This window comes from Tympanuchus pallidicinctus, unplaced genomic scaffold, assembly GCF_026119805.1.
Source record: "Tympanuchus pallidicinctus isolate F22 unplaced genomic scaffold, pur_lepc_1.0 scaffold10, whole genome shotgun sequence".
Classification (NCBI taxonomy): domain Eukaryota; kingdom Metazoa; phylum Chordata; class Aves; order Galliformes; family Phasianidae; genus Tympanuchus; species Tympanuchus pallidicinctus.
In genome coordinates, this window is record NW_026294619.1 from 9,868,781 (window position 1) to 9,985,583 (window position 116,803).

General features: G+C 40.0%; 5 protein-coding genes and 1 long non-coding RNA gene across 17 annotated transcripts; 5 read left to right on the forward strand and 1 right to left on the reverse strand.

The window, feature by feature from the left end:
• Nucleotides 1–2,171: 2,171 nt before the first annotated feature.
• Nucleotides 2,172–32,819, forward strand: TMPRSS7 (transmembrane serine protease 7). Of its 4 annotated transcripts, none has more exons than XM_052705419.1 (18): nucleotides 2,172–2,307; nucleotides 6,885–7,077; nucleotides 7,879–8,009; nucleotides 10,494–10,561; nucleotides 11,584–11,777; nucleotides 12,372–12,410; nucleotides 16,931–17,159; nucleotides 18,016–18,146; nucleotides 19,375–19,487; nucleotides 21,402–21,508; nucleotides 24,525–24,661; nucleotides 25,279–25,386; nucleotides 25,997–26,107; nucleotides 27,211–27,327; nucleotides 28,887–29,064; nucleotides 29,248–29,516; nucleotides 30,519–30,655; nucleotides 32,649–32,819. In XM_052705419.1, exons 1-18 carry the CDS (start codon nucleotides 2,257–2,259, stop codon nucleotides 32,817–32,819), a joined length of 2,484 nt encoding a protein of 827 aa, XP_052561379.1. In that variant the 5' UTR covers nucleotides 2,172–2,256. The 4 variants fall into 4 exon arrangements, with proteins under 4 accessions (XP_052561379.1, XP_052561384.1, XP_052561388.1 ...); XM_052705424.1 differs by lacking the exon at nucleotides 2,172–2,307 and having other exon boundaries at nucleotides 6,890–6,929; nucleotides 7,042–7,077; XM_052705428.1 differs by lacking the exon at nucleotides 2,172–2,307 and having other exon boundaries at nucleotides 6,891–6,908; nucleotides 7,042–7,077.
• A 1,830-nt stretch (nucleotides 32,820–34,649) lies between these two features.
• LOC128092008 (suppressor of tumorigenicity 14 protein-like) lies at nucleotides 34,650–59,634 on the forward strand. 7 transcript variants are annotated; one of them, XM_052705459.1, is made up of 20 exons: nucleotides 34,650–34,757; nucleotides 35,110–35,278; nucleotides 35,925–36,049; nucleotides 36,942–37,009; nucleotides 38,060–38,241; nucleotides 38,338–38,376; nucleotides 39,164–39,383; nucleotides 41,251–41,390; nucleotides 42,084–42,181; nucleotides 42,878–42,990; nucleotides 43,812–43,945; nucleotides 45,651–45,758; nucleotides 47,659–47,778; nucleotides 48,402–48,585; nucleotides 50,663–50,934; nucleotides 52,508–52,644; nucleotides 54,949–55,065; nucleotides 58,006–58,445; nucleotides 58,533–58,629; nucleotides 59,514–59,634. In XM_052705459.1, exons 1-18 carry the CDS (start codon nucleotides 34,677–34,679, stop codon nucleotides 58,078–58,080), a joined length of 2,382 nt encoding a protein of 793 aa, XP_052561419.1. In that variant the 5' UTR covers nucleotides 34,650–34,676; the 3' UTR covers nucleotides 58,081–58,445; nucleotides 58,533–58,629; nucleotides 59,514–59,634. The 7 variants fall into 7 exon arrangements, with proteins under 7 accessions (XP_052561419.1, XP_052561422.1, XP_052561406.1 ...); XM_052705462.1 differs by having other exon boundaries at nucleotides 58,006–58,090; nucleotides 58,283–58,629; XM_052705446.1 differs by having other exon boundaries at nucleotides 58,006–58,629.
• LOC128092123 (uncharacterized) lies at nucleotides 51,205–57,994 on the reverse strand. Of its 2 annotated transcripts, none has more exons than XR_008211646.1 (3): nucleotides 57,611–57,935; nucleotides 56,615–56,848; nucleotides 51,205–51,644 (listed from the first exon to the last, which is right to left on the reverse strand). It is a non-coding gene; the product is annotated as an uncharacterized LOC128092123 (long non-coding RNA). The 2 variants fall into 2 exon arrangements; XR_008211640.1 differs by lacking the exon at nucleotides 51,205–51,644 and adding an exon at nucleotides 52,995–54,863 and having other exon boundaries at nucleotides 55,000–56,848; nucleotides 57,611–57,994.
• CUNH3orf52 (chromosome unknown C3orf52 homolog) lies at nucleotides 58,661–67,127 on the forward strand. Its single transcript, XM_052705537.1, has 5 exons — nucleotides 58,661–59,664; nucleotides 62,547–62,670; nucleotides 63,251–63,378; nucleotides 64,250–64,320; nucleotides 65,774–67,127. Exons 1-5 carry the CDS (start codon nucleotides 59,488–59,490, stop codon nucleotides 66,066–66,068), a joined length of 795 nt encoding a protein of 264 aa, XP_052561497.1. The 5' UTR covers nucleotides 58,661–59,487; the 3' UTR covers nucleotides 66,069–67,127.
• A 13,992-nt stretch (nucleotides 67,128–81,119) lies between these two features.
• Nucleotides 81,120–101,197, forward strand: LOC128092058 (OX-2 membrane glycoprotein-like). Of its 2 annotated transcripts, none has more exons than XM_052705524.1 (5): nucleotides 81,120–81,588; nucleotides 93,113–93,448; nucleotides 98,403–98,714; nucleotides 99,102–99,247; nucleotides 99,812–101,197. In XM_052705524.1, exons 2-5 carry the CDS (start codon nucleotides 93,127–93,129, stop codon nucleotides 99,896–99,898), a joined length of 867 nt encoding a protein of 288 aa, XP_052561484.1. In that variant the 5' UTR covers nucleotides 81,120–81,588; nucleotides 93,113–93,126; the 3' UTR covers nucleotides 99,899–101,197. The 2 variants fall into 2 exon arrangements, with proteins under 2 accessions (XP_052561484.1, XP_052561475.1); XM_052705515.1 differs by lacking the exon at nucleotides 81,120–81,588 and adding an exon at nucleotides 90,170–92,067.
• Nucleotides 101,198–107,057: 5,860 nt separating this feature from the next.
• Nucleotides 107,058–114,256, forward strand: LOC128092046 (uncharacterized). Its single transcript, XM_052705492.1, is given in 7 exon segments — nucleotides 107,058–107,220; nucleotides 108,630–108,971; nucleotides 110,169–110,231; nucleotides 110,347–110,446; nucleotides 110,651–110,771; nucleotides 113,687–113,927; nucleotides 113,930–114,256. Coding segments are annotated over 7 exon segments (1,182 nt in total). The 5' UTR covers nucleotides 107,058–107,159; the 3' UTR covers nucleotides 114,184–114,256.
• Nucleotides 114,257–116,803: the final 2,547 nt, after the last annotated feature.

The window sequence follows — 116,803 nt, forward strand, 5'->3', positions numbered from 1 at the left end:
AAGGCCTGTTCTGTTCAATGTCTTCAGCAGTGATCCGAGTGCAGGATTGGAGTGCATCCTCAGGATGCTGGCTGATGATACTAAACTAGGAGGTGCTGTTAACTCCTTGGAAGGACAAGAGGCTTTGCAAAGGGGTCCTGATAAATTGGAGCACTGGGCAGTTAGCAACAGCAGGAAGTTCATCAAGGGTAAATGCCAGGTGCTGCACCTGGAACAGAGCAATCCTGGATGCAGGCACAGACTGGGAGATGAGTGGTGGGAGAGAAGCTCAACAGAAAGGAGTCTGGGACAGCTGACTCAACAGGAGCCAGCAGTGTGCCCTGGTAGCCAAAAGGGCAAACAGCATTTTAGTATGCATTAAACACAGCATAGCCTGCAGATGAAAGAGGTGATTCTCCCATTATATTTAGTGTTGGTGCTGCCTCACCTTGAATATTGTATGCTTTTCTGGTTTCCATAATTTAAAAAGGATGCTAAGGTCTTTGAAAAAATCCAGAAAAGGGCAACCAAGCTGGTAACAGGACTGACCGGAAGGTATGTCCTGTGAGAATGTGCTGAGGACACTCAGGTTGCTCCATCTGGAGAAGAGGAGGCCGAGAAGCAACCTCACTGCTCTCTGTAATGCCCTGAGGAGGGACACAGAAGTAGGTGCCAAGCTCTGCTCCTGGGAACTGATGACTGATGGCAGGGTGGAAATGGCACAGAGCTGAGCCAGGGGAGGGTCAGTTGGGAAACATCTCTTTACCATGAAGGTTGCCAAACACTGGAACAGGTTTCCTAAAATGCCTGGTGACTCATGCTTGTCAGTGCTCGAGAGATGTTTGGACGACATGCTTATTTAAGGTGCTTTAAGTTTTGGCTAGCTTTGATGTGGTCAGGAAGTTGGACTCAATGATCTCTGAATGATCCTTTCAATATGACGTATCTACATATCCTACTCTAGTTCTGGCAAAATTAAGTGTAATTTAAATAATTAAAAAATAAGTGGGAGATGGGAGCAAGCAATTATATATAGTAATGTGCACATATATATATATATTTGTCTATGTTACTGAAGTGTTAATGAGGCCCGGAGCTTGTGGTGTGACATTATATGGATAAAATACATTGCAGTTCTAGCAGAAATAACAAAAAACAGATATTGAAGACACTGATACTGTGCTTCAAGGCATAAGCCAAGACTAACCTATAGACAAAATATCTTAATTTACAAACACTTCATGTAATTGTAGGATTTCTTGACCCATAGGCCCATATTTGAAGAATTCTATTGCTAGTTACAGCGATGGAGCGTAGATTTTCCTTGGAGATTGTTATGAGGTCTGGCTGCATCTTTTCTATCTATCCTATATCTCTCCATTATTATGTTGCTAATGTTTTCGTGATGTTTAGTGTAGGCTTGATATATTCAGTGATAAATTCAGAGAATGTGTACTTCTTAAAAAATAAAATAAAGTTGCCCTTCTCCAATGCCATTTCTGAACTTGACCCAAGGAAGGCATTAAAACTGTTAATCACTTAAAAGCACAGACAGCTCTATAGTTAGTATTCATTGAAGAAAGTACTGTTTTACATCTTCTATAAATATTTAATTACCGAAGAAAATAGGATGCTACTATTATGGTACAAGTGACTTCATGCCTCTCATTACAAAAAAGGAGTCTCAGTTTGAAACTATCAATTTTAACAATATAAAATATGCTTATTTCTAGGTTACAATAAAGTAACTAATTTTGAGTCTTCAAAAGGTACCTTATGAAATTCTGAGTCAGAATGCTATTTTTGTTTGTAATGGTCATTTGCTACTTGAAGCCCTCTTTACTCAAGATGCTTACTTTTCCCCTTCTTTGTACTTGTGTAATTTTTCTTTCATTTGCATTTTATTTGGTATGGTTTTTATTGTTCATGGCAACTGATTTTGTTAGATTCTAATGATGCGTAGATTTCAGCACTCTGATTTGATGTGTTAACAAGCTGAAGTCTATTTCAGCTTAAAAAAAAAAAAAAAAAGACTATGAAAAGCCTGTTATATTCAGACTGATGTCTGAAGTTACTTGATAGCATCCTTCTAATATTCACAAATGAGCAACAAGGCAGATGAGATTACAACTGGAAACTCATCAAAGTAAATTGATGCCTCTTTTGGTCCTGGTCGTCGCTGTTAGCTGTCCTCAGCTTCAGAAGGAGAAGCAGAGCCTGGGGAAAAAGTGCAAGGCTTTCTGAGCTGAGACAAGCAATAAAACTAATTTTGTTGGAATGGATGAAAGAATTGATCACCCAGCAGCTAAGCCTGAAGATGACCTAAGTGTAAGTAGGTTGTCTTAAGCATTCTTTATTTCATATACTTCTTGGCATCTATTAGATCTGTTATGATCTAATTCTCAAGCACTAATCTTGACATTCCAAGATTTCCTCCACCTTTACATTTTATAGCTTAATCTCTAAAAGTCCATGTATGTTTGTATTATCTTCCAATTGTTAATAACATATACTTTCAGACAGCTGAAATAATGGGATTGTTAAAGTAACAACGTGAATAGCTTATAATAGTAACATGGCAGCATGTTTTCCAAAAACAAATCTATTTCTAGACAAGAAAATAAGCATTAGATTAAGTGAAGTGTTTGTGTTTTGTTTTGTTTTTTGTCCCCTGAGGTGATACAGAAGAGGATTACTCATGACAAAGAAGTTAATAAATAATTCAGTGATAGTCAAATTGCAATTTTAGCTGGAAAACACTTCTAGAATTCGGAAAGTAAGCTGCAGCAGCAGAGAGATGAATTAATAATTGTGATCCCTGTTCAGGGAAGATAACAGCTTAACTTCGCTACTATCTTCCTTCTTACAAACAGTTTATGATAAACTAATTTAACCTAGGGAAATATTTAAAATGTAGAGCACAGCATTCAATACTGCTCTGAATTCTGAAACAGTAAACTCTGCTGTAAAAGCCTTGATACATGAAGTGCATCTTTTAAAAAATAAGATTACCATTACAGTAGATGAAGATATAAACTGTTCCCAGTGTATACTCATATTCCAGTGACATCAACCCCATGTAATTTCTATTGATCCTTGACAGGGATTTCTGTTTCTATTTTTTAAAAATAAATCTGCCTGGTTTGGTCGACAGATATGAACAAGAATGAAATGTCAAGATTTTAGTACAATTTTTTCTTGGGGGGAAACATGATAAAAGCAGCAAGTGTACTCACTGATCTATAAAATGACTCAAATTTCAGATCTTAAACATTGTTGACCCGTGTTAAGTTGTCCTAGTGAACATCTGAGAGTGTAACTGAACTTTACAGGACAGAACAAAGCTTAAAACAAAAAAAACAGGCAAATTGTGTTTATCTTACATTAAATTGTGCTCAATAAGGCCTTACAAATACAACAGGCAAATTTGTCCTTTTTGAGAAAATGGAAAATAAGTACTGGTATTATACTAAACAGAAGATATAGGCCAGGACTCGTTCAGTTAAGTTTTTTCACATTTTCTTTGAGGAAATTATAAAGTATACTACTGGGTCTATTTATTCCAGTATTAAACTTACTCATTTCTTTAACTCCCTTGTGTACATTCTCAACTCTGCAATCAAAGGTGGCTAGCTGTTGTGTTTGACTGTGGGTCTGGCAGGACTTTTGTCATGATGAGTCTTTGCTTCTGTCTGTTTGGGTATACAGAGTTCTCTCATCTAAAGCATTGCTAGGACATAATATCAGGGAATCAGACAAGTGTAGGATGGTGACAGTTTCTGAAGGTGACCTACCAAATGCTATTTTCAAACAGATCAAAGCAGAACAGATTTCCTGGGGCCCAGTCCCACTGAGTTTGGAATAACTCCAGGGATGTGCAGCCTTTAAGGAGAAATGCTTTATTTTTGGTGTATCCAGATGGAATTTCCCCTGCTTCCACAGGTGACTGCTGCAGCTGTCTCTTCATTGTGCATCACAGAAAGAAGTGTGGCTGTGTGTTCTCTGTAAGACACTTAAGACAGGGAAATAGTAAGACACTTAAGACAGGGAAATATATGACTAGCATTACTTACACTGATTTTACTTACAGCTCTCAGATTTTCATGGTACAAGCTAAAGACCCTTCTAGTTTATTAACATCTATTTTGTACTGATGGGAGCAGTACTTCAGATGTGGCTCTGATAGCATTAGGCAGAAGGAAACAAAAACTTATTTCAGATCATATCACAAATGGCTTTTGCAAATGGCTAGTATTTATGCCTAGCACTTCCTGGATGTCAAGCTCCAAAGACATACAGTTTTTGTAGTCACTGAATTAATGTAGCAACCCATGTTGATAATTTGGAGTGCAGTTGTTGGATAGGTGCCTCCTCCGGTGAAATACAGTTGGTAGTGTTGAAGAATGAGCCTTGTGCCTACATCTTCTATTCTACGATAGTCCACATATTCTTGTACTGCACCTTTTGAGAGGCCTGTGAAGAATTAAACGATGGCAAGTAGCCTAGAAGCTTGTTGCAGTCTGTCTCCTCACTGCCTATTCCTTATAACCCTGCAGAGGCTACGGAGGCCTATTCAGCACTGGGAACAGCTCAATTTGCAGAAGATTTATCAGCCTGTGCTGATATATACGTATCTGTTCTGCTGTGAGCTCTCCTATTGTACTTGAGTAGTCTGTACCTCAGCAGAGGTAGCCTATCTGCACCTGAGCAAACAATGCGATGGTTGTCACTGGGTCACGTCAAGACACATTCCTGATTTGAATAGCTGGGAGGTGGTGCAACTCTGAGTGCGTTCCAGCCTACACATAGCATAAAATTGGCTGAAGAGTGAGGGAAATGCACTTTGAAAATGGTCATGAAAATTCAGCTGTTCTGAAAGACCACATCCAAAAATGAGCTTTTCCCTTGTATTTGCAGTGGTGAAGTTCATCTCTGTACACATGAAATCTTGAACCAGGTCTTTTGATCCACAATCTGTGGTGCACTTCATACAAGTCTTCCCACAAAAAGCTCTTGCTGCAAACTTTTGACAGGAGTTTGTTAATGCCTCTCTCAAGGAGATCCCACAGCTTTCCAAGGCATCCTTGTGAGTGCCTCCCTCTCACAAGCACAACATATTTTTGAGATGTTTCTTGAATCTTCTCTATTATGTGGCAATATTATGTAACTTATAGTTGTGATTTAAAAAGCAAACGTAAGTTTTTCTGTAGTTAAAATTCTAGATTTAGCTAGGTATTGTGGCCCTATTTATATTCATACCCAACGCACTCAGTTTTTAAGGTCTCAAATGGCCCAGGAACTTGCCAGCTAATCTCTGTGTGGGTAAGACAATGAGTCAACATGGAAAGATAGTTGAACCTTCACCTGATGTTGTTAGGAAATATTTGCAAGAGCTCTCCTGGCAGGAATTTTATGAAATCCCACAGATTTTCCCTGACAGCTCTTGCTGTGCATGCACCTATTGATAGACAGTATTTGTAGGCTTACATGCATTGATTTTTTTGCATGGAGAATCCATTTGTACCAAGCACTCCCTCAGGCTTTTTCATCGAAAGAACAGACAAAATGATGAATAATGTAGGGAATAGAAACTGCTCCAGTAAATGCAGGTATGGTCACATACTAGTCTTTCAAACTGAGTTAAGACAGTCAGGAGATATTCTGAATAGTTTGGGACAACTGGAACTGTAGTTCAAAAAAAAAATCTTTTACGGGGCTGCAGATCCAGATAATAACCTTGTTTAGGTTCTATCTCAACAAGGATTCTGTTGTTTCCTCCTGTTCACTGGGGAGAATTTCTTAAAGGAAGCTGGATATGCAGGAAGAGGCTGCCCAAACCCATGATTTTGCATCCTGAAAGGAAGCTACTATAGGAATAGCCATGGTCTGAGAAGAAAGTGTGCTTTATTTTTGGAAGAGCAGTGATGCTTTGACCATAGGCTTGGGAGGAAGCAAGGATAGTGTGCATGCATCTGTCTCCTGGTTCCTTAGCAGGGAAATGACAAGCATAGTACTGGGAAAAGGACAGACTATTTGAACACCTTAGTAACTATTCCCTTCTATTTCATGCAAAGGGAGGAATGAATGACTAAATGTGTGCCTGATTTTGCACCAAATTTGCATCACCCTAGTGAATGTTTGGGTAGTAAGACCACTTGCTAAGTTATGTCAGCAAGTTGCCAGTGGAAAGCTGCTGTTCTGCAGTACTTGTCTGTGTATACACAACAGTTTAAACCAATAAAAGGTAATTCAAGTTTGCCAGCTTTTTAGAAAAAAAGAGGGCTAATTTACACTAACAGGAGATGCACAAGGTTATAAACGTTTGTTCAGATGGTTAATTCTGGATTCCTATTGCATAGTAAGCTGTTATCCTAGGGACCATTGTGTTTTTACATTTCCTCTGCAATTGTCTAGAAAAAAAAACAACCTTGCTTCCTGACTGCAATTTAAACTGAAGCTGCATTAATAATGGTTTTGTATGTGCAGTAACAGATCGTATGGGAACTGCTGAGTCACAGCCTGAGCCTCTGATTGATCACCTGAGGCGAGCCATGAGTCAGCCAGAGGAGCACAGGTGAAGGCAATTCTCCTGTGCTGCCGGAAGGGGTGGAGCCTGGCTGCACCTCTTCTAGACCTATTTAAGAGCTGGCTACCAGTGGGGAAGGATCTCTTCTGGAGATCCAATCTGCTGGAGTTTTGTAAGTGAGACTAGGATATGGGTAAGCTTTCTATCTATTCTCTTTTTGTTATCGTAATCTGCTTTGCCAAACTCTCTTGTTTATTTTGTAATTATAACATCTTAATATTCTTTGATTATACACAGATGACTGTATGTGAGCTTCTGTTCTAGGTTTTTATCATTTAAATACTTTCACATTTGCTTGTTGTCTCTCACCTTATTTTAGGTAGCCAACATCTCAGTCCAAATGGTATCTGTGGAAGACAAGTTGGTAAAGAGGATTCTGGCGAGGAAAAAACATGGCAAGCTGAAGAAAAAAGAAAAGATGCTGTGGAATTTTCAAAACCAAATAATTCTTTTTACCCTCATTCTATTTGTTTTAGGAGTTGTGACCTGGACTTTACTGTGGCTCTTCATTGGTGAGTTGCAGAAAGCTCAGTCTTCTTTCAAGAGTCACTAATAACACCTTCAGTGTTTGTAGGATCTCCCTTGTCTTGAAGGCTCTTTCTTAAAGAACAGAACAAACAAATCAACCCTCATGAATCTTATTTAAATGGGACATGGAAGAATTTTGAATACCTTTGTTAGAACTTCATATGATTGCCTGCTGTTATGTTTGTAAATTCACAGCTATTGGTTTAGATATTGTGCTTTGTCTTTTATCAAGGGCTATATAAAGCGTTTCTTGTGTGCTAGCTAATTGTGCATATAGTTATGATAATTTGATTCCTCATGAATTGTGACTTCCACTGTGTTTCTAGGCCTGCTGGAGGCCAGGTAAATTTTTTGTTCCTTATGCGGAATAGGTTTAAAGAAGGAGGAAAATGTACGAAGGAAATACTTTTTCATGATCTGTAAAAACACTGGACAGGACAAGAAAAGAAATGATAGTTCCTGTGGAGTGCTGCCTTTGTGCTTGATGTGGACATTGAAAGCCTTGGCACTAGTACTGCCTAAGGTTCCTTAGGGACACTCCAGGATATGGATGTTGACATTGCCTTTATTATGCTTGTTCATTCATACCACTGTATCTTATATTGTGTGCACAAAGCAGGTTCTTAATTAACCTTCATATCGTAGCAGTCATCTAAATCAACTGGCTATGAAAATGTAGTGTTAATTTGGTAGATCTCTCTGCCTTAGGCCTGAATGGGTGGACTTAGTTTAGCATTTATGTGTTATTTAAAGAATAACTAGTTTGTTTTCTTTCTTTCTTGCAGTTCAGGCAGAAAACAAAGATGCGTTGTACTTTGTTGGGTTGTTCCGTGTTGCCAACATAGAGTTTCTCCCTGAATATAGGCAGAAGGAGTCAAAAGAATTTCTCTCTGTGGCACAGAACGTCCAGCGTGTGGTAAGATGAGTGGGCTGTTTGGCTAGCAACAAGTAGCAGGAACTAGAGCTGTAAACAGGAGGTGGAAGTTTCAGGTGCCATTCAGTCTGGTGTGGTATTCTGCTTCTTTGGTTTTTTTTCCTCCCTCAGAAGACTGCAAAGGTGGCTGTCTGGAGGCAGAAAGGAACTAGCTGCTTATAGCTTGTTATTGTCAAACTTTGGAGAGGTCTGTTTGACATTTACGTTTACTAAAAATTTTGCATATTGTCCCCCACAGATCTGAGTCTGTGAACAGAACTCTGCATAAACCCTTCAAAACTTAATTGCCACTTTCAAGACGTTGATAAGGTCTTTTGCATTCAAATTGGAATCTGCTGCCAGTCTTCTGCCTCAGAGCATCTACAGTTACACTAGAACTTTCATACACGTTTACATTTACATTTCTTTCTGATACCAGATATTTAAAGAGCATTATTCTTCCCAAATGCCTCGATCAGTCACAGCAGGAGTGCTCAGTGTTGTAGGTATACAGTTAGAACTGCTTTACAGCTGGAAAGGGGAGGTGTGCATCTTAATTACAAGCAAATTTACCTTTAAAGACATGTAGTGTGGACAGGGAAAAAATATTACAGTCTAGTAATGCAGCACTGTCCACAAAAGCATTAAAGCACTTATTAAAAAAACAAAACAAAACCTAAAACAAGTAAACAAAGTCAATGCAAATGAGATTTCTGAGTAATTGCTAAGTTTTTGCTATCTTATAATATGAACTCATGGTCATGTTTTCCTGTTCTATCTTTGATAAGAGGGATGACATTTTTTCCCCCTAGAAGCTGTCATGAAAGGCTTGAAAGGAAGTTATTTTTCTTATCGTGCATGTCGATGTCTGTTGAAGTGCTTTCAGGGCAGAGATGGAGCTGTGCAGGTATTGCCTTTTCCCACCCACAAGGGAGCAGCTCCAACCTTCTTTAGGCCCTACATCTTGCTCTTGTCCTGGCTTATCTTGCTGCTATTTCAGCAGGGGGAGGTGACAGATAAGCGGGTGAACTGGCAGTGTCACCACCTTGTACTTGAACATAACTTGGAAATTATTTCTTGTCTCTAAACTTTGCTTGAACTCACTGATAGGATTTTGCACTACTGATACAATGCATCTTGTTACCTGACTAGTGGCTAAAAAGGCTGGTAGGGATGCAGGGGATTTGAGTTTGTGAGGTTTGTGTTTGCTATTTGTCACTGAAACTCCTTTGTTTATGATTCATGGGTCTGAGATCCCCAGAACAGCAGCTAAAGAACCTCTCAAGATAGGATCGTTTCCCCTTTGATAGTAACAGCAGTGAATAAAATCCCTTGCAACCTAATCTGGAGAAAGATTGAGCTCCACCTATTTTAATTAGGCCCTTAAAAGAATTGTTCAGTCATCTTGTGTCAAACACCAAAAGTTAGGAGATAACAGTAATATGACTTTCACAGGCTTTGCCTCAAAAAAAAAAAAAAAAAAAACCCACCTTATTAGTCCCTTGGATATTAATGTTAACGATTAAGCTGCAGGATAGGGTCTGAACAGCTTGAGGTATGTGCCACCTGGTGGTATTAGCAGTGTGCCTCCTTCAACAAGAGGAATGAAGTAATGTGGTATCATCACACTCTTAGCTGAAGAAGAACTGGGTAGAACTGGGAGCATACTTTCCCCAAAAGCAGTCCCACAGCATGAAATGGCAGTTTTTCCTTCTCCATGTATATTGTACTGTATATTGGAAAGAAATACGTTAATGCTAAGCTGCTAATAGAGAAAATGCCCCGTTAATATTGGGATAAGGAACAGAGCAACCAAACAAAAAACACTGTTTTCTGGTGAAGGTGTTCAGGTGGTCCAGAGAGATTGTGGGGTCTCTATTCTTGGAGATATAAAAACAACTGGTTGTGGCCCTGAGCAGTTGTTGATGCTGCTTTAAGGAGGTTGGACTAGATGATTTTCAGAGGCTTCAAACCTCAATCTTTTCGTAATTCTGTAAAAATAAATATATATGTTGTATACTGTTCACTGCATCTTAGTGGTAACGTGCAAGTTATGAGTGTTTTCCTGAAAGTTTTTTAAGTTTTTTTTCCTTATTGTTTTCCTGAAGATTGGCAGTAAAGGTTTTGTATTTTGGAGAGATAAGGACTTTGTGTTTGGAACTTTTGGAGCAAAGAACGTGCACCCTTTTCAAAACTCTTTTTGTTTGGGAAAAGTGTTTGCTGTACACATCAGCTGGCCTTGTACAGGAGATATGATGTTCCTGTTAATACTGGACTTCATATTGGTGCATTGCAGAGCCAATCTGTCAATGTCTATTGCTGTATGTCTGGATATGTGTGCTGATTTTTTTTATTCTTGGTGAAAAAGAGGATATTCCTGGGAAAATCTAGACCTAGAATATCTCTAGATATGTCTGGTTTTTTTTTTTTTTTTTTTTTTTTTGAAATGCTATATTATCTTTATCAGCTTAATACTTTCTCTTTCAGATGAACTTGGTTTACACGACCTCCTCTTTCTCCAAATTTTATAAGCAGTCCACTGTTACAGAAGTCAGGTAAAACTGTGGCTAATGCATTCATATTTTTGCTGAATAATACATGATACAGTGAGCCTAGAAGAGAAGCCTGTTTTTGGTTGCTATAATTTAATCATTCTGGTAATCACTTGTAGTGATAGCAAAATATAAGTATAACCTGCCCAGTTGCTTTCATGCAAGTAAGGGCAAACTAAAGTCACTTCAACAGTTTGTTTTCTGCAGGGTAAATGGAAACTTAAGGTTAATTAAGTTACACAGAAATAATGTCCCTGAAGAAGTATGGTGATGCTTTGGCTGATAAGTCATCAATGCCCTCATGTTTAGCCACTCTAACGTGCTGTTACAAGGAAACTCAATATTATTTACATTGCGGAGTTTGATGTATTTTATAGGTGCTATTGATATTAAATTATTTTGTACTCACTGATGCCTTTGCATCCTTTGCAGGAGATTATTTTGCAAAATTCTTTGCTGTGATAAAGTATGTTTACTTTAGTATTAAAAGTGCAGTTGATGTGAATGGATTAAGTATCTCAATCCTCTTGAGCTAAGAACAGTTTTGGAACAGGAGTTTCTGGCGTATGGTTTGATTTAAGGAATTTTCTTCTCGTCTAATAGGCAAAGATTGATGTGACTGTATTTAGAATCTAAAGTATTACCTAAGTAGTGTAGAAATTGGTTCTCGCTCACTGCAGTACTCGGTACACAAGATGCAGTGAGATGCAGAGTTCTGCATTTCTGGAGATGGCAACTGTACCATTTCTGTTACAATTTTTAGGAGGTAATCCAGTTCTTACTCCAGTAGTTATGACATTTTTGGCAAACCACGAAAGCCAGAAAATCATCCTAGTGAAGATCCTCAACTGGGCATAAGATGTGAATTTTGGGGCTCCTTTCTTCAGAAAAGAAAACATTCATTGTATCAAACCAACAAGACAATTTGTAAATAAGCCATGTCGTTCAAAAGAAGCTTGTGTTAAGAGTCTAGCCTTCAGGAAACTTTTAATGTGGTAATAATCTGTAGGACCTTCTTATTTCAGTAACAACAATAATGGAGGCCTTCTTATTCACTTCTGGATCGTATTTGTGGTACCGCAGGCGAAAGGCCAAGCACTGTGTGAGGACTGTGTGGCTGCCATTTTAAAGGATTCTATTCAGACCAGCATCGTTAACCGGACCTCAGTGGGAACTCTTCAGGACCTTGCAGTTGACATGGACTCCATTGTACTAAGTGGTTAGTATTAGTACATGTCCCTGTCCTTGAAGGGGCACTTTTTTTTTTTTTTACTTTTTACAGGTTCTTTTACAGGTTCTATAAATATACCAACATTTCTATCCTGTGCTTCTCATGGGGGGAGAGGGGCTGGTGGTGTAGAAAAGAAAAGATTGGAAGTCAAATTAAGGTACAAAAGCACTCCTTTCTGTACTTGGAGTGTTTATCTTCTAATTCTGGAGCTAAGCCTGACACCTTGCAGCCAGCTTAGGTTTGGCTTAGGCTATGACTTGGAAGGTGTCAAAAGGTGATGGGTCTCTTTTTATTCAAGGATCAAACTTCAACCCACTCCACTGAAAATGAGACTTTTTTTTTTTCACAGCTGTATTAGAGTTAAATAAACAGTATACATATATATTATAAAGCTGCCTATTCATTAAGCAACTTGTATACACTATGCCATTCCTGTTTAGGGAAGAAATTAGCAGGGAAGAATTCAAGATCCTGTTTAATGTAATTAGTTTCACTGTAGGTTAAGATTTTTAGCTCTGTGAACAAAGGACAGATCAAGCTTTATGTGAATAAACCTCCCCGACTGACCTTTCTTCTGTGCAGCAGGTCTTCGGTCAGATTACTGGTCGACAACAGGAACAGGTAATTCACCATTTTGGCAGCTTCCTGGCAGAGGTAGATAATGAGTTCTAATTCATGTCTTAAGACTCAAAGGTACTTCTCAGTATTAATTTAAACTTTAAAAGGGTTAAATTCAGCACTGGCATTTCTTGCTTACTTGCTATTAGAGTGACCAAGAGTTTTGCATGTGACGAATACAGAAACTATCTGCCTTCATTTTGACTGTATCAGTGGCATTGTGGAGAATAAACTTAGCAATTGTTTGCTAATTACTCTGTGCTGAAAAAAAATATAAACCTGTTCTAATCTGGGCAGTGCTGAATTTAAATCTGTGTATTAGCTTTTACCCTGAACAAAAACAAAGCTTTTGTCTATCCTTTATGCTACTTACTCCCTTTTCTCCAAGGTTAATGATGCATTTTTCTTTTAAATGAATTCCCCAGCAGAAGTTAGTCCAAACAGTTCAATTTAGCCAGGGTAGGTAGTGGGAGACACTGCTTATATTCCTGTCTGATTTATTGTTTTAAACCTCCCTGTGAGATTCTTTGCTGGTATGCAGAGACTTTACAAGTAGACAAGAAGAGTTCAAAAGTAAGTCACAGCTTTGTTCGTTAGCACGTGCAGTAGATACTTAGAAAAAACCACTGCTAGGCTAAGCATTAATATACTAACCAATTTTGAGCTACCTGTTAAGTCTTTGATTTGGCAGCTGTCAATCAGACAGGGGCTTGCTGGTATCTCTTGCTCTTGACACAGGCTTATTCTTGTTGTCGAATCACACTCTTGATTTTTAAGGTCTTTATTCCACTCCGTATCTATGATTTTTGAGATATTAACTTGTATAAGGGCTGCTCTGAAAGTAATGCTTCCTATTTTATTATACTGGCCCACGAACTCAGAAGCAGATGTTGGTGGCATGGCAATAGATGCTGAACCTTCTTGTCAGTATTCTCTTACATTTTGCCATGTGAGAGATGGCAGTAGAGGGGCAGTCTGACAAAATGGGATCTGGCAGTGAATCATAGAATAGAATGACTTGGGTTGGAAGGGACCTCAAGGATCATCAAGCTCCAACCTCCCCGTTGCAAGCAGGATCACCAGCCTTCATATATAATACTAGACCAGGAAGTGAGTGTGAAACTAAGGTATGTCATTGAATTCCTCCATCTGAAAAAAGTGGCATCCACTGGCATTCATTAATGTTAACTGACTATTTATGGAGACCAAACAGTAGATGTGAGCACAGTGAGGCAGTAGGTGATACATATGGTGACACTGGGTCACCTGTACAGATGCAGATTTGTACAAGTGTAGCATGCAAGTTCTTGTTCATCACTGGTAAAAATGCATAGCTAACGGTAGTGACTCTGTTGGAAAAACAGCATTTTGTAGCTGAGAATTTACTGTATCAAATAGTGTCATTGCTCTCTTTGTATCTGTTGTATTTTTCAGGGTAATAAATAGGAAATGTTACTTTCAGAGCAACCTGCTTAAATTGTATTGTTGCCTTCTAAAACACCACAATCCCACAGATTATTTTTTCTTAGTATCCTTTCTCTTTAATATTTCCAGATGCTTTCTTGAACACAAATAGTTGGGAGTTTACATTTGTTTAAGATAGTTTCATTACACCTTGTCTGATGACATTAATCTTTCCAGTTATCCCCCCAAAAAATCTGGTAGTAGATTTCCTGCTATGAGAAATGTAGCATCTGATGATCTTTTGGTTTCTGTTTTGCCCTTCACAGTCAAGTCATATTAGTGCACTACAGTCAATCCTGGAACTAGCTATAACAAACTTAAATCCTTTTTTAGTAATTCAAATTCCGAAGTTCACAATTTATTGTAATATTTCTTTTGCACATCTCTTTATGGACATTTTAATTTCATAACAGAAATATATTGTTGCTCGCTTGCATAGCAATTTCATTTTCCAGTTCAGTGTTCCAGGACAGAGGAGTAGTTTCTTTTAAATTTCATTTATTTATTAGGATTTAACCTATTATCTTTCACATAAAGGGGAAAGGATGGCCTGCCATGTTCTAAATGTCTTTCAAAGACTAACAGTGCTGTCTGTCATAGCTGACAACTGCTTTCTATGAGTAGTGCTCATATCAGTGAAGTTGCAGGAGAGCAACAATATGAATTGCTATGACAGTTCAGAAAATCATGTATTGATGCAGTTTCATTTGCTAGGTTTCCTTGATTATGTCTGCTTAGGTCTGTAGAATATGGTGAAAAGATGAAAGTGGGATTAAGTCCATCCTCAGCAAGTTTGATGACATCAGGCTCAGTAGTGCCTTTGATAAAACAGAAGGAAGGGATGCCATCCAGAGTGAACTTGAAAAGCTTGAGAAATGGACCTACATGAACCTACCGGGGTTCAACAAGGCCAAGTGCAAAGTGTTGCACTTTGGCCAAGGCAATAGCAAGTATGTGTACAGTCTGAGAGAAGAACCAGCTGAGAGCAGCCCTGTGGAGAAGGACTTGGGGGTCCTGGTGGATGAGAAGCTTGAGGCAAGCCAACAGCATGTACCTGCAGCCTGAAAGGCCATCTGTATCCTGGGCTGCATAAAAAGAGGGGTGGCCAGCAGAGAGAGGGAGGTGATTTTTCACCTCTACCTATGCTTGTGAGGCCCTAGCTGCAATGCTACAGCCAAGTCTGGGACTCTCAGCACAAGAAAGACATAGAGCAGTTGGGGCAGGTCCAGAGTAGGCCACAAAGATGATCAGAGAGCAAGAGAATCTCTCCTATGAAGAAACGTTCGAGTAGCTGGGATTGTTCAGTCTGGAGAAGAGAAGGTCTGGGGAAACATCTCTGGGGCCTTCCAGAGCTTGAAGGGAGCTTTGGAGGGATATCAACTGTTTACATGTGAAGATAATGGTAGGACAAAAGGAAGAATATTTTTAAACTAAAAATAGGAGATTTAGTTTAAACGTTAAGTGGAAAATTTTCATACAGAGGTCAGTGAGGTACAGACTGCACAGGGAAACTGTGGTTTCCCCATCCCTGGGGGCATTCAAGGCCAGGTTGGATGTGGCCCTGGGCAACATGATCCAGTGTGTGGAAGCCCTACCCGTGGCAAGGTGGTGGAACTGAATGGTCTTTAAGGTCCCTTCCAACCTAAGCCATTCTATGGTTCAGTGATTCTGATTACTTCTAGCACCAGGGCTAGCTCTGAATTCTGTGTGTCGTGCTTTTTACCAGCAAAGAGCTAGTCACAGTGTAATTCACTTTGTAGCAATAATGACAGTAATAGAATTTTAAGGAATTTCTGTTGATTTAAAACTGGCTGTGTTAGGGGGCAAGAAAATATGCAGAAAGAACTACTATTAAAAAAAAAAAAAAAAGTTACTGGAGATAAAATAAAATAAAAAAAAAAGGCAAGAAACAACTATTTAGAGCTTTGGTTGAACTATTATAACTGTAATTGAACTTGAATGGCATGTGATTCTGACAAAATGTTCCCAAGCATTTATAGCGTTAGTTTCAAGATTTTAACTAAAAAGTGGAAGTTGGGCAAGGCCTGCCTCTTCCTGTCTTGAACATCTAGTGATTAAAATACCAGCATTCAATCTGAATTGATGAGTGAGTGCAAATTTTCACAGTGCTCTAATTGAAGTTCCATTAATGTAACTATTTCAGACACTTGTCTCCTTAGAAGATAGAGATTCATGCAAATATTTACTGAGTTTTATTTTTGCTAATTTGCTTGTTTGTTCCTTCTCACCTTTCCAAGTGCTATGTTAAGAGTTCTAGGTATGACCAAACAAAAAAAATCCCTAAGCATTTTGCTGAATGGGGACTGCCGTATTTAATTGAAACAACCACCTCAATATATTTGACTTGAAAGCCTTGCTTTATTCAGCTCAGTTTGAAAATTGTATGTAAGTAGGGTAACTTTCTGGTGATTTTTGTCTAATGTATGTTATGTGCTTTTGTAGTTGTAGTTGTTTTTTAATAAAAACAGTTTGTCTAGGCTAAGTTGTATTGTCTATTTTTTATAGCACTTATTTTCTAACAGTGACTTCTAATACTGCAAATGTTTTTAAGACTTGACACTACAAAATCCTGATCTGAATTCATTTTGACTCTACTTTGTGCAGGAGGTTAAACAAAAGTGTTTCTAGAATCACTTCCAACCTGTATTAATGGGTGAATCTGAACATTTCCTAGGGAATAATTGTTTGTTGTTTATCCTTTAGAGGTCTGCAGATCTTTGTTAACTCTGGACAAAATGGCAGAACTTTTATATGAGTACCCTTACAGCTATTTATTTACAGTACTCTTTGCCATGTTCTTTAGCTTTATTAATGGACTTCTCCTTTATCACAGACTCTTAAGTAGAATAAAAACAGTGAGTGGCACAGACTACTTTGTTTTCCTGTTTGGATATGCAAGCATGCAAACATTCTTACATTGCTTTAGTTCAAAATTATATTTAGGCTTTTTTTTTTTTTTTTTTTTTTTTTTTGTACTCTGCATGAATTTAAGAGTTTTCAAGCAGGTTTCCAGCGCTGAAAATGCGATGTTTCCACAGGAACAAATTGTATGTATGATCTGCATGCTGATCGTCTACATGAGCATTTTCCTCTGGATATCCATGCTACCTCTGGGGGAACAGTCTGCTATCTGAAACTGATAGCATTAGTGGGCCATCTTATACGTCTTTCAGTAGTATCCCTTCAGATTGAAGCAGATAACTGCATCACTGACTCACTAACTATTTATGATTCTTTGATGCCAATCAAGCATAAGATACTGTATCGGTAAGTATACATTCTCGTTAAGATTTCATTGAAAATCTTCTGAGGATTTGTCATATGATTTTTTTTTTTTGCTTTGTTTAAAATACTCTTATTGCTATGCACACAATGCCAAAAATACTTTTTTTTTTTATCCCTGTAAAGAGGTGGAAACGTTAAAGAAATTATGTATTCTTCAGATTCTTCTTTATTTTTTCAAATAGAGTGCATCTTCACATGCATAATGAAATATGAAAAGTTTGTGCATTAATGGATGGAATTTTCTCTTTATCAGTGGGAAGCAGATGTTAAGTGGAAGAAAATGTCATAATTTTTTCCTGTAAGAGAACTTGTCTTCCACCTAAGTTGGGCTTCTTTATCTTGGAGAAGAGAAGGCTCTAGAGGGACCTCACTGGGGCATTCCAGTATTTGAAGGGAGCTTACAAGCAGGAGGGGGACTAAGTTTTTACACAGTGTGATAATGATAGGGCAAGAGGGAATGTCTTTAAACTAAAAGAGATGTTTAGCTTAGATGTTAGAAACTTCTTGCTCTAAGAGTGATAAGGTATTGGCACAGCCTGCCCAGAGTTTGTGGATGCCTCATCCCAAGGATGGGTTGCATGGGATCCTTGGCAACCCTGCTCACAGCAGAGGGTTTGGAGCAGAATGACTTTTCAAGTCTTCTAGCCTACACCATTCTAAGTTTCTGTCAATAGAAATCAGTGGTGTTTCTAACTGGTCTAATTAGAGGCACTTCTGTGTTTAAATGCATGGATTTTTTTAACTAGGCTTTAAAGTACATGAGCACTGCAGCAGGGAGAAACTCAAAATGGGAACAACCTGTTGCTGATGCAAATTACTCTTTTCATCCCCCCTGTAGGGCTTGCGAACCAGCTGATTCCTCGGTATCACTTGTGTCCACGAATAATCTGATGCTGGTAATATTTAAGGCAGCACACGTAAAGGAACAGAAGGGACTCCACGGCTATTTTGAGGTCATTACACAAGAAAGTGAGTTTGTTATGCGTGGAGATGCATTTATTGTATTCTTTCTACCTAAAAGCCCTAAGTGGCTATCATGTTCCTTGCTATGAATAAATGACTCCTTACAATTCTGTATCTCAGTATTTCCCTACATTCCTATCTCTCCTTTATCTCCTCTGCATTTCTAAGTGGCTCAGGAGAAATTTCAGCTGTTCAGATTAGCAGTCTATGCAAAATATGAATGTAGAAAGCTGAGCCAGCACTGATTGAACTTAGTAGGTCAGAGCTGCAGTGTGCCAGTAGGTGGAGTTGTCATTCCAGATGTGGCAGTGCTCGAGCCTTTCTCTTTATTAGGGTCTTGGTGATAACGTTAAAGGTGGAAGGACCTCAGTACTGAGAGTTTGAGAGAGAAAAGCTTCAGTAGCTCTGTCTGCGTTTGATTGTTGGTCTCTGCTTCCTCAGTAACACAAAGGACTCAGTTATGCTTGTTCATTAAAACTCTTCTGTCTTTTGTTGATTTAATCTTGAAGAAATCGGTCACAATGATAAAGAGTATAAGGAACCTCACCCTTGTAGCGTAAAGATAAAAGTATAACGCAATCCAAAAGAGGAAATGAAGCTGCAATTAAGCTGCTCAAAAAGGCACTGCTTACTTTCAGTGGTGAGAGTGATTAAGCACTGAAATGCCATCATGAAAGCACGTGGTTAATTCTGCATCATAAGTAACTTTATGTTCAGGGTACGTTGTTACTTGTTTGGTTTCGTTTGCTTTTAAACTGTCTAAATGCATTGGTATGTTATAAAAACACGTTTTGACTTCCAGGAGGCTGATAATGCTTCATATTGTTTTCTCCTGGTCCCACAGAGCTAAGACAGAAGTCAACATCCCAGTAAAGGGCTCTCTTTAAAGAAGGAAAAAACATTGTTGTTCCCAAACCTCTGAGCTAAAGCCTAAGTTTGCAGTCATTTCTGACAGCCTTTGAATATCCAATGGGCGATATGAGCTTACTCTGTTGCATGTACCTCTCATCAAGCAGAATCTCAGCAAGCATTCTTAGAGTTTACAACCCTTATCTGTCTGCAAAACTGGAAAGGGGTAATTCATAACAACTTGAAACCACATAAGCATAATTCCTAAGCTGTCCGGTTTTACAGTGAAATATGGGTAAGACAGACTTGAATGCGTAGCTAACTAAATAGCTTTGCTGGAAGTAGATGGTTTACCATCTTTTGCCTCCTCTTTTTTTTTCTCTAGGGTGTGGAAAAGCCATAGTGACAAAAGAGAAAATTGGCTATGAAGGGAGAATCACAAGTCCTTATTACCCAAGCTATTACCCTCCAAAATGTCTTTGTGCATGGAACTTCCAGGTAACACAGACTTCTTTCTGAGTGCTGTTACTTGTTTTGAGAGCACAATGCCTGGAAATATAGCAGAAACAATTGAGAAGAGGTCATCTTCATCCTCACAGATATGGCAGTTCCTAGAAACGGCGCAGCTGAATAGCTGTCTGTGCTCTCTTGGTTTTGTTTTCAGTGCATTTATTCTTAATGTAGCAAACACTCTAATTTGTCTGATTCATTCCAAAGATAAAGAGCTGAGAAGAAATACATTTTGACTTTAGCTTGCAGAATTGCTTCACTGCAGAAAATGTAGGAATTAAATATTCTCCTCTTTCAAACTTCTCAAATTGAAGGAAAAATGAAGAGGACAAAAAGGAACCTTTTTCCTCTACTCACACCAGTATTGTTGATAATTTCTTTCAGTCTATTTTCATTATGTGTAATAAATTGGATTGTTCTCTTGTAAGTTAGTCTGTTCAAACAATGCAATCCCACAGACTACTTTATTTTAGAATCCTTCTACTTATCTTTTCAGCCACTTTCCTGAACACAAATCATTTGAAGTTTATTTTGATTAAGATAATTTTATTACCCATTTTCTGATGACATTAGTCTTTCCAGTTATCCAAGAAAATCTGATAGTAGATTTTTCTGCTGTGAGATGATCTTTGGTTTATGTTTTGCCCTTCACAGTCAAGTCAAGTTAGTGTATTACAATCATCCTGTGATTGACTATGGCAAACTTTAGTCATTTTTAGTAGTCCAAATCCCAAAAATCACACAGTTTGTTATAATGTTTCTTCTTAGTTGACCTTCAAATGCACAAACTTATATTCCGCCTTAGCTCTTCTTGGATTTCTGGATGGTTTTTATGATGGGGTGGTGTTTCTAAAGTTATAAATAAAATGTATTACTACATCCTCTTTTGTAGCAAGATCAGCTGTCCAAATTGGGAAAATAAAACAAATGCAAGATTGAGATTTTGGGGAAATTTTCTGGTACTTGTTTGTAATCACAAATTTTTCTGTGAGAACAGGATAATGAATAAAATGTGTTCTACTCTGCCCATCTTCCTACTTTAGCTACTAGTTACCCATGTTGAATTGTACCAGTTTGAGAGATGTCTAGCTAGCCAAGATCTGCAGCTTTTTTCTCCTCTAGAAAATTATGGTGATGACCTTTTTGCTAAACTTAAGCCTGAACTTCTGAAGTACAGTTTGCCAACATAAGTCTTGGGAGTTGTCTGTTTTTTTTTTTTTCTCAAAACAGTTTAATTTCCCTGTAGGTTGATATTGAAATTTTCCGTGTTATGTATTTTCTGTAAGAAAGGAGGAAAAATCTTCATTTCTTAATTCTTGCTGTGACTCAGCCCTTGCTTTTGCAAGAGGCAGCAGTGTTTCTTAAAAAGTTCTGTTTCTTTTAATAAAAGAAGCTACAATTAGCTCTTATGATACTGCTAGGCTTAAAATATTTTCCATAATGTTAGCAAGTCCTTGACTGAACATGTCAGAAAAAGCTACCATGTTATTGTTGAAATAACTCCTAGCATTTCAAAGGTGGCACAGGTGCAGTGTCTTTGCTAACAATCCACTGTGGCTGTCTGTCCCTGTGCAAGTAAATTTGGATGCATTTGAATGCTTTGATCTTGACACAAAAGCTGCCTTCTATCTATGGACAGTGGCTTTTTGAAGATGAAAGGGCAGTTGGCTAGAGGGGAAGAAAGCCTGCAGCTGTGGTGGCCCTTTGCCAGTCTTTGCTTTGACTGAGGGCTAATAGCTGCCAGGTGTCTCAGGTGCTGGATGTTGAGTCAGGGAAGTCAGCACAGCTCCCAGAGCTTGGCACTGCCAAGCACTGTAATTGCTGAGATAATTCTGAAGTCTATCATGAGCTATGTTCACAAAAGGAAAAGGAAGCTGCCTTGCACTGTCCTTCTTACAACAGACTCCACAGAAGAACCTCGGTATAGCTCTGAAGTTTCATAACTATACCATCAGTGAGAAGAATATTAAAGGCTGTGAACGGGGATGGTGGAAAATTAATGAACACATGTAAGTACTTCTGCATACATTGTTAAACAAACACTACCAATATAAACTTTATTATCACTACCATGGTTCCTTTGAGAGTTTACACTAAGACAAATAATTCACTTGTGTCTCTTATGATTCTTTTTTCACTATGGTTGATGATGTAACTGAACTTTCATAAATAGCACGTTAAAAAAAAAAATAAAGAAGAATCTAATGAAAAGCTTCAGGAGGCTGAAAATAAAGGCCCTTGGTTTTCACTGGGGAGAAAGAAATGAGAAATGTGGGTGAAGATAAATGTCCAGTAGACCCTGATGTAAGTCTAGGGTGACTGTAGAAACGCTTTTAAGTGTAAGTAAACTCCATGATTGCTCATGACACCAAGCTTAATTGAGTTATCAGTGAAAGCTACTACAATGAGCTTATTGGAAATAAACTCCTTCCTCATTCCAGTCACTGGCTTTTGAAAGAGAAACCACAGAGGTGGGCTGTCAAGGTATGCCATTTTTAAATGCTTTTTATTTACATCAATATTGCTATTTTCCACCCATTTCTTCTATAATTTTTAAAATCATTTTTAGGTCAGTGAATGATGAGGCAAGGCTAAATTTGGGAGGTTGAATTCTAATTTTTTTTTAAATTGTTCAAATGGAAACATCAGTAAGATCAGATTTGAAAGTGAATTTCTGAACTCATTACTAAAACTACAAGTAGAGGAAGAAACATTTCCTTATTCTTTGATACCAGGTTGTACTTCTGTAGAGATGATTCAGTTTGCCTGAAGCTACTAACATTGTATCTTAATGGGAATTGGTGGCCCAATAACACAGGCATGAAAAAAGCTGATAAAAACAGACAACATGATGTGTTTTTATAGGTTTCTCTTGGTCTTCTTTATGAAATAGTGGAAGAAATTGAAGTCTTAGAGGTTGCTGAGAGATGGATTGAATAAAGGCAAAATCTGATTATGAGTTCATATTGCAAGAATTTTCTCCATGAAAGACTCACTTTTAAATAAGCCTATTCATTAAATATTTCACAGAATCAAATGTCAGAGTATGACCCTCAGAAATATATTCAGGGGTTAGTTTTGAAGAACTACAAAGTAGTGCACGCTCTCAATTTTTTGTGAGCAAACAAAAAACAGAACACCAACTCTTCAGCTCCCTGAAATGGCAGCTTAAAACATAATTCCATTCTTGATGTTTATATTTATGAAGATGGTGCAGATGAGGTTTCTTCTGACTTCTTGAGTCAGCTTCATGCAACCAGAGACAAGAACTGTGTGGTTGCGTTCAGTCCTTGTCTTTTTCCCAGGGGTTATACAGAATATGTTGCTTTGCCTAGTTGGAGGATTTGCAGTTAATAAGCTGCTTTAGCTAAAATTCTCACTGACAGAGAGGTTGCCTGTTTTTATTGATGTGAAGTGCTGCTCTGAAGAAATGCTGTAGTTTCCCTCCATTCTCAGCTATCCCTTCTGCATTGCAAAAATAAACAAGAGAAAAACTTACCTCTGAGTATGACTGCATCAGTCTATTTAACAATAAAATAACTCATTTTGCATTCAAGTTCACTTTAAACATACTATGTGGCTTCTCACTGCTGTCAAGAAAATGTATATGCTAAATGTGCTAAGAACTATTACAGATGCCTTTGCTTTTCTGTCTATTTAGACTAATAAGTACTCTTTTTGACAAGAGACTTGAAGCCACATGGTTTTCTTGTAAGTGATGTATTTGGTATTATTCATTGTTGTTCAGACAGAGGGAAAGGAGCTTAGCTCTACTTGTAGTACAGCCTAAATTGTCAAAGTTTTACCATGTGTAAAATTGTATCCAGTTTTTAAATCCTATCCAGCAACATCTTCCTTTTAAAGAGGGTAGGTTTTTTTTTCTTCATTATTATTATTATTATTATTATTATTATTATTATTATTTCCTCCGTAGCTAGAGTATCATCTAAATGCCTGCTGCAACATTCTTGGCATCTTTGATGAAAGTGGCAGTGAATGGATTAAATGTTTCTTGGGATCTGTGAGCTTTTAGGTTTCTCTGAGTTAAGTGATATTTAAGAAGTACAAGGAAATTATTTACCAAATAATAGCTCAAAGTTAGATGTGTATCCAGTGGACTTTTTCATCTAGAATAGATATTTGAAGATATGAATTTCAGAAGTTAAATTCTGCAGTTTTAATGATGGATGAAAGATGAGCGGATAAGAAGAAATATTTTCAGTTTCTCTAAATCTTTTTTACTCTACCACCAAAATTGTCAGACGGATTTTATCCTGATAAAACTCCACACCCTTCTTTAGAGGCATTCTTTAAAATGAGAGCAGCTAAACTTGGCTCTCGACTGTATGACATTTCCCTTCACACCGAACTGCTTGTGTCTTCCCAAGAATTCAGATCTTTTGAAAAGAGTTAGCAGCAGTGGTGATGGAAGTACTGTGTTTGACAATAAATTTCTTCATTACATTTCCAGTGCTTTTGAATTTCTGGTAAAACATTCTGCTTGCATGCGTAGAGGTTATTGTACTGAGAAGTTAAGGATCACTAGTTGTATGGGAACTGCTGAATCACGGCCTGAACCTCTGATCACCTGAGATGAGCAATGAGTCAGCCATGGGAGCACAGGTGAAGGCAATTCTCCTGTGCTGCTGGAAGGGGTGGAACCTGGCTCTACCTCTCCTAGACCATTTAAGAGCTGACTACCAGTGGGAAAGAATCTCCCTTTGGAAAGGATCCCCCCTTTGGAGTTTTGCAGTGAGCCCAGGACAAGGATAAGCATTCTGTCTATTTTCTTTTTGATATAATAATCTGCATAGCCAAAACTCTCTTGTTTACTTCATAATTATAACATCTGTATATTCACTGATTATACACTAGTGTTTAGGGAATTTGGATGCTGTTCCAGATTTTGGTTCTTAATTAAGGTGTGCTACTATGTATTGTTGAATATCAGTGATGCTGATGTTTAAATTGGATGTAAGATAATTTTGATGCAGCTTGTTCTAGAAATCTATTGATCTTTTTTAGGTACTGCGGTTTCTATGTTGATCACCAAACAGTCTTCCACATTGCAAGCTCTGCTGTTAACATTGAGCTTCAGTGCAGTTCAAAGGTGTCAGAGAAGCCCCTTCTGGTGGAGTACGGCAGCTATAACATCAGCCAGCGTAAGATCAATTTTTCTTTTTCAACCTATCTCTGCATTTTTAGCCCTATGAAGTAGAACTTGTTATCTTTGGTTAGACTTAATTATGTTTATGCTGGAAACTGTGTTGATATTAATTTTTTACTGCTAATCTTTCTAAGCTAAGTAACCAGCAAACCAAGAATTTTTTCTAGCTTGTCAAGGCTATGTGGCTAAGGTTTATGATCGCGTGCAGCATGCTTTGGTTTCCTGTACATATAGAATTTGTTTTCTTCTGCACAGTCCATAAAGCTTCCTGTATGGCCAGAGCATGCATATGCAGTAATCCTGGTGAACTCCTGAAGCCTTGCATTTCATTCTGCCTGCACGATCTGTAAATCTGTAGATCTGTTTGCTATTTCCTTCCTATTTAATAAAATCCGAAATAATGTGAGATCATCCACTTTAATTTATTGAGTGATGAATATCAGTCAATTGAAGTCTGCTTTTCCTGTTTTCATTGCCAAAGTTTTCTTTGTAATCTTGTTGTTACTACAAAGAGCGCTAGGTGATGAATGCAATACGCTGAATAACCAACCACTTGTTCTAATTGGTGTGCAATTAAAAATTTTTGCTTTTTTTTTTTTTTTAAACCTCCAGCATGTCCACCCGGATATTTCAAGTGTTCTACTGGTTTATGCATCCAGCAGATGCAGCGCTGTGATGGGGTAAACAACTGCTTCGACGAAAGTGATGAACTCTTCTGTGGTTTGTATTCACTTATCAGAGATCTGGACTGCAAAACCCACTGAATGTATTTTCTGGTCTTATGAGGCAAACTAAAAAAAGCTGAAAATTCTTTTAGGAGAAAAAAAGAAAGATGTTTCTAACCTTCTGTGTCCAGGTTCAGGCCATCATTTGGTCTCTTGAGGATTTTACAAAAGAAACTAGGAATGGAGAAGGTATGTTATTGAAAAGCAAGAGGAAAAAATTAATACGGAAAAATGGTTCTAAAGAGATTGTATTTTAGGTTTTCTTCCTGTGATAAATGCTTGATAAACACAAAGTTCTGTTCTATTTCAGGTGTAATTATTTTTTTTCCACATAGGAATGGCAAATTGTGTTGGACACAGTAGATGAGAGTGGTAATAAATGCCTATGATTGAAAGAGCACCAGCCATTCCACCTGGGGCACTGTGTGAACTTGCATAGGTTACTGAAGTCTTTTACACTTCATTTTCTCCATGTGTAATGTGGCACTTAAAATCATTCCAGTAGAGTGCAGTGAAGCTATGACAGTGATACCTGGACGTGGTCAGAAGTGTAGTGTTAGTATTGTGATAATGCTTCTGTAACTGACTTGACTCATGTTTTAAAGTTGTCCCTGAGTGGAACTGTAACTCCAGCTTTGCGATACAGGATAACTTGCTTGTCTGTAATGGGGTAAACGATTGTGAGAATGGAGAAGATGAGCAGAACTGCACCAACAGTAAGGCTTCTCTCTTGGTTCCTTTTTTTCCAATTCTTTTTGTTCTATTATTTACTCCATCCTGATTTGAATACTAGATGCAGTATATGAAGAGTTAAGAGGCAAATCTAATACAGGCTTTATAATTCTGTTCAATTTTCTGTTATGCTTGTAAACAAGTAGTTACTGATCTAAATTGTTGTGGTATTTTTGTGAACTCATGAACATCTGTTTCAGTGAAATGAGACATGAGAATTAACTACTGTGGGTCCAGGATGTGGATCTAGGGATTTAATTCCCAGATTTTATCTCCTTAAAGTAAAATCTTTGGCAAATTATTTCTTGGACTCCTTTTACCATATGTAAAATATCAAGAAAAAGGATTGTTTCTTTGGAACTGTCTTCAGAGTTATAAGGCCAACGCTTTTAAAATGCCTTGGAAGTTTTGTGTTTGGCAGAACATGAATGGTTTGAGACAGTCTTTTCTTTAACTTCTCAGAACAAATGGACAAATTGGCATATGAAAGGGAGCCCCACTAGCAAGAGCTGCAAGTAACACTTTTAAAGAGTTGTAATGTTTATGAGGTGCTTAACTTTGACAATCTGTGTAAATGGTCACAGCATATTTCTGTCTATGGAGAAGAAAAATAGATTCCTTGGTGTGATATCCCTTATTGTGAGGCATGGAGACAAAAACTCTTAGATAGGGAATGAAGTATTATTGGATACAATTAGTAGATTGCTTCCACTGCATTTTTTTGTTTGTTTGTTTGTGTTCTACATTCCACTCCAGAGTACTGGGTATTCTTCCTTTCTTTGCCTAGCGCTTACTCTATTGGCATATTTTTGCTAGTATATTTATGTTCACTAATCCTCTGGGAACAGATGAATGGCAATCTATGTACAAAGGCACCTCCAGCTTAGCACAGGCACGAATTTAAATGCAGCTCTACTTGAATAATTTCTTCAATTTAAAGACTGGATGAAGCCATTCTAGGTAAAGTGCTTTTTGCTATGTTCTGTCCAGTCTACTGACACACGCGTTAATTTTGTCTGTGCAGCTGTGTGTTTGCATGTAAAACCATTCCAACAATCATCTTTCTTTTTTCACACAACTATTTCAGGTATTCCTTGCACCAACCACACATTTAGGTGCAGGAATAACATATGCATTAAGAAACAAAATGCAAAATGTGATGGGACTGTGGATTGTACTGATGGAAGTGACGAAAGCAGTTGCAGTAAGTCCCTCCTGCTGTTTTGTACTTTGAACATTTTCCATTTTAAAGCCCTTTCTTTCTTCCTCTTTTAGAGTATGTATTACTCATGCAGCATGCAGTGAGGTTTTTACTGTATCTGCTTGGTGATAGTGGGACAGCAGTCAGCTATCAGTTTACGTCATGTCTGGTTGCAGTATCTGTGGGAGGTGTGGCTTACAGGTATGGGAAGTTTCAGCAGAGAAGCTAGGGTAACTGCAGAATGAACTTGGCCAGCTGGTAAGCAATATTCTCACTACTGCAGCAGAGTTAAGTATTTTTGTTGGAGTTGGAGTGTATTGAGACTTCAGGAGTGACGCAGGTGAAGTAAGAAACAAAAATGGTTAACTTCTCTGTCTCTTGGTGGGAAAGACCTCAGTATTTCACAGCATCAGTCTAGATTCTAGTCTCAAACCTTCGTAAAGAAATCTCTGTGCAAGCTTTTTGCTCGTATTGTTATAAAATAGACAGATGATTCTTACTGCTGTAGGAATAAAAATGGGATAGGATTCACTTGCTTTAAGTGAATGTCCTATAGTGTTTTTTTTTTGTTTTTTTTTTGTTTTTTTTTTGTTTTTTTTTTGTTTTTTTTTGACTTCAGCTGCTCCTGCCACAGCAGCTGTACGTCAAACCTGCCAGCACCTGCCTTGGATGCAGTATGATGTCTTAACAAGCCATGTGCATCCTCTTTTTTTTTTTTTTTTAAAACACTAATGCTGCTTTTGATTCTTTGGTTGTGTGCTGGGAAGTGCTGGTATCAACCTTTGGGAACATGGGAATAAAACTGCTGAGCAAAGGCTTTATGTGCACACAAGAGTAGAAGCACGAGGTCTTGCAGATGTCTTTCTCCATCACTCTCTGAATTAGTGCAAAGCTTTTTGAGCTGAGGCATGGCTTGATCACTTCAGACTTGGTAATATAGAACACTTTCAGACCTTCAATTGTCTCCAAGCAAAGTAATTTTTTAACCACTTGGTTTCTGAGGTATTAGATGACCAAACTACACATGTAGCTATTACTGTAACCGCACCGTTCCCTCTGTTTTTGCTGGAAATAAGTGCGTAGGTACTACTGAACTTACTTGCCACAAGGGCTCCTTTCAGGTCAGGACTAATAGTAAGAGAAAGAGATTGAGTTGTCTGTTTTACCGTATTAATTGTGCAGCTTGTTAAATCGATGGATGCTCTGACATTTCTGACACAAGAAAGACTGAAGCCAACTTCTATGGCAGAGCTAGAAAATAAACCATGCCAGTGCCTTATTTACCCATGCCAGTGCCTTATTTATGGTGTCACTTCTTGTTTCAGAAACAGAGTATTGAATATAGGAGTTCTCTGATTAAAGCAGGATAAGAAAATGAACTTCAGATAATGTTGTATTTTAATATGTTTTGTAGAGTACCTGCTTCAGCAGGGGAGTTGGACTTGATGAGCTCTTGAGGTCCTTTCCAACCCTTGCAGTTCTGTGATACTGTGATTATTTCATACCCTATGTGGGAAGCACTCTCATGGGATAGAGACAATAATTTGAAATACCTCTTGCAGGTTGCGGCAGCAGCAAGAGTGGCAATCTCATCTCTCGGATTGTGGGTGGTACAAACACTAAGGAGGGTGAATGGCCCTGGCAGGTCAGCCTCCATTTTGTGGGAGCTGCGTACTGTGGGGCATCAGTGATATCAAAAGAATGGCTTATATCTGCAGCTCACTGCTTTCAAGGGAGCAAGTAAGCAGTCTTCCCTCCTAACTCTTCCTAGACATTGCTAATGTCTTGAAACACCTTTAGCTTCCAGTTTGAACTGGACTGAAGGATGATGTGCCCTCCTTTTGCATGTCCCACTGCTGGGGTAGATTGTGCATTTTGGAGCATGTTTTTGAAGATTTGGTGTGTGTTATTGTTTCCAACCAGGCTGGCTGACCCCAGAGCATGGCGTGCTCACTTGGGGATGCGAATACAAGGCCGTGCAAAGTTTGTATCTGCAGTGAGACGGATCATTGTGCACGAATACTACAACAGCAGGAACTATGACTATGACATTGCGTTGCTGCAGCTGAGCAAGCCATGGCCAGATACAATGAGCCATGTCATTCAGCCAATCTGCGTGCCTCCTTTCTCGCACAAAGTTCGCAGTGGTGAGAAGTGCTGGATAACAGGTTGGGGCCAAAAGCAGGAAGTGGGTGAGTTTAATATCCTCAGCTACAGGCTTGTGTGCAGGATACCTGCCTCTGCTTCTGAGGCATGCGCAAAATTGTAATGTTTTCAATTTGCTTCCCTCTGAAAATAGGTTCTGGTATATACATAGCTTCATTTGCTCAGGAAAATTGGCTACCACTCCAGTGGATCTGGAAGACCTGAGTGCTCCAGCTAGCTAAAACTTACAGGAAGCTGCACTTCCTCTGAGTCATACAGCATCATTTTTCCACTTTGTTACTCTTGGAGGTGCATTAAGTGCCTAAATGGACTTTTCCTTGCCTGCTGCAAGGAAATTAAATTAAGGCCTCCTGCCTTCAGCCTCTGCAGGCTGAACAGTCCCGAGATGCTGACCTGCCTGTGAGGCACCAGCTCATCCTCGGGATGTGGTGTGATAAAATGGTTGTACTACTGACAGAGTGCATGCCCCACATAACAGTGAGCTGCTCTGTGTCAGGCGGAAGGCCTGGCCCTCTCACCACCTTGTCTCAAACTGCCTTTTCCTTGTCGCAAATGCTGGTACCCTTTGTCCCTCTTTGTGGCCGTACAATATCAGAGAGAAGAGTTGAGGGAAAGGATGGAGTGATGGTACGCTGGCTGCATGTAGTGGTGGTTAGGCTCCATGGTGGTGACAACTCTGATTGCAAATCTATCTTATTATAGTCCAAATACTTTTAGGAAGTCCTATTTTCTTTCCAAAGTGGGAGGGAGGGAAAAAAAAAAAAAAAAAGAACAAGGAAATCTTGAGGCTTTTTACAAAAGATATTACAAAAGACTTTTTGGTCAATCTTGTTAAAAGGCCAAGATCACATTATATAGATGCATGATACTTAGAAGTGGCTTTCCTTACTTTAATAGTTGGCTATTTGGAATAGCTTAGAGTTCAAACATACACGCAGTATTTTCTGAAGTCTTCATGGCTTTGCTTTCAATGGATAAGTAATATATTAAGCTCTGTTGAATCATCTTCCTTTCAATTTGTTTTCCAGATGATGAGGGTGCTGCAATTCTTCAGAAAGCAGAGGTAGAAATTATTGACCAAACGTTATGTCATTCCACATATGGAATTATCACAGCCAGAATGTTTTGTGCAGGATTAATGTCTGGAAGAAGAGATGGGTGCAAAGTATGTACTTCAATACAACTCACAAGTTTATTTTGTCTTTCTTTGTCGCATGATGAGGCATAAGAACTGACTGGCAAGTTGCCTTGTTTTACTGAAGCACAGCTATGTAAAAGAGCTATCAACCAGTCTGCAATTTGGGTATTCTCAGAGATTTGCTGCTTGATGGGCATGAATGACACTTCAGTTGCAAGCCTAGGTCCAGAGAATTTGCACATAGTAGTGTGGTGAAGGTAGGCAATTTCTGGCAAGAGGGTCTCTCAGCTGAAGAAGAAACTGAGAACCTACCTTGACTTTTTTTTCTGGATTCTTTTCTCTGGTGTATGACTACAGGGCAGTCAGATAAGATGCAGTCATCTAGATATAAACTTTCAAGTGCATAATATTTCTGGCAGTGCTGTAAAATAATAAGTGAAGTTCTGAATTTTCATTTGTTTTAGCAGGTGAAATTGCTGGTTTTTATGATGATGATTTGGTACCTTCAAGATATTCTAGATTTCACTATATAGAAGTAAGACACCATAGTGGCTTTTGTGGCAAGAAGTGTCTGAGGGTTTTCTGTGGAATATGAAGTAACAGCTGTTTGCTAGCAGGTTGTGAGATCACTGATGTCAAACATCATTTTCATTAACTGGAGAATTTGTTTCTTTGCTTATCTCTCTGGCCAATCAAGACAGAACTAGTGAAAGGCATAATTCAACGTCCTGGGGGTGAATTTCTGCAATGTCTCAATATGTTGGGCAGTTTTTAGAGCTGATAGAATTGTAGGAGTTCTGTTTTATGAAAATTACTGCTGTTCCTGTTTCTTTTTGTCCCAGTAATTAAAGAGAAATTTGAATGTTTATCTCTCTAAATTTCTTAGTGGTCAAGGATGAAAGATGGATCTTCAAAGTTAAATATTTAATTTTGTGAGACAATTCAAGGTGATCGTGCTTTGGGTAGCAGGTGACTTTACTAGGTAATCTACTGGTATGCCTTCCTACCTGAATGTTGCAGAATCACATCACAGAATCATAAAATGGCCTGGGTTGAAAAGGACCACAATGATCATTTAGTTTCAAACCCCCTGCTCTGTGCAGGGTCACCAACCACCAGACCAGGCTGTGGTCCTTTGAAAGTTCAAGCAAAATAGTTCACTGAATGTAGCAAAAAAAAAAAAAAAAAAAAAAAAAAAAAAGTGCATGGAAAGAAAGCATCCCTTTGCAAACATTTAAATCTTACCAACCCAGGTTTTGCTTCTGGAAATCATCTTTTACATCCAATGATTTGGTAAAGCTCAATTTGCTAGCAGTTGTTTCAGAGAAGTTATGTCTACAGCTGAGTTTTTCAGGAAAGTTTAAAGTTGATTCAAGAGACTTTCCCAAACAGTGGTATATCTTTTGCTTGAGCTACTGTCATATTTTTAGGCACTGTGTACCTTTAAATATTATCTACTCACTTAAATCTACTATAAGACAACAGTTAGTTGGAGGGAAGAGGGTGGTTGATTTTAGTGAAGAAAAACTAAATATTAATATATTCAATCTGTTTCATTTGCTTTTAATTTGAAAAAGGTGATATTGCATGTTGAACACAATGATCACAGTTTTATTTAAAAAAGAAAAGGCTTGGTATTTGGTGTCCTGAGGTGTGTAACCTCTAAATGGATATACATATTTAGTAGCAGATTCTGGGTTTAGCTTTGAGACTGGAAAGAAAATTTTATGATTTATGTTTCAAATTCACAAAGTAGCATCCTAATACCTTTAAAGAGTGCCAGCTAGCTCTCTCTCCTGTGAAAGAGTAAACTTCGGTAGAACTGTGCAATCCCATCTGCTTCAAGAAGAGGAAAAACAAAGCAAAGAATTCTAAAGTTAGAAGTATACAGATGGGAAAATATAATCACTGTTGGAATTCGTCAGGAAAAATATCTCCCACTGAACTTTGTCCCATTTTTAATTTTCCAGATTTTAAATGCATGCAACTTTTTTTTTTTTTTTTTTTTTCTTTCCCTCAGGGTGATTCTGGTGGGCCATTGTCATGTCAAAGCAATGAAGATGGAAAATGGTTTTTGACTGGCATTGTTAGCTGGGGTTATGGATGTGGAAGACCAAATTTTCCTGGTGTCTACACAAGAGTGTCAAATCTTGCCCCATGGATTTACAAACATGTGCCTTCAGTCATATAACTTGAAAGCTATTTTGCTGGAATAAACGTGCTGGATATCTTCATTAAAAAGCATGTTAGGCTAAAAACTGTTCAGTGTGGGAATTTCTTTGCATGTCTCCCTGATGTCACAATATTTGATTCTGGAGTGCGTATATGGCAGCATATGGCAGTATATGGCAGTAACAAGCACCTTTTGTTCAAGCTTCAGGGAAAGGAGAATCGGAGAAAAATCAGAGAAAAAATCTTGAGATTGCTCTATAGAGATATCTGGGGACACTGGAGATGTGGAAATAAGCACCTGGTCCTTTTTGTTCTTTTTACATGGCACATGTTATGTGCAATCTATCAGGAAACTAAAGATACAGCTGACTATCTGATGGCAGCTTAAGTCTGACTCACATTTTTCCTCTCAACTGTGCATACAGTAATTAAGAGTGGCATAGCAGTCAGCCACTAGTACTTTTGCTAATCCTGGTTTTCCTGCCCTTTCCAGTAGAGAGAGAGAGAGAGAGAGAGAGAAAATGGATTGCAGCAAGTGAGCTTAATCCTCTCAAGTAGCAGGACACTCATTTTTGGAGATCAGAAGTTCTGCAGATAAGCATGGAACAAAGCATTAGCAATATACCTTTTCCAGCTTCTGTTATAATTGTCTGCATGCTTTGAAACTACTGTTTTATTTCCTGTCTTATTTTCCCCCTAGTGAAGATTTTCCATGTATCATCCACCTGAGAATTTGATATATTTATTTTTTTTTTTATCTTCAGGTGACCTTGACAAGATGAGTAAATATGCTGATGTTTGTTACTGCAGTGGTCTTGCTCTTGTCCACATGAAATTGATTCTTCTGCTCTCCGATGGGTGTCTTGAATCATCACGTATTTGGGTTCTCTGAATGTATATATCGTAAACAAAATAATAGATACTGATTTCATTTTGGAGATGATGAAAAAGAGATTTCATTTAGTCTGAGCTCTTCTTAGGGGTTTCTTTTCCCTAAAAGAGAGGGCAAAGTGTTGGCCATTCAGCAGTTTGTGCACACAGTGGAGGTAGACTTGTAGGAAAAGGAGGATGCTAACAAAGCAGTCTGTCTACAGCTGTATTTTGCATTCCTGACCTGTAACGATTGCTTTCCAGTTAATCCCTTCTGTAGTCACCATGTGACCTGTGTTTGACTTCGGTTGTTTCATTTTTTGTTTTCCGGAGTACAGTTTCCTAGGACCTCTTCTGTGTTGTTGTTTGTATTTTGCTCCCTCTATCCAGCTTTGTTCTTGTTCTTGGCTATATACACATGAAGGTATCGTCTGTAATGCGTAATTTCCCCATGTGAATCCTCAATTTTCTTCGTTTCTTTTATGTGCAGAACTCTCTGAAGTTGTTGGCTTGTTGACTTGATGTCATTTTCAAGTCTGAATAGGAAATATGTTAATTGCTTTGCAGTTGTGTTTGTTCTGCTGTGCAGGTTTAAGTCTGTCACACTTAAAACTGGAAAATTCAGGTGATCTTTCAAGTTGTTTTCTCTCTTTTATAAATATTTGTGTGGATCCCATCAGGTGTTCTTTAGAAATTACAGTATTTATTCTGGGATTTTTCTCACGTACATTGCTTGTGTGTCCTTTCTGTTTTCAAATAAAGGGATCTGTATCTTACTCTAGCAGTTAGGAAAACAAAGAGTTACATTGACGGCAACTTTTCCTCCCCACCTTCTTTGATTGCAGATCAGCTGGCTCCAGCTTTCAGCAGTATGGCAAAGGTGAAATGAGAGTAGCCTGGTGTGCGAGCTGGTGAGCAGTATGCAATTATTGGTTTATGTTTAAGGAATGAGGTTCATCTAGGATTTTTGTTATTACGTTTCTCAGAAGGCATTTCTCAAGGCATCATGACACAGGCTTTTCCCTCCAGACGGGTTTCTGTGTACAGCATACCAGCTCCATACCACCCTGAGCAGGCTGATGGGCAGGTAAGAGACAACAGTTGTGCTTTACAGCAGGAGCGCAGTAAGCATCTCTTTGGCACCTTCTGACACTTGCAGGCCTCTGTTGGTGTGTATTGATCTCTGCTCTTCATATGTAATTGCTTCTAATTAAAGTGACAGCAATTCTTTTCTCTTTTCCACCCTGACCTTTTATCATTTGAAATGCGAAAAAGTGAAATGCATGGGTTTTGTGTGTGACATAATATGAAACACATTGTCTTAATCTGTTACTTTGTATCTCTGATAAAAACTAAAAAAGCAAATATACTGAAAAATGATACAATGGCTCTCTTTGTGTTGTCATCCAACTGATGCCACCCTATGTGTCTTTCTCTAGGAAAATCTGTATATTCACTACTGCACATCCTACCAAAATGGCTTGCTTCAGAAGTACTATTTCTTCAAATGGATGAGACCATGTTTCTGGAGAAGATGGCTTCTAGGAATACTATCTCTAGTTTCTTTATCAGTTGCAGTAGTTGTGCTAGTCCTGCACTATTCGTTCTGTAAGTGTTATTCCCCAGCACAGTCTGGGTGGGACGGTGGTTTTGAACTGTGTGAATGGTTAATCCCAAAAGCTCTGTGCTAAGCACTTACAGTGTGTGCAGTCATTGAATTTCATTTCTCTTTAAAGTCTTTGCTAAACAACAAAATGCGCAAAACTCAGCAGCGTTGATAGTTGCACAAGAAGGCATGTATTTTATTCCTAATTTTTGTCTCTGCTTCTGAATACCGTCGTTATTTAACTGTTATCTTTCCCAATAGCTTTGATGAATTAACAGTCTGCCTTCCAGTCACTTTTCCAAAACAGAGTGAGTTCCTACTTTCTATATATTTTTTTTTACAGACCTCACCTTATAGCCATGAAAATCATCTCTCTTTAGGAGAGCCCTGCAAAAAGAAGGAAGTTTGACAATTAAAGCATTACTGGTAGAAATGCTTATCTGAGCCTATACCTCAGTCCTCTCCTTTCTGTTGGTGTAGCAGTGGGACTCACGTCTCGCACATGTGTGCAGGTTTCTCTTCAGAACTAATGCTTGCTAATGCTAAAGACAAATACATACTTATGCAATTGTCTTGTTCTGGAATCTTTTCTGTAATGTTATTAGATGTGCTGATTTTTTTTTAATGCTTTTTTTTTTTTTCCCTCAGCTCCTGCTTTCTCTTTAATATATATTGGTGGAAGTGTAGAAATTCCTAATCTGACTTACACAAATGATCTCAGTGATCCCAGCTCCCAGAAATTCCTTCTGCAAGCGGAAGCAATCCAAAATTATGTAAGTCCCCACATAGGTATAGCAGTAATTTAATAATATTTATTGCCGAATCAAATTAAGATTGTGGAGAAGACTCTGGTTTGAGTCAAAATTTATTTTTTCAAAAATAATGAATTTAAAGCATGTTTTTTGAAGGTGTGTGGCTTTAGGAATGCAGCTAGACAGCTGGGTCTTTCTCACCACAAAGACAGCATTTCTGAGGTCTTTTCAATCGTGGATAAATTATTGTTCTTGAAGGAGTTTGTTCTTCTGTTTTGCTTTTATATACTTGAAAATTCTTCCTTTCTATGTGTTTTCTCTTTGAGCTGCTTTTGTTTGTTTTTAATTATGGCTCACATTTAATGCATAGCCATTTTGATTTGTTCTGCTTTTCTTCCCTAAGCAGTGCTTGCTTTCTTGTACTGCTGATGTGTGTTCGTATTTTTGAAATCAGTAGTTTCTTTGCTACTTGCAATCAGAAGCTTTAAACACAAAGCAGTTCTCTGTTAGCTGGTATTTCCCAAAAGGGCTAATTGAGTGTCTCTGAGTGCACAGCCAATACATTTTGCTTGCATCCAGATTGTATGACAGAAATTTGCCACAAATTTTAGGTAACTAAAATATGTGAAGCCTTATAGCAAAATATAAGCAGGTTTGGTAAAAGCTTATATTTATGGTTGATTATCAAGAGCTTTTTCAATGTTCTTATAAACGTGATCACTTTAAATGGGAAGGTATACATCTTTATGATCCCTGTTAGAGACATTTGTTGAAATTGTTTGATAGTGTCTGTCATGCGTAGGGGGTTTCGGAAGGGAAGAAATAGGATAAATACTTCCCAATGTAAGACACATTATTGATGCTAAAATATAACACTTCAGAGTTACTTTTACAATTTTTTTTTACCTGTCAGCTTGCAGAATCCTATGAGTGTTCCACCTTGGGAAAGTATTATTTGAAGTCCATAGTGGCTGCTTTCAGGTAGGTACTTTTCCAGTATGTGGTTCAAGTATGAGATCTTTAATTGTGTTAGTCTTGTCTTTTTGGCAGATTTTACATTTGTTACTTTGGGATAATATGCTATGATACTGGGATAACACGCTTGATAACAGGAAATGGAAGACAAGATAAAAATGTGAACTAAGCACTAAGATAATAGCGTGATCTCAGATTAGTGAGAGAAATGAAACCTGATTAATGGTGCCTTTGCTCTGTAATCTGTTCATCCACTTCTGTTTACTGGCATCATAGCCCAGCATGTTTTGTTTTGTTTTTTTTTATGTGTAGTTTATTTTGGTTTTCTCTATTTAAATGAAGCTCTTTTTAACCTTCCAAAAACAAAATTTAAAAGCATAATGTTGGGCAAGGCACTCTATTTAAGCTCCTGCCAAGAAATGTAAACACTTTGAGCAGATGGCTGTTACTGTCCCAGGTTTCTGAAAACTGGAAGGTCAGTCCATCAGCAGTTTCAAAAAGACAATTGTGATGGACTGTCTCTTTGAATCACTGAAAAAATACTTTATATGTGTATCTGTACATATCATTTATATCAAGAATAGTGTGAAATGTTGTATCAAAGCACAAGCACAAAATTATACTGTTGTATGGTATGAAGCGTCAGTTAAAATATATCAAGGAAAATGTGCCTGGAACTGGAATACGATCTTTAAAGCATATAGTGTATACAGCAGTTATGAAAACGTCTAATTCCATAGAATTACTTGCAGGATTTTCTTTGAGGAGTAGATTTTTGTCTGAGTGTTAATGTTTAAACAGCTTTTCCTTGATTTTTCGATTTTTCTTGTGTGTGTGTGTGTGTGTGTGTGTGTGTGTGTGTGTGTGTGTAGACATTTATATATAGATCAGTTTTTGAATGAGAGAGTTGTTGAATGCCACCATGTTCAGCTGTAATTCTTTGCATGGCTGTTCAACTGACCAGCAAACCAGTGCAAGCCAGAAATGCAATGGAAATCATGTTCAAAATATTACCTAGAGTGTATTTATAACACTGATGCTTTTTCCCATACACAGTGAAGGAGAGTATGGACTTCGAGCTTACTACTGGAATACATTCTGGGCACCACAAGATATTACTGGCTCTCTTAAAAAGTTAATCCCATTGGAACAAAAACAAATGAGTAGTAAACAAATACCTCACATATTCAGTACTTCTGGGGAAGGAGATTTTGATCTTGTTACAATGGAGCTTTTTGGTAACAATGTACCTGTCATTTAATATCTATTCTGTCTGTTTTTCTTTCTCTGGTTTTCATCTTTGGTTTGTGTAATTGATAGTTACTAAATTTCAGTTTCAGATTCTACAGAATACGATGTGATGCTAAAATCAGGTAATTATTCTTCAATCCCATATTACTCATGTTACTTTTGGGGAGAGAAAAAAAAAAAAAGAAACAACAGGAAAAAAACAAACAACCCTGTAATAGGAAAATGGCAGTTTCTCAGTTATCCTTGTATTTGTGGGGCTTATGAATCAAAGCAAACTAGAGATCTTCCCTGGCTTGAAAATAACTTATTGGTTTTATGTTCTGAGTAGCGTGGCTGAAATTGAGAACTTGAGAACTCTGCACTAAACTGAATTGAACTGTGCAACCTTGGCATCTTTAAAAAAAAAATAATAATAATAAAAAAAAACAACCTGCTGCATATAGCTAAACACAGTTTTGTTTTCCTTGTGGCTAGTTTATTTGTAGTTAGTGATCATTCAAATACAGCAGAACTTTAGTTGACTCTTCCCAGTTTTTCGATACCATGCATGTCTCAAGTTCGGCTTCCTGCGCTTAGTGTTCTCATTGCATGAAGGTCGGTCAAGAAATGGCAAAGGGGGAGGTGGGTTTCTGGCAGAGATTGTAGCTGTTGCAGACAAGTCCCCTCCTGCTTGCTGAGTGTGCAGTGAGCCAGTGGTGATGGTGAAGCTCTGTGCTTTGTTGTCCAGAGCAGGAGGAGGTGATGCAGCCTCGAAGGGGAAGGGGTAGATTTGTGACAATAAGTCAGGAGGAGATTAAAATAATCAAGAAACACAGGTAGGTGTTTATTGCCACCACTTCTGAATTTTTCACCAAATATTTGTTTTTCAACTTCAGTTTTTCAGCCACTAATCTAGATTCTTTTATATAGCAGTATCCTTTGACCTGTATGCAAAGCCAGGTAACAACAGAACTCTAACTCTGCTGAATCCCAAGAAGTCTTTTTATCAATGGAGGTTGCGAGTTCCTCCTAACTGCGTGGTGAGACTGGTAGTTACCTCTTTGCATGTTGTTGCTTCAGAGAGCTGTGCAACTCACCGTTTGTCTGCATACGATTTCCTTCTTCCTCTGCAGAACAAGATCATTACAAGGTATGTTAGTATGGGGCAAAGAGGTTCTTGAGTTGTAGAGAAGCTCTCCAAAACTGCTGAGTATGAAATTGATCTCAATTAGGCTTCTAAAATATAAGAGATTCCAAATACAATTTCATTAAAAATCTTCTATAAGGTATATGATAAAAAAGGTCTTTCATATTATCCACCTTATAATCATTTATAAATTTCAGTGGGTTTAATTTTAGACTATGAATCATTTTTTTTACTATGTGGGAGTTCATAAAATTGTTGACACGAATATACAGTGTTGTATTTTGATTGTAGAAAATGACTATTTTATAGTAGTTCATTCACAGTCAGACCTCTGTTCATAAGAGGCTTATGTCTATGGAAGGCTTCATCCCCAGTTGCTTTGAAATCCACTTGCATAAATGAGATCAAACGTTACTGTAATTTTCAGCAGCCACACTAATCCTAATCTTCCAGAGTCAAATTTTACGTGTGGACGTGTTGTCTACCATGAACAAAATAGTCTAACAAATTTTAGAATGGTTTCAATGACAAAAAATAACAGACCTACTAGGTAGAGAGGTAGACGTTAGATGAGCATGCAGATTCAGTTAGCACTGTCTGAAATGTATTTATTTAGTTGTGCTTTCAGTTTCTTGAAATCAGGAGATAGTTCTTTTCAGCTCTTTTGACAGACTTTTGTCTCTGTTCTTAAGCAACAAGACAATAGTCCTCATCACTGTTGGTAGACTGTCAGAAGGCCAGGTTTATATAGACTAATTCCTTCTGTAATTAATTAAACTTTTATTGTCTCCAAATCAACAGCACTGCACGTAGGTAGCATAGCGTGGAGATTCCCATGCCTGATGCTGGGCTACGTACTCTCTACTGCTGACTATGGGTTATTTCCTGAACTATTTCTCTGTTGTGCAGTGGCTCAGTTTATTATGATCCAGAAATGGATAGTCAACCATGTGCATGAAAGCATAGGAAGCTAGCAAAATCCACAAGTATATGACGCAACATGTTTAGAAAACACTGATGCAGTAAGTCATAAGTAAAATATCAAGAATATGTATGTGTATTGATATCTATCAAAGAATTTGATTTGAACAGCAGAGAAAAGAATGCTGCAACTAAAATGGCATTGAATGCTCTTACAATATCTACAAACAAACCAATTTTCTTGATTACTTCTATTGCCAAAGTAGCAAATGTGCCTTTTTTCTTATGCCTGATAGTTTTCTACTTGAAATTTTTCACACACATAGAATTGTAAATTAATGAAAAGAAATACTGAATACACTGTAGATTTAAAAAATACAATAAATAGTTAATTAAGAGATGCATGAAATAGCAACTCATGTTACAAGGAACATTAAGTACTCAGGCTTCAGGATATAAATGAACTCATAATTATTTCAAATTAAAGAATAGAAAGAACCGCCACAGATGGAGCTCTATGTCTCTTGGGATGTGAAATCAAACTGAATGCTAAAAGGCTCATTATCTGTTGCATAGATGCTATGCGACACTGCTGAGCTGAGTACTTTCTGGCTTTTTCATAACTGCCCATTGCTTCTCAGTACTACAACTGTTATTGAAATAGCCTAATCTGGCACTGCCTTTCTGATATTTCTACAGGTCTGGAAAGTCCAGCACACCTGTTAGAATGATCATCACAGATATTCTTGCCTAAGTTGTTCAGCAATGATGCAGGGACTTTGCATCTCACGTAGTGTCAGTGAGGTGGAACAGTTAAGGAAAAATAGTAGTTGGGGAAGTACTCCTGAAACAGCTGTTTTGAATCAGTGTCATTTCTGCCCAGTTACTCAAAAAAGGTGATTGGAATGTCAGAAGTTTTTTTTTCTTTGCAATCTTTTTAATATTTCAGGTGGTGCGGCTCTGGAGCCTGGACTCCTCCAGTTATACGTTTAACTTCTTCTAGTAATGTCATGTTACTTACCATCTCACTGGACCGCAGAGAAGAAAGGAATATACTAAAAGCTCACTTTCAAGCAATCCCTAAAATCAGTAAGTGACTAACATAAACAAATATGTGACGTAAGCTGCCAGGGCATGCTGCTGCCTTGAGTTCAACTTTCCATCACCCAGAACCCCATGTCCCTTTCCAAGATTATGCTATTTTCAAATCTGTGTTAGTTTATTATTATTATTCACTGCATACTTAAAGAAAGGCAATAATTATAGGAGATGGGCATCTAAGAGAGAAACTAAAAACCTCATAGATGCAGTTCAAAAGTGATGTGTTTTCAGCCTCAGAACCAATACATTCAAAATTTTGGTTTACATGAAATTAGTCAGCGGTATCATTTCAGAGGACTGAATGCTTTCTAACTGCTGAAAATGTTCACAGGAAGGCCAGAGGTAAATTATAAGTAATAGGATTATTTCCTGCTGTCTGCATTTAATTGTTTTTTCCATTTCATGTCTAAGAACATTTTTAAATTAAAAAACAAACAAACTTCCATCAGAGGTATTCCATATTTAGTTTCAACTGAAATGTGATTTTTTTTTTTTAATTTATTTTTTTAAAGAGAAATTAAGGGTGATTCTCTGTTAATCCAGGCTAAAACTGAGTTTAATCAGTTCACAACCCATTATTCTAACTCTGCGCATAGAGAAGTATCCCAGCAGGAGAAGTAGGCTCTCCACTTTAACCTGGCTGAGATAACTGTGTTTCTTCCTGTTATAATTCTCCTCCAGTGTGTGGTGGTCATTATATTTCCTGGAATGGAAGTCTGAGTTCCCCTTACTACCCAAGTTACTACCCACCAAATATTGACTGCAGCTGGATCATCCAAGTAAGTTCTGGGAAGTATTCTGAGTTGTGGTGCTTTGCTTTATGTGATATAGACATAAAACTGGGAGTAATGTCTTTTGATGTTGGTGAAATGAAGGGAAAACATAATAAGACCACTGCACCTGACTTCTCAGGCACCTTGTTTTCTTCTTCTTATGTACAAGTACCAGCTGTGGAAGAGAAGGATTTCCAAAAGATTGAGTGTTTGCACATGACTGAAATAAAGTGGTGGACAAGATGACAATTCCTAGCAGCTGGAGTAAACTATTCATAGTCCCCGGCTTTATTTCTATATCAGAAAGAAAAAGAAGTTCATGTAACTCATGTCTCAAACAGTACACATTACAGTACTTCCTTGAGCTCTGCATCAGAACCTTCTTAAATTTTTTATTTGACCTTCCACGAATATGTGGTGGTGCAAACATATTGTGAGCATCAGATATAGTGTTTCCTGCTTGCTGCAGAAAAGCTTACATTTCTTATCTAGCACAGTCTGGCCAAAGGTGGGGCTGAAAATGTTTCTATACATGTTCATGGTAGAAAAATTTTGTTTATTCAAAGGTCCTGCTGTGAATCATTAAAAAAAAAAAAAATCATGTTTTCAATCTGTTTATAAGTAAAGCATGACTTATATACTATCTCAGCAGCAGACTTTTTTATTTTGTGGTTGTGTTTACTTATTTTTTTTTTTTTTTAGGCACCCTCACCTGCCTACAAGCTCTCACTAAAAATCCTTGCAATACAAATTCAAGAGAAGTCTCCAGGGTCCAGTAAATGTGATAAAGACTGGTTAGAAATTGATGGAGTTAGGTAAGTCAATACACTATTTTCTGACATGCTGTTTTGCACTTGATTGTTCTACACATACTGAAGAGAAAGGTCTCACCAGACTTGTTTCCACTGAATTTCAGCAGAATAGTACTTACTCCTGCTCTAGTACTAAACATTTGTCATTATTATTATTGTTAATTTAAGCATACTACTTCTTCTACAGTGATAAATATTTACTTTATTGTTTCTCTTGAGAGCAATGATGAAAACTGCAGGATTTTATGCAGCTGCAGTGGATCTGAGTATTCCTGGCTGTGATCTCAACACGGTGTTAAGCTTGCGTAATTTGAAATTTCACTTCCTATGCCAGTTACTCTTTAATGGTTGTAACTGTTTTCAGCAAATAATGCAAATAAAAATGTTTCTTCAGGAAAAAAAAGTATTCAAAGTGATCTTTATCTTGGAAATGAATTGCACTGATATGGTAATAGATGTTGGTTTTGGTTGAATGAATTTCCTTACTAGATAGGTAGCCTTTTGAGTTTGCAGATTCAAATGGGGAATCTAAAGTCAAGCATGCTGAGAAGTGGTTGGTATTTATAAAGCAGACTCTGACAATGATTATCTTGCTTTCCCAGAAAAGTTGTGGATATGGTGGGGTGAAATGGAAGGTATTTGTTAATATGCTTTCTAATACTTCTGTTGGGCTGAAAAACACTTTAAAAAAAAAAAAAAGCTTGTCTTTTATTGCATTGCTTTAAAGCTTTTTGGCATTTGTACCCTTTAATAATAGGAAAAGCAGCTAGGTGGTAATGCTTAGTTTGGTTGGAAATGGACTCCTTTGAATTTTGTCTTGCCAGATACTGTAAAGATATTTCAGAAAATGGCAGAAGCAGAGAATATGGCTATTCTGTTGCTATCAACTTCCATTCCGATGAACTAGTCACCCATAGAGGATTTTATATTGAATATAGAGCCTTCAGTAACACAGACAGTAAGTGAATACACATGCACTTTAAAAGGAGCTTACAGAAACCATTTTTGACAGACAGCATATTTACAAATCAACTTGCCTTTTTTGCTTATTTTTGAGAGTAATATTTAAAATGCTATTGTGTGTTATGTTAACATTAACTGAACAAATATATCTGAGATATTAGGGGAATGTTGCTTTTAGAAGCTTTTACTTATTTCCAGAAATATTCTTTTTGTTTCTGAACAGGCTAACTTCCTTTTGCTAATGAAATTCTAGGGAGTAGAAGTTCTCCATGACTTCAAAAGATCACACTGTGAAACTTCAGATCCTCAGCTTGCTTGACTGAGTGCAGTTCTTTTAATTGGTGACTTAAAAGTATTTGTGTATGAGAGATTCTTTTCTTACAGAGGAATTCCTGCTTTGAGCTACTAGTACTGGCTGAGTAGTGTCTTTTCCTCCTATCAAGGCAATAAAGAGAAGAAAATAACTCCAAATTGGAACTGACTACATAAATGTGGGACAAATTAGTTTGGCCCTTCAACCTTGTTTAACTGTTAATTTACCTCCAGTGCTAGAGGAGCAAAACTAAAGTTGACCTGATCTGAGGAAGAATGAAGTGCTTACAGCCCAAAACGCCAACAGTATCCTGGGCTGTATCAAAAGAGAAAGGTAGCCAGCAGAGAGAGGGAGGGGATTGCTCCCTTCTACTCTGCCCTTCTGAGACCCATCTGGAATATTACACAAGAAAGATGTACAGCTTTTGAAACAGGTCCAGAGGAGAGCCACAAAGATGATCAGAGGTTAGAAGTGGCCTCGCTTATGAAGAAAGGTTGAGGGAGCTGAGTTTGTTCAGTCTGTAGAAGAAAAGGCTTCAGGATGACCTAATTGCAGTACCTAAAGGGATTTTATAAGCAGCAATTAGACCAACTTTTTACATGGCAGTGATAGGACAAGGAGAAGTGGTTTTAAATTAAAAAGTGTGACTTAAATGTTAGGAGAAATTTTTCACTCAGTGGTGAGGCTGTGGCACAGGCTGCTTAGAGAAGCTGTGGATGTTCCATCCATGGAGGGGATCAAGGCCAGGTTGGATGGAGCCCTGGGCAGCCTAATCTGGTGGAATGTAACCCTGCCTATGGCAGGGTGGTGGGACTGGATAATCTATAGGTCGGTCCCTTCCAACCCAACCCGCTATATGATGCTATGATTTTTCTAGCTTGTCCTCGACAGTTTGGATGCACAGATATGGCATAAATTCCTTAAGTAGTCTGTCTGACTAGTGGAAAGGCTTTTCAGATGATAGTGATTAATTAATAGGGGTAGGGCAATTATTTGTGTGCACCTGTAATCAGATTATCTTAGGGAGTTTAGAGATTAACTGATAAAAATTGTAAGATATCTATCTTTAAGCTTGCATAAAGTATATGAGTGATGATTGAAAAGTCTGGAGAAGAGTCTGTGGGAAGGCCTTGGCTGGAGTGTGACAGTGCATGTAAAAGAAGATGGGAAACAATAAAGAGATACTGGAAAGAGCAACCAGAAGGTAATCCAGGTTCAGGGAGCAGAGTATAAATTAATGCAGTGAATCTTTTCCTTACTAGAAGCTAACAAGAAGATAGTCTGATAGAAATGGCAACTAACATCAAGGTGACCTGTAGCAAGTGAAGATAACACATGGCCACTAACTAGATATTTGGATAAGCATTTACAGACCTTTCTGCTTCAGGTTGTGCTCCAGAGCAGTTGAACTGTGATGATGGAAAATGTAAGCATCAGTCTAAGACCTGTGAAGGTGATGATAGCTGCAGGGAGGACAGCAGTGAAAACAACTGTTGTAAGTATATATTTTTTTTACCGTTTTCCAAGAGATGGTGGAAGGCAGAAGCGGAGATGCGCTCAATTTAATTTTTAGTGGAAAACTTTCTCATTCAATTTGTGAATCTTCCAGTAGACATGCAGATTAGAAATACAGTTGAATGTTCTACATGTAAGAATCCAAACCAAGGTGTTGTTTTTTTCTCTTCAAGAAGTACTTTTGTAGTCAATGTCCATTAACTTCCTCAAAATGGCTTTAAGCAGCCATTTCTATTTGTACTGGTAGGCACACAATATCCCCCCTCACACACACACAAAAAAACCCCAGACTTGTTAGAGGGTTGTTTCTTCCATTTTTTTCTGTGAGTTCAACTTGTTTGATTAAGCATACAGTATACATTTACATGAAGTCTTTAGATTTGCCTATCCATAGAGAGAGGGTTGGTGAAGAGGAAAGAAGGTTAATGTCATCTCCAAATGCCTATTAGTAATCCAATTAAGTACACAAAATCAAGATGCTACTTCCTGAACTTAACAAATGAGTGCATCTTTAACTACTTTCTGCCACAACTTAGCAGCTAAGTATTCCCTGCTCTGTTTTGCAGCAGGAATGATTCATGCTGCTGTCACAACTGGTTGTCACTGCTTAAGATAAACAATATGCTCAGTCTCCCAATAAGGACCTGCTGTATTTTAACCTTTCTTCTCTTACTGATTCCTGTGCAAGTCCAACATAAGGCATAACCACAAGGATTTACCGGGATTAAAAATGAACCTTAAGAGATGTCCTCAGGCCTACAATCTCAGTGACTAAAAGTAATGACAGTACCATTATATGAGAAATCTGCTTAATACAATCTAATTTGCAAAAGAACTTTGAATTCAATTCCCTTCTGATGTGGACCTATTTTGGTAGTCATCCTGCTTCGCATCACCTATATAAAGTGAATAGAAATGCTTCTGAATTATTTACTGAATTTAGTATTCCTATGTGCTCTTTCTCAGCACCAAGTACAAATTTTGTAGTAGTAAAAACATAACATGCATAGTGTAACTAGTTTATGGGAGAGTCTAGAGCTGAAATTAATAAAGTCAAGGATAACAGTGATTTTATTTGGAAGATCTGTGTCTTGCTGTGCGTTTCTGTTAAAATAGCAAATTCTCCTCAAATGCTGCCTGATCAGTACCAAATAATGTAAGGGACAGAAACATTACAGTTCTGGGTCTTTTGTCCTTTTAGTATGTACATGTCTTTACAACACCATTATGGACAGTGCTGGTACTGCTAATGTCTCCTTGCATTTTGCCACTATAATGTTTGCCTTGCTTTTAATCTTAGGTCCTTGATGTAGCCAGCAGAATGTCCTTGCTCGCTGGAAAAATCCTTACTGCTATTTCAAGATCACTGTAAACAACTGATAATTATAGTGTCATAGAACTATAGAATCATAGAATGGATTGGGTTGGAAGGGACTTCAAGTATTATCAAGCTCCAATCCCTCCACCACAGGCATGATAGCAGTGGATAGATCAGAATTTCTATATAGCAAACTATGATAGTTATTAACAAAAAATGTATTGGAGATTGCTGAACTTAAAAACAAAAAGATGATTTCTGAGTCATATCTGCTCTGTAAATGTGTGATTTGTAATGAGAATAGTTCTATTGTTGGTAAAACAATAGATCTGACAAGCCTAGTTTACTCACTTTAGAGTTAAAATCAGAAAGAGTGCAGCTGAAGGCTGTGGTGTCTTTCTTCAGGGATGACTGAGATTTAAATAAGTGTGATTATTAATCCTTTTCCACAGTGAACTGTTTACACTAGCACAGACTATGACTTCAGACAGATTGGAATGTGTGGCTTAGAACAACACTTGAAACAGAAGAGTACGTGACACTGTCTTCTCTCTCATTTCAGCCTACAAAAGTTGCTTCCCTTATACTTACAAATGTCTTAATGGAAAATGCTTGCTGAAACCAAATCCTGAGTGTGATGGGAAAAGAGACTGCACAGATGGATCAGATGAAATGAACTGTGGTGTGGTAACAGTTATTTGAAAATTAGCTAAAGACATCACAAACGGAGTTAGGAATTGGTGCCATTGTCAAGTATTACTATATTAAAAGTTGATAACATCAGATGTGAGTTTTAAAAAAATTCCTGGTAACTTTTGCATAAAAATGAACATCTTAAATGGTTATACTCATTTTAAACTTACTGATCTATTGTCTGTGATTATTTATTTCAAGCAATGAGTGTTTCCAGGTTGTTAAACTGGTAGATCTTGTTGCTTGTTCTGTCTGAATTAAATTCAAAGACTCATGGAGCAGTGTATATAAGTAGGGAAACAATAAGATCTTATTCCAGTAAACTGTTGAAAACAGCCCTGTTTAGGATTGTGTTTAAATGGTTTTTTGGGTTACTAGCCTCTTAGGGAATCTGTAAGGGAGGATAAGCAATGTGTGGTTTATTCCTTACCCACCCATTGAGTGAAAATGGGCAAGTACCTGTATCATTTTTTCCAATTGTAAGAAAATACTTCTTCCCCCTCCCCACCGATGGCCTTGTGGTCTGTAAGTAAACGTTAGTTTGTGTTAAGCATAACCAAGTAAAATGACCTTGTGTTTTCTTTTACTACTTTTTTCTTTTATTTCTATTAGCTTGTGGAAGACACCAGTTTAAGAAAAACAGGATTGTTGGAGGTGAAGATGCACAATCTGGAAAATGGCCTTGGCAAGCAAGTTTACAAATAGAAGCACATGGCCATGTCTGTGGTGCATCTGTTATTTCCAAGAGGTGGCTTGTATCTGCTGCCCATTGCTTTCTGGATTCTGATTCCATAAGGTATGGAAAGATTATGCTGTCATAGACTTCCTCAATTTGAAGTTTGACAATTTTGCAGTACTGCTTTCAAAAGTCTGTAGTACGTACTTTATGTTTCGATAAATTGAATCAGGTATGACTGTGACGTTATAAGTACATGAACCCTCAGTTTGGAAGTCCCAAATATTTGAACCTATTTTTCTGCCTCTATCTCCAGGGAATCCTGTTTGATAAAACACACTGCTTTATTTTTTATTTAAAACAAATTCTTTTTTTCTTTTTTTTCCCCTCCAATGGTAATAGCCCTTTTCTCCCAAGAAAATGGTTACTTAAGGAAGGTGTCAAACTCACCTGAGTTCAGTTTAGCTAGTGTAAATTGAAAAGACATGCTTTCGATGTGTGACAAGGCAGAGAGTTTAGTAACGCACTTTGTGACTTCCAGAGCTCTGTGGTTACATTTTGTAAAACAGAAAGCCATACATTTTCATTTCAGTGATTGAAAGTATTCAGTTGCTGAGAATGAGATTGTATGCATGACAATACACTAGACGTAATTTACAATAAAGATTTTATAGCTTTTTTGTAAGATAATCTGGTACTTGTGCAACATATGGCGCATGTTCAGACAAGACTGAGATCATATTTTTGCTTGTCAAGCACATCACTCTTGATGCAATGTGTACACGAGTTCCAGTAGTATGACTGCATATTAGTTTTCAGGTTGGTGACATTTTGTACTTCTGCACTTTCAAGGCAAAACAATTGCCTTCGTGCTAACCATTTTAATGACCCCCACTATCACCCACAGTGTTGCATACAATTGTGGAAAATGCATTAATGCCCTAGGGAAAGAGGCCACACTGAGTAAAGGCTGTAAATACTGCAGAGATAGATATTGCAGTGCACTGCTTGCATCTGAGATGTAATCTAGCTTTTATTCAGTACAGATAAGTTTTTTTTTTTTTTTAGAGAATTTCCCTGAGCTGTATATATATCCCAGTTATATTCTTAACTGAGTAGGTGACCTCTCTTTTCATAAACAGAAATGTGTATGTGTATGAGGATTTTTTTCAGTTCTGTATGCTCTGGTGCATCTTGATTTGACCTGAATTCTGATCTGAGGCCTGAGAGTTTTACTCCATTATCAAATGATGTAATTACAGTCAGAGAATTCTCAGAACAGCTGTTCATCTGTGTAGTGATTAGAGTTTTGATGATGTGCTTTAGACAATAAATGTTTGAAAACTGTGGTGACATGCAGCAATAGGTTATTGCTGTAGCTAAATAGCCACTTTTGAGATTAATTATCTAATCTGCATGAAGTAATTTTATAATTAAAACAGACATGTTATTTAATAGAATTTTGACCAAGACCCTGAAGAACCACTGCTAGTATGAGAAGAAGAATATGTGCTTTTGAGGCTTGTATGTCAGAACAGTTGATTTTGGCCTGTTTCCTGGTGCAGGAATGTCAATAGCAATACTGACTTTTACCCGAGACAAGTGTTGTTGAAAGTATAAATGTGATGATAACAGAGCTCTGAGAAACCCACTGCCAGTAGCTCGGTCTGGTTCTGCTTTGGTCATTGCCTATGGGCAGCGTCAGGACCGATAGGCTACCTGTCCATCTATTTATGCAACAGATTTCTGGTGGATCAGTTGGGGTTGATCTCTGTACCAAAAGAAAATGATACAGTCCACTGCACTACAAAGAAAAACTGCATGATTTACCACGGCATAGCATATGTCATTGTGTTTTCATCATACCTGAATAAAAGAGTCAGCTTTGAAAGTATTGCAGAATACACAGGGTGCTTTGCTTACTGTAAAGATGACTGAAAAATGTGCTTTTCCAGGAACTGATCTTATAGCTTTAGGACACTATTAATTTCAAGATGGTAATTCAAACCATTATTTATTGTTCTAGGGGGCAGAGACTATAGAACATCTATTTTCATAAGTGTTTATGGTTCTACCTATGGTTCTACCCCATTCATTTTCTTTTGATGAATCTCATCAAATACCATACCGTTTATAAAATGTGAATTGAAACTGCATTGCTTTGCAATGGGTTGTTCTAAAAACATTCTCTTTGCAGATACTCTGCTCCATCAAGGTGGAGAGCATATATGGGCTTACGCACTGTTAATGAAAAGAGCAATCATGTAGCTATGAGAGCAATCAAAAGGATTATTGTCCACCCACAGTATGACCAATCTATCTCAGATTATGACATAGCCTTGTTGGAACTGGAGACACCTGTATTCTTCAGCGAGCTGGTACAGCCCATTTGTTTACCAAGCAGCTCTAGAGTATTTCTTTATGGAACTGTCTGCTATGTAACTGGCTGGGGAGCCAAAAAAGAAAATAGTATGTTCATTTCCTGGATATACTTCTTGCAAGTTTGGCTTAATTTTAAACATTAACAATGAAATATTTATAGTCCTCAAAGAAGATACTTCTGGTTTAAATAATAGTTCTATAAAAAAAAGCTTGAAAATATCTTATAGCAAGGCTGTAAATTCTGAATATACTTGTAGTGGGCAGTAAGTATCAATATACATACTGTGTATGGAGGTCAGAGATGATGTCACAGATCACTGAAAAACAAATGCATTACACTTATGAAAAGCAAGCCCATTTCATCTTCATAGTTTCATTTATCTGGTGAATAGATAACAATCTGCATTCTAGTCAAGAAAACAGGAACTTGGAAATACAGAGGAGAAAGACTTTGTCTCTAAGGCTCTGGTTAAGAATATGGAGCCCCTGAAATAACTGCAAGAATATGGTGTCTTTTGGTATTTTGTCTGCCTTAACCAAAGGTAAACTCATGTTTGTCCCTGGAGGAGTGCTGACTGCAGATAAGGGCAGCGTGCTGCAGTGAGGAGGCAGGAAGAAAAGCAAGCAGAATTAGAGCCACAGAGGAACCTGTAGGATCTTGGCACTGTCGCATGGGAGCCAGCTTTGAGACATGAATGTAGACAGCTCCTCAGCATTGCATGAATCTCCACTGTTGTGCTGAGATCAAATCCTTCACATTTGATTAGAAGCCATCTGCTGTGGTAGTGTTGGCTTTCCTAACATGCAAAAAATAATAAGTAAATAAGTCTAAGATAACCGCTTAATAGCCTAATAAGTTGCAAATGTTGGTTTTTTTTAATTGATGTCTTCTTATACTATCTTTTATCAAAATAATTTAGGTAATGCTTAAAATCAATCTAAATGTATGTGGAAAACAACATGTTTTTGTCTTCCCTATTTCATTCCCAACTCACTCAAAGAGCCTAATGAGTAAGCAAACTTCTGTTCATCCAGATATTGAAAAGGTTACCCTCACTATCTGGCCAAAGCATGACTGAGGATATGTAGTTCACAGCAGCACCTTATGCCAATGCTTTAGTATGGAATCAAGTTCCTAGTATGTCTTGTGACTTACATGCTTGCATTTCAGTCCCCTTTTGCTTCCACTTTCATTCCTTAGCTCCTTATCTATAAGTGGAAGGATGGGAAACAACACAGGAATTTTCTTGGCTAGGCTATACACAACATTTAAAGACAACCATAGTGTAAATAACAACAAAAAGCTTTGAGCACAACTTAAAATGGCATTCAAAACTAGTTACATTCAGTGGTATGTTGTATTTTTTATAACTTAATGACTTTTTACTGCTTTCTGGCAGAATAAGTTCATAAGAATAAAGACTGAGGAAACGGAAAGGGAATACTGGTGGTGCATATGGACTACTTTGTCTAAAAACGTCTGTGTAGACAACAGTGTTCAAAAGCTGAGGGCAGGCCACAATTAAAGGCAGGAGAACTACTCTTCAACTATCTCTTGGGTAGAGTTTGAGTTTGGAGCAGCTCTCCTTTGATTTGGCAAGTGACTTCCATTGTAGAAATCTGTACTACTGTCATCTCTGCAACATTTGCTTTTTCCTAGGTCATCTTGCCAGAACACTGCAGGAAGCTAGAGTGAGAATAATTAATCAAAGCGTTTGCAGCAAGCTGTATGATGATGTCATCACATCACGCATGCTCTGTGCTGGGAATCTTAATGGCGGCATTGATGCATGCCAGGTAATCTGGGGCTTGTTAAGAAACCGAAAATAAGTGTTTACTTTCATTAGAAAACTTCAGAGTTTGAGGTAGTTTTTTTGTTGCTTTTTTCCCCACTCCTTAGTAGTAGGAGAGTGAGGTGTCCTGAATTTATGATTAACTTAACATGACAATTAAAGATCTTCAAAATAAGAAAGGAAAATAAGCAGAAATAATATCTGAAACTCTTGAGAAATACAACTTCACAAGACAAGGAGTAAAATGTGTTGAAAACAATTCTTCTTCTCTGACAGTTAATTTTGTTATATAGTTATAAAGCAGCAGTGTAAGGATAAAGGGAATGAAGCTAAGTCTACCTGTACTTTTTGCTATTTATGTTGATTTTTTTTTCCTTTTTTTTATATGTGGGTGTTGGGATTGTAGCAGTCTGAGAAATACACTGTTAACAGTTGCAAACAAACATGTAATGCAAAAGGTGAATTTGGTAAATGCAAGTGAAGTGCTGCCTCTTTCTTTCATGTGTTTATTCATGCGTATAATGAGTTTTGATTACATCATGGTATCATGAGTTATATGACCTAGTTTATCTGTGCACACAATCAGAAACTGTCCTTTGGACATTCTGCAACCATCTTAACTCTTCTTTTTCCTTCCTAGTTGTTAGATTGTTTGTGCTATTTATCAGTATTTAATTTTACTATGACGAATATCTGCTTTCTGAATTACAAACACAGTCAATTTTCCAGATTCTTAGTAAAAGGAGAAAAACATGTTACTGAGTTTGGACAGTAGTAATTTGATAGAACTTTTGTATAATATACAAAGTTTACTGTTTTAATGCAATAGGTTATTTTTTACAGTATGTAACTCTTAATGGGTCAAACTTCTTTATACACAATGGACTGTAGTAGGATCCTCTTGTAGTCTTCAGGTTCTTATTCAGTGAAGCATTATTTTTGTTGACTTAATGTTCTGTTTATGTATAATCTTAAACCTTAGAATTGTTTTGTTTAAACATGTTGTAATACACCTAAGGCTTAAAGTTCCCCCAAAATGTGTTGCATAAAATGTGCCCTTAGATTTTTAGATGGGTATTTTAACTGAATTTGCTATAGACTGTACTGTTTAATCCAGTTTCCAATACAATATGCTATGTTGTGTCCCAGTGTGCTGGCTCTCTGGGTCTTTAACTTCTTTGTCTGTAACAGATTTATTATTTTTTTTTCTTCTGTCTCAAACATGTTTCCTGTGCAGTGCTAGAGATGAATGACATTGAAGTTCAGGAAATTCCTAGAGGACCCTGAAAACCATTGTATTACAATTCAAGCCTTGTTGGCATTCTGATTTCTTTTATTTCTTCATGGTCATTATAACCTGTGTAGTCCATTCACAGTTCATCTGAATTGTCCAAACAGCTTTCATCTTTAGCTGATGTGATAGTTACCATGAGAAATAGTGTATGTTCTTTCTGGCTTAGTTATCTTATCACTGTTGGGTGTTCTTTGGTTTTACATGGTTCCTCTTTCCAGGACCCTTCCTCTTTCTACGTTCACACAGCTCCTTCTGTCTTTCACAAGCAGCTGTATAACTGGTTAGAATATATAGACTCCTTTCTCAAGTTGCCTCTAGATCAGCCTCTTTGATAATCCAAATTGCCAGTATATCAGCACCCTTAGAGAGGGTTAACTGTTCTGGCTCAATTTGGAGGCTGTTAACTGCCTTGTATACATTAGGAGAGTCTGAAGATATCAGCTGTATTAATAAACTGTTTGGAGTTCTGTGAACTATCTGTTCACTGAAGGTGTGCAGTGAAGGTCACAAAGCATTTTTGAGCTCAAATGTGTTGTGACCTTGTGCACTGAACTAAACTGGAATCTTTAATTTTCTATGTTATACAAACCAGAATGTTCTCTTTGAGAAGCCAGCTCTTACCTGCATATCCCTTAGAGTCTTTGTTCCTTTCCCTCACTCTACAAATGGGCTGCAGACTTGAAAATGAAGCTGCTAATACCTAACCACACTATTCTTGCTATCCTTCTATTCCTGTTTAACATCATGAAAGTTTTGTTTTCAGTCTGAGAACAGATTAGTGGTAGTAGAGTTCCCTTTCCATCCCTGTCTTTTCTTCTCCCCGCTCAGCTTACGAAGAGTTGCTTTATGAATCCTGTAGTAACAGGACACCAGCGGGGAGTAATTTTTCTTCCTCTTGCCTTTGCATTGTGTCACGTAGTGTGCTAATTCTGTAAGTTAAAACAAATTGAATAAATTCAACATTTTACAATACTCTGTGTGCGAATGCTAATGGATAAACTCCCTTTGTTTCAGGGAGATTCTGGAGGTCCCTTGGCCTGCACAGGAAAGGGAGATAGATGGTACCTTGCTGGCATTGTGAGCTGGGGTGAAGGATGTGCCCGACGCAATCGTCCTGGTGTATACACTAAGGTGACAGCACTTTATGACTGGATTCGTCAGAATACAAACTGATGTGCCGTGGAGAAAATGCAGGTCATCTCCGTTACAAAAGCTGCTTCCTATGTTATCATGTACGTGAAAATGCTACTGGCTGTTTTACTGTGAAAGAAAGCACTATCTTAATGCAGAAATGATCATTTGTCATTCCCTAGTGGTAACTGTTTGGATTCAGACCGGCTTCAAATAACTCCAGGTTCCTTATAGATTCATATGTCTTATTCCCTACCAGCAGAAACAGGGTTCCCTTACAAATTAAATTTGTATCTGGAAAAAGAAAAGTCCAGCCAAACTGTTTTTATCAGATCTTCCCTCCTTCCACCTTTGAGATGTGCATCTCTCTTGCTATCTACCTTTCCATAGGCATACATGGATACTCATGCTCACATCCCATATACACTCACATATATTCCCTTACTGATGTTAAAGGATTTTAAACATGAGTAATACCTTTGTTTTTTTCAAACTATAAATAATATGATCATGTATAGTATACAGATTCTAGATGAATTTGTGTTAATTTTGCTTCCACTTCATAGCTTTTTCTTTCTGGGCTGTCCTCTCCTGTGCTTTTCCTAAAAACACCAAATACTTAGCCAGAACAGTTATGATGGAAAAAAAAACAAAAAGTAAAAAATAAATAAAAAATGGAAGAGCGTCATTAGGTTGTTGAAATACAGTAAATAGGAGGAAATAAATACTGAATTTTAGTTAATTAAACTAAAGAGAACTGCGTGTAAAAATGCACTGTGAAATATGCTTTTTTTTTTTTTTTTTAAGTTCCTAATAAAGATCTCATAAGCTATCGGTTCATCAGCAAAATGTCAGGGATTTAGAATACAGTCCCATTCCTATCAATAAAGGCTGTTAGTACATATTTGTGCATGTAACTGATTAAGATAAAACTGTTTATTTGCCTTCTTTAATAATTGTTAATATCAGGGCTATTTATTAATTGCCTTGTTTGATATTAGGCTGTGATGAAATTACCCAAACCTGAATGATTTCCTTTATAAAGGAGCTGGCAGTCAGATCTCAATTGTAGTGCACGCTGGAGTGTAAGCTGGTTTGTCTCCTACACTTGACTATCTTTTTTTTCTTCCCCACCTCCAAGCAGCTTGAGGGCTCACTTAGCACCCATGCAGAAAGTGGTAAGTGGCAACTGTAGTGGAACTGTGTTGTGTTGTATCAGTCTTCAAACCAGCATGACACTGGTCCCTGGGTCATAGAAGGCCAATGCCTCAGTGGCTTCAGTGGGTGCCAGAAACTGCACATCCACCTGCCTAAAATGAAAGGCTAGAGCTGCCTGAGGAGAGAAGGTACTACATGAGCAAGACTGGACAAAACGCACAGTGGCATTTCTCTGGGGGCAGCTTGCAAGCAATCTGTTTTAGGACTTGTGTTTTGCTAGGAAGTCTGTCTTGTTGAATCCAGTCTTCTAGTAAAAACAAGCAACATCTTGCAGCTCTGAGACTCTCCTGATTAACCTGGACACCTTCCTCAGTCTTTACTGCTTTCTTACCTTCTCTTTACACTGAGAAAATACTTGTAGAGTCTAATGTTTGCAAAGTATAACAAGTGGATTGTCTCATCTCTGGCTTGAACAAGCTCTTTCTATTTTGGCATGCTTGTTGTGGGTTTGTGCTGCTTTCCTTGATGTCCTTGGTCTGCAGTGAACTGAGTTTCAATGTCATGTTTTTTGTTTTGTCTCTTTTCCTAGCCAGAAGAAGGGTTGTGCCCATATGACCACACTGCTCTGAAAGAAATGAAAAAGGAATTAAGAGGTCCTTGGTCTCAGTGAAAGTGGAGGAGGAAATGACAGCCACACTTCTGTCATAAGATCATTGTTTCAATCTTAGCAGTAAATCTAGCTTTGAAAATGATAATCTGTTGATGAACCTATAAACCAAATTCAGCTGATTTTAAGATTCCAAAGCTGTTTATGATATTTAATAATTCTGGCATTCAATTTAATAAAAAATCTGTCTGCATTTTCTAGAAGGTCTTAGAATCATGCTGCGTATTTGGAAGTGTTTAGCTTTTAAAAGAGGTGAAAAAGATGAAGCTGGTAACTTGAATATCAGTCCTTGCAGGTCACACCACGCTTTTTTTTTCAAAAGTACGTAAATGTGTGGTTCTTGTTTAGTCACTGATCTTTGGGAAAATGTGAGAGTGAGCTACTACTGAAATTCTCACACAATGTGCTTCCTGTGCCTAACAGGGATACTGCTTCTTCATCCTTTCTTGCTGTGGTTTTGGGCATTCCCCTCACTCCTACCCCTGCAACAATTCTTGTGACAAGCTTCCTACCTAAACAATACTCAAATTATGTTCTGTAGGGATTTTAATGCTATAATGGCATAAGTCATTAACTTCTCTTTCAATAAACAAATAATAAAAATGTAGATGTCTGTTTCCTTCATTTGGTTATGCCTCTGAAATTCTAATCCCCAGATATGGTCAAAACTGCATTTGTACTTTGGAGTTTACATTTTTTGTAAAACTGAGCCAAACCTACCTGCATTACAAAAGCATGTATTTAAGGGCATTTGTTTCTTCTCTATACTTCTTCTTCTTCTCCTTGCTTAGAAACAACAGTTGTCTTCAGAATAAAATAGCTTTCCTGCTGTTCAGTTTGAGATAAGAGCCTAGGCCAGAAGGTTCAGATCAGTTCTTAACTTCCTGTTTTATTTAAGAATTTTGCAGTTCCATGTGTCAGAAGGGTCAGTTGCTTCACTGGCAAAAGGAAAAAAAAAAAAGACATTAAGTATGAAAGTTAGATCACCCAGACAACAGAAATTCAGGAGTTCATACAGAGTTCTTTCAGAATGAAATAAATGGACTTTGGCATTTACAAGCTGAGATCCATAATCATTAACTCACTTGACTTAGGAAAAAAAGTTGTTGTTTCAGGCAGTTCACCAGGAAGGTACAATCTTATATATGAGTGGAAATGAAGTGAACCCAGTTTTCAACAGGAATACTTGAGAACCAGCAGGTAAATTCTCTTCTAGTGAAGATCCCAAGTGAATTCCTGTGGATTCAGGAATCAGTACCTGTTTTGATCTTGATGTCTGCTCAGCTTCATCCTCAGTACTCCAGTCTTTTAAAGATTCTCCACAACCAGAAGATGGGTCGTGGGACTTGTGTTTGTTTTTATTTGCTGATTTAAACAGAGCCTTATGCTCAGCTTCACAGAGTGCCTTTGCCTGGATGACTGCACAGTGACATCAGCAATCCAAACCTCCTTGGGAATACTCTAAGCTTAGTAGCCAGAAGAGTTGCACAATGAGAAAATCTGAGGGAGAAAAACCCATCCTCAGCGTTTGGCAGGGGAAAGAAGGAGCGGTGCTGTGAGTGGATGTTCATCCAGCAGAAAAAGAAGTTGCGGAAAGAGGCTTTGTTCCCTTTTTAATCCAATGTCCTCTCTTCTGAGGCAGGAGTGCGAGCATCCTTTTGATCAAAAATAAGAGGAGTGCTCTGTGGCAAGGAAGAAGAAACCCCAGGAAGGAATCAGAACAGAAGAAATAAGAGGAGGTAGGATGAGGAATATTGGAAGGGTGGGAGGGAAGGAGAGGGGAAAATCAGCCCTTGGTTACAGTAAGCATTTTATTTCTTGTGGCAATCTAGTGGAGAACAAATCTCAATTCACGCCATGATTTGCTTTGTAAAACCCTCAAGGGTGCAAGATAATATTAGAAGGCCATCCCCCTTCTCTCTTCAGATTTGTTCTTCTTTTACATGGAATTAAATTCTCAATTTCCAAGTTTATGCTCCACAGTATGTGAGTAGACATAAACTCTTCTTTGGCACCTGACGCAATTTTGGACTATAGAACATCTAGAGAGGACAACTCCCAGCACAACGCTGAGTAGTGTTCAGTTCCAATTAGACTACACTGAGAGGCTAAAATTGGAAGCATTAATGGAAGATGTAAGCTCCTTTTGTAGCCCAGCAGAACCACAAGCAACGTGATACTTTCCTTGGTTTATGCTGTCGAGAACCACATCTGTTTGTCTGTATTTCACTGTTTCAGCTGAAAGCAGCAGGGAAAGCAGTCCAGTTGCTTTCAAAATCACTTCAGCAAATGGCAGCACTGCTGAGGGTTAGTCACCTGCTCGTGCTTGTCAAGGGCTGGTACACTAAGGCAGACAAACTGGAAAACCTAGTCTTGCACAGTGGAGTTATGGAGACGAGGCAAATCGATACTTCTTCTCCCTCCCTTTCCTACTTGGCTTGTGCAGATGATGTTATTTGTCTTTCCAAGGATTTCCCCTTACTTACTGACGTTTTGAGATTGCTCTTGTAAAAACTATCCCGGCTCTCTCACTGTTACAGTCTTCAGCTTCATACCAGAACTGTTACTGGCATAATTACAGCTGAAACCAGAAGGAAATGAGCTGGCTCTATGCTTGCTACAGAGACAGAGGTCCTCACACAGAAACAGAAGCTATGAAAAGGCAAAGCTCTGCCGGGGAGCATGAGGTTATTGAATTGCAAGAAGTTAATGGGGAGGAAAGTACAGCTGATCATAAGAAGCCTCTAAATTCTTCAGAACCTGCAACGAGCAAGGTAGGAATTTCAGTTGCTCATCTGATGCTTGTGGAGCTCCCGGGGAAATACCACACAATGACAGAAGTGGTATTTTACAGAAACTTTATGTAGGGGTTGTTTAATTTGTTTGAGGGATGGGGAAAGGTTTCTGGCTTGAAAACAAAGACTGAAAGCGAGTAAAGTGTATTTATTTTATTTCACACGATGAAACATTCTAGTTTTGAAGTCAGATAATAGCATTATTATTTTTTGGTGCTGTCTGTGAGCTTTATCTTAGGAAATAAAAGTTGTAGTTGTACTTGGTATTCTAAGTTTTGCTTTCTGTTTTCATGTACTGCCAGTGGGATTGGGCTCAAAACTAGAAGGGAGAAATGTTGAAACACACTAAAAAACAGACTTTCTGAAGGAACAAATTAATCTGAAAACGGTGCTGCCAAAGAAAGAAAAAGAATGTCCTGCAGTAAAGTTTGTAAATCATGCTGAATTCTTCCTCTTTGATCTTGGAGCAATTTGTGGTTGCATTTGGGTATTTATACAAGAGCGCCCCAAAGCCTCAATTAAGAGTAGTGCGTGAGTCCTGGGGTAGCCAATGCCCAGCATTTAGCTTCAAGCTATGGGACAGACTAACGCTGCCAGACGAGCAGTATTTACTCATGAGTAGCTGTGATATAAAATTCTCATTACTTACTTAAGAGCAGAGGGAAAATCTGTGGCAGAAATTCCACATTTCTGCGTGGGCAGATCTTTTGAGATGGCTGAACCCACCTGAGATCTTGGCAGCATTAGTCATGCTGTCTCTTCCTTCATGCTCCTGGCCAAGTTTCCTTGTGTGAGCACCATTCATCGTTTTAGTGTTGATCTGTGCCATTAAATAAACAGCCTGATTTCCTGTACCATATAGGGGGCCATCTCCTTCTCCTCTGGTCCGGTGAGCTGAACCAGCCTGCTATAGGATCAGGCAACTTCTGCGGAGATTCAAAGAGAAATAGGAGAAAGGGTGGAGGAGAGAGGCTCAGCTTCCTTGAGAAACTGCCTTGAGTTTCTTTTCAGCCTTCCCCTTCCCAGAAATGTGTTTTTATCTGGGCTCTTTCTGTTGATTCTGGAATTTGATTTCCTATCCCATGAAGAATATTGGAAAATTATTATGCTCTGCTTCCTGTTCAGGCAGCAGATTAATCAGAATGGCCCTGTCCATTTGGGAGAGATTTTTTTTGTTGTTGCTTCTTCCTGGAGGTCTTGTGACGTTTATGGGCAGTGTCCAAGAGGGTGCTGGCCCAATTGATGAAACACCTTTGCAGAGCTGAATGTCTACTTGACTTCAATGCAGTTTGCAGAGCTTGATTAGCAATTAATCTTTTGTGATGGTCTGAATATGTGACTTGTATTCTAGGTGGGAGTTTGGGCTTGATAACAGTCTTGACTGATGATACAAAGCTGATGTCATTAGTGTAATGCTAGATAGTAGTTACCAATTTTTTTTTTTCAGATAGAAAAGTTATATACTAGTGTCAGGTATTAAACTGAAGGTTGTCTCTTCTAATGCATTTTTTTTTTTTTTTTAAATGAAAAAGAATCCCCATGTATATACATGACCACTTGAATGTGTGCTGTAAGAGAAACTATATTAAGCCAGTTGCTCTTCATCCCCCACAGAAACGAAGTTCTCCATGGGGAGGTGTCTATAGAGGACACTTTGTCTACCCCAGTTCCTGGAGAGCTCAGATAAGCTCTTTCTGGGGATGTTTGCTCTCTCCCCCTGTGCAACTGCTGTTCCAATTAAGTTTTAAGCCAGCTGGTGGATGCCAGTTCAATTCATTAAAAAGTTTTCCATTGTGCTAGGTTCTTAGAAAGTTCAGAAGGTGAAGGAAAGGAAACTAGATTAATGCTGCCAGCTAGCAGCTTGTTCCTGCCAATCTACCTATGTGTATCTCGGACAACCCATAACGTTTGCTTTGCCTCGTTTGGTGCCAAAGACAAAAAGACATGGAGTTCGTAGGTTTACAGTAGATGGGAGGAGGATAAATTAAAAGGAAAATATCCATTCATGCTCTTCATTCCATTTTCTGTCTGTGGAACAAATTAGTTGGCATTTATTTGTTTTATTATGTCACCTAAACTTGTTTTTTAATGTTAGTATAGCTGGGTTAGCTAATAACTTTGCTCTTAAATCTTAGAAAAGTTAAATGAAATGTATGTATTGTCTTTTCACTCCTACATGAACATGCATGCAAACACAATTTGTTTGAGGGTAATTTCCTTGTCATCCAGAACAAGTGAGATTTGTAATAATCTTTAAGTCTACTCAGTAGCCTCCCAGTATTCAATCTTCTGAAGAAAAAGGGAGTCAGCTTTAAAAGTCTTAATTACTCTAGTGTTTTTTTAAAGCAGTAATATCTAATGAATAGTATCTCACTTGCTTTGAGTGCTGGCATCCAGGAACTATGCAGGCTAACAGCATCAACATCACAGGGGTGAATTATTTTGCAAGTTCCTCCAGACACGTTTTTAGCTGGGAGACATGGCACGCTTTAAAAGAACAGCCTGTGGGACATGCACATCAAAATGAAGTAGTTGACAAAAATTGGAAGCAGTGAAAGAACCTTTGTAGCACCTCAGCTTTCTGAGCATTTCGAAAGTTGGAAACTGAACAAATGGGGAACACTACATCTCTCAGGTAGTAGCCTGCAGGTCTATCTTCTGTCTTGCACCAGTGCTTCAGGATGGGAACCCTCGATACAGAAAATTACTTACAACAAGACTCATTTATGTTGGGCTTTTTTTTGAGTGTGTTTCTATATGTGACCATAGAGACATGCTTTCATTTTCATTTCATTAATCAAAATTCATTAATCAAAATTCCTCATTTCATTAATCAAAATTTCCTTTCCTTTTTTAACTAGGGGAGAGATCAGTGGAAATCATGCAGGAAGATAATTTTCTGGAAGTGTAAACTATGGATGGTTTTAACTACAATTTTTGTTGTTTTGTTCCTGGTCATTCTCATCAGTCTAGCTCTATATTCTAGTAAGTACTCTTGGCTTGTTCTCTAATAAAAATGAGCAATATGTACAATCTAATAAAAATATTAATTGAACAGCAGCATCCAAAGTCCTGCTGAAAACTGCATAGGACACTTGGGTGCCAATTGCAGAAGGTAGTGTGCTGAACAGAATAGGTGGTGAAGGCTTTTAATTGAGCAAGAAACCAGTAACTTGCATCCTGATGGGATGGCAGCACTTGTAGCTAAGTGAGAGAGTATTACTAGAGTGAGAGCTAGCATAGAAATGAGGCTTGTAGCACTGCTGCAAGGGCAATGGATCATTCACCTCTCCTCATGTGATGTCTGTCAGGTTCCCAGTGCAGATGGTTGTCATTGTCATTGATGGGGTGGGTCACTGTTCTCTGGGTGCTGTCACTTTTCTTTAGGTGACTCATGCTTTCTTTCTGTCACTCCAACACAGTCATTACCTAGCAAGTTTGTGTGAAAGCCACCTTGGAGTGGAGTTTTCTCACCTTGGAGAAAACCAGGAGGTTGTTGCTTTTTCCTCAATAATTCTGCTAACTGGAACTTTTCCTACCCTTTCTATCTCCTTTTGGATACTAGATGTTTACACAGATGAAGATGATTATTGGTATACAGATGCACTGCTACAGAACTATCACAATTTTTCTGGAAAGTTCAACTTACTGTGTGGTCTTCCACACCTTTTCTCTGAAGACATTACTAAGAGGGTACGTGCTTCTTGGCAAAGCAAATTCTCCTTACATAGGTTCAGTGTTTTTCCTTTTAAGTGTTTTCTGTTTCTCTGTGTAGCAACTCAGCCGCTTATAAGTCCACATAACTTGTTAAATTCTGAGTTGTATTTTTGTAAAGAAAAACTGGCTGCTGTTAAGCACATAAACAATTGCATTTGCCAGGGAAGAGGAAAAAAAGCAAAAAAAAAAAAAAAAAAAAAAAAAGGCTGTTTTTTACAATTTTTTTTTTTACTTATTATTTGAGTAATAATTGAGACATGATCTTCACTTTTTCATTGAACCACTGAATTGCTTAGATAAGGAGAGGCCTGTAGAAGTCTTCTAGCCCAGTGTCAGATCTGCATTACATTCTCCTGTAAGTGCATAATGTCAGTCTGGATTTATATCTGCCATTTACACTGAGCCATTGCTGACTGAGCAGTGGCTGAAGTGAGGCATGGCCATACTGGCTTAGATGTACTGTGGAATGGGAGTCTCAGCTGGGACACCTTTCTCTCTGCCAAGTTAGAATAGAAGGGCTTTTTGCCACTAATAAGAACCTAAGCCAAACAACATAAATTGCTCTGGCAACAAGAGCACATACTTTTAGTTCACCCTGAATGCCTTCCTTTGTGCTAAGGTAATACAATAATCACTCAAACACACAGATTAACTTGTCTGTCAAGCTTAAATGGAATGTGTACCATTTCCAAGGCAGTTATTTGCAGATATTTGACCTTCAGCACCTGTGTTTATGGCCCTTAAAACACCTTTATAAGAATGATTCATTGTACTGTCTTTTGTGGGGAAGGTAGAAATTGAATGGAAGAAATACCTTATTTTTAAATTTATTTGTTTTCTTTTTAAGATAACAGATGTCTACAGCTCATCTCCAGCTCTAAGACGCTACTTTAGGTCTGCTAAAGTGGATTATGTCAGGTAAGCAATTTTTATTACCAAAATTATCAGAAATTTATGAACTTTGGGTGAGATGTGTACCTATGTAAATATGCATAACATTTAAATCTGTGAAAAATAGAACGTTTTGGGGAGAGTGATAAATATAGGTAGTGAAAACTTGACAAAGGATCCTCTGTTCTGGTGTAAAAGACAAGTCCTATTAGTAGTATATAATGACAGTAGCATTTTGTTACTGTTGAGTATCTTCTCTGCTGTCTTTGATTCCAAGTGCTGGCCATAATTAGCTTATTAAGAAGAAAATGAGCTACTGGAATCTATGATGGTTGGTTACAGATGAAGAGGAGCTCAGCTCATGGTTCCAGAGAAACAGTAGAGGTGGGAAGAAGGGGAAAAGAACTTAGGCTTGCCTTGCAGAGGCAGAAGAAAGGTTCTAACCGGAATACAGAGGAGATCTTACCCTCAGCAGAAACTGACACTGAAGGAAGGCTGAGGAGTTCACTGTGTTTTAGACACACATGTTTTAAGCTATGAAGATTCCACAGGAGAGAAACTAAGAAGTTGCAGGAAAAATGAGGCCGGAAGGCTCTGCTGTAGTGCAGTCCTCTCATGGAGAAGTAGCAGTGTGGCAAATGCAATTGATCCCAGAGGGCTTCTGAAAATGCAGTGTTGTAAAGTGGATGGGGAAAACAGGAGAACATCATGGGCAGAAGGTTAGCAAAAGCTCCAGATCCTTGAACTGGGCCAAGAAGCAGACCTGAGGGTGCTTTAGGGAATGTGTTCCTATGCACCACCAGCCATGGCTCACTGAGTGAGCTTTAGCTTCTTGGCCTTTTGGGCATACATAATGATTTAGATCAAGTACAAATCTGTAGTACTGTGTATGTACTAGCCAATCTGTGTCTCTGCCTCTTTTTCCCTGTGCAATTTCTTTTTTTGATATTCTAAATTGTTTGAATAACATGGAGCTGTCTATTTGTACTTAATGGAGTTGGTAGATCATAAATCTCCAGAGAGGGACTGTAGTTAACTTCATCTGTTCCAGAGCTCGGGCTAGAAGCACAGCTGGGTTGTGCCAGACTCTGCTATCAGGAGAGTAAGTTTTTCTGTAGGTGTTTAGCTAAGTTGTGTGCCAGATGTTGCAGCAGCTCTTCCCTTATCATTATATGTTTGTTAGGCACAAATGCCGAAAGCCTCATCCTCACATGTCTAATTGCCCTTTCTGCATTGGAAAACATGGCTCAGGTATGTGCCCAGTTTCTGTTAATGTCAAGAAGTACTTGGAGAAGAGAGGGGAAAAAAAGAAACAGGATGCTTAGGTGGCAAGTTTTATTTCTATTTTTTAAGATGCTTTTCTTTAGAAAAAATCTTAAAGAAGAAATCTGTGCCAACTTTGTGAGAATTCAGCCTCCTCAAGGAAGAAAGGATTCATTGGTGACTCACAGGCATTCATTCTTGGCTTTCTATTTTTCAGTAATGAAAGCTCCACTGTATTTTACCAACTAGAGTTCTTTGTACCGCCGTCAACAGAGGGGTTTATGGAGAATGTAATGAACCCAGACTTTATAAGGAATGTTCTACTTCAAAATATTTATGATGAAGAAGATACTTCTAATCCCGGGGCATCTGAATGTACCAGGTTAAAGCTTGACCCAGCTTCTCTCACATCAACATGTAAGTACTGTACTTTAGAGGGGCTGTTTACAAAGAGCACAATTATTTACTTGAAAAGAGGGAGATCTTTCTGCAAAGATGTTGAGATTTATTAGCTCATGTTTTGCACAACTTTGTTAAGGTAATTGTAAAATACTCTGTTTACAAGAAAGTCTTGTTGTACCTAGCTTATAAACCAGAATTCCTTATTTGGTCCTGTAATGAGAAATTGAGTAGTGATGAAGATGCTTAGCTACAGAATCCAACCAAATTCTTCTGATCCCCTCTTGCATTTAACGCACACAGTTAAAATCTCATGTATGTGTGTACCATAACAGGGGGCAAAAATAACTCCAGTTGGTTTTCCTCATTTTTAATTTGTATTTAAATGTTGATAAAACAAATTTAAATCCAATTGAAAAGGATTAGCAATTTGGGAGTGAACTTCTGATGAATTAACAGTCAACAATGAAAAGGGAAAGAATTTTTGGGAGAAATTTTCGTATACACAAAGATATCTTTTAAATGAACCAAATGTTCCAATTTCCAGATTTTCTAGTGAAAAGGCAGTGATTCCAGTGTATTTAGGTCTGCCTTTATTGAATTTAGGTCTGTCTTTATTGAAATATCAGTATAAAAGTCATATGAGCTTTGAAGTTTCACTGAAAATAGTTCAGGCAGCTGTTGTGTTGTGTTTTTTCCTGAATTTATTGAAACATACCTAAGTGCCTTCAGAATAATCCATAAGGTGATTATGGCACAAAGCCTCCTAAAGTTCAAGATATGTTTGGACAATGCTCTCAGACATGTAGCCTAATTTTTAGGTAGTTTTTTGGGGGTAGGGAGAGGAACAGGAGTTGGATTCAGTAATCCTTCTAATTCCCTCCCAGATTGGAATATTTACGAACCTGGACTAACACATCACAGAACATAATATATAAGTACAAGTAAGATTTGTGCTTAATTCATGAGATTACCAAGGAAGTAAAGAATGAAGGGACAAGAAAGTAACAAGTCATAAATTCTAATTCTAATATTATTTTATTCCTTATGTTGGTAATATTTAAAGAAAAAAAAACATACAAAAAATCCACTGTAATACTATAAAAGGGGCAGGAAAGAATACTCTGAAATATCTAACTAAAATTTAGTGTTAATAATGTGTTGTTTTTTATTTTCAGGAAAATAATGGACAGACTCCTCATCTTCCTTACCTCTTAGAAGAGGTGGTCTTCTACTGTCTATTAGTGATCTCAGGTTAGGGAGTCATTCAAAAGGTGGAAACACTTCTAAAGATGTTCTTTAAATGAAAATGTGGTATTGGTATGAGAGTGTCTTACTCCTAACACATTGCTACCTCCTTTATTTTTGTGTGGAATTATAGGTAGATCTTCAATCTTGTGAAACTAACATATTTTGTCTGAATAGGGCTCTGTTGGCTTCCAACCCCTCTGATTTTTCTTTTTTCTTTCTTTTTTTATTATGTTTTTAATGAATATGGATTACTTGAATGGTCTGCTAAGGCAAATGACTCATTCCTTCTGCTCTTGGCTTATAAAAAATTATCTGCACAATCTCATCCTTAATGCTTACATCTACCCGTGCTCATGTCTTTTCCTTTTCTTCTCTGCCACCTTCATCTGCCATATCTCCCCAGTGCTCTTTCCTCTCAAAACAATCGAACACTTACATATACTTTCTATTTTCAAAACTTTTGCACTTCCTTCTTAGGTGAATTAGTACTCACATCATCCTCTTGTTCATCCTATAGTCTTCCCAGAAAAGGTGGTGTCTGATCTGTTTTTCTCTTCTGTAATGTGGAATAGAAATGAAGAAGGAAGAAGCATTGGGAAGACTCTAATGCATCTGAATGCTGCAGCAATCTTTCAAATCTGTCAAATTAGCTGTGTACTTTGCTAATTAGCTACTGGTTCTTGTGAAAAGACATCCATTGGATTCACAGCTCTAAATTCAAAGGAAGATGAGTTTCTGCTCTACTTATACCTCCTGCTCTGGCAGTGATGGGGGGGGGAAAAAAAAAAAAAAAAAAAGAAAAGAAGAACCATAAGTAAACAGATGCAAAATACTTACTTTAGCAAGACAGTGACAGTTGTTCTTGATGACAAGAGATCATATGGGACAGACGAGTGTCAAGAGGAAGATGCTGAGGCAGATGGTGTAGGCCAGTGTAGCGTGAGAGTTACAGCCAGTAACTGACTATAACATGAAAGCTAAAAGTTAAGCATTAACTTCATGAATAATGTGATACTTCACTACCATGTTAGTGAAGTATAACTTTTTCTCACTTACAAACATTTTTAGCCAGTATAAATATTAGTGTTGTTGCACAGATAAATTTATTTTAAGGAATTTTTTGTATTGTGAAAAATATCCTAGGGAAAATAGTTTTTCTGTTTTTCTATTGTTACTAGTTTATTTAAAAAGTAAAGTGAAAACTCAACTATGCATTAAATTATTTATTTTTACTCTACAAGTGATCATTTTCTTTCTTTGGCATTCTTTCAGCATTTTGAGTTGAAAAATAGCAATGGGAATTCTGAATGGTGAGAGCAGTATGAAGGGTCTGTCTGCACTCAAATGATTGTTGTTGTAATTTTATCTGAGCTTGGGGTTGGGGAATGGTGTAGAGAAAATCAGGATGTCACTAAGCTCACATCTATGATTAATTCTGTCTCCATCCCAATTTGTAAAATGTAGCACTGGCTATAAGTACCGTAATTTCTCTTTTCTTGCCTCATTTGATGAAATGGTATGATTGTATATTTAAGGCTATTATTTCTATACATGTATCTAAAAAACATCAGCAACAACAAAAAGATATACAGATACACAAATGTTGTGCATTAACATAGTATGCAGCATACAATTAAAAGAAATACTCTTATTCTGGGGAAGGACAAAATTCATAGTTTGCATAGTTTATCCCAAAAGCAGAAGCTTATGGAAATGACAATGGCAAGAAAATAGTTTGCCTTTGAGATGCTGCTTGATATTATTGCTCTTACTGCTTAAGGTGACTGAATGTACCAACACTTCTTTATCTTGATTCTGTTTCAAAGAACAAAAAAATAATAATCACTTCTTTATGAAGACACTTCCATGTGCATTAAGAATTAAAGAGGAGAAACAAGAAGCTGCAAAGTATTCGTTTTTTCCCTGCTGTTCTCTGCTCCAGAACAGAGGCAGGCAATTTTACCCAGGCAATTCACAGGGAAGAATGCAGTGAAGTTGTAGCAAGATGTAGGACTGCTAAGATGATCAGAGAGCTGGAGCACCTCTCCTATGAAGAAAGGTTGAGGGAACTGGGCTTGTTTAGCTTGGAAAGGAGTAGGTTCTGGGGGACCTCATTGTGGCTTTCCAGTACTTGAAGGGAGCATATAAACAGGAGGGGGAACGGCTGTTTATGGGGGTGGATAGTGATAGGACAAGGGGGAATGGTTTTAAACTGAGACAGGAGGTTTAGGCTAGATATTTGGAAGAAGTTTTTCCCACAGAGGGTGTTGACACACTGGACCAGGTTGCCCAAGGAGGTTGTGGATGCCCCATCCCTGGAGGCATTCAAGGCCAGGCTGGATGTGGCTCTGGGCAGCCTGGTCTGCTGGTTGGTGACCCTGCACATAGCAGGGGGGTTGAAACCAGATGATCATTGTGGTCCTTTTCAACCCAGACCATTCTATGATTCCATGATTCAACAGAAAGTATCCAGCTTTACAGCATGTCTCCAGATGTACTTTGAACTCTAATTGAAGGAAATGCCAAAAAAAGACAGTCATATCTGGTTACCTCTTAGAGATAAATTGATAATACAAAAGAAAATAACCAGTGACATAATAAATACCGTATCCATTAGGATCAGAATAGTGTGAAAATATTTCATCAAGTTAGGTAATTTGGGTACCAAGAAAGATTTTATATCAGCAAAACTGCACAATACTTTTTTTCAAAATGTTTTAATACAAAAACAGAGGAAAAAAAAAAATACATGCGGTAGCAAGAACATTAGTACATAATCACTTTATGATCTCTGGTTAGCAGATGAATAACCAGTTTCAACCTGGACATGTGTGATCAGAAATGCTTCTTGCAGTAGGTCGATGGGCTGTGAAGAAGTTGTGCTCTGCCACTGCAGAGAGCCAAAACTGAGAGTTCAGTAGAAGAGAGCTGAAAGAGTTATGTGCCAGATGCAGCACCAGGGAATCCCTTGCTGAGAGGCATGCAGTTGCTGCCTGTGCAACTTTGGGATCTTCAGTGGTTTCATGGTCTTCCAGGTGGCAGTGGCTTGAAGTGCCTACATTTTTTATTTGTTTATTTATTGTGTGCAGTTTGTTGCGTTCTTCATTCTATCCAGCTTTGTTAAGACTTCACTCTCTGACAAGTAGTATTGCATTAAGGGTTGTTGAGGAGAACAACTAGAGAAATGATGCCTTTATCCAGGTTGTATCTTTGTGTGTATAGTGATATATATGAAGCAAGCCAGAGAAACTCTGGAAGAGCAAGATCACCTAGAACAAAGTTTATTATTATTTTTTTAAAAAAGGAGATGGTTATTATTATTGAATTTTTGATATTTCTATAATAAATTCTATTACATCCCTTAAAAAAAAGGCACTGTAAAAATCCTGAAAATCTGGAAAAATTATGAAGTCTCAATTGCTTCTAGCAAAAAGCACTCCATTTTCTATAGAGAAACATAAACATTGCTTTGCAATGGTAGCTACTGCTGATTCCTCTTGTTTTAATTGTTAAGTCCTGTATCCTCTCCATGCTTCTTTTTGTGATTGCTTTTTCAGATTTGTCTCATTGGGACTGACTGGAAGACATAAGCTTTTATAACATAACAGAGATTCTCTCCAGCTTGTTTGAAGAGCCAGCACAACAGATGGGATTACGAAGGCTGCGTGCTGCCAGCTTAAATATTCACGTAGCTCCCAGGAATGCCATCAGAGCAGAAAGGCTTCCTTTCTAATGGATCAGGACATAATCGTATGCATTCTGGTCTTCAGAGTAGGTGGTATATTGCTTGCTCCTAGGTATGTTGACAATTGCGTATTCTGTCTGAGTTTCAGTGTTAGCTAAATAGGATTCAGGTTTGACATTGTAGCTGACAGTAGAATACCACATTCCACTGGTATTCATAGAGCCTTTTTTGTCACTGTGTTCCTGAGAGCAGGGAGAGGGAGAGAGAAAGAGAGGTGAATTGGCTTCAGCATGGTAATACCCTCTTGCTGAAGAATCTTGCAGCACTCCTGCAGTAGTGTTAATGCTCGTATGTAATAATGAGAAGGGTTTGCAGACCTGCAGCTATTTCCCTTTTGTGTGGACCACAGCTGCACACAGGAGCATGCAGCAGCACATAACTGCTGCACAGCTGGATGGTGATGGCCTGACGTGTTCTGAGATTGATACTGCCTGCTGGTGGATTACGTAGGAAAACTTTCATCACACCATGCACATGGGAACACAGCGGCACATATAGGGGAGTCTGAATCATACTCTGCCCTGGCTGCACCCAGGGACTGGAACTATGAGTTAGCTGGCCCGTGTGCTTGGCTGCTGGTGCCTGGAGAGGTCCAAGTGCCAGCCACCAGCACAAGCTGGGCTCAGGAGTAGCACTTAAAGTGAGCATGGACATGTGGCTCCTGGAAGGGGCCCAAATATTGCAGGGGATGTAAGGACAGCTGCCCTCTGCCTGGTGGCCCTCTTCTAGCACGTTCCTTGGAACCAGAGAGGGAATTATTGATGAATGAGAAGGTAACATTGCATGAGTAGCTGCCTTCCCAAACCTGTTGAAACTTGCCCACTCTTTAACTCCTGTGCATGCCTGCTAATGTGTTTTGGGTGTTTCCAGGTAGGCAGAAGGATGACTCATTAAATCCAAAAGAATGCAGTGAACTGGATCCAGAAGTTAAAAATTTACTTGCCCTGATGCATGATTTGAATTCACAGAGTAATAAAGCTAGCAAGTAAATACAGCTTTTCTGGTGGCATTCACTGCTGTCTGGTGCATTAGCAGTATGTTTAAGTGAATTTTGCTGTGATCATGCTGACATTTGTAGCAGAGCTACTTTTGTGTTCTGTAAGTGGAACAAAGGTATCTGTTGCATGAGTTATTAAACCCAAGCGGTTATCTTTTGTTTTTCAAATCTAGGTTTGAGAAATTTTCATTGGAATCACAGAATCGTAGAATTGCTCAGGTTGGAAAAGACCTTTAAGGATCACCAAGTCCAACCACAACCTAACCGTATTACCCTAACAACCCTCTGCTAAATCACATCCCTGAGCACCACATCCAAACAGTTTTTAAACACATCCAGGGATGGTGACTCAACTACCTCCCTGGGGAGCCTATTCCAGTGCTTAACAACCCTTTCTGTAAAGAAGTTTTTCCCGATATCCAACCTAAATTTACCCTGGCACAACTTGAGGCCATTTCTCCTCATCCTGTCACCAATGAGAAGAGACCAACCCTGCTCTTGCTGTAAGCACCTTTCAGGTATTTGAAGACAACAATAAGGTCTCCCCTCAGCCTCCTTTTCTCCTGACTAAATGGCCTTTCTTCAGTTGCTCCTTTCTTCAGTAGGGCATATTGGAACATAATTTCTGAGGAATCTGTCAGATATTCTCAGCTGTAAGAATCATCTTGTCTATTTGGGTTCTGCTTGGTATGAAGATCTCACAACATCAGGGAAACAGCGCTTTGAAAACAATTCCTGAGTTTTGAATTGAGGTTTTGCACAATTTTTTGAGACTTAAAGATGACAGAAATTTTAAAGAGTGAAGTGATAAGGGAGTACAAACTTAAGAAAAGGAATTCCCTATCTTTCTGCAAAGGCCAGGCTGTCCCTTTCCCTAGCCACTGTTAGAAAGAACTGGAAGGACAGCAGCATTTCTCTTAATATACCTGAAAATAAGAACAGTTAGGCAGTTTATTTTCATAACTAACTGGCTCTAAATCCACCAAGTGAAGTCTGGAGTGGTTCTTGTTCCTTCCAACACACAGGTCTACCCAAAACTTAATTGCAGCCACACATTCCAGGGTGCTTGCAACCTACAAGTTTTGCAAAGCTGTTGTCATCGACTTTCTCTTATCAGTGGGGGGAATTAGGTGTGGAGGTGGAGTGATTTGTCCCACACATTCGCAGCACATGAGGAGTGTGTATGAAGACTCCTGGCACTTTGGTTGAGTCTTTCATTAGCCATAGACTGAGCTTAATACTTGGAAAGGGCTATCTTTGTATTGTAGTAAAGACTCTCCCAGTACTGTCTTCACATCTTGCTCTGTGGATCATACTTGGGACCAAAAAGTCTCAAGACAGCTACTTGGCAGGTTCCCCATTAGAGTTCCACCCGCTCCTTTTTTCTTCCCCCTCATCTCACCCCACACCCACACAAACAATGAGCTCATTTAATCACACCCTTTTCTGTCATCTTGCCCACCTTCTTAAAATTTTCTGTTAAACACCCACATATCTACAGCCAATTTTTGCTTTGCTGCTGTCTTAAAGAAAAAAAGAAAAAAATAGAGCAGGCTGCTAAAAAGCAGCACCTTTCTCTGCTCTCCACATGTTTTCTGGTGATTGTTTATGATTGATGATTTAAAAGACAACTTCCCTTATCCTCTGTTAAATTAGCTTTTCAAAGCAGAAGTAGCAGACCACAGGTATTCAGCTGCTGTGTTCTGAAGGAATCATAGAATCCTCTGAGTTGGGAGGGACCCTCACAGGCTAGTCCAACTACCCTGAAATGAACAGGGACACCTACAGCTCAGTCCAGTTTCTCGGAGTCTCATCCAGCCTGAGCTTGAATGTCTCCAGTGACTGGTCAACCACCACCTCTCTGGATAACCTGCTTCACCAAAAATAATCTCAGCAAATGAACACAATGCACCAGTTGGATTCCTTGGGCAGAAAGGTTCTGCTCTCCCTCCTGTTCCCTGTGGGGAGATGAGTGTGGGCAGATAAGCAGGCACACACCAGTGGGTGGCTACCTCTTCAGCTACCTCAGGGTGCCTTACCAGAGCTCCTGGTTCTGACCCCAAACAGGGAAGCAAAATGGACTGGGCAATATGACATCACGCCAATCCTCCTGTGTGCCCTGTCATGCAGCACAGACATTTGATCTCTTGTGTTTTGTAAGAATCCAAATGTTTGACTTGACAGTACATGCTTTGAAGCTTTTTTCCTCCTTCTAGAGGCAGAAAGGAATTGGCATCAGAAACCTTGATCTGTTCCAGAAGAGATTTAGCCATTCATTTAATACTTCCCAAGTATTAAATCTCTTTTATTCTTTCAACTGGAAATTTCTATTGGTAAAGTGAGTTGGCAACAGTCTAGATAAAAGGCTTTTTATTAAAAGACGCCATGCTGAAACTTAAACATTTTTTGCAGAAAGCATGCCAATTTTGATGAAGCTGCAGGCAGGAGAGGTTATGCTGGCTAGCAGGCAGCCGAGGGGAAATGGCTATGATGCGGAGGAGAGGGCAGTACTCCTTAGAAACTAACAAGGGAAGGTGATGGACGTCTCTTTTTTTCAGACAGGAGGATGCCTTAGGTGAGCAGTGAAAGCACATGCTTGAATCATTACCTGGGCAGGGCTTGGTGGGTGACTCTCGGTCTGTGCTGGGAAGAGAGGAAGCAAAGAAGTGACTGCCAGTTCTTGTACAGCCAGAGGGATATGGGGTGTGGGAAGGGAAAACCCCCAGGGTTCTCTCTGGGTGCTAGAGAAATCTGGTGGATGGTAAAGGTTATTTTTTTTCTTTGGTTTAGCACACACACCTTGTCATGTTACTCACTGACTACAGTGAAACCCAGACAATTAACTTCATTGGTTCAGAAGTTTGGGCTTATCTAGCAGCTTCTCTCTCTGTCCCTTGACCCTGGCACAGAGCTCTTTGCCTCATCCTTTCTCACAGCTTTATTTTCAGCTGCCTATTGGGTTCTTATTGGGAACCCAATTATTGGGAAGTTGGTTGAGCTGTTGGTTGCTCCTACAACATTTCAGAGCTGAACTTTCACTTCTGCCTCAGATAGCAGACCTTGAAGCATGCCTGCTTTGCAACTTAACTGAAGGGAAGGTGTCAGCCCTTCAGCACTGCATTAAGGCTGCCATTCAGAGACCTGGCAGTGGTTTCAAATAGCACAGTGCTGCCTCAAGGCTGCTATGAGATTGCCAATATACACAAACATACACTAGAAGCTGCTGCTGTTGAGCAAGTTGTCAACTCATGAGAGCAGTGCTACATATTATACATCAGTGCATGAACTGTTTTACCCACTGACAGAAAAGATAACAGTATGAACTGAAACCAAGGTCTTGTGGTTTATGTGAATGCATGTGATTCCAACCACATGAGTCTTCCCTATTTACATATGTAATATGTCCAAACTATTTCACTAGCAGAACACCTGATGGAGTCCACAGGATTGCTCTTCGTTTTTAATCTTTCAGCCATTAAATACTAAAGCACATGAAGGTGCTCTGCTTGTTATTTAAATGTAAAGCCTGAAGACACTTTTTGCCCAAACAGAACCATATTTAGAACCATAGAATTATGGAATATCCCAAGTTGGAAAAGACCCATAAGGATCGCTGAGTCCACTTCCTGGCTCCACACAGGATCAGCCAAAATCCAAACGCTGTGTCTGAGAGCACTGTGCAGGAATTTCCTGAGTTCTGGCAAGCTCAGTGCCATGACCACTTCCCTTGGGGAAGGTTGTATTTGTGCCTGTGTTTCTAGGAAAAATCCTAAGACAGCACAGTTACATTGGAGTACCCCATGGCTGTGGCTGTTGTGCTTCAGGGTGGTTGAGGGTACCCATCCCCCTGGAGTGTTGGAGGAGCACCTTTACTTACTTCCCTTGTCGGAGTATCTCTTCCTCCACACAGGAATGCTCATCTTCCACCTGGAATGCAGGGACAATGGCAGAGGGTCAGCTCGGGTGCTGGTTAGACCTCACACTTCACTGCCAACCCCCAGGGGCCTGTGATTACATGGGCAGCTCCCTCCTGCTTTAAGACTTGTCCCTTTACTTGGCATTTTGGCCAGCTCAGCCTTTTCCCAGACTTCTCAGGGAGGAGTGTGCAGTGGGCACTGGGCATTGCAGTGTCAAGCAGCCTTTATGGGTTTGTCTGTGTTAAGCAACTCCATATGGGTGAGCGAGCAGGAAATGCATGGAAGACAAATGGGAGACCCAGCCCGATGTCCCTGTGCATTATTCACATCCATCTGCCCTTTGGTGTGTCTCAGTGACAATCAGGAGGAATGGCAAGGAGGCGACTGTGCAGCACAGCTACGGGCATAGGGGTGATGGCAAGAGCAGGCAGGACTGCTCCTGAGAGAGCAAAGCTCTGGCCACTGAGGTACTGTTTGCTCTTCAAGCAGAAGGTGATGCAGCTTTAAGTACTGAAATTATCAGGCATGTTTAGCCCTTCAAATTACACCAGTACAACAGTACACAAATGTACTGTTAGCAAGGTTTTTTGGTAGTAACAACTAGGTTCAATGGAGCAGTACTATTGCTTATATTTTACAACTCTATGCTTGTAAAATTCCTGTAAGGTAACTCATGAGCATTTTACAATACTGTGTTGGTATCTAAGTGATATATTTGCATATATTCTAAAAGCATAATTCATATTCTCAGGGAATATGAAGCTGCCAAATCCATTTGAGACAGGAAATGCTCTTGAGCAAACGGCTTGCTTGTTCATCTGAACAATGAGTCTCTTTCTAATTGCATATTTAGACTGTATTTTCCTTTTCCAGGACCTGAAGTAAATAGGTGTTGCCACCATTATTGCTGCTATAGACACTTTATTACTAAGGTCCTACTTGTTTTCCATGCCATCTAAATTTGGCAAGTAACATGAAATTTTCTTTTTGCACATCTACGGTGTTCTTATCAGAGCAGCAGAAAGTTTTCAAACATTAGTGAATATAAGTTCCCAACTTCCTATTCAAGGGGAGAATTTACTTCTCTTGTTGCAGTTGAGAATAAAGATAAAATTGATCTTGCCTTACTTCAGATGCTCTACGTCATTTTCTTTGCAAGTTTTATTAAATGCACTGAGCATGAACTCCTCTAGTTTAGCTGGAGAGACCAGTGCGAGTGCTTCACTCAATTTGCTCCTGCAAGTTCTATAAGGGACACTTTAATTAAAATTGCATATGTATTGTTATGTATATTCATAATATACATAGTTCATATTGACTATATTGTAATGTGAGATATCACACACTTGATACCAGTATTTTTGTCTTCTCATCTATTCATTCATCTGCATTTTATTTATACTCCTTTGGCTTCTGATTTTTCAGTTGTTCACTCGGAATGAGAAGTGATACAGGCCATCAGAATTGTAGAATCATAGAATTATTAAGGTTGGAAAGGACCACTAAGATCATCTAGTCCAACCACTGACCCAACACTACTATGCTCACTTGGATAGCTCTTTTCCTTTGATAAGGTTTGGATAAGGCTTGGATGGCTCTTTTCCTGGATAGCTGAAAGAAAAATACCACGTTTCTGTAGCAAATAAGACCTTTGTAGTGCTGCACAGCCCCTAGATAAAGTTGTCTTATTTAGTCAATAATGTGGATTTCTCTGTGATCTGAGAATTTAAAAAGTTTCTCAACATCTGTGCTCACACAACAGACATGCAGGCTCCACAGCAGGAAATGTCCAGTTGGAGGACTAGAGTTGGATTTGTCTGTGGTTGGAGGGGCTTGGGGATTGCATGTTGCTTTTTGGGTTTTTTAGTTAGCTTGTTTCTTTAGGTAATTATATGTATAGATTTATCAACAAAAATTCTGGGAACTAGATCTGGCTAGCAGTTTCAAAAGAGAAGGAATGCAATTAAAATAGAAGCAAAACCAAAACTGGTTGTCTTCAGCTTTGTAGTTTTGCTTTGCTCTGTGCAGAGAAACTGTTTGAACTCTTCTACAGGCTTCAGACCTGTCACATGGGGGAAGCGGTCAGAACAAAAATAGCAGTGACATGAAAACCTAAGATCTCCAAACAAATGGGATGAAGTGGTGGACTTGGGAATATGTATGCTGTCAGCAAGGTTACATACATATTTGTAAGGAAGGACAGCCAGTCTCATGTTCTTCCACAAATATGATGTTCTTGGTCCTCTGAGCATTACTGGAGCATTACTGCATGAGGCTTCTGGAGAGAGGACTTCACTGGGGAGCTGCTGCAGCTCTTCTCTGTCTAACCTGCCCTCCTTCAACAAGAGGTTATGGCCTGGAAATAGTTTTGCTCCCGCCTGGTTCCTTAAATTAACTACCTCTGGTATAAAACTGCCAGACCCCCAGAAAAACAAATATCAACCACTTGCACTCATCTGGTTTATTTCTTTTCCAGTTCTGGTTAAAGCTACTCAGTGGAGATGCAGACAACTGGGTGGTTGTGGGTGCACAAACCTCATTCGTTAAGAACTTGAGCTGATAACACATAAGCTATAAACAAAGAACTAAAGTCTTTGAGGAGAACTTTGATGCCAAGTTACATGCCTAAAACCTCGCACCAGGTGCTTAGAAGGGCATTCATGCAATGCTGTGGGTTTGGGTCCACAGTAATACCAAACACTGTGATGGATACAGGATCAGGATGGGCTGACTGCCAGCAGATGTTCACCAGCCCTGACATTTTTGGAGTTGGCCGGGGCACCCCATGCCGCCCTCCCTCTGGAGTGTTGGAGGCGCACCTTTACTTACTTCCCTTGTCACAGTATCTCTTCCTCCACACAGGAGGCTGCGGGTCTGGGGTTGGACCTACAGAGCACAATGTAGCAGGATGCTGAGTCATTGCATGAGTTTTCTGAATAGAAAAAACATCCTGCTGTTTTTTTTATCCCACTGATTTCTGCAAGGCTTGTGATTTCTCGGAAAGACATGGATTTATCAGCAATCGGGCGACTGTGACCAAGGAGTGACATGCCACACAGAGCTGAGGGTGGGATGGTGCTGCTGACTGACCCAGTCACGCATGACGTGGGCTGTTGATATTACCTGATATTACCCAAAAGGGTAGCTCATTAGTATTAGTGCTCTACCACCCACGTTTTTTGCCAGCAGCTTCTTTCTGGAAAGGAGTCAAGGAATGTTAAAAAGCAGTGGGAATCCTGTCCATGTAAGTGTTCCAGGCACTTAAAATCATGGGGATTCAGTAGGCTTGGGAGCCAAGACCCTACAGGCACCCGTACAGGTTAGGACCACCAGTTTCACATGGACTTTCTTGGCCTTGACTGCTGGAAAGAGCAGGATTTCAAGTTTTGGGAACTTTAAGCCATTTCCCCTAAAGATCACCTTAAAAAGTTGTTTCCTATACCTCTGTCAACATGGAGGTGAGGGATGCTTTCTCTTTGGAAATGAGCAGAACATTTAATTTTGGCAACAGCAAGCCTTATCTGAGCTCCTTAAGGCCAAGCAAGCTGTCAGAGTACAGTGGTTTTCCAGAAAGTGGTGTTAACAGAGAGCTCTGGTGACCACCTTTTGGAAGTGCAAAGGCAAAGACTAAGAATGAGGGGGTAATTTAACATCAGCAAGGCCAACATACAAATACTTGACAAAGCAATGGCAAGATGGGCTGGGTGGTTGGATGGGAGAGTCCTCTGGGTAGGGCTGCCTATCCCAGGCATCTCTTCCTACATCTGTGCATGTGGCATAAGGCATCCTTAGAAATCCCTAGTTGCTTTAGGATGAGCCATTGCTTTCCTACAGCAAATCTGTTTGCGTTAGGGAAAGCCACTGCTGCACATAAATACAGTATATTTATATATAGTGTAAATATAATCTGTCTATACATCTATGTATGCAGAAGGACACCCTTATGAGATGTGGTTCATCAGCTGACAGATGCCAAGGTCAACCTCTAAATGCAGTTTTCCCAAATGTCCTTCCCTGGAAGGCCAGGGCAGCTGACAAGGATGCTCTACTCCTTGTGTATCATGCTTGTAATATCTTTCCCTGCCTCAGTAGGCTCTGAGTGCTGTAAACCTAGGGATGTCACCTCTGTAAAGAACAGTCCAAGGCAATACTCAAAACCATATTGTCTATCTTAGTTTGCTTGCTAAATTATCCTTGTTTATTCAAGAAACTCCACATGGTGCCCTACTCAGTCCTTTAAAGTTGACACATTGCAGGTATAGTTTTCTCAAATTCTAATGAATTCACTCTTTTAGATCTATTCTAATGAAGCATAAAATGATATTGAACCTACCTTATTTTTGGCTGACAGTTTCCCATCCTTCTACTGGATCTCTGCACCCTTGAGTAGCCGATTTTCAGTGTGGTTTCCCTGCTTTCTAAATGTGCTGTACAGTATACGTTACCAAATTAATCTCACTGATCAGAGAGGCTTCTTACCTCTTCCACTCAGATACTGAACACCAAATAAAACACTCAACCACAACCACAGTGTGTGGAGGTGGGGAAAGTAGGAGGGGAGAATGAATGAGTGACGTGGCTTCCTGAGGCACCAAGGCTGGAGTGTGTTGCGCTGGCGGTCTCCCCAAAAAGGATGACGAGCTGCAGCATGGACTCCCTCTAGGATCCCTCATCTGAAGTAGCAACAGGAAACCTGAGTGCCTGGCCATCTTGACCTTCTAAGAAATGGTCTGACAAACCAAAACGTTAAAAAAAATAAGATCTTCAGTCCCGTCAAAAAAAACCATAACTTTTGTTGCTGAATCTTCTTTTGCTTTCTTCCTTTTTTTTTTTTTTTTAAATCCCTTTTTCTTCCTCCTGAGATAGATGGAGAAGAAAAATAAAAGAGTCAGAAATACAATTTGCCAGACTGATAATTTAATAATCTTATAATTCATTCACTGTAGTTGTAAAATTCTATCTGAAGAAAAAGCCTCTAAGACATGAGGCGCCTGCAGCAATTTTGTCTGAGCTGAGGTATGTAGTGGAGCAGGTGGTTAACCAGACAGTTTCACATTGTCTGCTGTCCTCCCAGTAACATATACTTGTATGGACAAGCGTGCTTCACCATGCACCAGAACTCATCCAGGCAACCTCACTTTGATGCTTCTCTCCCAGGCAGTCCCACACTAAGTCTCAGCATCAGTGTCTGTAATGGGTAATCCTGTGATATACCTTTTGGCACTCCAATAGTAGCAGGACTGAATCTACTTTAGGAAGATACCACAGCCCAAATATATCCAAGACAAACACAGCTGAATTCAAACCATCCTTGTGTCACCTGATCTCAAATTTGTGCTCAAATGTGATGCATTGCCTGTATGCCTACCCAAATGACCAGCACCTGGTCATGCTGCATCCCTCAGTTGCTGACTGTTGGTCTTTGCAGCAGCACTGGCTTGATTGTAAATTGGTTGTTTCTTCCACCCCAGCATGCTGCTAGGACTTAGAAGGGTTTGTTTTATGTATACTTTATTCATAGGTAGGCTATGAAGCATTAGCATTATGCTTCATAGCATTAGACCTGTGTGATTGCCCTTGGGAAGTTGCAACAAGTGCAGCTTATGGTGTACTGGTGTTCTGACCTTCAAAACCACTGAAATTCAGCAGTGGGTGAAGCTGTTTCCCTGTTTTGCTCCACTCACAGGCAGCACCTTGAGCAGAGGCATCAAATCTGTGACAAGGTAGGTGACCCATTTGTTAACCTAGGCTTTCCTGTTTATAAATAAAACAGCAAGCATATGATGGCTTGGGTTGGAAGGGATGCCAAGGATCATCAAGTTCCAATCCCCCTGCTACAGGTAGGGCCACCAACTTCCACATCTGGTACTAGATGTGGTATTAGATTTAAGAGTAATTCTACATCTATCATGCTAGAAACTGTACATTGTTGAATGAATATTCTGTCAGAAAACATTTACGTTTACTAGTAATCATCTTCTATCATTGCCCAAGTTTTAACAATGCTCTGAAAAGTCACGCATTTGCTGAACAAAAATTGTTCCTTTTAGTTTTCCTGCAGTGCTCTCATTTTATTGTTATCATGGTTACTGCCATTACAATTAATTCCATTGCTTCTGCTGTTGTGCCATAGTCATGATAAAAATCAGGTGCTCTTTAATAATCTTTAATAATAATAAGTATATATTCCCAGGGAAAGGAAATATCCTCATGGTCTCTGGAGGCAAAAATCAATGCAGTGCTGTGGCTTTGAAGTCCCAGTACAGGCTGGAGAATAGGCTTGAAGTGGAATTGATAAGTTGATACGCAGGCTAGAAAGAGAGCAAACATGCACAAATCTTGCTGTCTGCTGCTCTTGCTGCTGAAGCTGAAGTAGATTGGCAGATTCATGGCAGATGTGAGATATTGGCTGGGAAGGACCTGGGAAGGGTGTGCAGAGCCTTTAGCAGCTGAAGGAGCCTTGGGAAAGAGGAAGCCCTGAAGGGAATACTGCAACAGGCACATGAACAAGATGCTAATAAAGGCATGATACTATTTGCTGCAAGATAAATCTGTGATTCTGTTGTTATGTTTGCTAATTAACAACCTTGGCATGTGCAAGCCTAGCTATTACCTAGTTTATTATTAACAGTGTAAGGAACTTGGGCATCTCTGCCTCTTTTCCTTTGCTAGTCCTAAACTTTAATGGCTGTTATACTGTTGCTTGTTAGGCTGAAGGCTCATTTGAGACATCAACTGTAGCACTAGATTCTTACTAGCCGCTAGCTAAAGAGCATTGCTGGGTGCTGCTGCCCCGCTTGCTGGGGGAGATCAATGATTCGCAGAAAGATCACCCTGATGTTTCTGGATTGCATGCTTTGCCCTGCCACACTGCCAGACAAAATCACTGCCTTTGTGAGGATTAGAGCTGAGGGCCAAGCCTGTGCTTCCTGATAGAAGAGTTAAGATCTCTTGTGTGGTGCAGCCAGCCTTCAGGCACAGCAGAGCAGAACAGCTTCCACTGCCCATGGCAGAGGCCTGTCATTTTCTGCACAAGCTGGTTCAAAGGTTTTGTGTATGATTTTCACATTAGTCACACTCTTTTAGTCTTGGTACCTGAGAATGGGATTAGCTCCTGTGTAGTTCCTCATTAAAAGCACTGACCTCTAAAATTGTTCCATATTCCTCAACAGCCCTGGGTATGCATTATTTTCCTCTCCTGTTCCTTGTCTGGAACAAGCCATGCTGAATGATGTGTCAAGCATTAAGAATAACTTCATTTTTATTCTGATGGAATTCCAGGAAGCCAGCTTCAGTGCCCTTGCACTGATTGAAAGTGCTGTGATGTATCCAAATAGCTACAGGCAGGATAAGGCAAGTACATATAAAAGGGACACAACTAATTAGTTGTTCCAGAAGGAGACAAAGTATTGTTACACAAATTGTTTGTTTCTGACAGGTTTGAAGGTATCTAATGATTTATAACACTAGAAAAATTTTGAAATATTCAGCCTATGAAGTCTGTGTAGGTAATGAGACAGGTCATTTTAAGTTTCTTTATTGAGAGTTATTGGAACTTAAACTAAATTCAATAGAAGACCTTGTTACAAGTCATCTTAGCAATTCAACAAACTCCCATTGCTGGGGTAGAGCAATATCTGTAGATTCAAATTGCTTTCATCATCCAGTTCTACAGAAAAAGGAAATAAACTTCTTAAATATGATGGCACATTGCTGTAATTCATCTTTAGAAAAACTGCAGTCTATCTATGTGCAGTGCAACACCTACGTAGCTTACTCAGTGAGCAGGGCCCCATTATTCTCAACATGCTATAGTTAGAACTGGTTCTGTCTGCATGAGTCAGACTAAATGTGCTTGCATTTAAGCAATTTTCACAGTGTATTGAGGTGAAAGTTAAGATGATATACATTTTTCTGACCAACAGCATTTGGGATTCTTCTGCTGTGCCTCTTAGATTTCCAGTTACACGTGCTTGCTACGTCTCTCTTGAAATAGGGGATTTCTAACTGTGCCTACCAGCCCCATCTGAGTGCCAATCAGATCCTCAAAACACAGGGCTCAGAAATATCAGATGTCCCTGGGGTGGTGAGGGGAACTGAGAAGGAACCAGGAGAAGCACAATTTGGAACAGCCCAAACAAAATTTGGGCACACCAGTTTTTATGCAATGATACAAAACAGTGTAATTGCACTGAAACATTTCAGACATTTAAATGTCAAGACAAAGAGGTGCCTTCAATAAAGCAATGTTGTTTTCTGAAGCAAAGCAAACCAAAGATGCAAAGGTGAAATACAAAAATAAGTAGCGAACATAATTATAATAGCTTTTAGCTTTTATAATAAAATAGTTTTTTGTTTTTTTTTTTTTAATAAAATAGCTTTTAGCAATTGCTTTACATCTTCAAACCACTGATAAAGAATTAACTAATTGATACCACATCCTGCACATGCTAGCTCTGTGCAGACTGCAGGGAGGATGCCAGCAGAATGCTGTTGTTGGCTCAGTAGGCAGACAAATGTTGCAATACATGTGGCAAGAAGTCATTGCCATACACAGCATGGTACCAGCCCTTCTGAGTACTTGTTCCAGCAGAGCAACTTTGCCTTTAAATGATATCATTGCTCTTATGGAGTTACCTTACATGGAATCCAAAATAATATCAAGCTTTAATAATTAAATTATGAAGTAAGTCAGAGGAGGACAGTTTTGTACTCAGAAGAACACAACAGACTACTCACTTTGATGCCCTAATTGCTGCAGTTGAAGAAAAAAAAAAAAAAAAAAAAAAAAGATTATGATAGCTGATTAAAGGGAGCCAGGGAGCTTATTCACATTTGTCAAGAACACACAGCAAATCAAGCTTTATGACTTAAAATCAATTTAATGTTTTGTCCAGATTAAATTGAGAAAGGAGGTTGCCAACATAAGGAGTTCAGAAGAGCACTTGAGACTGGAAGTATGAGAAATGAACATCAGAACCAAAATGAGAAAGATATAAGGGAGAGAAAAGACATTTTCTGCTCCTACCGTTCATTTTCATGAGAGGTTACCGAGCAAAGAGTGAGAGAGGAAACACAAGAGTCAGAAATAACAATCCTTCCTGTAGAGCTGCAACAAAAAATATTCATGAGAAGGCGTCCAGTGATGGGAAACCTTTGGCACACACCTGCCCAGCACTATCTGGGACTGCTGCAGAGTCCAGACACCACTGGGAAGGTCATTTTGCTGCTTGATAAAAAAAAAAAAAAAGATGCCACAAAAACTGCAACAAAATCAGATAACTGATACTATAGGCAATCAACAGTTTCTCCATAATACACATAGGCATTCAAGGCCTTGCTCTATATTCTGTGTTTCCAAAGAAAAAACAATGGAGTATATTATTGATTAAGTCCACAGAGCCAGGTCCAGCTTACCATTGCAGCCTGTTTTGTTCTTCTAGCTGTCCCCAAACAGTTTACAGAGTCTTGGCACACTGAAATGCTGCATGTCAGGTTATCTTTTCAGGGCTGAGGGGGATAGAGAATTTAGTTGAAAGCCCGTCCTGCATCAGTGAAACCACACAAGGGATGCTAAAAATCTCTTCCAGACTTGTATACAGTGCTGGCAGAATATTCACGTAATGCCATTAAATAACTTCACTGTGATTCCTGCTGTGTGGAAGATTTCTCAGGGGGAGATGTAAAGGTGTATGAATGCCAACTTGACAGGTTAACGGTCTCCAGTGCAAAAGTACACTTGGAAATGTATCATTTCTTGGTATGTTGAGAGTGCAGCAGCACACTCATCAGCATCTTCATACTTAATAATCCACAAATGCTGCTGTGGTACTCTGCTATTAGACATTTTTCATGGACTTTTCGTAAACCGAAGCTGAATTTTTCAAAGATGTCCATGGGGATTAGCTGTTTCCTAACAATATGTAATGGAAGATATCTATTTTTGAATATTCCTGTATGGGCCATTTATGCTTAAAAACCTTGTTGAAACTTAATCAAATAAGTGACTTTCTATGTTAAAAATACATATGGAGGAACAACATTTTTAATGAGTCTTTTCCATTGATTTATGTGACCTCTGCTGTTTTGTGAAATATGTCCCAATCATTACCAATTCTTTTTATTGGGAGATGGAATCTTGGCTGGGATTATTACTCACTCTATTGAAAGGGTACTCAGGGGACCTTTAATTTCCAACTGGAGAGCTGGCAGCACCTCTGAAAGTGTCACACACTGCTTATTTCTGCAATATTCTGAATGGGAGCCAAGGTCCCAGCATGAGACATGAACCCTCAAGTATTTGGCTGTAAGGCAGATGTGCTACCCAGAGTCACAATGACACCTAGTAGCATCTCAATTTAACAGACTAATTTTTGTCAGTGGCAGTCTCTCGTCTTGTATTTTTATGGTCTGGATCACTGAAAGTTTGTTTTTTAATTCATAATTCAGTTATGGAAATTGACACTTTGCTTCCTTGCCTTTATTGCTGTTGGCAACTGCGAACAGTTATGCTCATTTAAGAGGAAACTACAACTAAACATTTCAGAACTGGTTTCTCTAAGCTCTTAAAGCTTAATAAGCTTTTAAAAAGTTAGGACAAGAAAAATTCCAACATGTTTTAAAAATAAGCTGAGGAAACATCTGAGCCCACAGAAGGTCTGTGGATCCATGGATAGTCATACTGTTTTACTGTTTTCAGGTGTTTCAGTAGATCTGAGAACTGAAAACATCCGTTTTCAAACACTAGCCAAGCTTTTCCAAACCCAAAGACTTTATTTGCTCTTGTGTTTGAATGTTCTATTTGAAATGCTTTGTAAGTGCTAGCACTTTCTGAAAATCAGATCTCTTTAATGTACCTGTTCATATAGTGCAGAATGGAGGGGCTGAAGGCAAGGGCTGGGAGAAACTGGTGATGTGACAGGGACAGGGGACAACTGGAGCCAGGTTGCCTATTTTTGGATACAAGCCGTTGGGAGCCATGGGGGTAAGTGAGGGCATAGATCTGCTGCATAAACTGAGATGGTGGGTCAGCACTGCAAACACTTGTGGCAGAGCTCCCTGGTCCATGTGAATCATCTGCCACAAAATCCCAGCTCTGCTCCCAGGGGCTCTTTGTACATTTGATTTCCTTGGCTTTTGGTCTGCAAACAGTTGGGCAGACCTCACCTAAGCACAGATCCAGATTTGCAGATGTCTGAGAATGGAGCTGAGTGAGTGGTACCCCAAGCCCTCCCATGGCCATGCCTCCTCATACTTATATGAGCTTCCTTGTATTTGAGCGTTTGCATAATCCAGGATTAAACTGTGAGAGCTTTGCAGTGTGTTTGCTCTCCAGATCTAAAAGTTTATTTTTGATCATAGCTAACAAATTGTTAATACTCACATTTGATTAAAATAAACCTTTGCTAAGAAAGAAACAAACAAAGCAAAACTTATAAACCCCTGAAATATCAGAGGTTTTTTTAAAAAAATAAATATAAATAAAACAGTAGTGCACTCAAGGGAAAATAATGCCATTTTGATCTCAATTAGAAAATATATTTGTCAGCACTTGAAGAAAAATATAAACAGTTCTGATGGGTAACTAACAGGATTTTTGTGACTGGTGAAGATGATATCACTTCAAAAGTGCTACCACTAATTTATCTTTTCATTTGAAGGCATTCAAACATGAAGTGTTCCTAACAACAAGAAGTTGGTGGGATTTTTAGCTAGGCCCACAGGGACACATGTTCTCCAAACAGCTGATGGACAAAATAACCTTCTAGTGATGCTACTTCTTAGCTTTGGGGTAAAATCTTTGGTATCCCCAGCAATAGGCTGCTGTGGAAATTCTCTCTGTAGAGAGTAGCTGGGCTACTGGGGTCATCTGCCCTAAGGCAAGCATCAAAAATTAGCATGAGATAGTTAATATGGTTGCTTTTCACAGGGAAAAAGGGGGAGAAGAGGCACCTCGAGAGAGAATCTCATCTCATTGCGGATCCCCATGATCTGAACCATCCTAGAAACCAAAGCCAAGTCTTATAAATTGGCCCTAGAGAAGTCACAAGGTCACCAATACTGACTTGGGTAGATAACTATAGTTATTTGAGAGCAGATAAACCACCCAGTATGAGTTGCTTGAAATATGTATGCTTCCTTAGCAAACTACATTTCTGAGAAGAGAACCCTTATATTTTAAAACTCCATTTACTTCTTCAGTTTATTTCTCATTTACTCATTATACAGCCATTCCCCCTCCTGTTTATACGCTCCTTTCAAATATTAGAAGGCCACAATGAGGTCTCCTCAGATGCTTCTCTTTTCCAAGCTAAACAAACTCAGTTTCCTCTACTCTTCTTCATAGGAGTTTTTTTTTTTTTTTAATTTACTATTTCAAATTATTCCGTATTATCTCACATTATTTTTAGTAAGTTAATTTTCTTACCTGAATCAAGTTGGCTTTTTTTCCCCTACTTCTTCCCCTTCTCATGGGGGAAGGGAAGGGTGTTGCATAATAAATTCTAATTGTAACACTACCGTTAGATCCATGTTTACCAATTCTGTCTTTCTTCCCCACCTGCTAAACATCAAGAAGAAGCACTACAAATTGTTGAGGATGAAGAATATTTGCTTACACATTACTAACTCTAGTCAAGGATATCTTTCTTATTCCAGTCTTGCAATATATCCTTCCCTCCCTTTCTCCTTTTCACTCTTTCTTCCTATGGGAAAACATATTCCTATGCTTTAACTGTTCGCTTTGTATTGATTAATATAGAACTCGTCATAAATGAGTTTTGGAAAATACAAGATAGACTTTGCTGTGCAAGCAGTATTCACATGTTTCAGACATAACTGCAGAAGTTATTAGGTATAAGGTAATTTGTTTAAAAAATGTTTATTTGTGGTCATAGAATCAGAGAGTAGTTTACGTTGGACGGTACCTTAAATGTCATCTACTTCTATCCTCCTTGCCATGGCCAGAAGCACCTTCCACTGGTTCATAATTTCAGATCAATCTCTCTCCTTTTTATAATCTTCTTTTAAATACTGGAATACTGCAGTGAGGTCTCTTCACAGCCTTCTCTTCTCCAGGCTGAACAAGCCCAGATCCCTCAGCCTACCTTTGTGGGGGGAGGTGCTCCAGTCCTCTGATTGTCTTCATGTCCTCATGGTCCTTGTCTGGACTCTTTGCAGTGTTTTAGGCTGATTGAGAGAACAAAATCTACCACTGTGCACAAGGAACTCTGGTCAGTGGCATCTTACAGAAGTTCAAATCCCTGGTTTATGAACGTGATTAGTCACTTGAGCTGTGTAGAAATGCTGTGACAATGTGTGAATAATTCCTGCACATGCTTTTTTTGACTTCCTATGAATTGAATAGACTGTTCTAGAGCAGCAGAAGAGAAGAGATAAATATAAATCATACTCTTTTTCAGTCAAGGTTTGCAGAAACATCATCAGCTTAATCCTTTCCAAATTTTCACCGTGTTTTGGCAAATGCCTTAAGTCTGGGTGTCACATGCTGTTCTAAGAAATGAAGCTGCTGTGCAGCTGAAGTGGGAGAGCGTGGGATTTGACTGGAAAGCAAATAAGCAGGTGAGAAAGGAAGGAGTGGGTAATCCACCTGAAGTTTGTGCAAAGAATAGAATGGGAATCCAGAGGAGAGACGTAAAGATTGTTGGGGGTCTGGAGTATCTCTTCTACGAGGAAAGGCTGACAGACCTGGGACTGTTCAGTCTGGAGAAGACTGAGAGGGCATCTTATCAACGCTTATAAATAAAGTGTGGGAGTGAAGTGGATGGGGCCTGGCTCTTTCAGTGGTGCCCAAAGACAGGACAAAGGGTAACAGCCACAAACTGGAACACAGGAGGTTCCATCTGAACATGAGAAAAAAATTCTGTATTGTGAGGGGGACAGAGCATTGGCACATGGTGCCCAGAGAGATTGTGGAGTCTTCTCTGGAAACATTAAAAACCCATCTGGATGCTTTTCTGTGTGACCTGTTGTAGGGAACTGCTATAATGGAAGGTTGAACTGGATGATTTCCAGAGGTTCCTTCAACCCTTATGATTCTGTGAAATGTCAAAATAAGTGCACTTAAAAATATAAACTGATCTAAATGATGGAGTTAGAGTGGGATCTCATGTTTCTGCCTGCCCTATGTTTAAAATGGTGAAGCAAACGTTGTTTGCTGGTCCCTGCAGGAAGGCAGTGAGCCAGAGATGCTGTAGCACTCAGGTGTGCATTGTGTGAGCTAGAATGGGGTCCTTGTGACCAGGAGCCCAGGGAGAGGCTGAAGGAGCAGCCAGGGAGGGGTGCTGTGAATAATTTGAAGTCCACCCATTTTGCCACCTGTAATGGCCATCTCTATCTTCTCTCAGGATGTTGGTAAGACTGCAGGGTTGCTCTTTATTAGAAGGTGTTTGCTCTAGCAGCGCCCAAATCTTCAAGTGATTTGAAAAGACTTTAGAAAGAGTAGAATGTTTTTGACAAAAAATAAAATGGAGTGTGATTCTATTCCTGTGAATAGAAAGTTATGTAAACTAGGCACGCTGTTCATTCATGCAAAGTGCAGTTCCTTTTGTGATCACTAAGTGGTGAGGTTCAGCCGTGAAGATTTCATCATAAGGATCTTCAAGTTTCTTGAAGTTCTTCTGTCAATGTTTTGTTTCAAAATCATAATAGAGCTAACATAAGTACACCAGCAAAGCCTGGAGAGCATCTCCACATCCCTGTAGAAATCACTGTCATCCTGCCAGGAGACTTTGATGCAAAAGGATATAGTTCCAGTAAATCTTCAGTGTTTTTCAGTTTTGTAGGTTCTGAGGGTTAAGATTAGAAATTAGGTATTTGCTTGTAAATTGGAAGTGTCTATTTCAAAGCTGTCAGTTTACCCCTCTGACATGGTCCAGGGTCTTGCTTCATATCTTATTGGAGCTATCTCCTGTACAATAGCTGTAGAATGGTCTGGAAAATCTCACAGGAAACATATTTCACAGATTTCATGTTCTTGCTTCGTTTGATTAGGTCAAAATGCTCTTCCAGAAATACCGAGGTAGAATAAGACAATGGAAATAACTCTAGGAAAGGAAAACACAGTGATATACCTCAAAAGGGGAATACTGTGGTGTGAGGCAGTCCCAGTTTGCCGAATGAGATGACTGAATCACTGTGCCTACTCAAAAGTGTGTCCAAAATGTTTCTTAAGCATAATGGGAATACCAAAACTCCAGCTATTTTTTTTTTTTTAAGGTAATTAATTACCACTTGAAAGGAGGAACTGTGTGTGTGAACATGCTTAAGAAGTTTTTGTTGTGTTTTGGCTTGGGTCTGTTGGTTTTTCCCAAGCCACCCATATGATTGAAGGTTAGCCTGCACGGCAATTCAGATAAATGATAAACAAAAACATTTCTAATGCAGTCACAGTTGTCAGAATTGTCAGTGTCATCATCATTTACAAAAACATAAGCCACCTAATCAGAGAACAGAAACATGAGACTGAGCATGCCAGTAACAGTTTGATTAGCAAATGAGGTCTTGCTGACTGAGTTGATGAAGGATGCAGAAGTGACCCATGGGACAAGATTTGTATTGGTTTTGGCAACGTGATCCCTGCTGTCAGAAAAAGAGAAGCATAGAGATAGACATGACAAAGCAAAAATGGCTCAAAAACAGTGACTCAGAGCAGCCTGGTGAGCCACCTCAACCTGTGCCCAGAGGTCTTGAGGCACTAGCAGGTCCTGGTGCTCCAGTGTGCATGCAGACCCCAGGCTGCTATTCCTCCTGGAGTGGCCATTCCTCCTACTCTGCACTTGGTGCTGGCTCCAGGACCACCCAGCTGTCACCCAGACACATAGCCAGGGTAGAGATCTGGGCTTTACTTTAAGCCCTTGACAAAACCTCATAAGAAAGGTGCTTCTGAAAAACCCAGCCTTGTAAACCCTGTCTCTCTGGTGGTCTGACTGGGAAACCTAGGTTTCCAGCTCTGACACTTGTCAGAATTTTTGTTATTCAGCTGAGTGCACGTGAACCAGGAAGAGTTTATGAGGCACTTGTTACTGTATTTGAAGACGGGAATGTCCCCAGAGAGAGCGAGGCATATAAAAAAGGGGAAGCCGTGGTGCAATGGATCAGTCAGTTGCTCGTTGGTACTGGGGACGCAGCTGGGATGATGGCCACTTGCATGCTCCTGTCCAGCCTTTGGGCCCTCGCCTCAGGTAATCTCCTGCTCTCTTCCCTTCTTAATCACTATGATGGTGCAGAAGGCTTCAGGGGACAAAGGCAGCATCTGTTCATTGATTTGTTGTCAGTGTGTTTGGAAGCTGAAGGCAAATGATTGGCTTTATTTACAAATTCTGCATCATAAACCAGTGACCCACAGGACTAAAACTGGATTTTGACTCCTGATTTAGATGAGACTTGAGCCAGGGTATAGCACTGATTTTCTTTAGCCAGGACAGAATTATCTGTAAGGATGGACATGATACTTTTAGACAGACCATTAGAACTGTGGGCATGTTACATTTGTTTTCATAGTTAACAAAGCCTGAATTTGTCCCCAAACAGCTTTCCATGGCCATGGCTTGTATTCTGCCCTATTCTGCTCTGCTGAGGGCTGAACTGCAAAATACCTGCTGGCTTCATGGCTGGCTACTGGCTGTTCTGCAAATCTCTGCCTGGATAAGCCACGCCAGGAGGTTTAGATATGATCGAAGTGGACTCAAGGCACTGCAGACAGCCTCACTCCTCTTTAAAAACAGTACTTCAGGTTCCTGCAAACTGAATACATTTTCAGTGCTGTAACCATTTCTGATGCTATCTCCCTTCCCACACACCACAGAGAGATGTGCGCAGATAAAATTTAAGAGCTATCATCCTATGAACCAAAGAGCTTTGGGTCTGGGCTGTTAAACCTGGGAGCATTCAGGCACTTGGCTGTCTCTTTGTATTTTTTTTCCCTATGTGGCAGTGAATTGGAAAAGGAGTGATTATTTTTCCCTTCCCCATGGAGATCCCAAATCACAGCACAGGTACAGAGCTGCTGAAGTGTTTCAAAGGAAGTGGTGTGAGAGGTGCCACCTTCAGCCAAACTCCCATGGTTGACTGAAAACAAACTCCTTTAGGTTGTGTTTTTGGTTTTCCTCTGGCAGCAGGGTCTGGGAAGCCCTCCAAGTGTGATGGCTGCAGGTGCAAAACATGTGGTGGGGTGGGTTGCAGTGGGACAGTGAAAGATGCTAAATGTGGACCCTGCTTCTTCACCAGGCTCTGTGCAGGTGATGCACAAAAAGGTGCAGTCGGTCCAGGCAGGCGGAAATATTACTTTCTCATGCCAGTCAGTCATGAACGAAGACGTAATACAAGTGACCTGGCAGAAGGAGATGGATGGGGCTGAAGACAACATAGCAACTTACAGTACAATGAATGGCCAAAAGATAGCAAAGGACTACGAAGGCCATGTGAGCTTTGCCCACAGCAGCCTGCAAGCCTCGGCCATCTCCCTTCACCGAGTCACCCTGCAAGATGAAGGATGCTACAAGTGCATCTTCAACACCTTTCCCTCGGGAGCTGTCACTGGCAGGATGTGCCTCAAGGTTTACGGTAAGACACTCTCTAATTGCAGAAAGGGTATGACATCTTTCTGAGGATCAAGCCACTCTCTGGGGAAAAATCTTCCCTGGTCAGTGCTCATTGCTAAATCTCTGTGGGAAAGGTGGCTCTGTTTCCCTGGCTTTGCCTTTCTTGTCATTTTTACTTCAGATGAGAAGGCACTGTTGAACACTTCTCCAATTTTCTTCCCTTTTAAGTCAACAGTAGCTGACGGGTGACCTACTGCTTCCCTAGAGTTCCTCTGGCCCAACACTACATTGGCAGCTGTCCCCACATGTCCCACTGACTTTTTGACCTGTATTTTGTACAGGTCAGCATCAGTTTGTTTCAAGGAGAGAGTTAAAGCACATAGCCACAAGCATCCTTACATGCAAGGAGCCCTGTGCTGAGGGAAGGAACAGACAACCTTGGCTTATGAGGAATGATGACATAAGCAACAGGGGAAAGAGAAGGGGAAACATGTGGGAAAAACAGATCTGAAGCAGAAGTCCTTTTTTCCTCTCTTCTGATAAAGCTCCTAGAGCAGATCACTTGATGCGCAGTCACACAGGGGGTAAATGCTGAATCATGCATTACAGGAATATATGGAAGAGCCTAGCTGAGAGATTTTGTTCTTGCTTACTATGAGAATCTAAACATGCAGTTAAATTGGCTTTGATTTATTCTGCCTGTTTTTTATCCAAGTGTGGGAAATGTTTCCCAAAATTACCAGTTTTGTGGCTATGATCCACCTCTTAGCAGAGCTCAAGGCATGAAAGCAAAAGCAACAAAAGCTGGGGGGTTTTTGGTGCTTTTTTTTTTTTTTTTCTTTTTTTTTCTGTGTGTGTGTGTGTGTGTGTGTTTTTTCTGATGTACTCTTGTCAACTGCTCTACCTGCTTCTCTCAAAGACAAGTCAGTTGGGGGTTTCACTTCCCTGGCAGCTGGCAGCGTGTTGCCCCAGTGCTAGAATGAGCACATAACCAACTAAGTGCTTGCAGGAAATGTTCATTGTAGCCTAATGGCAGTAACACATTTGAGATGCTCTTAATATCCTTGATTTCCCAGCCAAGCCCTTCTGCAGACTGGGAGGGAGAAGATGGCAGAAATGTCTGGGGGTAAGGGGATTCTGGGCAAGGCAAGCAAGCTGACTAATGGCAGCATCTCAAGCAAATGATCAGCTTTCACGTGTCTGCCATCTGACAGGGACAGCCAGGGAGTTTACAGGCTGGTTATTACCCAGTTGCAACAACCTCTGTCAGAAGAGGCTCTTCCAGAATGGACACAGTGCTGCATAGTGTGCAGAAGTGAAACCTTGGTAAGGACCAGAAATGATGCTGGGAAAAATGAAGTAGGTATGGGAGACAAAAATCCCAGACCTATTTAGCTGAAAACAACAATGTGAAGCAGCAGCAGCAGTCTTCTACCCCATAACAAATGATGTTTTGGCACAGAGTATTTTCAACCTGCTTTGCAAGTTTCTTTAGTGCCGTTCTTTTTTCACCTCCATTTTCCACTAGAAATGTTTTGCTGACTTTTGTTTCAAAAGATGATGAAAATAAAACCCAAAAGGGTTGAAGTATGGAGAGAGGGGCGTGTGTCACTTGAGTCTAGGCAAGATTCTGCTGGATCAGAGACCTACAGATGCCTTCTGCCTGCAAGTAGATAGCCCCATCCACATGGAAGTCTCCAGCACCATGGAGAAAGCCATGACAGTGTTGACTTAGATCAGGCAGCTAAGCCTGTGTTGCTGACGAGCATCCACATGGCTGGAAAAGGCACATGAGACACACTAATTCCTAAAAATGTTCAGCCGTTAATTTGAGACCAAAGTTCAGCCTTGAAATATTAAAAGCACATCATGATCTAGCAGTTGCCCTTAAATAACAGAAGCCCAATTGCAGCCAAAGCTGGCACACATTCACTAGAAAGCTACCTTTTCCAATAGTTAGGAGCACCTTCACAGCTCAAGCCTGAGAATGTTTACATTGCTGCTCTGAAGGGCCTATGAAGTCAGGTATAACATGTCTTGTAAGTAGTTTTTTCACATGAAATAAATATTTTGATGAAGTAGAAAACCAGCAGATACTCTAAATGCATGCATCAAACACCAACTCAGTGCACATGCTAACAAACAGCATGTGCAAGAGAAAGTGCTCACATATTTTGACTGTATATTTACTACAGGCATATAGTAAGGCAAAGAGCAACTGTCCAGTGTTTTTCTTGCCTACAGATAATTCTCTGTATTCCAGTGTGGGAAGGCAGAGAACTGTCTAGTGAGGAGAATGGATTTGACATATATATGTATGTCTGCCAAGATGTGATGCTGAGAATTTTTTCTCTTCTCCTCTGTGTGCCTTTATAAGCCAAGATTCACCTTAATCTTTTGTAATTGGTTAAGATTTGAGATTGCTAGACTGGAGCAGCGGCACCAATCTGCCTTCTGTGCTTTTTAAAACAGGCTCTCCGGTAAAACTCAAGGGAAAAGTCTGTGGCAGTTTTCCTTTACTGCTTTTAGACCTGTTGTTTGTAACCTGATGTTTGAAGTTAGCACTGTGGGTGGATGTGCTATTTTTTTTATACATCCCGTGAGCGAAAGAAGAAGTTCAGAAACCATTTATTAATCAAAACATAAAGTGTTTACGACACTTGTCATTTCAAAGATGGGAGATTTTGAGAAGTTCCAACTGAAATCCCCCTAAGCCTTTTTTTTTTTTTTTTTTAGCTCAGAGCAGCACAAACACGGTTTCACCAGCTCTGTTTCCAGGGTCTGAGTTTCTACCTGTGGGTGATGCAAACATTGAGAAATATCTACTTTACTCTTCTAAGCAGCACAACCATAGTAAATAGTGAGGCAAAGCCATAGGAAAGCAAAAATGATGACGTAAAATGACTTAGTGGCTGTTATGGCTTGGAAGATCCAGTTTCATGAGGTGCATATAGGATTTTACCAGGGGCATAGGTGCTGCTATGCAGTTGGCATGTGCCCCCCCCTTTAACAGAACCATTTTGTGTTCTTTATATATCATTCATAGAGACACCTTCTTCTACGGCCCAAAATGAAACATAAAACATTTTTCTTAGGAAGATTACACAAAATTTTCAGTTTAAGCCCAGCACTACTAAAAAATAGTTATTTGTTTGCTGAAGTTTTGGCAAAAATCAATTTCAGCATAAGTATTGTTCTCATTGGTTTTTTTTGCTATGTAAAATAGTAATATATGCATATAGCACTACTAAATAATACTATTTCTCATCTATTAATAGATGCTTGTTGAATCAGAAGACATTCATATTAACTCAAACTTGAACAAAACCAGAAATGCCATTGCACTTAGATTATTTTAAAGGGCAACATTATCAGAAGCAGACACTTGGAAGAAGAATATGACTTGGACCCCGGTACTACCAGTACATGCACTGATGTAGAGGTCAGGCTGATGAACTGTTATCTGGAAACTTGTGTACTGGGAGATCTCACTCCCAAATGGAGTTATATGCCTTTATAAGTCTTGGCATGACAGTCTGAGTTAAATTGATTGGTTTGAGGAGGAGCTTGGACTAGGGGACTTTCAGAGGTCCTTTGCAACCCAGATTATTCTATGATTTTATGATTTGATTGATTTTCACAGGTACAAAGTGCATCCACTTGTGGTAGCAGTGAATAGCAGATATTGAGTTCTCATGAAAATCCAGCCGCTTGTTTAATTTTTAACACAAAAATTTCAGTTTGGCCGTTCTGGAAACAATGCAAGGTTTGGGTACTCTGACAAACATCCTGTTTCCTGCTAATGAGTTTGCAGTGTTAAACTCCAGATTTCCCTCCAGGACCAAACACCTTGGTTTTCCAACCTCGTACAATGGAGAAGAGCTCATCATCTCTGTGTTTTCTCCTGCTTTCTTGAAAACAGATCATCTTGTCCAGGGATGTGTCTCCTCAGGTGTTCAGATCTTCCCTGGAGTTCTATCCAGGTTGAAGAAAGCTTCTTGCACTTCTCCCATTTCTTTATTTCCTGAAAATACTGCAAATACAAATAGGAATTATCAAGCAGGTTTCACGTGACTATGTGTGAGTGGTGAGAGGTTCACTGCATCTGCTAAGACTAAATAAGGCTGCAGCTACAAATCTTGTAGTGTGGGGAGGAATTTGGAAAACTGATCTTTAACCAAACTTTTGGAGGTTACCATGACACCCCAAAATTTGACATTAGGAGAAAGAAAGAATGTATAAACACAAAGCCTTCACAGCTGAAATCCTGTGGTGTCACTTTATACACGTTCAGTTACTGTCTTGCATAAATAGATGCATTTAGTCCCTAAGTGCTCAAGTTTGCATGTCTTGAAAAGCAATAAAACAAATCTTGCAGATGACTTAAGGGATAAGAGCAAGTGCTTTGAGTCACTGAAGCAGTTCAACTCTTTTGAAGAGAGGAAGACATGGTTTCACAGTTTCACTGTCTGTTGTTTTCACTTGTCCCTCATTACCATTAATCAGCTGAGATGCTGTAGGGCTGCTTTTAGTAGTGAATTTGAAAGTTGTGCATTTCTACCCTCTTGTCCTCTGATTTTGCCATGCTCTTTATTTTTGTAAAGAACTGTGTGCAGTTTCAGGCACCACGATATAAAAAAAATAACATAAAACTATTAGAGAGGATCCTCAGGAGAGCTGTAAAGATGGTGAAGGATCTAGAGGACACTGTATGTGAGGACTGGCTGAGGTCCCTGGGTTTGTTCGGCACAGAGCAGAGGAGCTGAAAGGAAGCCTGATGGCGGCTGCAGCTTCTCGCAGGGAACGGAGGGGCAGCGCTGAGCTCTGCTCTGCGTGACAGCGACAGGGCTTGAGGGAACGGCATGGAGCTGTAAGTCCCTTCCAGCTTGGGGTATTCTAAGATAACAGTAAATACAAGTGTTCTTAGCTCAAATGTAAGCAGAAAGTAACAGATTTTTCTACTTTGTGTTTTATAGCCATCTCAGACCCTAAAGTGGAAGCCAAACTTATACCCAGTCCTGACAAAGCTGAAGTCTCTGAGGTAGTGGTGGGGATGAGCTGCTCAGCAACAGGGAAGCCAGCTCCAAAAATCACCTGGCAACTTCCCAGCACTCTGCTGCAGAAACCAAAGGAGTACCACATCAAGCTCAGTAACCAGACCATCACTGTCATCAGCAACTTCACCCATGCCCACTCCAAAATCCTCAAGGAGTACCCCATTGCCTGTGTGGTCCAGCACCCATCTCTAAATGTGACCCTGTCCCTGCCCATGGACAATCTAACACAAGGTCAGTATGCAACCTGACTCCTTCCCTGGAAAAGAAGACATGGAAACATCTCCTGGGGTATTATCAGCCTCTAAGGGCTGGAGGGCAGGTGGGAAAGGCACCATGAAGAGCAGCTGGGATGGGGAGGGACAGGAGAAGTTGCTAGGGAACAGCCAGACATCCTGGGCAATGGTACGGACATCTGCCATCCATTTGGGATGCTGTGGTTTGTCTCTGGGTCACCAGACCCCAAACACAGGTCTGTTAGTTGTACTGCTTGTCTGTATGCTTGCACGTGTCTTTTTTCCTCCTCTGACCCGGAGGATCAGCCAAGGGATGTCCAAAATGGGTTTGGGTGTTCTTTCTTCATGCACAAGCCTGCCTGAACACCTGCTACTTTTCCCACAGGTCAGGACAGTATCAGTGTACCAACCGTGGCCATTGCTGTGGGGGTGCTGGTCCCTCTGATGTTCCTTCTCCTCTTCGTGTTGCTCCTTTGCTGCTGCCTGAGACACCTTCATGATCCAGAGAGAAACACAGCCTGGCCTTGCTGGGTAGGTCTGTGTTCCCTCGCCGAGGAACAGCAAAATTCAGAAGGGAACCATACCCTTATACCACTCTTCTGCTTGGCTAGGCCGTGCTTTCAAGGACGTGTCTTGAATAGGAGGGGGGCTCTTGAAGAGGAGCATGCCACAGTGCCTTGCTCAGGATGGGAAATGCAGCCACATGTGAGCCTACTGGGTTCTGTGAAGGATGCAAATTTAACACAGGAGCAGATGCTGCCACGTGACTAAGTCCTGTTTTGTTCTGAAGGCACCTCCTCCTCTCTGCAGAGTATGCCTGAGGCATGCACCTTTGCCTTCAGTTAATGTTGAGGAGAAAAAATAAGGCAGTGGCAGGCAGGAAGTACAATGCATTTCTTCCACTGATGCTATTTTTCTAAATCCAAGCTGAGGTCTACTTAAGGGGGTTGCGAGGGGAAAGGCTCTGTCTACCGTGCTTGAGCACCGACAGACACAAAGCCCCATTTAGTAATGCAGGCAGCCTGAGTCTGAACCTCTGCACTTAAAGCATACATATATTTTTCAAAAAGTGAAATAAAACATCTCTTCTGCTAGGTCCTTGCTGTATGTGCCAAGGAGAGAGCATGTGGACAGTACATGCTTACTGGCAAGCAGGCTACTACTGCAGTGCCCAACACATGAGCTCCTGCATGCCCTACATGTGGACATCTTGGACTGTCGTGCAGACCTGCTGTGATATCACACCAAAGGAAATAGAGGGGGAAAAAAAGAACATTCCATAATACATATTTATTTTCTTAAACAACTTCATTCCGTTTTGTAGAAGAAAAGCTGTGAATTATTTATTTAAGACTCTAAGACTGTTGGCTGTGTGGGTCTGTAATGCAACTTGTGGTTGGCATTTTCTATGCTGTATTTATTATTTTCCCATATTTCAACATCCCAGGTCCAAGCGGAGTGAGGGTTTTCTGAGGCAGTGTGGTATTTTGTGGAACAGTGATTTAGGAGGTGCTGCTCTGGGTAGAGGGAAGCAGCAAGTGTGTGGAACTGCTGACATTACTGAGAGCTGCCAGGAACCTTCTCCCCAGCAGACATGGGAGATGGAGCATGTCTGCAGCTGGATCAGACTTGTAACCCTGGCGGCAGGCTCCAAGCCATCAGATACAAGGAAGTTACCACCCTTTCCTAGAAAGTTATTTAAAGGCAAAGAGAAGTTTACTTCTCCTTCAATGGTTTCCACGGCCATTTCCTTAACCTAACATGGTTGCCTCCTGTTTCCACATAATCACACCTGCCTGGGGGGAAGAGGTGGGGGAATTTAAGGAGTGTTCGGAAGGTATTAGGCAGAGCAGTCCTCCCTTTACTCCTGTCCTCTTGGCTTCATGCAGCAAGTGTATGCTATCTGGTTTTCCCTTGCACATCTACTTCATGTGTACTTCCCGGATGAAGCAGGTTGTGTGGAGGCCGAAAAGCTGAGTCAAGTGAAATGAAAGAGAGTGGGTGAGCTGAGAATGAACAAACCCACTTCTTGTCATAAAAAGCTTTTATAGAATCCCTAATGCTTAGTAATAGCTGATCTGATGATTGCAAGGAAAGGGGAACCAGTTACAGACCAGCAGCTCTTGCAATTGGGAATTTTTCTCTTGAACCCCGTAACTGTCAAAGGAGGAAACCTGATTTTTTTCAAACTTCCCCACAGCTGCAATTTAAGTTTCCTCCACACCTGTATGGGAAGGGGCAAGGGAGTGAAGCAGACCTTCCCCAGGAGTATTTTGAATCCAATGAGTTGCAGGCAAAGGAGCACTGCTCCAGGGTTCTTGGCTGTGTCATGTCAGATCTCTCTGCTCAATAAGGTCCACACTTGGCCTTCAGGTGTTGGGTTGTTTTTTTCTAAGAATTGTTAAGATTGTTTTTAAGAAAGGATACTACAAACGTTTGGACTACTGGGCTTTTCTTTTTTTTTCTTTTTAATAAAATAAAGGGAAAAAAAGAGAAAGGTCTGTTGCAGAAATGGACGTGGGAATGAAAAAAAATTTTCAGAAGGATGATGAAAAGGCACAAAGCTAACAAGAAACCCTTGTTAAGCATATGGAGATTGTAGAAATATGTTTTTGTATTTTACAAGTTGATCTAGAATGGGAAAAAACAGAGTTTGAAGTAAAGAAAAGGCCTGCTTATGTGTGTTTCTGACTTCCGCTCTTTAGCTGAATGTTGAATTGTGTAGGGCTTGTATTTATGAATTGTATGTTTCTGCCTACTGGTGCAACAGAACTAGAGGCTGAATGAAAAGAGAGGACATGGAAGCATGATACTGTGCAAAAAAAAGCATGTTATTCATCTATTTGTTTTTTACAGCATTGGGATGAGAACAGCAAAATGATGTCCAAAGGTAGAACATTTAAAACCAGTACACATATTTGCCTTCATAATATACAAATCCATCAGCTGAAATACAGCACCATAAAATACTGTATACTACTGCTATTGTGTTTGGCTTCATGTAGCAAAGAGCTAAATGCAGGCATCCGGGCTATGTACAATGAACCGGCTGTCAGATGTGGAAAGGAGTATAAAATAGATAGAAACCACTTTTGTGAGAACAAACAAGCATGTGACTGGGGGGATGATGGTTTTACTGTGGGTGAATAATATCCTAACTGTTCTTCTGAGCTTTCTTTATGATTACCTTGTGCTTATGTCGTTTGTCAAGTTATCTCTGTGAACAATTTGGTAGTAAAACTTCATTACTTCTGGCGGGTTTATTCATATCTTTAGTATTTCTTTCAATAAACAGCATGTAGAGTATGAAATGCTGCAAATTTCCATTGGTTTAGATAAACAAAAATAAAGCTCGTCAGAACTTCAAGCAGAATGAACTGCTCTATATTTCTGCTCCGTGCAAGCAACGTGGAGCATATTAGCTTTGAAAGTAAGTGAAAACATAGAGTACAGGAATGTCCCAGGTTAGTTTTACCACCACCGAAATTCCCCAAAGCCTAGGTAAAAGTATGGTTACAGCCTGCATCCATACATTGACCAAAATTCCCCCTTACTGCTAGGCCTCACAATGGATTTAGTTACAGAGGAGATGACTGACCTTGGGGAAATGAAAATAAGGACAATTCTAACATAGCTTTGCTGACAGCATAGGCTGTAACTTAGCCTGAAGCACATACTCCCTGTAGAACTTTGTCTTGTATTATGTTTCCCACAGAGGTTTGGAGTTTTTTTGTGTGTGTTACTATTTTGTTTTGTTTTCCTCTGCTTTTTGTGAATTGGACCATGTGAATAGGGTTGACTTGTTCTCTGGGACTTTGATTTTTAGGGAAGGGTGCAATAGGATTTTTTATTCACCTGGAAAATATAGTCAAGTCAAACTAGAGAAAATCCTATGGCATATTGACGTACTTCTAGTTCATTGGAATATAAAAATCATAGTATCATTAAGGTTGGAAAAGACCACTAAGATCATCTAGTGCAACTGTTGACCAATCACCACTGTATGCCCACTAACCATGTCCCTCAGTGCCACATCTACACGGTTCTTGAACACCTCCAGGGGCTCCCTACCTCCTTGGGCAGCCTATGCCAATGCCTCACCATATCAGGGGTGGGGAGAAAGGGAAAACAGTTGTTGTTCAACTTTTAAACTACAAGAGCTCTGACAAGTGTTTGGTGACGTAGTGCAAAGCATGATGAATGAGCACAACATGTTCCACTATCACCACAGTACACTTATATACACTTATGTACAGTATACAATGTACACTTATGTCTAGATACAGTCCTTGAATAAGATATGAAGCTATGCTTTTCGAACTTATTGTATCTGTATATAAAAAAGAATTCTAAGGTTTTGCAGCTTGCCCATGTTTATGCTTTGGCATGGTGAATTGCTGCAGGAATTTGCCTGCACTGGTGCTTTTTCTCTCTGGGTGCTGGTTCCTGACTCCACCAGAGCAGTAACACATAAAAACTGAGGATGTGACTTTGAAATGTAGCTGAAATGCTGCCCTCACACATTTGGCAAGTCATGGCTGAAGCAGGAAGAATATTATTCTATCAAAACCACTATTGGCAGAGACATGGAACTAAATCCATGCAGTGAAAGGGAACTTTGTTTTGGCGACTGAAGTCTGAAAGCACCATTCATCATTTCATTATTTTGTGACCCGGAGGAATTATTCATCAACTAAATATCGCATCAGGGAATTTTCTTATGAATTCATACTTGGAAAAAAATATAGCCTATTGTTGTTCACTCCTTTTTCAGCACTGGGCAGCAGTAAACCCGCTGAAATGAGAGAATTGCCTTAAATGAGTGCATTTTCTTTTTCATAAAGAGGCTATCAAACCAGACAGAAGAATGTCAGACATACTTTTTTGTTTTCACTCTTAGGATACCAGAAATCACTCGAACTTTGGAAGCCATACAAAAGACTTTCTCATATCTTCACAGCTTTCATCTTTGCTTACATAAAGCTGTGTGTGAAAGAGGCACTCAACTCTTATCCAAGCAGACAGACTTTGCTGTGGTCTGTTCAGCTTTGGGTAAAAGATCCACATGAAATTTTTGGGAAGCTTGAGGGAATTCTTAGTCTAAGACCCCTGTACAGCACAAACATCATTATGACTTCCCGAACTGCAATTTTTAGGATGAATCATCCTAAAGAAAGGGGAAAAAAAAAGTGGCTTGTCTAGTAAAAGTGTACCAGAGATCACATACAAAAGATTAAGATGCAAGGAGAAACTGGTGGGGGAGAAAAAAAAAAACAACGAAAACCAAACACTTTCAGACTAAAAGTTTAAAAATTTCTTTTAATTTGAATATTTTATTTGATATTATCCTTCAAACAGATTATGACAGGATGCTGAAAAGTCTGTAAATACCCAGTGTTATATTTTAAGCTTAAAGAAATTAACATTTGCCTCAGAGGTGTTAAGGAACTATCTACAGAAAAAAAAAACTACAGTTCTACAGAAATACAGCTATTTCCATAAATGAGTTTTTTCACCTTTCCATTGGACAAGGGAAAATTAAGACATCTGTTTGCCATAGGTTTATTTCTAAATATCAGAACCCATACATAAATATGAGAAAAGGGAAAATCCAATAATGTTTTAAGATCTTTGCATATCAAATTCAGAACTATTTTGTTTTGAGGATATAAACATGGTTGTGTCCTTTCTGGAAAGAATTTGTCAACAGAAGCAATGTAGCCATTCTCAACTCAGTGGTTCAGTATTTGTCCATGAATCTTCAGCAGTTCCTCCTAAGAAACAGATATCTTTACTGTAAAGATTTCTGACCATGTCAAGACCATTGGAAAGAGATTCTCAAATCCTAACTTGGGCTGCAGGGGTAAGCCAAGACCAGACCATAACAACAGAAAGTGCTGAGCTCTCTGCTGGCTCCTCTAGGGTGGAAGTCTTCTGAATAACATGCAGAATGAAGGGCAGTGAGCCTGGATCGTACATAACAATGTCACAGCCTGAAGGAAGGATAAAGCTGTGTCTCTGGTGGGATCTGGCCCAGCAAAAGGCACGTGTGGTGACTGTGTAGTAATAACTCTTCAGTCTTAGGTTCATGACTGTATCACCCAACTGTGGATCTGACAGAGATGGATTTGGGGGCCACCATAGAGGGAAAAAATGAAACCAGGATTCACCAGGAAACAACATCAGTCACTACTAGTGACTATTCTCCTGAAAGGCAAGTGAGAAGGTCTGGGGATCCTCTAACTTTTTGCTTGTTTTCCCAAGTATGTTCATGGCTGATTCCTCTCCCTGATGATACCCCTACTCATCTGACCTTTGAAGATGCTGCCTTCTTGTCTCCAGCACCTTTTCTTTGCTTTCCTTCTCCCTACCAGGTGCTGGCCGAGCTGGGAAGAATTGTGTTCCTGTGTCAACACCCCCAGGACACAAGGAGCCAACCCCCCAAACCATGCCCCAATCCTGTGCCAGGTGTTAGCAATCTATCTAAAGGACAACTGTGGCAACCAGGGAACTTATGAAGTAGTGATGGCCCTAAGGTGGTGGTCCCTGGCCAATTCTCCAAGCTGGGACCAGAAGCATAGCACCTCTGGGCAGAAATGCAAACCAACAGGGATGGGGAGAATATGTTGTTTTAAAAAAAAAACAACTGCTAAACACCTGCCTTTCCCTTTGCTAGTCATTCTCCTTTGCGGCATAAGTGGAAAGAAAAAGACTAAAGCCTGAAAATGAGACTGACCCCCAGGAAGTGTTCCTTTGAATTTAATTTTAAGGCAGTTCTGCAGACTTTCTTCCTCTTTTTTTTTTTTCTTTTTTCTTTCTTTCCGTTTTTTTTTTTTTTTCCTTTTCTTTTTTTTTTTTTTGGTAATTTTTAAAGAAGAATTAATTAAGGTCAGACTCTGCATTTCTTAACAAACCAAACATACTGCTATATCTAAAAGTTGAAAGCTGCAAGGTTTGCCTTGAAGTAGCCCTCCATGGTGGTTGTTTTAAAGCAGAGAGCTGCATTACCCACAGCCTTTTCTAAATGCTTAGGAAGGGAAAGATAACCTCTTTCTTTGTATGCACATAGTTCAGGAACTATGTAAAATAAAAGTAAGAGAGGAGGGGATCTCAAAAGCAATGTCAGGGAAAAAAAACGACAGTGATGTTCAGGAATGAAATTGTTGCTAAAATAAAATTTCCACTTTGCTTCCTGGAAAATGAGATTGAAGGGGAGAAATGGGGGCAGGATTGAAGATAATTGTGCCAAGTGCCCCTCTCACATAGGAAATAAAATGAAGATTTACACACACACACACCCCCAGACCCCGCATACGTCACCACCTACTGCTGCCAACAGGTTCTGGGAGCCTCACCATGAAAGCATGATCTAATAAAAGCCCCATGCTGTTCAGCTGTATGTGGGACATGATACTGACCTCCTGATGAAGGGAAGCACTGAATTCATAAATAGCAGAGATGAACACAGACAGAAATTATATAGTAACTACTTTGCATAAAGATACTCTTGTGAGATAGGCGTAAAGACAAATCCAGAACAAATTCATCAAGCGCAGAGGGCACTCTTCTGCAATTACAACCAGAAACTAGCATGGTGCTTGATCTCACTGCTAGCTTGCTGTGTGGCTAAGAGATGTGAGGCTGGACAGTGAAATCCTTGCACGCTCGTCCCCAAGCACAACACCCTGTCACACTGCTGGCTTTAGGTTTCTGGAATTGCATTGGATACAGACACGCTTGGGGAGGGGAATCTACAGCCAAACCTGCCCTCTGCAGGCTTCTTTCATAATGCAGCTTGTGCTCTTGGATTTGGTTTGCAGGTTGGAGTGAAGCAGTGGAGTTTCTGGATGTCTCTATGCTGTCTCCGTGATGGAGGAGCATCCATCTCCTTTTCTTGATGGTGAGTCCTTGCTGCTGGATGAGTGGCACTAGGTTGATTTCTTTTGCGACCATGGGGTTGGCTCCCAGCATGGTGCTCAGTGAGCTGCTGGGCAGTGACCCACGTGTAGTGCCTCTCAAAACTTCTTCCTAGAGCAGAGAAAAACTGGGAGCTGCTGGGACCCTCTTTTCTTCTCCCTCAGGCCACCAGCCACCTGCATTTACTCAGTAGAGTTACGCCTGGCAAGGCACAAGCCCTTATGATGGCACCCTGAACTTACTAGGGTGGCTCTGACAGGCCTGCAAGGAAACCCAAGCATTCCTGCTCTATTTTTAGGGAGTTTTAGTTATTTCCAAGCCTGAGAGCCCTTGCAGTCTGGGGAATAAATCTGTGTAGAGTGACAGTGAGCAGCAGGAGTGGGATTAATTAATGATTGACCAGGTAGGAGGAAGTGAAAAAGTCTGATTGGTCTCCTGGAAGACTTTTGAAAAAGGCGCCCAAGCTGAGGGCCAGCGTCCAAAGTGGCGAGAAGTGGCAAGTTCGGGATACACACTCAGCCCTACAATGTTTCTGCTGCTCTGCCTACTGCTGCTTTGCCAGAGCTGCTGGCTGGAGGCTGCCAGAGGTGAGTAGGAATGCCCTTTCCTCGTAGAGGCTTTCTGGAGCATGAGCAGCCTTCCTAGCTCAGGGGCTAAGCTGCCTTAGCTCCACGGCCTTGCATTTCCAATTCATGTCTCTGAGCAGTGCATGTTTCTTTTGGGACAGGCTGGGGCAGGGAGGGTAGTCTCCTGGCTATGGGTCGCTCCCTGCCCTTTCATAGATGCCAACATGGGGGGCACAGGGATGTTCTCTGGAACAAAAGCTGTTTTACTGGGGCTTTACAGGACACCCCAGAGCTGTCTGGGGCAAAGAGGGATTATTTTGGCAGCAGTGGGATATGGGCAGAGAGGTGACTGAGGCAGGAGGGATAGCACCTCTGTCTCATGCCCAGCTTCAGGATGGGTGGTGGCCCTAGAGGGGCCACATATAGGGACCACACACAGGGAGTGAATAGATGATTCAGGTCTCAACTTCTTGTTTTTTTTTTCTAAGACACCTTGCCCAAAATGCATGAATGAGGAAACCCAAATGCATAGAATTATAGAATATCCTGAGTTGAAAGGGACCCATAAGGATCCTTGAGTCTAACATTTGGCTCCACACAGGACCACCCCAAGTCCAAATCCTTTGTCTGAGAGCAGTGTCCAAATGCTTCATGAACTCCAGCAGCTTGAGGCTATGCCCACTGCCATGGGCAGCCAGTTCAATGTCCACCGCCCTCTGGTGCAGACCCTGTCCCTAACTCCCAGCTGTCCTCCCCTGACGCAGCTCCATGCTGTTCCCTCAGGCCCTGCCGTTGTCACACAGAGCAGAGCTCAGGGCTGCCCCTCTGCTCCCCTCGTGAGGGGCTGCAGGCTGCCATGAGGCCTCCCCACAGCCTTCTGGGCTGAACCAACCAGGGGCCCTCACCCACTCCTCCTACGTCTTGCCCTCCTGACTCTTCACCATCTTTTTAGTCCTCCTTTGGACATTGCCTATTAGTTTTAAGTCCTTCCTACACTGTGGCACCCATAGTTGCATGCAGTGCTCTAGGTGAGGCCGCACATCCTGATGCACTCCAGGGTACAGTTGGCATTCCTGGCTGCCAGAGTATACTGTTCACTCATGTTAATTTGCTGCTGAACCCCAGGTTCAGGGCTATGTATGGCAGGGCTCATGCTGAAGTCCTTCATTGGTGCATCTTCCTGTCAGTTGATCCCATATCTTTTTCTCCTCACCAAAGCACTGCTTCATGGCTAAGAAATGCACGCCATAGACTAATCGAGTGATGGCCACTTGCAAACAAAGGTTTCCAAGAATCTCTGAGCAGCCTTTGTGGACTCTCGTTGGAGTTCCAGCATTCTGCAAGACAGGATGCTTCAAGGGACTACAACTTTTCCCAGGTAAATTGTGTTTTTTCTCTCCCTCTGATTTTGTGCTCTGGTTTGTTTCTAGATTTGGAGGAAGCAGTGAAGTGTGAAAACATCACTGAAGCAAGCCTCGGTGAAGAGGCAAATTTCTCTTGCAACTTTTTACTCCCAATGAATGTCTTACAAGTCACTTGGCAGAAGATAAATGGATCTTCCTTCCAGAACATAGCCACTTACAGCCAAGCCTATGGGCTGCGACTGATAGGATCGTTTCAGAGGAAGGCACGTTTCATTAGAGCAGCCCTGAACACCTCAGCCATCACTCTGCAAAATCTCACATTTGAGGATGTGTCCTGTTACAGATGCATCTTCAATGCGTTTCCTCGTGGCTCTTTCAGCAGCGAGGATATATGCCTCAACATCCAGAGTAAGTTTTCCACTAGCAGCTTCCCACTTTCTGGCATGCAGCACAGGTGTGGTGGAGTCAGAGGGCAGGTGAATTGTTATCCCCTCCATCCAAAGCAATTTGCTACACAGCAGCATCTGCTCAGTGGATATTCTCCAGAATCACCACACCTGTCTATAGAGCTAGTGAAGGTAAAGAAGCCAGGGGATGCATTTGGATAAGAACACTAGTACAGAAAGCTGACCTGTCCAGCTTTGACCTCTAACTCCCCTGAGTATAATAAATGTCTTCTCTCATTAATTTCTGAGCTAACAGGGGAATTTGAATACCATTTGGCTACCAAAGGTTTCCTCACTGCTGTCAGCTCAGCAACAGGAAGGTCTCCTCCAGCATCACCCGGTTGGTTGATGCAGGCCTGGACAAGTCCCTCAAGGTACACCACATCCAAAACCCAAATGGGACACTGACAGCGGCAAACAGATGCACCTTCTATGTTAGGTGAATCTACACCTTGGCTTATTTCTTTGACTACCCACAGAGAAGGAAAATGAAGTCATTGCAGCTCACAATAAAAAGTCAAGGCTGAGTTTGCATGGAGAAGCACAGCTTGAAGCAGGGAGTGCTTTAGAAATCAGTAGTGACATTGCTAGCCAGCTCCAGGGAAGCAAAAATATAACCATATTGTGTGTGAGTGCCCACTGTTTGGCTGCTGTCTGGATAAGCACTGGCACGTGCAGTTGTAGTAGTGCAACTTATCTCAAAGAGTCTGATCTTATTAGAGATCTTTTCTGAGAGTGCAGACCTTATGTGGGATGAAGATTTCTTAATTTGAAAACATATAGAAGACTCCTTCCTATAGTACTTCTGTGGCTGCATGATGTGTGTGTATGTAGATGTGTATTATTTACATAGGAATCACAGAATTGCAGAGGTTGGAAGAGACCTCCAGAGATCATCGAGTCCAACCCCCCTGCCAAAGCAGGCTTCTCACATCAGGTTGCACAGGTGAACATACTTACATGCATCTCTGAATGATTCTGTTCTTAATCACTTATTTAGGGAGGATATTCTCCAGCATTATCCCCATCTGGAGTGTACTAGCAGAGTAGGCCCTCACTGTTGAATACTGGGGAGCATCTTTCACAAAGAGGGTCTTATAGGAGGACACCTCTCAGGAATGGTGAAAATCTTCCCTAATTATAAAACTTCTTTTTACAGAACGTGGAAACACAGACAAACCAGAAGTCAAAATGTTGGATTTGATTTCCCCTGATACAAGAGGTATTTCTCGTATTTATTTAAAAATAAAATGATTAATGTTTCAGTTTAGTCGCAACCTCTGAAGAGGACAGAAGGAACATACTGACACTCCTCCATGCTTTGTGTCTCTTTATAGGTATTCAGAAGAGAATAGGCCTTGTGGTGTTCTGCATAGTTGCTGTCTTAGCAGTCTTGATATTTCTCATCATGGGGCTAACGATGAGAAAAAGGAGAAAGTAAGAGTGATTTTCATTTTCTTGTGAAGGACATGGCTTACCTGTGTTCACATTGCAATTTGCCTTTCTCTTTCCTGTTGGTGTTTTTATATGCTTACACTGGAAACTCACCCATGTGGAAACACTAGTTTTAAAGCAATAAGATTCAATCTAAATGCTAGATTTATGAGTACTATGTGATGAGTTGGTGGTTTTTTTTTTCAGACTGCAGAAACAGAGAGCACACAGCACACCTGAAAAAGAGAAAGGCTTACAGCAGGATGTAAGTGAGCAATTTGAAAGCCTGAACATGCTGAAGGACCAAGACAGTGCTTGTAAAAATAAGGTAATGCCAATGCCCAGCACTTCCAGCAATTCTTCAAATCTTTCAGAAGTCTTGGACAATTATTGAGAGGAATATGACAAAAAATCTTATTCAAGATAGAATCATAGAATGGCTTGGGTTGAAAGTGTTCTTAAAGACCATCCAGTTCCACCACCCTGTCATGGGCAGGGTCACTACCCACTAGACCAAGTTGCCAAGCATCTCATCCAACCCAGCCTTGAATGATTCCAGGGATGGGACATCACTTCTCTGGGCAACCTGTTCCAGTGTCTCTCCACCTTCACAATGAAAAATTTACCCCTAACATCTCATCTAAATCTCTCTTTTAGTTTAAAACCATTCCTTCTTGTCCTATCAATATCTATACATGTAAAAAGTTTACTTCCCTCCTTTTATAATATTCATTTAATTTGGAAGGCCTCAATGAGGTATTGCTGGAGCCTTCTCTTCTCCAGACTGAACAAGCCCAGCTCCCTCAGCCTGTCCTCACAGGAGAGGTGCTGGAGCCCTCTGTTAATCTTCACGGCCCTCATCTTGATCCTTTTTAAAAGCTCAATTCTTACCTGTGTTGGGGGCCTCAAACATGGATACTGGGGCTTCACAAGGACAGAGTAGAGGGGGATAAGCACCTTCTTCTTTCTGCTGAATACCCTTCTTTTGCAGCCCTGAATATTGTTGGACTTCAGGGATGCAAGCACACATTGCTGTCTCATGTTAAGTCTTTAATTTACCAGGACTCCTAAGTCCTTCTTGGCAAGGCTACTTTCAAGGAGTTCTCCCACTCTATATACATATCTGGGATTGTCCTGACCCATAATGTAACACCTTGCATTTTGTTGAATCTCATTAGGTTTACATAGGCCCAGCTTTTGAGTTTGTCCCTTTGGATGGCATCCTTCCTCTGTACATATTAACTACACCACACAGCTTGGTGTCATCTGCAAATGTGCTGAGGGTGTGCTCAATCCCATCATCTATGTTATTGATAAAGATGTTAAAGAGCACCAGTCGCAAGACAGGCCCTTGGGAGAAAGCACCCATCACTGGCCTCCACCTGGACATAGAGTGATTGACCACAACTCTCTGGCTAGGGTCAACCAACCAAGTCTTTACTCACCTAGTAATCCACTGTTCAAATTCTTATCTCTCCAATTTAGAGATAAGGATGCATTGCAGAACCATGTCAAAGGCCTTGCACAAGTCCAGGCAGATGAAATCCTTTGTCTATTGATGCTGTCATTCCAACATAGAAGGCCACCTGATTGGTCAGGCATGATTTGCCCTTGGTGAAGCTGTGATGTCTCAGATCACCTCCATGTCTCACATGCACCTTAACATCTTTTCTGGGAGGATCTGCTTCAAGATCTTCCCAGTCACAGACATGAAGCTCACCAACCTGTAGTTGCTGGGCCTTCTTTTCCACCTTTCTTGAATATGGGAGTGATGTTTCTCTTTTTCCAGTCACCAGGAACTTCACCTGACAGCTATGACTTCTCAAACATGATGGAGAGTGGCTTGGCAACAACATCAGTCATCTCCCTTAGGACCCTGGGATGCATGTCCTCTAGCCTCATAAACTTGTACACATTCAGTTTCATGAGGTGGCCTTGGACTTGTTTTGCTGGGGTCCACTTGTGGGGCACTTTTTGTAGGGCTGTCATGCTAGCTATTTGAGTGTGAAAGCCAGGATGAGCCCTCACTGTCATATCTCCACTGCTCCAGATAGCTGCAGGGTAGGTGACAGCATACATGCCCCAGCTATGCTCTAGCAGTGCTGGGGAGTGCCTGGAGCTTGAAGGAGGAACGTTGGCCTGCAGTTAAGTGGAAAGGCACATGAGGTACTGGAAATGCTCAGCTGTGTGGATGGGATGTCCCTTCTGGACAAAGGTGATGCAGCACTGCAGAGCTCAGGCTCTGTGACTGGCAGTCTTAGATTCTTTCCCAGAAAGGTTTGTCCTGCCTTGCTGCTCACACAGGCATCAGGGTCTACTGGAGGGCTGGTGGCATCCACAGACACAACTGGTGAGCGACTGTGGCTGCTCTTTGGCCCCCTTAGTCACTTCTCTTTGATTTCCTATGGGTTTCCTCTTCTTTCAAGCTCTTGCTAGTCCTGTTGTCACAGACTGATTATGATAGAGCTCTGGTTTTAGCAATAATGTAGGTTTTAAGAATACTTTCATGACAAATCACAGGGTTAGATAGCATTACTTAATCATAAGCCAATTTAACAATGATTCAATGGAGCTTACTACAGTCAAATACAGTGACTTAAAGGTTTGAGAATGATAAGGTTCATCTGAAATTTAGAGGCAGAGTATTCTGAGGGGAGGTTTCTAAACTCATTTGGGTGAATTACTTAGCATCCCTTTCATCATCTCTCAGTAAATAATGAGATCTGTTCCAAAAGGAATCCCACTTTTTCAGTGTTGAATCTCAAAAATAATCTATGCTGAGAGGTGTCCCAACTCTAGGGGAGATCAAAGATCTCAGCAAACTGAGGTCCTCGAGAGCTCAAGGGGCTCTTTGCTTAGGAAACCCTTAACAGCAGGACCTTGAGATAATTGACTTCAGTCAGAAAACTTTCTGTTCTGGCCACAATCAAGATGAGGCAATCTTGGAATTTTCTCCCAGTTGTGCAGTTCCAGTGTTCCCAGGTTGCACAGTTCTGCTACCTCTCAGATCAGACTGCAATTCAAGGAGCAGCAGTTCCAGGTATGTTCAGGGAGTGCCTGAGCATCTCAATGCACTATGCTTGAGCAAAAGCAAAATTGTGCCAGTGGCTTACGCTGAGATCGCGGAGTAGCTTAAGGGTGGCACCACCACACCAATGCTATGAACAGGAGCCCTTCTGTTTTCTTGTCCTCAAGATAATGGTCATGTTATTGTTGTTAAGTATTGTGCTGACTTTTTTACAGAGGCAGACACCAGGATCTTCAGTTCGCAAAAGGCCACTAAATCTGAGGAGAAATCTGGAAGAGAACGAAGAAAGAGAAACCTGGAAGAGAAACAAGAAGCTCGTTTTTTCAGAGGAAGCTGACAGCCAAGATAGTACCTTCCACAACATAACTGTGAAGGAGTTCACTGAGTTGTGCAATAATGAGCTGGGCTGCAAACTCGTGAAGGACAACAGTGAGACAGAGGCATGTGAGGAGTCTGAATTACACCCTGCCATGTCTACTCCTTGGCCCAGTACAGGAGAGTAATCAGCCCATCAAAGCCCTGTCTCCACAAGTCCAGAGGAGCACTGAGGGCTTCACACAGGTGGGGAATTCAGGCTAAGGGCTCAGAGGAGGAGACAGCCTATACCGGCTCTCCTGCTGTCTCAGCAGTCCTACAGTCCCAGAGTTGTGCATCCTGTCAAGATAAGCCACCACTGGAGCACCTTTTGAACTTAAGGGTCACTGTTTTATGAGGGTATGGGACATGGGATGGGATGCAGCAGGAGACCCTGTATGTTTTTTTTTATTATTAAATGACTTTCCATTTCCTGGTCTTTATTTGATATGCTTGTGTATATGGGGGCCTAGTGCCAGCAGCTGGGCTGAGACCATGGTATCAGGGACTAGAGACACCTACACGAGCCAAACCATCCACCAGATTGACCAGGGTCAGCATCTGTGTGTGGTGTCTGGGGTGAGTGTGGGTGTGCTGTTCGAGAGCCAGCAAGCATGGAGGTGGACCGGCTTGTGAGTAGATGACACGTGGCTTGAGAGTCACGGGTGGGCTGGTTGAATCCCACAGCTGTGGAGAAAATGGCATTGTCCTCCTGTCAGAGGCACCTGGCAGTAAGGGTAGGAGCAATGGGAACAAGAAGTTCCTATTCAGTGTGATAAATGTTCTTTTCTTATTGAACAGACATTGGAACAAGAGCCCGGAGAGGCTGAGGAGGCCCCAGCCTTGGACACAGCCAAAATTCACCTGGACAGGGCTTGGAGCAACCTGATCTCCCTAGTCCTGCTTTGTGCGTGGTCCTGTGCAAGGTGACATCCCAGATTTCCTTTAGGCTGACACCCTGTGATGACATTTTTGGCATTATGGGTATTCCCTCTCTATTTGAACTCTTCACTCTGTTCTCACTTTCTAGTAAGGCTGTGAGAGGAGAGGTCATGGATGTGGAAGACTGAATTTACCATATTGTTCTTTAGAACTGCAAGTTCTCCTTTTATTGTTCCACAAATGATCAGGCAGGAGGATCTGTGCTGCAGGTGCATCAAGACCTGTGGGATGACAGACATTTGGAAAAGAGTTACATGTTTAAGAGCTTAGGATGGGAAGCTTCCTCCACAGTTCTCTATTTTATTACGTGAAACTTTACCAGTGTCTCTAGGAAGACTTCTGACGGCTTATGCAGTTGCAGGGCAGAGTGCATTCTTTTCCAGTGGCAGAGTACCCTCTAGTGGAAGAGACAAGGAATTGGAGGTGCAACGGAACGAAGGTGGAAAGGCCTCCTGTGAGTGCCTTCTTAATTCGATATGCTTGTTTTTATTTTCTGTTCTGACTTGTAAATGGAATCATAGAATCTCCCATGTTATAAGGGACTCATAAGGAACATAGATTCCAACTCCTGGCTCCGTGGAGGACCCCTCAAAAATCAGACTGTGTGGCTGAGAGCACTGTCCAAACACTTCTTGAAGTTTGTCGAGTTAGGTGCCATGACTACTGCCCTAAAGAGCCTGTTCCAGGACTCACTGACCCTTACAGTGAGGAACATTTTCCTGATATCCAATGTGAATGTGAAAGCTTGGATATCCTTAACATCCAAGATACAAAGAAGATAGCTAATCCTCCCCCAGGCCAGTGATATCCAGGGCCACAGACTCAAATCTACGTGCTGCATTGCTGCCTTCCAGGTTTTTCCTTTAGGCCTGCCTTCACACACTTGTCCTTGTGCTTCTTGTTCTTCTGGAAGAAGAGGATTTCCCACAGCATCATGTCATGCATGCGTACCCAGCAGGACTGGCTGGCTAGACATCCACAGTTCTCTCTCCAGCAGCAGATAACCTCCCTCAGGGTCATTGAAGATAGTAAAGTAAGGAAGTACAGCTACAGTGTCACACAATGAAATGACCTTACAGAGGCTGTCCAGCAGAGAACACTAACTAGGGTCATTGAAAGGCAAAGTGACCAATAGGGAACTTGATTTCAGTCCTGCCATGCAGCCCTGGAAAACATGCAATGAATCTTGCATTCCCAAAGGAATAGGGACGTGCTCCCAAGTCTGTTCTGAAACTGTGATGACTGAAAGAAATTCTAGAGAAAAGTGCAGGCTCTGGGCTGTGCAGCAGTGAGTGGCAGTGTGTCACGGTTTTATGACTTTTGTTATTGGTATTCCACATCATAACATCATGTAAAGCACTGGGAGTTAGAGAGTTAATGCTCCAGTTCTGTGGACCATGGATAGCTCATGGTACCTGGTTCTCAGAAGAGAACTACGTATCCTACAGGACTTTCACTGTTCCATTTCCATTTTCCATTCAGAGGGAAAGATAAAACTGCTTACAAGTCACAAGACTGCTCTTTCTTTTGCAGCTCCTCTCTGCAGTGTGTGCTTCCTAGCCATCTCACCTACAGCTTCAGAGTAAGACCTTCGGTTTTGGACACTTTCATTCTATTCGATTTATTTGCCTCAATTCCAATCTTGTATTCCGATATCATATTTGGTAAATTAGTTTTTCTCCCTTATCTTCTAGTTGCTGTTTTGTTTTCAGGCCCATCACCCTACCCATTTCCGCTTTTTCCTCTTCTCCCTCTTCCCAGGTGTGGGTCAATGGTCCCCCACTCTGTTACTCATGGAAACAGGTCGAACTGGCCCATAAACCATTGACATAGTGTCCAGCTGGACTTGTAAGGTTATCCCTTTACACTGCTAGAAGGCAGTACAGGATTTATCCTCAGTGCAGAAGTGTAATTTTCCTAAGAGTAAAAAGGTAGCTGTGGTGATTGAGAAGGAAGAACTGAAAATATGATGAAGCGCACATCAAGGACTCAGAAAACAGGTGGACAGGAATAGTCTCAGCTTTTCTAGGAAGTCT

What these genes read in the sequence shown, in the direction of transcription:
- LOC128092008 (XM_052705446.1), top strand. Translation starts at nt 34,677, where the DNA reads ATGACACAGGCTTTTCCCTCCAGACGGGTTTCTGTGTACAGCATACCA. An exon ending in TGTTACAATGGAGCTTTTTG is followed by an intron (nt 38,242 to 38,337) that starts GTAACAATGTAC and finishes ACTAAATTTCAG; the next exon opens with TTTCAGATTCTACAGAATAC. An exon ending in AGCCTTCAGTAACACAGACA is followed by an intron (nt 43,946 to 45,650) that starts GTAAGTGAATAC and finishes TTTCTGCTTCAG; the next exon opens with GTTGTGCTCCAGAGCAGTTG.
- TMPRSS7 (XM_052705419.1), top strand. Translation starts at nt 2,257, where the DNA reads ATGGATGAAAGAATTGATCACCCAGCAGCTAAGCCTGAAGATGACCTA. An exon ending in CACAGAACGTCCAGCGTGTG is followed by an intron (nt 8,010 to 10,493) that starts GTAAGATGAGTG and finishes TTTCTCTTTCAG; the next exon opens with ATGAACTTGGTTTACACGAC. An exon ending in GAAGAAGAGATGGGTGCAAA is followed by an intron (nt 30,656 to 32,648) that starts GTATGTACTTCA and finishes TCTTTCCCTCAG; the next exon opens with GGTGATTCTGGTGGGCCATT.
- LOC128092058 (XM_052705515.1), top strand. Translation starts at nt 92,019, where the DNA reads ATGATGGCCACTTGCATGCTCCTGTCCAGCCTTTGGGCCCTCGCCTCA. An exon ending in CCTTTGGGCCCTCGCCTCAG is followed by an intron (nt 92,068 to 93,112) that starts GTAATCTCCTGC and finishes CTTCTTCACCAG; the next exon opens with GCTCTGTGCAGGTGATGCAC. An exon ending in CATGGACAATCTAACACAAG is followed by an intron (nt 98,715 to 99,101) that starts GTCAGTATGCAA and finishes CTTTTCCCACAG; the next exon opens with GTCAGGACAGTATCAGTGTA.
- CUNH3orf52 (XM_052705537.1), top strand. Translation starts at nt 59,488, where the DNA reads ATGAGCTGGCTCTATGCTTGCTACAGAGACAGAGGTCCTCACACAGAA. An exon ending in CAGAACCTGCAACGAGCAAG is followed by an intron (nt 59,665 to 62,546) that starts GTAGGAATTTCA and finishes TTTTTTAACTAG; the next exon opens with GGGAGAGATCAGTGGAAATC. An exon ending in GCTAAAGTGGATTATGTCAG is followed by an intron (nt 64,321 to 65,773) that starts GTAAGCAATTTT and finishes TCTATTTTTCAG; the next exon opens with TAATGAAAGCTCCACTGTAT.